This window comes from Labrus mixtus, chromosome 17 (assembly GCF_963584025.1).
Source record: "Labrus mixtus chromosome 17, fLabMix1.1, whole genome shotgun sequence".
NCBI lineage: Eukaryota > Metazoa > Chordata > Actinopteri > Labriformes > Labridae > Labrus > Labrus mixtus.
This window is the reverse complement of record NC_083628.1, coordinates 16,063,696-16,166,202: the sequence shown is the minus strand read 5'-3', so window position 1 is coordinate 16,166,202 and position 102,507 is coordinate 16,063,696. Positions and strand designations below refer to the sequence as shown.

Sequence of the window (102,507 nt, the reverse complement as noted above, 5' to 3'; positions counted from 1 at the left end):
ATATATGTGCAATAAATATGTGCTACCATGTGTTTTTACAATAATTTATTTTCCCCAAATATCAGCAGAATTTTGAATGATAATTAGTTTTCTATTTATTTATCCAACCACAAAAAAATTTAAACATTCACAAAAGATTATCCAAGCCTTTCATTTCCAATTGTAATAAGATTATAAACAAAACCAAAAAATCTAAAGTCAGTAAAAACTAATCAATTCATCAAACATCATACCTTTTATTTTATTTTTTTTACATTAAAGCTGTGTCAGAGTTGACCTTAAATTGCCCCCTAACTTGTTTTAACCTTCTTCCAATAATAGATTCCTTACAGATCACGACCTGTGCAACAGAAAGTGATTCCTGATTAACTCTCACGTTGGTTCCCCATTAATCACAGCGCAGTTGTGCAGCTCATAATCTCCTTAACTAATATTATTGTCATGGCTTCTTATCAAAGGGATCTCTAATATACAAAACAACAACAATTAGAGTAGTGGGCATTTACAGTTTTCACAACTCAGTCACTTCAAAGGCCAATTGGTTTCGATACACAACGACCTCGTCACAATTAAGTCTTTGAGCGCTACCCTGGATCACACACGCCCCTCACCCATCGGCCTCTTGACAGATCTCTTCAAAGGACGTCAGGGGGAGAGGAGGCGAATATAAAACCAAGGCTCAGCATCTCATCTGGAGCATTTGGGATCTACCTGTTGGAGAGACAACACCACGACTGGGAATTATGAAGGGACTAGCCGTGGATATGTTTTTCGCTCTTCTTCTTGTGGATTTGTATCTCTGTCAGGCCGCTCAGCCCTTTCCTGGGATGCACCCTGTAGCATTGCTCCATGGTTCCAGACGCACCGAGCACCGGCAGCATGCCAGCAGGCTGCCTCTTTACATGATGCAGCTGTACCGGACCATGCTGACCGAGGACCGGGCCAAGACCACGACCGCCACCGTGGAACATACCAAGGCGGAGGACAGTGCCGGTCTGCATGACTCCGACTCCGTGATCAGCCTTGTCGCCAAGAGTGAGTATTCAACATTAGAGAAAAAATATTAAGATTTTTAGATGGATCTGGTATAATGGCTCTTGCTTCCTATGATGAATTGCAGTGCACATAGGCACATATGCTATTCTGTTTCAATATATAGGCTATATGCCTATGTATTATGTGAATATAATAGTAAAATATAAACCTTTAATTGAATGCTACAGCATGTCCTTTCAACAAAATGTAAATCATGTTTCTTAGGATTCCTTTGACACAGAATGTGAATATGTTAATTTCCACTCAACTTAATTTAATCATTTGTTTAATCAAAGTCAGCTTAAATAATGTACTTAAGTACACTAAAAAATAAATTTTGATTATCACACTAAATAAGTGAAACATATTTTTCAAGCAAAAGTCCAATGTTGAGTGTCAGCAATGAAGTTACTTTTCTTATACAAGTGCTAACCACTTTTTCTTTTATTCCTTTCAGGCTGCCAGCAGATTGGCAACAGGTGGTCCATCACCTTTGACATGTCTTCCATGTCTTCAACTGATTATGTCCAACTGGCTGAACTCCGCATCCGCCTGCCTGCCTTCACAGAGTCTTCCCAGGCCTCAGTAAACATCTACCACTCTGACAGGGATGGGTGCTTTGGCATGCACTGCTCAGAGAACAGGCTGTTCGTGGGCCGCCTAAGAGCTCATCCCAGTTCAATGGACTCCCCGTCTTCCTGGAAGGTTTTCAACATGACAGAGTTGCTCCATCACTGGCTGCAGCGGGGAGACCCCATTCAGAGGACTGAGGAAGGTGAAGTTGAGATGGAGCAGGAAGGGCAGGAACAGGAAGGAGTCCAGCACCCTACAGCTGACCGGGTGATGATGGTGGTCTTTTCAAGGCAGAACCCAAACGCTCAGCGAATGCCAACCCTCATCCGCACAGCAGAGCACTCCAAATACGTCAGCCTCGACAGGGAGCGAGTGACGGCTGGCTCTGGTTCAAGGAGGGGAAGACGCAGGGCAAAGAGGCACCACCATATGGAGCAACAGAAACATAGAGTTTCTGAAGCTGTTTCTGCCAGCAAGCCCACAGAGGAGAAGGGTCCTCTCTGCAGGAAGGTGGACATGTGGGTGGACTTTGAGAAGCTCGGCTGGAGCGATTGGATTGTTTATCCCAAGCGGTACAACGCTTATCGCTGTGAAGGTAGCTGTCCTACACCAGTGGATGTAACCTTCACTCCAACAAATCATGCATTCATGCAGGTAAGACTGAATTTGGTTAAAATCCTTTAATTCTGTGTTAATATTGCTGGGACTGCATATTATTCTGTTTGAATATCAATGTTCTAATCATTATAGTTTCTCTTTCCCTTCCCAGAGCCTTCTGAAGCTTCACCACCCAAACAAGGTGCCATGTCTGTCCTGTGTGCCAACACGCCTCGCTCCACTCTCCATGTTGTACTATGAGAATGGGAAGATGCTAATGAGGCATCATGAGAACATGCTGGTGGAAGAATGCGGATGCCACTGAGAAAAATACTTCAGCCTTTTAAGACTACATGCCCAGAGGGGTCTACAGCAACAGGCCTGAGCTACTCAGGGGCACCAAGTGGATGAATATCCACAGGCACTTTACGGAGAAGTCCAGTTTGACACTAGGACAGAGGCTGCTGCTGCACTACAGGACATGAAAGAAGAAAACTGCTGATTAATGAGACAGCTCTCAAAATAAGGAAAAACAATTAGAGTACTGAATCGCTGGAACTTTTTGTAAAGGTTTTGATGACTTAAACCGGGCTTTTAATTACCAATGGATGAGCCATTTCTCAAGTTAAAAGGGCTGATGATTGCATTTTATTGATCAAGAAGAAACAAGGTCCAAACAAAAGCACAACATGGTCTCTGACTGAAGCACTATACAAGATTGAAGGACAAAACTATACACAAGATATGCTATGGAAAACTGTTCCTTTAATTTAAATTTTTTTTAAACATTTTTGAATACCATTCAAGTGACAAATGCAAATGTCAACATTTTTTAAGCGCTTTAACTTTATTAAGATGTGTGGGTCACATTGACCCATTTGTATTTATGCTATGTACAATAATACAATAAATTATTTCTAATCTTGAACTAAGTGAGTAGATGGTTTTCATTCCAATGTTTAAAGTTTAAAGGTACCATGAGGAGATTTTATCTGGTTATGAAAAAGACTGAAAGTAATCCTGATGTATGAGCTACAAAAACACACCAGACCATCAGGAAGAAGATTCATTATTTTGATATGGTTATTTTTATTGCCAGAAATGGCTGCCATGGGATAGGTGTCAGACAAAATGGTTAACATGCAGCCCACTGCAGAAATAGCCTTTGTTTACATTTTCAACAGCAAATATTCACAGTCAGTGGTATGTTTGACTACAGAAGAGGATTTAAAATCAGGAAACACCACCTAAGACATGTTCAGGACATGAGCAGCAAAGAGAAAAGAGGCAAAACCTCGTCTGCAGGGGGCGCTAAAATCGTTGCAAACCGAAAGTTCCTCACTGGAGCTTTGAATTATTTTTTTCTGCATTTCCATTCATGATTTAGCAAAAAACATAAAATAGACCCAATAAACAAGTGCACTCTATTAAGGATATAAACTTAAGTATGAGGCATACACATTTTGATAACCTTTGAATCAAGTGTTTTTTATATATATATTTTAAGGACTTGCAAGAAAATAAATTTGAAGATGAAGATAGTTTTGGCTAATATCTATTTAACTGACCCCACATTTTTGATGAACAGCAAACAGCCAATTACTAAGTTTTTCTCAAAGTCTCTTGGGACAGTCGGCAACAGACTATTAAAGGTATAGGGTGTAGAATTGTATAACAAATATCTAAAGTAACTAAAAATGGTTATATATATGTTCTGTTGAGTACTTGCCTCAAATATTTCCAACAGTTATCAAAGCCAGAGATATCCGTAATTTTATAGTTGTAACGGGACGTGTCTTGTGGCGGCAGCCGCCATGAAGAGCCGCCATGACAGATACAAAATGTTTATCGTTGCCAAGGAAACACCGGATGTTACATCAAAGACTGCTGCGTAAGGAAGTGGGAGCTGCTACTGAAAGCTGCCGTACTGTTGTTGTATGTCCTGCTGTGATAAAAATGTCATGTAAATTATACTTGGATACATCGTCAGTAAACATATTCTCTTTCTCAGGTTGGTTTCTCCCGTTCGTCTTGACTACGGTCAGAGTTTGTTTTCACTGGGGGGCAGCTGAGAGAATCACTCCCATGATTCCCCGCGAGCCTTGACGTCATCCTTTGTTATTGTTTTGATCGAGAGCCCCCTGGCAGCAGATTTTACATACTGTGTGTTTAATTCAACAGGGGATTGTGTTCATCTTTCAAATCACTGTTCCACATTTTAAAGTTCACTCCACAATACCTGTCTCACATTAACACCCAAGGTAAGCAAGCTAGCAGGGCACATTCTGAAAAATTAAGCAGAAGACTTTTGTTAGGGAGCTTGGTCAAGATGTAAACAGAAGAAAAGGACAAATTAATAACACAAGCCAGCAAACAGATACTGTTTGTCTGTACTTTCTAAATATGAATGAGGATTATGGTTTGCTATCAAGCAAGATGATTAAAAAAATGTAGTGTTCTTAGATAGCTGCCCCACTAGTGATAGCGGAAAAAATATATAGCAAAATAATAACGTAAGAAAACACTGACAGTTCTAAGGCTGTAATTTTAGACAAAACAGGATAAAACTCTGATTCATTTGTATAATATTGAATATGTATGTATTCAAAAGGCAAGTCATTAAAGGTGTAAAGGTTTAATTTACACAGACTTTGACTTGTCAAAAATGTCACAGGTCATACAGAGTCAAGAGAACTTAGAAGTAAAAAAACAAACACATTTTTGCATCAGTTACTCTCTTAAGAGAGCATTAAAAAAATACCATCTTGTTTTCAGCAAAAATCTGAAAGTGGATTATAAAGGTATATAAGACTAAGCTCCCTATTTCAACTCATATTCTTTTCATCTCAGTAAATAAAAAAATATTAAAAATATTTTCTATCCATGAGCCGACTCTTCAGATGTCCATTTCAAACTGGGCGTCTTCTGCAAAAAGAAAAGACACTGCAGTTGAGTAGAGCGAAACAGACAATACATTTTGTTCTCATGTGGAACATGCAGAAATCATTACCTGCACTCTCCTCTTTGTGCTGGTCGTGGTCAGTCTTGATAGTGGGTGTCGGTTCAGGCTGGTTTGTGTTGCTGGGGGAGTCTTGTTTGAGGGCCCTGGTGACGCCTGGGATGTCAGGCAGTTTGGGAGGCGTGCGAGTCAGAGGAGATGTCCGACACTGCAGGAGGAACTTCCTGTCATAAATTATTCTCGTGCCTGCCCGGCAAGAGAAAAGGATATCACCTTTTGCCAATATTTCACAAAGCCAAACAATTAAGTAATCAATATGAGAGGCAGAGGTGTCACCATTCAATATTTAAGAACATTTTTGTTTAAGCTCTACGGCACAGGAGATGAGCTGGTGTCTCATAAATAAAATAATATACAGTGCGTTAAAATGGGATAACATTTAACAGTTCGTTGTTTAACTCCTTAAAATTGATAAAATAATAGGTTCTGCTTTATTTCTTTGTTAATTGTTTAGCACCAATACACCCAAGACAAATTCCGTGCATGTGTAAAAGTACTTGGCAATAAAACCCGATTCTGATTCTGAAATAAATAGCTCATTTAAAGATAAAAAAAAACCTGTACCTGGGGATACAATGTCAAAAAAAATGAGTGAAAGTAAATGAAGTTTGTACAAACAACCAATCTTCAGGAGCTACAAGTTCTTTGCAAGAGGTACTGTTACAGAGATTTCTGAGACTAAACTGTAGTCATGCCCATACATGCCCATGATCAATGGCCTATTTGTTTCTATTCCCCATCAGTGACTTCCCTTCACTGACCCACTTCTGTCTTATCTGTGTAAATCTGTCCCACCTGGTAATGTTACAGGACACAGTATCAGTTCTAATGGACATGTGCACTGTGTGTCACCATTCTCACTGCTTTACTTTTTATCGGTCACTACTACGTCTAGATCTGACCGAGAGGGCATGTTTGAGTAAAATACCGAATAAATGGGTCAGACAACTCACTGACTTTTTTAGTCATTGTCATTTTCTGATCTGATAGCTGTGAGCAGTATATCATCAGTCATGCTGATAGCCTGTAGTCAAACTATTTTTTATTTAAATCAACATGGTATACAAAAAACAAGTTGTCCTTAAAATACTTAAAAAGGTGGTTAGTGGGTAAAAGAAGCTTTCATGTTTACATATTTATACTTACTTTATAATTACTTTCTGCCTCTTCAATTTTGAAAACTTAGCTTAACTCCTGTCAACGTGGCTGCAGCGCAACAACAGCCTGCTGTACGAACAAGACTATAAATAGTATGACTGAGAACAGGGGCAGTATTTCACCATACTGTGACTAGGGTCATTGAATCATAGTGTGCTTTTGTAATTTAAACAATCTAGGCCTGTATTTAAGTAGCCTAAAACCTCACTTATAACTATTACAAAGTCTATTCGAATATTGTATTAATTAACATATCAAAAGCCTTCAAAGGACACAATCGCTGTCAAACACAGGACATTATACCCAAATGAAAAAAATGTGAATTATTTTCTGCACACAGAAGTTTCCTTTTAACTTTGTTTACTTGCATGTTAAAGCCTTCATAAAGTAGTCGACAAACACTGTCAAACATTAACGGGACAACACAACTGGACATGAGTGTTTTCTTTCCTACACACGTGTTCACATGTGTCTGCTTCACAGATAAAATAAACACGAGAATAAAATAATAATTACAGGTATACAAACGTTTTAAATTGTAAAAACTATTGAAGTTGTCTCTAGAGTGTAATAAAATGAGTCATCTAGAAGTTGCCTGTCTACTGTAAAATGTGTGGGCCTATTAAGCCACCACTAACTCCTTTCCATGGCCTGTACAAAAACATGTCACTCTTTAAAAACCCCAGCAAGTCTCTCATCTGCTTCATCTCAAGTGTACCTTAAAACCAGTTTTCTTTTTCACTGACACTGACTGTCTTCTCATTTATTCTGTGTCCCTCTTCTGATATTCCTCTCTTATGACAATCTTTTTGTTCACATTTCTGTCACTGTGAGCCTGCAAAGACTTAAGCTCGTTACCCCCGGGCGTAGTGCTGAACAGAGTCCCTCCCGGAGTCGTGGAGTAGTCTTGGGGCATGTGAGCAGCATCGTCGATGGTGACCCGTCTGACGGCCGGGATTTCCCGGCTCCGAGTGGTCTGACCTCCAGCTGACATCTCTCACAGAACTGGTGGTGGACCTGTAAAACCAGTGGGTTACTGGGAGCTGTGTGCAGTCTGCAGGACGCTCTGTGACTACAGTCAGAGTACAGGGAAGATACCTCGAGCCTCCACGTGCTCTGAGCACATCCAAAACAACTCAGTGACTTCCTACAAAACACCACATGGAGCGGAGAGCTGTGATTGGCTTAAAACAGGGGGCGTCACAACGCATGGGAATTGTAGTTTTTTTCCGGCTGGATGCATTCTGGTCTGGTATCTAGTCTCCAGTCTATGGTCTCTACCACCAAAATGTCCTTGTCTATTCAGGACAATTCAATGACACATTTTTAATGTGATTTCAAATCATTTTTAAGCATTTAATAAAAATAAAAAAAAACGTCAAATATACTATACAATCAATATAGAATATATTGGTGGTTACCAACCCTTAACCCTCTACTGCATGCTGTTGTTGTAAAATGGCAACAATTACTTTATCTCAATTTTACATAAAGGCAGTTATATAAAATACATGTTTTCATTGTTTTGGTGTGAAAATAAGGGCTTTTACTTTGAAATACAACTCATTTATAGCATCAGATGACCAGGAAATCCTGTTTGCACCCCCTTTTCCCGTGACATGTAACACCTAGAAGTTCATGATCTGGGGCCTCCAAACAATGTTTGATTCTTCGATATTTTGGATAAATTCCTTCATTCATTTTTTTTATTACCATCAGGGATATGTTAACTTTAAGTTTCAACATTTAAACCAGTTGTATGTTAATATTATTTGTAAAATGGTGTAATTAATTTGTTGCCGTATGGCGAATATTCCATGGATCTTAGTGCATTGAACCTATCGGACTGCAATTGAATTACATGGCACTCTGAGACTTTGTTTACAACTTTTTATTTCATTTAAAAGGATAAAAATCATCAATTTAATTTATATTTAAGATATATTTAACTGTCCAATTTATTCTGGATTATAAATTTCACTAAGGCAATTATCGTTTTAACAAGGAATTTGATATCCTACCCAAACTGTAAGGTGGTCCACTTATGTGTACATACTCAATAAACCCAATAAACCAATTTCTAGTCAATAAACCCATAGAGTTTTAACACAATAAACTGAGTTTTAACATAAATATTTATCTTCCAAGGATATAGTATTGTAGATCTTTCACAAGTTGCCAGTACAGTGTGATATATAGATTAATACATCCTCGATAACACAGTAATAAGATTTGCAGACAGCATGTTGTACTATTTTGGATTTATATAGAACATGCTATAGCTACTTCTTTGGGAGAGGGAGTGAGAACAGGGCATAGCTAGCTCTTCCACTAGTGGAGAGGGGGGAAGTTCAGTCAGATAGAAGAATGTCATATAAATTGGTTTAAAAGAACCTGTTGATATTTACTAAATCAAATTATTGCTATTGACTGAGAATGATTTCATGAAATTAAATAAGAAATCACTGTGTTTTTTAGTTAAAGAGTTGTATGTCCCTGTCTCATATTACAGGTGTCTTTCACTATCTCGTTTTGATAATACTATAAACATACAATTTAAAGAACAACTGAAGTCATAATCATTAAACCATGTTAATATTTGTTTACATGTTTAATTACATATTAAATGTATGTTCAATCTTGTTTTAATTAAAATAAAAACTGGATTTTATGGTACTTTCCACACTAGTACATTGTTGCTATGAGTCAACAATTTGTTAACTACCCCCTATATAATAAAAAAAAAAAAAAAAAAGGTATATATTTCCATTATTTGAGTTATTCTATACGGAGCCCCTCTGGTGACATTGGTGAACATTTTAGTTCAAAATAGTAATTTATGGCCAGAAATTAATATTTTGAGGGATCAAATTATTTATTCGTGGCCACAAGTTATAAAATGCTCATCAATGTCACCGGAGGGGCTCCACAATTTTAATTAATAAAAACACTTTCAAACATTTTAATCATGTCTTAAAAATGCTTCATTTTTTGGAAGGTTAATAGTAAAAATACATTTTTACTCATTGCTTTAAATGAAATTTCTCAAGAAATCAACCCCTGCCTTTGAACTACCATCTAAAAAATCCTGAAATTATTATGAAATAGCAATAAGCATTATCAATATTATTGAAAAAAGAAAAAAAACTTTGAACAAAACATGACACAGCACATTATGTCACATCTTTGTTTATTAATTCTTGTAAATGGTTTGAGCTGGTGTACAGGGTAAGATGATCTATACATATCTTCATGTCAGAATGATTCTGATTGAAAGGCTTGTATACATATTCACGTTTGTTTATCCTCTCTCCAGGACAATACAAAAGAAAAGAAAACAAGTGGTCATAGCTACAAAGCCTCTACATTCCCCATGATGTGGGCGTTGGCCTAGTCTAGATAATGCTTAAAGAACATCCATAACAACTCTATGAGGGTGCATAGCATTCTAATTAAATATATTTTTTTCATATATTTATACATATATTTTCATAAAAACATTTTTTGTGCATGTGCGCAGTTGCATTCCTTAGGATAGAGTAATATGATATTGCGTTTACATTGTCATGTTTCCATTCTAAAGGAGTATAGGTGATCTCTATTCTTCGCAACACTTACATTTTTTTTTTTTACAATACTCTTTCTTAAAATACACCATTGTTGGTTACACATCCTCTCAAGTCACATTCTGGTCAAATCTCTCTTCTTCCCCCTAATCCAGCAAGGTCTGGAACCAAGCACCGCACACACGGACACACACATCCACGCACACTCCAAACATACACACACTCTTCAAGGTGGAGGACAACAGAGTTCATTTCAGAACACCAATCCAAATGTTTGTAACGATTCACTTTGGAGTGGAAAGGGAAGAATCATTTTATATTCAATGGAAGTAAAAGTGCTTAATGCATCATTAAACTCAATGTAAAATGGGTTCTATTCTAATATAATACTTCTAGATATTATACTTTCTAGTTATATTTGAAGTAAATTGTATCTCCCACATTATAGACTTTTTTTCAAAGCTTTCTCCAAACATGTCTACTGGTGGCTACGGCCTTGGTGGACAAAGACGACCAAGTTCTGTGCCTATTTAAGGCACAATCTAACAAACCGTATGCTGGTAAGAACAATAAAGCTGACTCACCTGTCTCATCTGTTTTGTTAGCACTGTATCACTACACCAGATTGTGTCTTTGCAACTACGGTCTTCCTTGTAACTTTTACGGCTGGGTCTACATTTTGAATTCCAACTGTGGAGGACTGGCTTTGAAGCTTTAATTGAGAACTTTCAACTTGTATTTTGCTTCAACTTAAACTGTCTTGTTTGGCTTTATTTACATTTGTTTTAAGGAAGATTCTGTTTCTCAACATTTTTTTGTTTCTTTTTTGTTCATCACTAGTAACAAATGAATGAGGATAAATGTCAGTGGTTAATTAGCCACCCTGGAAGCTCTCCAAGCTAAGATTCTAGTTGATAACTATAACTTATTTTCTGTCGTTTTTTTGGTCTTATTTTAATCAGGACACCTCCACATGCACATTCGCTCACTCACTCACTAACAGACTTACACACAAACCATCCTGCACCATCCACACTCCAACCCCCCTCCCCCACCCCCGTGAATCCCTAAACACTGCCTAATTGTCCCCGGAACCAAAGCCGAGCTCTGAAGCACTCACTTCTTGTCCCGTGCTTGTCTTTGAGAGGAGGACTTGGAACTTAAAAAAAATAATAATAATAATAATTTTGATTCTGACAGAGCAGAACTGAAAACCTGAGTGGAGTTACAGTGGAAAACATGTGATATGTAATAAACATGTGCTCTATCTGATGAGGTTCTCGTGCACGGATTGGGCATGGCAAGTATGTGCACATGTGTGATGTGTGACTAATGACTACATTCATTCATTCAGTGTCTCACTCATTCAGGCTACAGTAGCATATACAGTACTTAAATATTGTGTTTTTCCAGAAAAATGTGTGCTACTATGATATGACCCCTTCATAGTGCTGCCATCAGTTTCATGCATAAAGTAAGTGATGGGGGGCGGTTTACAAGGATATGAATATGACACACTCGAAACAAACTTATATACCCAATATAAGACAATGCAATAAGGTGGTTTCCCCCTTACAGCAGCAGCACACTTCTTAATAGATATTAGTGTGATACGTTAACATATCCTGGTTTATATTTTTGCTACGTTAGGTGCTGAAAGAAAAAAAAAACTGAAAAAAAAAATCCTAAACAATCTGTCTCAGGCCTTCCACACTGCTACCGCTGAGTCATCTGATCTCGCATCGGTGCATCATCCATGACTCATTCACATCAAGGTCGATTGAATCATTTAGATACAGTACAGCAGCTCCATATCAACACGACGGCTGCTCATCCAGACGGAGTTCCTGTGTTCACACAGGAGTTCAGTCAAGTTACACCTTTCAGTTTCACATTCTTAGGAGAGATATACAGAACCGCCGCTTTCTTCTTTTGTGGTTGTCGTTAGGTATTATTGCTGTTGCAAACTTCGAAAATCACTGTCCTCTGACATTTTGACCTAGCATGATTACTTAATGACGTAATGGGCGTCTGATTATGTATGTATATATATATACTGTGCTTTTGTTGGTTTGTATAAATGTTTGTGTGTCTTGACAGTTCACGAGTTTGGGGTCAGTGATAACGAGACGATCACAGTGCTAGCTGTCTGTCCTCACTGCACAGTTCCTTTCATATGTGGTAGCGTCACGCCGTTTTACGCTGGCTACCATTTAACAAGAAGTCAATCCTCACACAAATCAGACCCTTCTAATATTTCCCTACTTCTTACAGGTGAAGTTTTGACACTGTGGCTGTATAGCCGTTGCAAACAGGTAGAGATTGAACATGCAAACCTTTTTTTTTTTTTTTCATCGGATGGAGGCGTTAAATGCTAATGGAGAGGCTTGTGATTTCACTGCATATTGACAGAGGCTACTGATAAGAGATTGTGGATCAAGATGAAGTGTGCTACTGGAAGAATTGATGGAAGAAGGTAGAAAAGGTCACGAGGGAGGAAAGAGTTAAATTTTTGTGTTGTAAAGCTGCTGCACAGAGCAAACTATCAGCTGACCCCTTTCAAAAGAACACATCCCCTATTGTCTCAAAAAAACACATGTCCCCATAAAACACGAGGGTTCAAAGAGCTTCAGGTCCCTACCAAGGTTAAACACTGCTGAAAACCAAGGCGGACCAGTTTCAGATACAAAACAAAGAACAAGAAACAAGCGTTATCCGCAAAAGAAAAGACATCAACACACACAGGACAGGAACACTTACAAGCAAGGGAGCGCTGCGTCTTTCTCCTTCCAGCACTGAGCACGCCATGACATCACAGGGGAAAGGCCAATGGTGACCCGTGTATCAGAACAGAGCCAGAAGCAAGGAACACATGCGGTAGAGAAGAATACACGCCCACATACGCACACATACACACACTGACACATGTCCACGTAGCATATAGTGCATATATCACATTGCGAATATTCAGGGAAAAGGTCCAGTGAAAGAAGCATTGGAGGCTTAGCTGTATATAGAACCATCCTTTTGGGGACTTTTTTTTTTTTTTTGGCTTTGTGTTATTGGACTCAACTTTCTTGCCACTTTAGTTAGGGGGTGGGGATTAGGTCCTTAAACGACATGTGTCCAAAGTGTTGGCCAGCCCCCGCTCCTTGTACCCCTTCAGTTTGAAGATAATGACAGTTCAAAATGTCAAAGGGCATGCACCAGCAGTCATCATGCGATAACAGTTCACAGGAAGCACTTTTTTGTTGCTTTTTTTTTTTCTTGGTTGTTTTACTGACATTTATGTTTTTTTGTAAAAAAGAAAAAGAATCTTCATGCCATAGTTTAGTTGATGTTTTTCTTTACAAATGTTATAAAACTACAAGTTGAACTCCTCTTTTTTCCCCCCCCCTCTGTCTCTTTTCTTTTGTGGTGCTCCATGGTCACACATAGAGGATGATTCTGTCTTTGTCACTTTGTAGTTTGCACTTCTTAGTCTTTGTGTCTCTCTTCCTCTACTCCTTTGTTCATTTCCATCTTCGGTCTGGTTGTGTTTTTTTGGAGGATGGTTTGGCAGTGGCTTTCCGGTCCTGGAAAACAGAGAAAGACACCATTAATAACTAAAAAAAAGCATACAGGCTAAATTATTTTGGCCTCCCAATACAAACATAATAATCAGAGTAGTGAATGTTTAATCTAATGTTCTAATTTTGAACATAAATAGAACAGAACAGCATGTGATAGAATATTGAGCTCTATCAGAGTCAAATATATTGCCATACAGGCGTATTTCCAAGCACTGGGATGCACAAGTGCTTGCTGAGTGTCCCATACCTGGAGGACTGGGGTAGTATTTGTATTTCAGTGTTTAACTCTCCGCAGACTGGTGCGCTGCACTGACTGAGAACCCTTTCTCACATCCACCCCCACCTGGAGCAAGGAGGGAGGGAGGAGGGAAAGAAACAACACTTGGACCAGTTAACTCCTGACGCCTCTTTAATGTAACCAGAGCAGGAAACCAACTGATCTCCACCGGCCAGCCAATGAGGGTTGCTGCAGTCCTAGCTGTAATTTCATTACAAGTACTAGTACTTTAGCCAATCAGCTGGAGATAGATCATTTCCAGAATACTTCACTGCTATGGGGACATTGTCTAATACATGAAATTAATACAACTGTAAAAGCCTTTAGGTAATGATGACAATGATGGGGAAAGGTGATTATGTGTCACTTTTATTCTTACAGTCCTTTCAGACGATAAGGTATGACATTATATTTTCAATGACCAAATATGGTGTTCATATAACTTTCTTTTTAGTGTCCAAAACAGATTAAAAGTTGATGTTTTTTGTCAAATCTGCTGATGTGTAAAAAAATTTTCAAACCAACATTTGGCTGGTGGCTACTGTTAATTTCCCACCCTTTCTTCCAGACTTAGTGACTGATCTATCAAATGTGACAATGCTTAGGTTGAGAGATCGTGTTGATATGACTGAAGGAATGATGTAAACATTTTGACCAACCTTTCGAGCGAGCATCTTGCCCTGTTCAGAAGCAAACTGTGCCTCAGCAACAAAGTCCTCTTTCTCCTCTCTCTGAACAAAATGACACAGAAGTAAATGTTAGCGGCAGACAAAAACGCTTCACATGTTTCCACCAAAAGTACCAGGAACTTTAGATCTCAGGAACTTTAGATCTCAGGAACTACTTTTCTAGGAACTAAACGTTTTTCCTCCACCTGGTGTTGTCTGAGTATTAACTCATAGTCTACATAGTAGGGAAATGTTAGCAAACACGTCTTACAGGGACATCTATTTTAATGTGATTTTTGCACAATACTTTACAACAATGATACTGCCACATAAAGGGACTCTTCACTATTGGAGACTACAGTTTCCTCTTCACGTTCAGGGTTCATTCCTCTTGAAATGTACAAGCAAATGGATAAAATACTCTTTGTTAAACCAGGAACTTAGGAACTAAATGAACTAATTAAAGTTGGTTCAAATCCTAACTCAGTTTGTACACATGGTACCCAATGATAAGTCCACTATAAGGGACACAGTAATTCAAAGAGTTCGTTTAAGTGCACAGACTAATTATATTCATCTTATAGATGCTTCTGCTTAGTTATATCATTGATTTCATTGTTGTGCAGATGATGCTAAAATGTACTTATCAATCAAGCCTGACAAAACCAATCAGTAGACTAAGACCTAGTTGACCTGCAGTTCAGAAACTCAGACAAAACAGAGGTAATTGTGTTCGCCCTAAACACTTATTGGAACGAAAATATGTTTAAGATGGTATCCTCTTGACATCCAGCAGCACAGTAAAATTTGGAAGTTTTAAGGCCAACCTTTAATCAACTACATGTCATTAAAAAGACATCATATATCACTCATATCCGCTTCTCTGTACTGTCAGAAGCTCCTGGAAAGGTTTCTAGTTCCTGGGAAAAGTGCCTGCTGTGGAAACTAAGAAATATTTGCATAAAGCGTTTCTGCATTAAAAATGTAAAAAAACAACCCCAAACTATTGGACATGGTAGCTATACCTCATGTGTTGCCCCACACAACACATTATTCTGGTCAGGTTCTGTGACATCATCAAAATCATCAATTTTGATGATTTTTGAATTGTTAAGTGGGACTAAATTTGTTGATGATAACCAAAATTCAAAAAGATAAAGGGATGGACAAAGATGTTCCCCCTCCAGGCGCAGGCAGCGGCGGGCGGTTGTCGTGGCAACCTGACCTGTCCCCGCATCTGCTCCTGTTCCCAGGCACGTTGGCCCGTCTCCTGGTGGGAGAAGCCCAGCCCCTTGTCAAAGGGCTGCGTGCCCTGCAGGAGACGCCCCCGCAGCACATAAGAGTAACCCGTGTCACACACCGGAGTCAGCAGAGCCTCCTGGGCCACTCGCAAGCCTGGCATGCTGCCGTCACGTCCTGATGACATTGAGCCCACCCATCCCTGCAGGGAATCCTTGTCTGGTAAGTAAGGTTGAAATGCTCCACCGCCCACCATACTGGAGACCAAAATGGAAATTAATTAAAAACAGGGAGTAGAAGAGCAAAAACAGAAAGACAAAATACAAGTGATGTAGGAGATATGTTGTCTTTTTGCCACAAGATTAAATCAGATTTAGTACAGTATAAGTCAACATACCGGTTTTCTCCATTGTGCTCTGAAGGCCGACCCAGTCCCGAAATCTCACATCGTTGAGCATACACCTGCTGGCCTGCAACAACAGAAATTCCTTCCACTGAACCCAGCCCCAGAATTTCACCTCCCCCTTTAGCCCCTCCTCCTGCAGAAAGGGCCTCTCCTCTCCTTCTTTCCGACCTCTGACCTCCCAACTGGCCATTAAGGTTGACCTTGGGAACAGCGCCACTGGCTCTCACCCTGTCCCTTTCTGCCAGGGTTGTTGCTGGCTCCTGTGGCGCCTCCTCCTCCTCAACCTCCACTTCCTCCTCCTCCTCCTCCTCTTCCTCCTCCAGCTCCATGATGGAGCCGCTGGCCCCACTGGCGCCGCTGCTCGGGCGACCCAAGCTGTAGGGCAGGGATAGGGTCGCGCCCTCTGAGTCGTCAGCTCGACTACTGCCATCCAGTGACGAGTCCTCCACTGTGACCAGCGAGGGACTGACCCCTGCTGGCCACACCTGAACATCGGACATCTCCATTAATGTGTCTTCCTCTGTGGTAGCAATTGGGGCACATTCAAGGCTTGAGACTTCCTGCCAGTAGGGCTCTATGCCCAGCGGAGATGGCAAGCTGTATTGCATGGAGGCCGGGGACAGCAGCTCCTCCTGCACCAGCCCATAACCTGAAGGGAAGACAGGGCGAGACAAGAGAAAGACTAACACCACGCAGGCACAGCCAGGGGGAGGATGGGGAGGTGGTAGATTGACTGTTTCTCCAACCTATGAGGAAACAGTGGTGCCCTGCCCTGTCCCAATATACCAGGAAAGACTGTGGAGTCTGTCTTTTTGAGCAAAAAAATGAAAAAATTGGTCCACTTGGTTAAAATGTGACCAGCTATCTGCTCCCAGAACATCCTATCTCGTATCTTTATTGGGTTAATCTGCTTTCATTTTGAAAGGTATAACACCTTGTCTTTCATTCAAGTTTTTTTGTCATTGGGACACAGCAGTAGGAGTGAGGTGGGGGTTAGAGGAGTTTTGTGCATCTGTGAAGTGAATGGTGCAGGGCTCTGGTTTGCTACCATCTAAGAAAGGGAATCTTCAGAACAGACACTGTGTTCATTTAAAGGCAAAAAAAAGGTGAGTCTAGGGTTATAAAGAGTACTGGTCATTGGGTTGGCACGATAAAAATGTTGCATTAGTAAATCAGTACTATTTAAAGTAAATGTTCCAATCCATACTAAAACTTAAGCTCATTTAGAGACAAGAAAACACAAAATCTCAACGTAGGCTGTAGGATTTACCAAAAGCCTAAGAATGAAATTACTTCATTTAAGCAGTAACTGTAACATTTAAAATTTAGCAATTGCATATATGTTTTCAGATGCTTTAAAAAGTCACATTGCTTTGGATCACTGTTTGTGTTGATTGGCCACTACAGAGACTGGGTGTTCTTACTTTTTTTAAGGAATGAGAAAGTATTTTAGACAGCGTATTAGATTAGGGATTACATTTTTAATAAACCATCTCCATTATCGTTCCAACCCTTCTTGTACATTTAATAAATCAGAGTAAGCAGCATCTTGCAGATTTTAGGTGCAAGTTACTGTTGCTCTTGCATTCTCCCGTGGTTACACATCAGTCATGCATTCATGTTTGTGTCTTTAAAAAAAAGTTCATTATGCACACTCTTTTCTGCACACCATGTAGACACACTCTAATACACACATACACACACACACACACACACACACACACACACACACACACACACACACACACACACACACACACACACACAAACAACCACATACACACACACACACACACACACACAAACAACCACATACACACACACACATACATTAGACAAACTGATCCTGTCCAAATATTTTTCATATTGATGTGCCTGCTGATTAACTTTATTTACAATACTAAAACCTGGTCTCTACTTTTTCATAACTGCTCTGTGGATTTTTATGAAAAAATGTACAATGTTCATATACAAACAAAATATTTCTTTAAAAAAATAAGTGAATTAATGCAGAATCAATATAATAAGCAATGGATAAAAATTTTGACTTTTATCTAAAAGTCGGTTTAAAGTTGGTTTAATTAACAAAACGTCCTTCTGTAACAACACACGCAAAATACACAGGAACCCATACAAACACACTACCAAATACACAAATTCAATTATGTATTTTTATCATGTTTTATATTATTATAATTACGTACAAAGAAGGTACAATGATACTATTGTAAATCTATCTATCCATCCATCCATTGTCCATAATTTCATTCATATATCCATCCATCTAACCATCCATCCATCCATCCATCCACCCATCTTACCATCCATCCACCCATTTTACCTTCCACCCATCAATCCACCCATTTTACCATCAATCCATCCATCAATCCACCCATCTTACCTTCCATCCAACAATCCATCCACCCATCTTACCATCAATCCATCCATCAATCTGTCCAACCATCCATCCACCCATCTTACCTTCCATCCATCAATCCACCATCTTACCATCCAGCTATCCATCCACTCATCCATCCATCCATCAAAAGATATACAGTATATAGATGTATATACTGTATGTATTTATAGTACATATGATGTCAAGTACTTTTTATGTGTTAGTTGAATTGTAATCAAGGTTTAGTCTTTTGATACATTAATTATCAATATTTTTTTAATAAGAACTTTTGTAACACGTGTTAATTTTCCCTTTTTATAACTAGGCTGTCTGATTGGCCATTTGATTCATTATATTTGATCTACCTGTAATGTTTATATTCATACATGAATACATGTGTTAAAGTTAAATAAATAGTTGACAGTAAGGTTTTATACTTTGGAAAGTTAAGTGCATTAAGCTTAAAAGCCGTATATCATGTTACTGCTACAGGTTTGGATTGGGGATCATATCTTTACATCAAATATTATTGGAAAATTTTTGGACCAATGAATTCAGATGAATGACATTCGATGAAATTGACCAGTAAAGAAGTACTTCACCATCCAGATGTGCTATCAACTGTCAAGCTAACGGTAAAACCAGACACATCTAAAATCTAAAGCCTTAACAGCAGCGTGGCTGAGGTGGAGCTTTGAAAAAAGGGAGGAAGTGTGACAATCACCATAACGGTTTTATGACAAACCTTTGACTTAATCCTTCCAGGTAGTTTTTTTTTACAAGTTTACTGTCAAAGCATGACTTATAATGTTAATGAAATATTGTAAAAAAAAGCTAAATATTCAGGAATACCTGCCATTATCCTGATCAGGAAGAGACAAAGGAAGGACACACAGTATAAAAAGATCTATATTTTATAGCCCCATCCATTCCTAACACAACCTTTTTACTTGAATGAGTAAATTCACAGTGTAGAAACTTTGATGTATACATTCTTAGACAGAAAGTCAGTGGCATTGCTAACAACATACTATGATTAATCCAACGGTTTAGCATTATAACTTTTATATATAACTTCACTTTAAGTGTTTGCAAATTTTCAATAAAGTCGATGTATAATTTTTTCAAAAACAACTGATGATGTACATATCCAGTGACTGTCATCAGTCAAGCTTTGAGCTAAAAGTGATCGAGTGATACACTGAGTCTGACTTAACTGATTTGTTACTTCTATTCTTAGATTTCAAATGTTTCTAAGTCAATTAAATAAATAAATGTGGATTTTTACCAGCATCTTGTTTACCAAAATTAAAATAGTCAACTGTTGCCATAACAACTGTGTTGCTAAAACCTAATGAGGTCCATAGCAGTTAAAGAAACATGAATGGGTGAAATACCTCTTTACTCTATTACCTACTGTCTCTTAATGTGTTTGCGAGTAAGCGTGAATGTGTGTGTGTTTCTGGGATGGTACAGGGCCAGGAAGATGAGGGGTGGCGTCAGAATGAGGTGGACAAAGAGGGGATGAGTTATGATTAGAATGAGAGTTAGAATGAGTAAGTTGAATCTGGGTTAGCCTTTCCCTTCAGTCCTGCTTTTTAAACACAAACACACACACTGGTGTCAAAGGCACATGATGTAGTGAAGCACAAAGAAACTCCACAAAGACAAAAAAAACAGACAAAACTGCACAGCACGCTTCTCACTGTACCACTGTACACATACATGTACACAAACTCACAATACTGCACTCATATTCAAACACAGATGAGGACACACATATTTGGCTCACAGTCTTAAAATCACTTTCACACACACCCAAGCCAAAACAAAAACACACCTTAAATCAAAGTTCCTTCTGTCAGATAACGTTCAGAAAATGTTGACGGTGAGTCTGTCATCAGACCAGGGCAAAACGAAGATCAAGAAATTCAGATTGTTTTAAATGTCATAAGAGACATCATTTATTTGACTTTTTGTAGGCGCTCAACATAATTGCGTACAACGCTCAGTATTTTGACTGCAAAAATAAAACAGTTGTGTAAGTGCAGTGAGGAACTTTAGCTGTTTTGCCCGTGAATGAAAGACATCTCAGCAACATTATACAATGAAAGTTAGTCCTACGCACGTGATCATGTTTTACAGCATAGCATCAAAAGACACACCATTTATTTTACAGTAAAATAAAGAAAATCATTTGTTTGTCGTTAAGCATTAAAAAAACAATACTGAAATACATACACCCATTGGACAGAGGAAAACATTTTACACAGTGAAGAACACTTCATACATTAAAAGCATGCCATGCACATAAAATGCCACAATAAAAAACAATCCCTCACTGCCAGTTACTGTACAGACAAAGGCATATTGACTTAACCTGGGTAAAAAAATGTTATTTAAAAAAAATAAAAACTATAAAATTAAGCCTATTTCATCTTGCATGCGATCCGAACCAAAACATATTCACACATAGATTCCTTGCTGAACTAAATTAAGTAAGGGATATGCTTGACTTTCTAAAAAAAAACAAAAAAAACCCCTCAAAAAACAAAAGCCAAGGTCAGAGTCAGATACAGGCTCACACACAAACACATTTGCATATACACACAAACAGATACTGTAACAGAAAACGTGCAGCATGCACATGCACAAACGGTAGTACACACACAGAGCTGGATTGAGAGAGGAAGAGGAGGAGAGGGTCCCCGCTCGACTGAACGAAGGAGGAGCACGGGAAAATAAGATGACAAGAGAAGAGGAGGCCCAGAGGTCAACATGAGGTCATATGAGGTCAGAGGTCGGACAGGAAGAGCTGTGAGGAAGAAGAGCAGGAGAGGGAGCAAGGAGGAGGAGTAGCAGGGCGGCTGGGCAGCAGATATGACATGTCATAGGTTCAGAGATAGAGTGAAAGTAGGATAGGGAGAAAGAGATTGTCCTGAGCATAAGACAAAATTGAAAGAGCACTGGAACATGGCAGATAAAAAGTCTGCTGTCGGTCTGGCAAAGTCAGAAAGGAAATTCTGTCTTGTTCTCAGGGAAAGAAAGAGACAGACAGAACAGACAGAACGAAAGAGGGAGGGATAGAAACAAGGTATGAAGGCCCAGAGCACACTATCATCTGTGTACTTGCCACATTTTTGACTAATGTATCCATCCCAGACATTTACACACACATATGCACACATACACACACATAAATGTATGTGTGTACTGTACACACACTCACAAATACACAAGTAATCCAAAAGGCCTCCTTGTTTGAAATCTTGCATTACCCAAATGTTCAATGTTATCCTGTTTGGCCTTAGAAATGTCCCAGTTTACTCTTAAAACCTTGTCAGTAACAGCAAAAGGGGATGTGTCCTCTTTTCTCATATTTAGTCAAACAAACAAGAACCATCATGTTTAGGGCTCAAGTATGACGTGTGAGACAAAACCATGACTTTTGCTCCGGTGAGGAATGCACAGAGGCGGTGTTAGTGCATGCTGCAAAGGTCGGGTTCATGGTGGGAGAATGACACCATTCCTCAGACCTCAAAACATCATCTGAGATTTATCATCTCATCATCATCATCATCATCATCATCATCATCATCATCATGTACATGTCATGAGCAGCAAACCACCATGCAGCCCAAGTTCAACTTCAACTTACCCCGTCTGAAAAATGGGGGTCTAATAACTCGTGGCTTGTGCACTAGGCGCGATAGCCTTGTGTCCGTGACCTCTTGTGGAGCAACAGAGACAAGGTACAATGGCTGTTACCCACAGTCAAAGGAAGGAGGGAGGTTTCAGAGGTGGAGAGTATATAAGAGAACAACAGCTCACCTCATTGTTTTGAAGAACTTTGTCTCAGATCTTTAGTAGACTATACTGTACCAGCTGTTCTCACTAATACATTTGTTTACCACCAAAGGGTTTGATAAAGAAATCCTAAAGGAATACTATTTTTTTTTTTCATTAAGATATTCACTTGAATTATCTTAATACTACTACTAATAATAATTGGGCTAATACAGAACTTTTCTTAACAAAGAACAACAACAAAACACAACAATAAATAGATGAAATAATCTAGGAGAAGGGGAACACCACCCTGAGTTCTAATTCTACTAATACTGTATATCTATGCAACCTTTATTTAGTAAAACATGGTTTCTGGGGTTAGGGTTAGTTAGCTTTACCAAATTCCTGTATTCCTATGAAGTTCCCATTTCTGATCATTTCAGATTGTCATGGGACATCAATCAATTTAACATTCAGTTCCACAACGAAAATACAGGTGTGTTTATTTTATTTTCACCCTAAAAGAAAAAGGCCAGAACCTGTGGACTTTTGTATCGCAAGTGGAGTAGGAAAGGCTTATTTATTACTATAAATTAATTTACAACTATCATTTCCTATATAGCAAAATTAAAATGCTCTGGTAACATGGTTTAACAAAGTGTGAGTGTACTGGAAACACAAGTCTTTAACCTACTGAAGAGCACAGCATATTGTTTACTGTGTAATGCAGTGGGGTAAGTCACTGTTCAATTTTAAAGATATTGATTTGATTACTGAGGGCCTGATTCACAAAAAGATAGCACAGCTTTTTTTGCCTGCAAAGATGGTGCAAATTATAACCTGTCAACAAAGTCTGTAAATATTACATTGATGTTACTATTACTAACATACTATAACCAGCGTCTAAATCAGTCTGGGGCTGTCAGCTATTCTGCCTGGCAGATACAGGCCTGCACACAGAATCCATATGGAGAGAGGTCTGGAGCCGCTACGAGTGACAATGTGAATGTTGTTTTTTCCTCCGAGCTGCTTGAAGCTACTGAAGTTTTGTTATAAAAGGTGAAACTGGTAATTCTTTTTTTTTTCGAGTCTGGCCTCTCATTAAGCTTGAAAAATGTTCCCCTGGCCTCCAAGCTCATTATCTTCATTATATTGACAAAATGGTGCTCCATCGGTATGATAGCGCAGCTCCACACAGACTAAAGGTGCAGATAGCTTCTTTCCATATTCAGAGGCAAAACAAGAGTAAACTGCATGGAGCAGGTCAACTCTTTGGGTATTTTGGGTATTACAACTGAATATCATTAGAATATGCTTTGTGAATTAGACCTGAGAGTGAGAAGATAGCGGGGAGCGAATGATGCCCAATTTTCAGAGCTGTCAGCAGCTGCATTTCATTCTTAGTGAATCAGGCCCTGAATGTCTTTTATGATGTTTGATGTGTCTGTGAGTCTTACCATTGATGACGCTTGGCGACAGCAGGGAGGAGTCACGGTCAATGAGTCGACAGGCACCCTCTTCTAAAGAACCTGGTGCTGGTTGTGGAGCCTGACCCTCCAGAGATGTGACGATGTCTGCGCGGTCAATGTTTTTCAGAGCAGTGTACAGACTTTCCACTGGGGGGAGCAAAAACATAGAGATTGGTTGGTAGACTGATTAAAAACAATAGAGGAACAGAGAGGTATGTGCACAAGGACAGGATAGTATTCTACGGGAACGGAACCCTAGAGATTTAGTTTCCTCTAATCTGATTAATAAAAACTGATTTCAGTGGCTAGTAGGTCATTTCTACTAGATCTACTGTCTTATGGGACTTACTCTTGGCCCTTTTGCCTTCTCTGCTGGCCCACAGGCTGAGCAAGGCCGAGCTTTGGTCCAGAAGTGAGTTGGGATTCTCCACACGGATTCTATTGATGTCATCCACACCAAACTGAAGCTCACGCGCCAACTCTGGCAAGTGGAGAAAATCAGATGCATAAATAGATAAAATATAAAGACGTACAGATAGAGAAGGAGATATCTCACTAAGGGGTACACCCCTCTTTGTAGTCTTCAGGACTCTTTGCCATTATGCCTTCTGTCTTGCAGTTCTGATCACTGCCATAAGAGGAGGGACATTCTCTTCATACATAGGAGATGATGCAGCGTCGTCTCTACTCTCTTGTACAGTGAGCACTGGAGTTTGATGCCCCATGCCGTAGTAGGCAAGGACACTTGGAGAGGGAATTGTCAGAATTAAAACAAATTTCTTCCTTCAACTCAGTTGCTTGTGAAACTGTGATCTGCTCTTCATGATGTGCCAGGCTTTCAGAAGAGGCATTCAGAGCCCACAGCAATGAGCCAGACAGATTTATAAGCCCTGTTATGGAGGACCTAAGGTGATCTGCCTTGGCAAGCCAGGGGGTGCCAAAGAAAGACAGTTCGGTGCAGGCAAATGGTTATCAGGTGTTTTACTGAATCGAGAGCCTTTTTCCTTCAAAGGGTTCGCTGCAGGAAATGAGTTCTTTCTACATTTTAATCATCATCATTTACAAACATCAAAGGGGAGGGAGCTACTTGTGTTCAAGTTGGGCTATAAGTCTAGTCAGTTGCTATACTTTAAGTGGGAGCAGGCATAGCTAATGCTACTCAGTTGGAGAGTTCAGCCAAGGTGCTTGGTGTTACTGTTTGGTGACAGACTGAGCTGTATGGATGCAGTAACGGAAGCATAACCCAAGCTCCTGTTTTGACAAAAAAAAACAACCTCTTTAGCAAAGAGGCTGGCATATCATACATGGCATGGTATATTTAGAGTCCTGTCATTGAGTAGTTAACTCAATTTGTTGAGTCCCGTTAGCAGTAATGATGACAGAAAAGGCTTTCAGAGGTAGATGCAAAAAGAGATTTTTGAATGATAAAATTATGATGCATCATCTCTTATTCAGGGAGGCGATTTCCCTCCTCTTGTTACAGTCGTCTCAAGCCATCTCAATGCAGAAAGTGTACCCCAAAGTGGGAAGTAATATGTTTGAGCGAGAACACACAGTGGCCCCTCTGGTGTTTAAACCACTTACCTGCCCAGCTCAAACCCAGCTGTTCAGATATGATGTTGATCTTTATCTCAGTCCTCTCCATTGCATTCACTGTAGCTAATAAGAAAAGAAAAAATGCAAGGGTCACCAAGATATAAGGTAAGATTTATTGAACTAAGAAAACTGCAACTCTAACTGTGAGTAGAATAAAATATATGAAGAGAGATCACTTCTAAGTTACAGTTTATTTGGACAGTCCCACTGACATTCAAGGTGCAGTAAAAGGAGGGAAAACGTCAAGTTTGGACTGCCCAAATATGAATCACTCACAGATACTCAGATACTGACAGGTCCAAATAGATAATAAGATGTACAGTTTTTGACTGGCGTTGAATTGAGTTTTTATTAAAAAAAATCCTACAATGATACTTACCTTGTCAAAAATATTGCTCTGTTGAAGGAAATAAGCAATACCCAAAACATTGTTTCTCTCCAAATAATCTCCGGGGTAAGCACACCACTTGGGCAGGGGTTAGACTTTGGGTTTCATTCAGGTGCTAGTCCCACCAATCAAAGTAGCATTCATCAACCATTACAGAGGGACTGTGCAATGTAGCAGCGCTGTGTAGTTGGTAGACAGAAAAGACCTTTCTCCCTCAAACCCCCAATCAGCAACAATTTTAACAAGGATGGCCATTTTGACTCTGTTCATTTACCACAGGCCAATCAGTATAAGGACTCCTCTGTCTAGCTCCACTGCGAGGTCCTGCCCATTCCCAGTTTTAAGCTACAGGGCTAATGCTAACCATATCTGCTGCCATGCCATTGGAAATCGCAGTGGAGACACCAGCGCCATGCAAACCAATCAAGTCATTCATCTGTTGTCATAGCTCCCAGGACACTTAATAAGAACCAGTCTAATTTGCAATGTGTCATGATGGAGCCATTTTGGGTCATATTAAGGACTAGTGCTAATCTTTTGGTCATACATTCAATATGAATCTAACTGCTCTGCAAAGAACTCTGGGGCACGCCATAGAGCATTGCATTGCATCCAAGGCTCAGTTTCTGTGCCATGCGTGCACGCGATCCAGTAGGGGGAAATAAAGAGGGCAGAGTGGGAAGCGAAGGGGTCGTGGGTAAAGGGACAGTGCAACATTCAGTGCCCATCTCCACTTTGTATAAATCAGGAGAGGGCTGAAAGTCAGGCAGTAGAGCACTCACCCACACCAGGCTCGTTCAGTGCACTGTAGCGTTCCCTCAAGGCGAGGGGTGTTAAAGTTCGCCGACGCTCTTCACTTCCAACCACCTGAAAAACATGAAACGTGGCCTCAAAATTACATCTAAATGAATGTCTCAAGTATCATCCGTAAAGGGCTTTCTAATGTCCAATATGGAGCCTGTATGAAAATGGAATATATAGACCTCTAGAGGACTGCTGGTTCAATTACATTCTACAAAATACGCATTTACTTTCATTTCATTTTTTTTTATGGGTGATTTGATTTTATAGAAATATCTTTAGCGCAGTCCAACAATCTTCTAAATTCTATGAATCCTCCCGTAATTGTCAAAATTTGTTCTAAAGGTTGTGCAATGAAAAATGGTCCCCTTCTTAATTTAATTAGATAACCCACTCCAATTAGAGGGTAGGTGTTAAAGGAAAGTATCATTTGAATTGTGACTGAAACTGTATCTTTTGTGCAATGACTACAACAATTATGCTTTTTTGTGAAAATTAACTGTATGAAAAAAAAATTCAAAAAAATGTCCAGAATATATGACATTGTAGATGGATTGACAATCATATGTTTCATATACTACCAAAAAATTACCTTTCAAATATTGAACACACTCAAATTGTGTCAAATTATGTTATTTTTTACAACAAGAATAGTACAGGGTTTGTGTTCTTTAGCCTTTCAGATGTGACTATTGGTATGCAAGAACTCAAATCAGCTGTTGTGTAGTTACTTATAAAAAGAGTGCTTTACAGAGAATGTCACCAAACTGTTTGTCTCAATATGCATTTGGAATTTAGAGAAACTTAATCTCAATGTTTGTGGGTTTTTTTTGTGTTTGTTGGAACAGGTTTGCAAGAAAGTCATTACCTTGACGCAGGGTGGCATCGTAATGTTAAGGTTACACAGTACATGCTGTGTATCCTCGTACTTGGTGCATTTCCGCAGGAAGGACAAAAAGCCGATGGCATCCTTGTTACTATCTCTCACCTAACAGAAAGAGATGGCAGACAGAGAGAAGAAGAAGAAGAAGAAGAGGAAAAAGAGAGACGGAGAAAAGTAGAGTATAGACAGAGAAAATGAAGGAAAGGAAACCAGACAGAGGAAAGCAAGAGAGAAAAGTGAAGAAAACAAAATGTGCAAAAGACAGATGGAGCAAAGAGAAAATTAAGAAAGTGACAAAATAAGAGACAGATACAGAACAGAATGAAAGAAGAGTGTGAACGTGTGAAGGAAGGAGGAGGTAGAGGAGGAAAGACAGATCAAAACAGGCATTAGTTCCCTCCACAATGTCGCGAGCATGTGCCGCACTAACATGGGACGAGAAGCAGGGGGAAACAGGGATGGAAGCAGTCCACAGGCAGGCGAGAGGGAGAGATTTACCTGCACATTTACCTGGACGTCTGTCAGACCAGACAGATACAGAGTGACCGTGAGAGAGAGAAAGAGAGACAGTGAGACAGACACATACAGACAGGCAAGGCCGCAAGATTGGAAGGCAGGCAAAGAAAGTGAGGGAGTCACAGGACATGCAAACAATTACCCAAGAGAGCTCACAGGTAAGATAGGTAAGTTGTTTGTTGCTTGGCTAACATCATGAAAATATATTTATCAGAGTATTCCTCTATCTGACAATGGACAGTGGTGTGTGTCACACTGACAGACACACACAGAGAAAGACGAGGACACACAAATAGATGGATGACTTAATAACCCAATAAAAAAGTTACATTAAAATGATGAGACAGACATAGAAATGCACAGGTAGGTTAAAAATATCTCAAATCATCTGTGCATGGGAAGGGGTTAAAACAACATCAGTAAAGTCGGAAGTACAAAAAAAGATTAAATTAACAGTGATTATTTTCATAACTACATGAACACTTTAATAATAATGTACCAATACTCTTTAGGAAGGTGTTTCATTATACCACATTGATCAAAAACATTTAAGAAAGGCAAGAAAAAGAAAAAACGTGAGACAAATGTTGATGTTTAACTTGTTGTTTGTTGAAAAAACTAGGATAGTTTGACCAAAATGAAAATGGACTGACAGACATACACGGAAATGTCATAATGATCAATAATAATAGTCCATATTGATACATCGTCACATAAATACAGTTCTATAGTTTCTTAACTTGAAGATTAGACTTGATATTACAGTTAAGCTTTCTTTTATTGTTTCACTCTTTCTTGCAGGTGTCGAAGTATCTTTCTTGGTGTGGTGTTGCTGTGGCCCTGAATGAGGTCTGCGAGGACACAGTGCTATTCTGCTATCATAAACTTAACATGCTAATGGTAGGACACACTGACAACTGCCTGAGAGATATGAGGGAGAAAAGCAAACACACAAAAACCACCATGTGAACAGCAGGTGAGTGCCCAGGAGGGAGACCGACTGCTGAGAGGATCCTTGACACACTGAAACCACCAACTGAACAAACACCACCACAGTACAGAACGAATATGTAGCATGTGATAGAAAGGCAGGCATATGGGCGCTCTCATAGAGACAGACCTTGACAGAGACGGGCAGCCTGTTATCTCTGAAGGCCTGGAAGCTGAAGCTGCGAGGCTGCTGGGTGGCCTTCCTGATCGGCACTAGGTTTCCAGAACACTCGAGGTGCAGCGGCATGCCCTCCATCAGCTGTGGAGAGTGTCACAAAGGGCAGAAGGTGAGAAAGACACTTTGACACTTGAAAAAAGAGAGAGAGTATCGATTGTGATCACAAACTTTGACTACTTGTACTGTAGAAATCTCTACTTGCAAGAACAATTCATCTGGAATGGGAAGGTTTTGATAGCCATAAATCAGATGTGTACATTTTTTAAATCATATAAAAAAGCTTTGTATCTTTTAATACTAAAAGATCAGCTGAAACACAATTCTAATTATGTGACTCGTTCATTAGAAACAAGAGATAATTGCTTAAAAGAGTGGACATAACTATCTTATATGTGCATTTTTTGCACTGTCAACTATTTTTGAGGTTGCCATGACAACCACTTCTTTTCCTTTTGTGACCCTGTGGACATTTCCCTGTGGCTGACCTCAATGTCTCGACTGCGGGCCACTTCAGTGAAGTTTTCATGCAGCTCCAGTGTTTTGTCCATCTTGTCATCTGTCATGCAATAACAACGCAAGCGTCCCTCGCGGGCTTCATTCATCTTGGCAAAAATCACAAACTTGGCCATGTATGGAACAGCCATCAGCTCCCGATATAGCAAGTTGGCAAAGGTCACTGCCTCTGCTGTGCGAGGACAGTCTGCCAGCCAGAATCTGTATAACATGGATGAAAAGGTTGGAAGTGGTGCGAATACTTGTTTGAAACTCAGCAGTGCAAGACAGAATTGAAGAAACGCTGACTGGGAACATATTTGTCTTGATTACTCACCTGGCAGAAACATTGGTAGTGAAGTTTGCACAGTTGTGGGCATACATCAGCTTGGTGGTTCCAGTGATGTCCTCCCACTGAGCCGGTGCTGTTCCACCTGGGACACAACAACCACACAGTGTCAGTCGTGTTCTGACAAATGATGGCTACACACACCCTTTTATAACACATTTGATGTTATAAGTACATTCAGATAAACACAAAAGTGTCATTGTTTAAAGATAAATGATGGTCTTTTTGAAAATGGATCCTACCGATGACACTGCAGAGCAGCCGCAAGCTGGTGGTATCACCCTCGCCAGCATCCCGAGGACTCTCCCTCCAGGAGGGCGGCAAAGGGATGCGCAACCCGATTGGCCGGTGAAATTTGCGTCGGCGCGGCTCGATGGTAACCACTGGGCTGAAGGTCGCCTGGTTGCCAAGCTGCCGAGTCAGCAGCTCATCTGGGATGGGCTGCGCCTGTGACGGTAGTGTTGAAGGAAAAGGTCATAAATACGAGGATGTCAGAAAACAGTCTAAGAGATATAAAGCGAGGGAAGGCTGAATAAATGAATAATAATAAATAAGAATAAAGTTGAGCACAATATAACCTTAAAGCAAGTGTAGGTGAGAAGGATAGTAAACAGGCAGGAAACACAAATAAGGAGAGCAAGCAAAAGGAAAACAGAGAAACACATGTGCAAAAAGCTGAAACATCAAACTCTCAGCCATACTCACACATGCAACCAATTCATATTTCACACCTGACCCAGCTCAGATCAGTGCATCAGCTCGGTCAGTGTGGCTCACAACTTAAATCAGGCAACTGAGGAGTGATGAATGGCTGGATAAAAGGAAAACATAAACAGAGCAGCATAAGGCAAAGCAAAACTCATGCGGTTTCCTTAAAAAGCATCAGTGACTGTGACAAATCGGTGCTTTGACAGACAATGTCAGCAATGTACACCAAAGTGGTTAAAAAAAAAAATCAAATGTGGAACCCATAATCCTACATAATCATTCTGTCATGACAAACAAAGCCAAGCGGAGGTGTGGTGTAAAAGGAGACAGTCAGCACGAGTGTTTGCCAAGCTCCCATATGTGTGTCTGTGGAGGTCTGGATGAGTGACAGTCAGCCACACGTTTGCCAAAAGCTCCTGTATGGCGGGCAGACATCACGTGTTGCAAAGGTTTATGTAGAAATGATGCAGTATGGTGTGAAAGGCTAAGATGCTCCTCAGGTCATGCCACCTGGTCCTTGATTACAGTATGTGCATGGTAAGGAATGATGTTGTAAAACTTGCAAGCAATTTAAAAGGCCTCCACAAATGTATTTTCAAAATCAGGGTTTCTATCTGAAGGGCATAATTCAACCAAATTTAGAAAGTTTAAGTTGTAAATGAGGAAGTCTCTAGTTCTGTTATTGTCCTAATATTCTCACTGACCTGAAGAGGGCAGAGCTCAGCTAAAAAAGCTGATGTCATATTCTTCCATTCATCAATCATATTTAAGCGATATTTAAATCATCCTGTTGTTGTTCGTTCATGTCAGTTAATGATTAATAGACTTGAGCTTGTATAGTGCTTTTCTAGTCTTCTAGATACAGAAGCTCTTTTTACAAAGCAGGTCACACCTACCCATTAACAACCATTCACATACTGATGGCAGAGGTCGCTGTGGAAAGTGTCCATCTTTATGGATGGACACTCAGAGTCCTGAAGACACCCTGTTGATTTGCTGTGATAACTGACCTCATATCTGGCAAACCAATGACTGATGATATAGCAAGGTCATTTTATGATTTAATTCAGTATATATCTTTCATACAGCGCTTCAAATGAAATTATAATCTTTCTCTATCTAACAGAAAAATTCCAATTTCTCATATTGCAAAGAACTACATCAGTGTTTTGAATATATATATATGTATATTCATATTTGACCTAACTGCTGACTTGTTTTGGATGCATATTAAAGTACCTTATTTAAGTCATGTATTTAAGACTAAGCTTGGTTTCAGTTTTAGATTCATTTTGATTAGTTTGATTACATATATGTTTCCTAAATACATATTGCATTAAACATGTAATGTAAGTGATTTGCAGAAAAAAAAAAAGGTTTAAAAAAAGCAAAAAACACCATCTGGATCAGAATTCAACTGAATCATAAATGAATCTGGGACTGCAGTGGTTAGCTCAGTTGCCTCACAGCTAGGAGGTTCCTGGTTCAAATCCCCGTCGGACGGGGCCTTTCTATGTGGACTTTGCATGTTCTCCCTGTGCATGTGTGGGTTCTCTCGGGGTACTCCAGTTTCCTCCCACAAGTCCATAGCCATGCTCTTTAGGTTATTTGGTGATTGTAAAATTGCCCGTAGGTGTGAATGTGAGTGTGGCTGCTTGTCTGTCTCTATATGTCTGCCCTGTGATTGACTGGCGAGCAGTCCAGGGTGTACCCCGCCTCTCACCCGATGCCGTGATGACTGATCTCATGCCCCCACCCCTCGACCCCGAACGGCAAAAGTGGTATAAAAAAAGGATTGATGGATGAATTTGCTCCTCGTCACAGATCAATCAACTCATGCGTCTACTCATAACTGCCTTTAAACATCAACAATACAGAAGACAATTAAGAAACTAAAAGCCTTTTTGCAGTCAGGAATAAGCATTAAAGTTCCGTCTCAATGACTGGTAACATATTCAGAGTCATGTGACAAACCCACAGAACATCAACTTCATTATGGGGAGTCTGTCAGCTCCCAGCATGCTCCTGTAAAGACTTTGCTCTAGACCCTTCAATCACAGCCTGTGTTCACATTTAAACATCTGGAAAAGATCATTTCTCAAAAGCACCAGATTGCTTCGTTGTTCGAGCAAAATAGCAACCACCATGTTTTATCTGGAATACAATTGCTTTCCTCATCTTTATTCCTGCTCACTCATAACACCTCTGTCCATCTCTTGTGTCTTTTCTCTTGATTGTTGGTCCTCTTCTTACCTGCAGTCCCAGTCTCACTCTCTTTGTGACGGCTGTCTCAGGGAAGATGGCATCCACATGGGGCACAAGTTTACTGGTCAACCTGCCGCCTTCTGGGCCAATCAGATCGCTCTCCTGCTGAATGCGAGAGACCACAGCGAAGTAGAGCGGGAAGTCAGTGGAGATGATCCGACGGATTCTCTTCTTCTCCAGCTCGTCTTGACTCTCTAAGTCTGCACGCAGGAAAAAAGAAAGACAGGCAAGAGATAGAAGAAAGAGACATAGAGAGAACAATGAATTGAGACATTTTATAGTTTTACAAAAGCACAAGTGAGCATCATAAACTCCACTTTAGAATAACACATGTTCAGTTGACAGAAACTAATTCTGTGTCCTTGCTAAGAAAGCCTTCCTATAAACTAAGCATCCCATCCCTGTGCCCTTGTTCTGCAGCTCAAGGGTCATTCATCAAGATTAGGGCTGATTCATCTTAAACCATGCAAGGCTTCAGAAACACTCATTCATTACCATCACACTGACCTTCGTCCATGCCATTTAGAATAGTTTCCAGCACTTCGTCACCATAGCGATTGCGGTGTTCTTTCCAGACTGAGCCATTTTCACTGCGCAGGACCACCAGCTCTCTGTCCCCTCGGCCCAGCGAGGCAAAGTGGGGAATTTCCACTATAACAGGCCTGAGAAAGAAGAACAATTGAAACAGATTTCAGGCTAGTGCTGAAACTCAACTCACAGAGCATGATGCAGCCGTTTACAATTAGAAATAAATGAACTACGAAATGGGGTTGATGGTTTAAAAATTTGATTTTTTCTGAGATTGTTGCTTGAAAAAGGCTCGTAATCGAAAGTCTCACCCTTTGATATGCAAACATCAACACAATCATTAGCTTCAAATATATTTTTTTACACGACAGGAGGTACAGCAAATGCTTGTGATGATATTGCACAAGTCTAGTTTAATTCATTCCTACTTCCTACTAATTTTGTTTGTGTTGACATGCTCAATATTTTGAAAATCTTTTCATCTTCATACTGGAAAATATGAAATGTCTTAAATGTAAGGACTGCCACACGTTAGAAGCATAAATGAACATATAGATATCATACACAATATTTATTAAAATAAAGTTAATAAGCCAAGCAAGAAGCTGACTTACCCAAGGAACTGCATACTGGATGGCCCAAGAGAGATGATACGGCTTGCAAGCCCCTCTCCCTCCACCAGGGGGGGTGGTGTGGTCAGTTTCTGAGGTTTGACCAGACGGCAGGTAATGCGCGTTGGGGCAGTGCAGGTTCGAGGAGGAATGATGACCCTCAGGCCGTGGTGTCTGCTACCTCGCATGGAGCCTCCTCTAGCATCCACCATGAAACTCACCAGGAAGCTGAAGGTCAAACAGTGAGACGAGTAAAACAAACATTATTTGGATGATCTTTTGAGCATCTTGAAACTTCCTATGATTAAATTCCACAAAATAATATCAATTTAAAACAATGAATCACTGGGCTATACAAACAGAGATTCTTCCTGATAAAATATAAAATCAATTTGTGGTTTATTTAGCATTATTGGATTTGTTTAATTCGAGACAAGTTTTCATTGTGTGTTTTTCATTTTTCATTCAGGCCACTTTGAGAGGCCACATTGAGAGAATGACATGAAAAGATTTTTCAAAGAGACCCCTGATGTTTAATCCTGCACTAGACAGACTGCTTCACACAGAAGTGTGTGTGTGTGTGTGTGTGTGTGTGTGTGTGTGTGTGTGTGTGTGTGTGTGTGTGACACAAGATGACTCTTCTCTTCTCATGAGTTCATCATTCCCCCACTAACACCTGCACTTTTTATTCTTCTACTCAAATGCTGACTCATTGTGCTGTGCATATATTATGACTAAGCAGACTCAATAAGTTAACTCTGCTGCATTAAAGATGATGAATTCATGGAATCCTGCATGGGCAGCAGTAGCTCAGTCTGTAGGGACTTGGGTTGGGAACAGAGGGTCGCCCGTTCAAGTCCCGGCACGGACCAAGTCCGGAAATTGGCCTGGTAGCTGGAGAGGTGCCAGTCCACTTCCTGAGCACTGCCGAGGTGCCCTTTGAGCAAGGCACCGAACCCCAAAAACTGCTCTGGAGCGCTCGCTGTGGTCAGCCCCCGTCACTCTGAGACCCCTCCATTAATGCATGTCCATAGGATCCTGTTTGTGCATGTGTGTGTATTCCGGCGTGTGTGTGTGTAGCATGTTCATTAAACAGAGTGTAAAACTGAATTTCCCCTCGCAGGATTAATAAAAGATAAATTATTATTATTATTATTACATTTCATAGAAAACAGGGCTCAGTTGTTATATGTTTGACTTGTGCACATATTGTGACAAAATGAGTTGGTGAGCAGTGTCCTAACAGCAATGATGAAGGATGATCCTTCTTTTATAGATGTGAATGTGTGTGTGTTAAAACTAATGCATCAGCAAATTTCTACCAACCCTGAATGTAATAACGTTGGGACGTTGTGTTTTATTGAAAGTAGCACAAAGAAGCCTCATCAAATGTTGAAACTGAGAAATGTCATTGTTTATGGATATTATAGGCTCATTTTGAATTTGATGCCAGAAACAAGTTTCGGAAAAGTTTTGTGCTTTTCAAAACAATCAAAACAAGCCTTTACTATATTATCTGATGCCAAAATGATACCATTGCTTGTGTTTCTTTGTTAGATTTGTACATTCAGCCCTTTATGCTAACCCCTTGCCTTTTTTAATTGATTTGCAATGGATTGCCTGTATTACATGTTTTGTTATCTTACCCGGTGTGAATAGGGCTGGCCACAGGGCTGACATTATCTGAAGTCTCCGTAGCCGGACTACTTGGGATTAGAGAGTCATCGTCATATTCCTTTGGCAACGGGACTGGAGTGTGCTGAGGTCAGAGAGGAATAAGGAAGACAGACATTGAAAAATGTAAAGGCACTGAAATAATCATGACTGAAAAAAATTAAGACTGACAAAAGCTGCAGAAAATACCAAAAAAAAGGTAAATAGTTCGAGAGGAGAAGAAATGGAAGAAACAGTAACCAACAGAGCCTGAATACAGGAGGAGACAACCTGAAAGAGGGGATTTTGAGGAACCAAAACTAATAGACTAACTAAAAATGTATATTTAAAATTGATTTTATTTCACAAATTAACATCTGTCTGCATTTGGTTAAAGAAACAAATGCTTACAAAATGTATAGCGCCCTCTGAACAGCACGAGTTAATCCTACCTGATCCAAAAGTACAGTCTCTGGGGACACGCAGGGGATCCTGGGAATTGCGGGAGAATAAGGTCTGTGGGAGAGGAAGAAAGACTAATGTAAGATAAGACCCAAGGGTATATTTATGCAAACCATTCAATGAAACCCACAATCCCATTTAACCTCATCTATTATGCAAGGTGGTCATGAATATGTGTCAAAAACAGTTGAAAACTCCACTTCTACTGTCACCTGCAGCACTCATTCATCAGATAACACAAATGCATGGCAAAGGAAAGTAAATGATGACTTACGTGGTACCCATGCCACCCTCAAAGTCTCTGAGGGTTTTTTTTGGAGAAAGGAAGTCATCGTCCTGGTCCTTGAAGTCGTCAAGCTTCAAATAGCGTGCACCATCCATCCCGAGCAACTCGTCTCCTGAGGGCAAAATAATTTGGTCAGGAAGGGAAAAGGAGCAAATAGGATAAGACGAAAAACTAGCAGAGGACAGGTTGCACATAAAGAATTAAGAGAGAAAAGGACGAGACCAAGGGAGACGGAGCAAAAATGATGCTGATCTCAACTCTCAAGTTCTTCCACTCTGTTGTAAAAAGTAGATTCTTTTAATCATGTAATAAATCTGCCAATTGAATTCAACCTCCCAGAATGCAGTTCTACTCTTTAAATGGTTGAAAACTGTGGTTTGACCACTCTGCGTGAATCAAAATAAAAGTCACTCCATTCACTTCTTGATAGAAAAAAAAGCAGTGACCATTACACAGCCATCCTTCCCATCCCTTCACCCTCATGAAACCACAGACAACATGGCAACAAAGCAATTTGAAATATATACGTTTTAGCAATGGAGACAAACCGACAACAACCAGACCCAATGGAAACTGAAGGAGTGAAAGAAGAGGACTGGTAAGACAGTGAGTAATAATCACACAGTTAAGGACACTGCATTGACGGCAAACTGCAAGGCACCTGGTGACAGCTTTTTTTTTTTTAGTGAGCATGCCCATTAAAGATGAAATCACATGTGGTGATGGTTGTTTCTGTGTCGGAGAAAGTACCTCAATTATTAAGGAAGAATGATATTCAAATAATAATCAGAACAACAAGAGGAAAAGAAAAGCCACTTGACAAAACAAAGTTGTTTAGACAGGTATATTCATAAGTACAGGCTGTACAGGAAAATAAAACAAATGTTAAAGACAAGAAACTATACAATCAAACAAGTACATCAAGAATAAACAAGATCAAAAGATGAAGTTTGCATGAAGAAATGTTGTAAAAGATGTGTTGATTTAATGTAATTCTGAGTGCCTTTAGGTAGAAAGATGACTAAAGAACATCAACTGTGTATGTTGTTTGCAGGAGAGTGTCACAGCTGGGGCACAGCATGTGCATAGTTAGCGTATCGATCAATTAAGCTGTAGAAGGTAGGAAGACTTAAGTTTTAAAATGGCTGAGTTGGAAGTGAGCCTTTGTTGTTTAAATGCTGAAACACTGGAGTTCAGTAAGCAGTGAGTCCACGAACAGATGTGTGCATTGAACGCTGGTAAAAAAAAAGAAAAGAAAAAGGAAAATGTTTTGAATACATGCTAATGAAAACTGACATATTTTAGAAACAAATCTCTGAGCGTAAAGAGACTGAAGATACGATGAAAAAAGAGCAAACAGGACTGGAGTTGAGAGCAGAGTCAGCGGAACTGATTAAGAGACAGTTAGACACACACACACACACACACACACACACACACACACACACACAGAAAATGAGAAGTGCGTTTGCAATGAAGGCACAAGTTCACTATAGCCATCGGACTGGACAAGAGCAGAGATACAGACACAATCCTACCTAACGTTAGCTGGGCAACCCCTACAAAACAAATGGAAAAAGGTGTTATAATATATAAACAGTCATATGAATGTTTAAATACATGTTGGCACTTAATGTGTTAGTCAGTTAGTAATCCTTCCCTTCAGACTTTTCATGGCGAATCACCAGAAAGGTCATTGTTAATACTGTAAAGTTTACATGTTTAACAAAACAGAATAGCCTACCTTCATCCTCTGAAACATCCAAAATCTCATCTACAGTCTCAGGAAAACTCATCCGATGCTTCTCTGTGGTGATCTGTGAAGAGCAGAAGGAGGTTGTGTTGAGAGATGGGGCACAGAGAGACAGAGAGGAGAGAAATAGAAAAAGAGGGGGGAAAAAAGGATAATAGAAGAGAAATGCTGGATAATTCTAAAAGCAGGTGAGGTAGCAGATCAAATCAATGGTTTGATCAAACATTTGTCAGTCATGGTGTGTCAAGGCTACTTCTTTTGCGTAATGGTGTAACCATGTGAACCATGCATGATGTGTTGCTCACCGCGGAGACGGACTCCTCGGTAACCAGCTTCAGCACGTCAATGACAGAGATATAACCCAGCCGCTTAGCAATACCGAGGGGAGATGTCCCATTCTATTCAGAGAAAGATGAGAAACATCACGCAAAAATGTTTCCATGTATTGTAACTGTTGAAAGGACAACAGAAAAGGCATTTCATACTTTTTATAGAGGGGATTCTATAAAAGAGTACATTTCCACTTGTTATTTAGCCAAATAATGTCAGGAAAGCCCATCTTTTTTAAATTCTCTGTCAAAAAAAAAAAAACAAGCACAAATTAAATACATAGAGCTTTGAAATCAAAAAAGCAAATGACTGAAGGCATGGTGTGCATTAGTATTTCTTGTAACTTATTTAAAAACATGGTGGATTCAACGTCCCCATTGTCTGACAGGAACATCCAAACTTGTTTTGGTTAACACACTATGGCACTGCTCATTCTTTACATGTGGAGTTTGTGATACGTTAAGCAAGCCTCAAAATACATTAAATATCAACAGGGGAAAAAATGGAATCATGTATCATCGGCGAGGATGATTATATACAAGGGGATACTTGTTTGAAAGTCACATATTATGCAAAATACATAAGCTATAGACACAGAAACAGCCTGTTCTGAGCAGGGCTGAAATAAAGCGGTTTATAAGCATCCTATAAAACAGGATCAGAGTGGATATTTGGCAAGAAACTTCACAGACATGTTTTGGGAGCTCTTATAAGACTTATTTAAACTTGTTGAAAAGAAGGATAATATGTGACCTTTAACCCTGACCTGTTCAACAGGTTTACACGGCTTATACTAACCACATGAGTACATTGTTATTATTCTAGAAATACACAAACATGTTTATGTTCCCCCCCCCACGTCATCAATGCAAGTACAGAGGGAATGCCCCGTTTTGAGAGGACCATAGGTGACCAAAAGTTGTCTCACCGAAGTGATCTCATTGGGCTCGGCTCCATGTTTCAACAATAGGGTGACGATGTCGGTGTGACCCTGCTGAGCTGCCTGGTGCAGAGGGGTGTAGCCCATCTGAAGGAAAAAGGGAGATGTTCAGACAAAACAAGAACTGCAGACATAGCAGTATTTCCATCTGTGATATTGTCACCTAAAGCTAACAGCAGCTTTCTGGTGGTTCAATCCTGTTTTTTTCTTTGTGAGTGCAAACAACAAGCATAAAATCAGTAAACAAAAACACCCAAGTTAAGTCTTTTCACATATATTATTGAATTAAGACAGAAGTCTTTTACCCTGGTCTTGCTGTTCACATGAACCTGCTGCTGCAGAAGGAACTTCACCATCTTGATGTTGCCATAGTGACAGGCCACATGAAGGGGTGTGTAGCCCATCTGACACGAGGAACGAAAGAGAGTTGGCTGTTGTTCAGTGGTTTCATTAAAATCTCCTTAAAGACAGCTTGGATCTTGCACACACACAGCTAATTTATTTTACAGGCAGCACAAATTAAAACATTTAAGCTAGCCGTTTGGCGGATAATGAACTCCGGCAAGAATATTGTAAGGGAACTGGACCTTGTCTCTATGATCGTTATATTCTTATCAGCTTATAATGCATACTCTATCATTTCATGTACCAGTGGAGGAAGTGTAACTTACTCGTGATGCAGCGTAAACTGAGGCTCCTTGTTTGACCAATGTGTCAGCTATTCCAACATGCCCTTCCTGAGCTACAAGATGCAGAGGGGTCAACCCGTTCTAAAAGACAGAAAGAACGGACAGGAGGGATAAACTGTAACTGTATCTTCAAAGCTTTCATACCTTGTAATATAATGTTCAACAACAGAACCAATTTGAATGTCATTTATTTAATTATCACTGTCATTTTTGAAAGGTAAAATGCAAGGTTGAACAGTCTCAGTCTGGAACCACGCTGATTGTATACCTTGTTTCCCAGATTTACGTTGGCCTGTTTGGCGATGAGTAGGGCCACAATGTCAGGCCGCCCCTCCTGAGAAGCCAGGTGTAGGGGCGTGATGCCTTGGAGGGATTCTGAATTGGGTGTTGCACCATTTTGAAGCAGACAACTGGCCACCTCCACCTGGTTCTGCTTGGCCGCTATGTGCAGCGCAGTGTAGCCATTCTATAGCAAGAAACAAGAGCATACAAACACAAAAGTTGACTTTTCTTAACACTTTTTATGTCAAATTTTAATATAAAAATGTAAATGCTGTCATGACTGAGTGCTTCCAGTGCAAAGGTTGCCATGCGACTGACTGTATGCCTAATTATCACACACTCCTGTGACCTGTTTTTAAAAAAAAATGTGTTTGAATGATCAGTTGTCATGCTTTGTGATCGCCTTCTTGTGCCAGTATGAGCACACACACACACGTGAGCATCTTACTCTGGCAGTGCTGTGTGCAGATCCTCCCTTGCTGACCAGCAGTTTAACAACATCCAGGTTGTTGTGATGGACGGCCACATGAAGGGGTGTCAGACCGTTCTGTTAAACACACAAACATAGACATGTACACATATATACACACCCAAAGACATACACATACAGATACAAAAAAAAAACACACACACAGAAACATGTATATATGAAACACATACCACGATAATCTACCAATCAGCTGATATCCCAAATACATCACAATGTGACCACATTTGGATTGCTCACTTCAAGCCTCTATAAAGAGTGCTTTATTGGTTTTTATTTTTGTGTACTTCAAAAGAGATGAACTACAGGAGGCACACAGTGACTCACCTTCCCAGCTGCATTTGGGTTGGCTCCTCTCTCCAGAAGGAGCTCAGCAACGTCCACCTTCCCATATTTAGAGGCTACATGAAGAGGGGTGAAGCCTTTCTGCTCAAAAAAAAAATGAAAATGAAAAACATAAAAACATTAATGAGAAGAAAAAATACACAAAAACACAATTTGTAGTCGTTGCAGTAATTGCAGTCATTGCAGTAAGTTCTCCATGCATAATATAACCTTTGTCTTTATTTACAAGCGTAGTAGTCAGTGTTTTTCCTGTCATGGATTCTACTCTACCTTTGTCATCTTTATCTGCTGTGCTCCAGCATCCAACATGATCCTAATAGTGTGGATATGTCCCTCGCGTGCAGAGATGTGAAGAGGTGTGTGGCCTGCAGTTGTAGCTGAGTCTGGGTTGGCTTTGTGCTCAAGGAGAAGCTTGACAAGCTCCTTGTGGCCCATGCGGGCTGCACAGTGTAAGGGTGTCTGGTCATCCTGAACACAAGGAGAAGAAGGTCACTTTGTGTTTTATTATAATTATATTGAACAGTGGCTATGAAGGAGTAGCTAAAGGCAATCCACCTGAAACATTTTGCCACTTAAACTTAAGCTTTTACCTTAGCCCTGGCGTCCACCTGCGCTGCGTTCTGCAGCAGAAACTGAGCAACTTCACAGTGGCCAGCTCTGGAGGCCATGTGGAGGGGAGTCTCCACTTTCTGGTGAAGACAAAACCAGGACAACAGTCACACTAACTATTGAACAGTCACACTCCTGTATGTAACTGATATTTTCAATTTGTACATTAATACCAACACGTTGCTGAACAGTAACAGGTTCAATCTATAAATAAAGTGCTTCAGGGCATACTACTTTAGTACAAGCCTGTACTAAAAAACAGGTTGTGCTCATATATTATCAGTTCAGCACATCTTGACCTCCAACTGAGCTGCCATGTGGATGTGGGACAGACCGTTCTTGACCATTTTTTTTTCATTTTTTGCACTTTGTACTAAATCTTGTTGAAACTCGACCTTGTTCATATCAGGCTCATTAGTGAGACCAGCCTATTCATTTTAGTTATTTGGAGATAACTTCAGCCAATTAAGAATCAGCCTTTGACAACACCGGCTTTCTGTTCAGGCATTTAAGAAACTTAATCCATCTATGGCTACCGGTTAAATGCTAAATTAATCCTCTCATGTAATCAATTACTGAATTCACAGCGTGGAATTTGCCTTGAAAAATGTTAACACACACACAGGAAACCTTTTGCTTTAACATCTGAACTTACATTTCTTGAAACAACAACTACAACAAAACATCAGTTAACTCAATCATCAATGTTTGAAGGTGATCGATGGGGAAATATAAAATTCAGAGCAATACGTGAAGTTTTGTTTTTTTCGAAAAGGGGTTCTCACCACATTGGAAGCATTAGGTGAAGCCCCTCTCTGGAGCAGGTTCTTTACTATGTTCAAGTGGCCCATGAAAGCTGCTACATGAAGAGGAGTGAGTCCAGACTGCAACAGAAACCCAGACAGAGAAGGTCAATAAGGATCAGTATTATGGTATTACCAAGAAGTCAAGTCATGTTCTGGCTCATTAGCAGCACCCTTCGATGCTTAAGCACATTATAATCATTAATCCCTGTCAAAAATCTGTTTTGAAACATTAAGATAGATGACACCTGCATTGCATCAGGCTATTTCCAAACCAACGTTTAAACTACACATGTTGCTGCCATCGCTTTACTGTTTGTGAGAAATCATAAAAACAGATACCAAAGTCAAACAGAGGCTTGTTACAAAAAAGAGAAAAAGACCTGATTCATGAATGTCACCAAGGTAAAAACTTTCACACTACATCATTATCATTTTGAGTCTTGGTCTCTGGTGGTCACATGGTCTCACCTCTGTGACAGCTTCGAGTGAAGCGGAGTGCTTAAGCAGCAGGTCCATGGACCGCATGTGGTTCTTCTTGCAAGCAATATGGAGAGGTGTGAAGCCATTCTGGAAACACAGAGAAAAGTTCACAACTTTAGGAACCTGTTCTGCGTTACACGACCATATTATAACACAAAACGTTGCAATGGTCAAGCAAATGTTTCTATAGTTTTACAAAAAAAAGACTCAAAGACAATAATTGGATCACATCTGAATGACAGTTCTTTCAACATGTAGTTCTGAATAGACTTAAGACAGTCTCTATAACCATCTTGATGTTTAAAGTCACTGTCTACTAATTATAACAACAAAACAGAAAACCTACCAGAGCACGTGCATTTGCTTTAGCCCCCTTGTCCAGAAGGACCTTGGCCATCCGATGGTGACCACAGTGGGCTGCTACATGAAGAGGGGTCAAATGGTCCAGCGTGATGTCATCAATCTCAGCGTTGTACTGCAGTAGCTGCCTGACGCAGTCCATGTGATCCCCCTGAGCTGACATGTGGATGGGGGACAGACCGTTCTGAATGGGACACAGAGAAAAGGTGGAGGAGAGATGAAGATAGATTTGTTCCAAAGAAAAGCCTTGTAAATACATCACATGAATCATGTGGATAGTTTAGACTGGTACTAATTGAGAGTTTATTCATTGTGGTCAGGAAAACAGAGACGTCAGCTGGGAAAACCTCAGAACTGATAAGGCTTCAATCTGAGCTGCTCTGTAAACAGATCAACGTGTCAGGAATCTGGATTTCATCTAATTGGCCACCATTTGCATGAATTTACAAGTAACTAGCAAGCTATGTTGTGAGCTGAATGTCTGATTTAATCTCCTTCAGTAGTTTTATAAGGTTCAGATTCAACATTCACAAAGTCAAACCAGCACATAAAAGTAAGCTTCAATGATCACAGATGATGTCACAGCTCCCAAAGATAGAAATGTCTAAAAAAGACAGACACAGCGTCTGCAGTATATCAGTGAATTAATCCACCTTGGTTTTAGCCTGGATGGGAGCCCCGTGTTCCAGCAGGATCTCAATGATACGAACATGGCCATTCCTGGCTGCACAGTGAAGAGGAGTCAGCTCATCCTGCAAAGAGATGAGTTCAGAAAGAGTGAGAGAGGAGGAGCAACTGGAAAGGTGTTTAATGATGATAAATCAGAGATACAAACAAGGAAGTCTGCAGGGAAGACAACTAAGGGAAAAAACATATAGGAAAATGGTTAATTGGTACCTTAGTTTTGGCATCAATCTGTGCTCCTCTGTCCAGCAGTAGTCTGACCATCATCACATTTCCCCTCCTGGAAGCTATATGAAGGGGGGTGATGCCATTCTAGACAAGCAAGCAAAGAAATTAAACCAGCTTTATTAATCACTGGTTTCCATTAAAGGGAAACAGTATAATGAAATGTATCTCTTAAAAAACGACTAAATGCATAGGAATAGTGCACTTATTAAGATTCCTGTTTCCTGTATGATATTTTCCTCTCTGCACACAATGTTTGAAGCACTCTTCAGGTGTGTGTTTCATTCTTACAGCTGAGAGAAACTGACCTTGGGGGTGAAGTTTACATTGGCTCCTCTGTTCAGCAGCAGCTGAGCAACACTCATATTCTCATAGTGGGCTGCAATATGGAGAGGCGTGAAACCGGTCTACAGAGAGAGACAAGATGAGAACGTGTGATAATAAAAAGGGCAAATTAGGATAATTATCATCTATTTATATCTCTGTTAGAAAACAAGGTAACAACAGTGCATGATGCATTTTACACCAATGTGAATAAAAAGCTAATTTGGTTAGAAACAGCATTATAAAAGTTGTGCAACCAAATTGCTTCTTTAAGATATTTGCTCATGCAATGTGTTTCTTCCTTTTTTTTCTTTTTTCTGGAATATGTCAGTTGTCATTGTAGACCATGGTACAAGACGTTGCAGTCTCAGTGAGAGTATACCTTGCTGAGAACATCAGCGTTTGGGTCGTTTTGCAGGAGCACTGCAGCTGTGCGCGTGTCATCGTTTCGAGCAGCGATGTGCAGCGCAGGGAGGCGGACCTTGCCCTTCGTGCCATAGTTTATGAGAAGTGCCACAACGTTTTCATGGCCCTGCTGTAGTGCTACTGCCAGCGGAGTGAAGCCATCCTAAGAGAGGGCAAGCGAGGGAATGAAAATAGGAGACGTCACAAAGGTTGAAGAGGTAAGGAGGCGAGAAAGGAATGGAGACACTTCCTTTCACACATTGTGTAACAGCACATACACACCCTAGATGTTTAAGCAGGACATAATCAATCATTAATACAGCTGATGTGGACAAAGTCAAACTGACAAAACATAAAACACTCAGGCTAAAGAGGCACCTACCTCAGTTGGGAGACTCTGATTGGCACCGTTCTCGAGCAAGAACTTGACCACCTCTAAGTGGTTCTCCTGTGCTGCCATGTAAAGAGGACTGAATCCTTTCTGTTGGGGCAAAAACACGTTTCATATAGTGACAAACACTAGAGGTAGTGTATGTTCGTTTATGTACAGCTTCTTTTGCAGGTGTTACTTATACAACCACACAAATGAAACAAAAAAAAATAAAATACAATCGTTTCACACACAACACTCTTGGCAAACACACTTCTGTTACACACAGCTTGCGGGGACTCACATGTGACTGGGCATTAACGTTGGCACCGTAGTTGACAAGCTCAGCCACCACTTTCTCCTGCCCTGCCAGTGCTGCGATATGAAGAGCTGTGTTCCCTTTCTGGAAGCACAAGCACAGAAACACACACACACACACACACACACACACACACACACACACACAAAAGAAAGAGAGAGAGAGAGGAAAATTAGAGTGAATGAGATGAAAATAATTGCAAGGTAATGACCTAGATTTCTTACAGTAAGAGCTCAACACTAAAATACATAAAGCGTTTTGTATTCATGCCGTTTATATGATTAAAACAGATGTTTAGGGAAGCCTAATGACTCGCTCAGATTGTGTTCACATTATTGTTTTTAATGATTTTTTATTGCAAATTAGAGGCTGATTTGTAAACTTTGTTTTTGCTGTTTCAGTGCGTAATAGGTATGCCAGTTTATCTGAAGGTTCTTTGCTGCAGCGGTTCTAAAAGATTTGCCCTGAGAGAAGCTAAAGTGGGCAGTTAAAGCAGACACTTTTGGTTCTTAATGCAATGTTACTTCAGATTACCAAGCACATATACAAATAAAATACCTTGGTGGTGGCTTCAAGCTCAATGCCAGAATGTAGCAGCTCCAGCACCATTTTGACATGACCTTCTTTGGAGGCCAGATGTAACCCGTTGAGACCATTCTGAGGGGGAAAACAGAGCGATATAGTCGAATCAGAGACAAAAGACACAGACAGATAGGATGAAGTGTTTTCTCAAAAGTTATGTCCACCTTTAGGTAAAGTCTTTAGTGTTTATGTACAAATGATTGCCCTTCTGATCTAGTATTATGACTATTTTAACAGCATAATAGTCCTGTTAATTATCAGGATTATTATAATGACAGTCTGCTTTTACTGACAAGCGATACCACATCTCAGGACAACTTAATGAGATAAGCAGTGGTCTTGCCAGTTAATGTAATAAAACACACACTCACATTCTACCCTCCTAAATCAATTAAAGGAAAGGATCTGTGCAAGGATCACTCAGAAATCTCAGTGTGCCAAAGCTGTTCTTCTCACAACCTTCAGCCTTGTCCTCTCCTTGGCTGTAAGCAGTGTGGTCTCGACCACAACCATTAACATAAAGTATCTGAAAACCTTTCAGAATTGACTAAATGAGCTATTAGTGTAGCGGTCGGAGAAACCAGACTGTAATATGTCTGACTTCTGTCTGAACACCATCAGACTCTCAAGTTCATAATCCATCAGAGTTATAGGAAAGGGATGAAAAAGAGAAACGTACTGCATGCTTTTGTCCCATGTCAAACATCCACACTGCAATACATGCCTGTGCAGAACCTGTTTAGTTATTGTTAAAAATAACTAACAGAGCAATGACACCAGGAGTACACAGTCCACACAAAATAAGCCACAAGGAGAGTGGAGGGTCTGAAAGACAATCTGTTTTATTTAAACATGGTCTCTCTGTCATTCTGTCTCTCTCTGGTTGTCTTTGTGTCACTAACTGGCCTTTTGAATATTGTATAAGTTAAGTCTGAGCTACAACCTGCCTGCTGTAACCAACCTGGCCACCAGGAGTCTCCACTATCTTCACTGTTCTAAGACTTCCCATTATACTGCGGTGCCACTCAATTGAAATGGGTAACACAGTCTCTCTGTGAGCATGCGCAGTGCGATGGGAAACAAACTGTACATCAGTGGCCGTTACACACACTGTTAAATCTAGAGAGGCATTACATGTCTTTCACATTATGTATTTCATTCTGTGGATTTTATGATTTCATATACAGTCACACAAATAAAAGAACAGCAGTGGTAAGAGACCTCGATAAATGAAGGGAGTGGGGGAGTGTGAAAGTTGGAGAGAGAGAGAGAGAGAGATGGAGAGAGAGAGAGAGATGGAGAGAGAGAGTAGAGAGAGAGAGAGAGAGAGAGAGAGATGGAGAGAGAGAGAGTAGAGAGAGAGAGAGAGAGAGATGGAGAGAGAGAGAGAGAGATAGATAGAGAGAGAGAGAGATGGAGAGAGAGAGAGTAGAGAGAGAGAGAGAGAGAGAGAGAGAGATGGAGAGTGTGCACCGACGAGAGCCTGCAGGTTTGTAACTAGACAGCAAGGACAGGTTATTGCTGCAGAATCACATAAATCAGATGTGAAAAAAAAAGCTCTCTGTCCTTGCAGCAGTAAAAAAAAAAGTCAATATAGTCGTAAAGAAGTCCCTAAAAAAGACAGACAGAAGAAAGACAGAGGAAAGAATGAAAAAGACAGAATGACGGAAGAAACTGCAAAAAGGAAACAGATTCAGCATCACAAAAAGAAAATGATCCTATGGTTGAGGGCATGAAATACAATTATTGTCGATCATATCAACATTTTACAATCATGGCAGACAACAATCTTAATATGAAAATGTTGACAACCCTTGAGAAATGGGTGAAGAGAATACCTCCTTTTATTTCATTATCCTCTTTTTCTCATGTAGTTTCTCTCGGGGTGCATGTTTTGTAAGTGTTGCGCGCATCAGTAACACAACAGATTGTGGGAGTCTGGTTTCCCTCCTTAATGCCTCTCTCTTGTCTGACAATAAAAGCACTTGTCCATTCATTTACCAACCGTCGCTCCCACTACACACGCATCCTTAGCACAACAATGTACGGGTATGCTTGTGTTTGTGTTTACCACACCCAGTCACATTCACACAATCATGTTCATGGATCCTGATAGTAAACAGCGCGGGATAGCTGTGTTACAGTCATGATGCAACAAGGTGTAAGGGAGCTAACTGTAGGGATGAAGATGGAGAGACTTATAATCTAATAGAGTTAATTATTTATGCTAACCACTTTACACAAAGATGAAGAATCAGGAGGTCTGGCGGTGGTTCATTTTTCATTTTCTTTTTTGTCTTTTATTTCACACCCTTTTGCTAGTACAGCAGAATTACAGTCCATTGGAAAATGAAGTGGCATTAAGTGGTACATATAAATCCCTCTTCAAATTCCTCTAAAAGAAATTGAGTACAGTTTGTTCTTTCTCAGAGGAATTCAATGAAGTTTGTTAGTACCACTCTGTCATCAGTCTGTTTCATAACCATGACCTCCTTACTATGGAAAAGCCTTTTTACTTTAGGTAAGAAAGTCCCGCAGTTAGGTAAGAAATGGCTCTATAAGCTCTCATACTGTTTTTTTTTTTGCAAGACATAAAATTCTATTTCATAACATTGCTTTCTTCTTTTAAATCAGTGAATGTATTTAATTGCAGAATGTGTTAATGTATCCAAATAACACAAAAAAAAAAGGAATAAAAGTAGCCAAGTGGCAGCGAGCAGAAGAACCAGCTGGACAAAACGATTCACTTCTACCAATATGCTGCCTCTGGTCATCACTGTATGAATTGAAGGGGGCTTACATGGTAGAAGAACTTATTAGGTGGATTTTTTTTTTTTTGCTCCAGCAATGTTGTAATAAATATATCATCTCGACCGGCACCATTGGAAATTTATCCTGAGGAACATTAATAACTCATGCTGTTGTAAAGTTCTCTGGCCTTGTGGGCGCGAGTTCAGCAGCACTCTTTCATTTTTTTTCTGACTATTTGATGGCCTGTGTGATATACATGGCTAACAAAATATTACACTACGAGATTTTTGTCTCCTCACTTGTTGCCAATGGTTTTTCATGTGAATTGAAATACAGATGTAGAAAGGTCTCCACATGTTTACCCATAAACTTCAAATGAAAAACAACACATAGTCCTAAATGTCCTAATTGTGTCTTTGCATATTTTAATATTAGTTTAACTGTTTTTAATCAAGAGCACAAAGGAGTCACCACGCATGTAGTGGGCTCTCCTGTGTGGGCTTGTATTTTTCACAAGTACTTGGAATACTAAATCTATGTTTAATTGATTTAAGTGAGCCAGGATTTAATTATCTGTTTTGTTTAGTAGTAGAAGTGAGTGGGTGGAGTTATTTTACCCACACAGACAACATAGTTGTTAAGAAGAGCTAAATGAAACATATTTACTTGATTAGATGTGTTGATGTCGATCCCGTTCTTGATGTGATCCAGAGCCTTGTCCAGGTTCCCTGAACGAGCTGCACGCAGGAAGCTGGTGGCTGTGTCAGCCTGCAATGAACAGAGGAGGACCGTGAGTAGACATTTTCTGAGTGCTAAACAACTTGTAAAACAGAGGAACTTTACAGACAAAGAGCACACATATATGTGTCATCCACCATAAAAGTCACAAGTTAATGATAGTGAAACAAAGATTCCATAGGAATATTTATATATCTGATGGAAATGTGTTTCTCAAAAAAGATCCACAAGTCCTTGATATCAGGATATAGGGGCACCAAAAGATCCATGCAGGTTAAAAAGCTAAAACAGTTTCAGTAAGGATGACAATGTCTTTAAGGCAGGACACAAGGCTTATTGCAGGAAATACGATACTACATCCATCGGCCCAACTTCCCAAAACACGTCAGACTCCTCACAGTCAAGAGTCGCCCACACTGGGAATCCGGCAGGCATTCACACGCTAGACGCTCAGCCACGAGCTCTGCTGTCTTGCCCGTCTGATCGTCTGCAGCCCGTCTGAAAGCTTGGTGTGTGTCAGTATTTATACGCCCACCTCTGTTTTAATTCAATAGCCAATAGTGTCATATGGCCAACCTGTTTCAATGAGATGTTTCCGATGCCCTGCGGAGGAAATACTGCATCGTCTTCTGTCCTCTTGACCCTCCTCCCACTCCTTTCACCGGCAAAATGATGCATCAGTTTGAGCTGTTATTCTCATGTGGTTTAATTACACTCAAAGTAAAAGATTCACCAGCCCTTTCCAATAGACTCGTTTTCAGCTGCCCTCTGATTTCCTCATCTGATTTCTGTGCTGATGGAAAAACTAACAAATGGTATCTTACAAATAAAGTGAGCTTTTTGGCTCTCTTCCCTAACCTTGGATTCCAAATGTCTGCCATTATTTGATGCCCTTTTCTGAAACAATCTCAGGATTTCCTTCTCTCTGGGTCCAGTTTGGCTCTGGGATACTATACTGTTACATATTGAAACTGGTTGATATACAGTGCTGGAAGTGAAGAAGACCAACGATTATGTCATTACTGTGAGCTTGGTGAAGCAGAGAGTGAAATTCCCTCGGGATCAGTTTTCAAGTTTGAATTTCCCTCGGGATCAATAAAGTATCTATCTATCTATCTAAACTCGCTTTTCACTGTACTGTCCATTTTATGACAATCTAGGAAAAATATTCTTTGACAAGGTGCCAACACACACAGGCATGCTCCAGGATAGTGATTTAATGAAATTGCTTTTTCATAACCACATATTCCTAATTTCTCATTTTATTTACAAAGCCTGGAACAGAAGGAAACACACAACTTATGCACAGTAGCAGGCTCTCACTGTGGATCTAACACAGCATCATTTTGCCCTGGGTATGAATGAACAGGTGTACAGTCTCTCTCTCTCTCTCTCTTTCTCTTTTTATATCAGGTATTTATTGTCCAGTTATAGGTATTTATAGACCAGATTATTTGGTTTTGAATTGTAACCTTTATCTTTAAGAAAGATTCATTCATACCGTCATTCTTTTCTCAATGAAAGTCTGCTTAATGAAATCTCAACGTACAAAGATCTTTTTCTAGTTTTCATTTTACCTCCAAGGTTCTCCTTGTGTATTCATTTCATGTTTTAAAAAAGTGGATTGACCTCCCTTGAATTATAAATCTGACAAACAAGTTTCTATTTGAGACCAAGGCTTTCTGGGAAACTGCAAACCTTGCACACTTTTCTGAAGCCGGCATAGTGTCCCACATTAACAAGGTGGTAAAATCATTAAGTATTTAAGTATAAAATATCCCCCCTCTATAAGGGTAATTAGACTAGGAGATGGGCTAACCAGTGGGGAGAAAGGCTGCCTAGACATTACATATGCAAGCTCTCAGGAATAGAAACATGATTGCTTAATTGGTATTCTGTTACATTTTCCTTCCCTATTTAAACAGTATAGTCATTATAATAGCGACTGGGCATCTTGTGCATTTTACAGCTTTGAAAACCAATATGATTCAGCTGTTGTTCTTCGGGGTCCATTAGCATCGGTGTGGTATACGGATATTTCAGCACATTTGGTGAACATTTGTTTTATTTACTGGACATAACTCTGTGAAACTGCTGCCACTGATGTGTTCTGGATTGGCCCATCTAATGAGGATGTCCTGCCAGTGCAATTGCTAATATGATTTGTCATCAATTCTTTTGCTAATACTCCACTTGTCTAATACTGAGGATGACTAGCTCTCTACTCTGCAGGACACAACCTCTCATCTGAGGGCACAGACACACTCGCACACACACACACGTTCATTTTGACTATGTCGGGGCAGGGTTGCTTATGAAAGATAGGCATGTTTCTGCATTATTAAGTATTGCATTGTTTAAAATGGAGGCTGGTGGTTGTAAAATGTTCATGCATAGCAAATTGCAACTCGTTAATGAAAGCTTTTTAAATGGAATCAAAAATTCATGCAATTAAGTAGCTGGCTAGACTCAAATAGGTATTCAGCTAGCCGACATCTGCTGCATGACAGGTTAACATGCAAATGCAAACAAACCGCCCACTTATTATATATTTCAAATACAAATTGGCTTGTATCCAATTCTATCCATACAAGTGTTTTTTGTTTTTCGTTCCTTTTTTTTGCCACCCACCACAAAGTGTCTGTGTAGGATCTATTCACTATCTCATGTCTTTGAACATGAGAGCTTAGAGATTACCGAGAGCCTGAGGGCTCTGAGAGACCCAACTTCAAACCGGCAATGTCACTGACAGAATAACCCAGGGTGTTTGTACTGCATGTTTTAGGTGTGTATAGGCTCCACCTGCATCCACCCCTCCTTCTCACCAGGACCCCACCACATGAACCAGTTTCCAGAGCATTAATCATCTGCAGCATGCGATTGTTAATAAGTGCTGTCCAATTTTGCCTGTGTGTGCGTGTGTGTGTGTGTGAGATGGAGAGAATTGAGGACTACAGCGTGGGCCATGTACTGACCACATTTAGTAGAAAATGAAAAATCTTGCCTCACCACCTTTCAGAAACTCAATCTGCACCAGCTTGAGCTCATGTTGCTGTCAGGTTGAAATCTATTTTCCTCTGCGCTCTGCTGCTTTCTGTTCACTTCCTTCAACCTCTCTTTTAGCATTCCCTCCCTCCTTCCCTTTTCTATCGCAGAGGTTAGAGCTGGACGTCATATCCTGGCAGCTCACCTGTAATTGTTTGTAATCATGGTGCCAGTTTCACTAAATTGTCAGATTACTGAAGCACCTCGCTGTGCATTGCTCATCCCTGCCTCTACCTAAATTCTGATTATCCTTTTCCTGCTGCCTCTTTAATTCAGGCTATTCTCCCTCTTTCTCTGGCTCTCACATTCTACTTTATTTTCTGATATTAACAGATAACATCATCTCATTTGGTTTCTTTCACTTTCTCATTAACCTCTCTTAACCTGTTCCTCTTTTTACATTCACACTGACTTATTTTCTTTTATCTTTGATGTCTTTCCTGGCACTTGACTTGTTACTTATTTGTTTGCTTTTTGTGCCTCATATTTTTCTGGATTCAATAAATTAGTGTTCAAGTTTGAAAACAGTGTGGAGCTAAGTCATTGGTGCTTTTGTGGTGATATTCTTTGGCCTCCACAAGCTATTTTTGGACATGCCACACTATATCCAATTGTCAACGGCCTCAAGTGACTGCTGTAATTAAGAAGTTATTTTCTTCTGTGTGTAAGACAGGAGATGCAACGATTATTTGTCAAGCCGTGTGAAAGCCACAAACTGATATGTGCAGGAGGTTTTCAGATTTTCAATTCATTTCAATGTTTGCCTCAGGAAACCTCTCGGTCCTGAAGCACGTGTTTCTTGTATTATGATTCAAAGTTAAAGAATGAGGGGAAATGCATTGTTTTGGGTGCTTGAATTGTAATCTTAAAACAAAGCTGTTGGGTTCTTGTAAAATTAGGAGTTCTAGCAGCTCAAATGGCAGAATATTTAGTGATACACTTACATGAAAAGGGCAAAAAATAAAGATAGTAAGTCAGTTACAGTTTGTGACTAAAGTCAAGAAATATAAGGGGCTCTTTATGCCAAAAATAAGACAATAACTCGGATTGACACCACCGTAATAAACATTCATGACCAACATACTATTTGATTTAACAACCACAGAAACTCATTTAGACCATTATAAATGATGACCAACTTATGAATGTACAGTTAAATATATATGAATATATGAGGAAACAGGACATTAGATAAAACCCTAATATATATATAAAAGATCAAGTGAGGACATGAGAGTGAAAAATACCAAATGTTCATGAGTAGAAACTCAAGGCCTCGACTCCGTGGTGCCGAAAACCACAAGCAACAAACAACAATCATGACAATGCAAAATAAGTGAATCCAACAATTGATCTACAGATGGCCTAAGATTTAAATACGATTAAAAACAGAAAACCTGCCAATGGCTTTGTTACTGTATTTTAAACAAATTTCACAATCGCTCAAAAATTCTATAGAGCACCTCGGCTTAAACACAGAGATTTGCTGATATCTTTAAAATCAGAGCAAATATTCAGGTGACTGCTATGAGTAACCCCACGGCAGCTGATGAGGAAACACAAACAAAGTGAGGAGGAAATAAGTTAAGTGTACACAATGATGTACACAAACAACATATTTACTCTGTTATTAAAGAGCTGTATTCCTCAGGCTTCAGCCGACCTCTCTGAGCCCACAATGCTGACCGGACGGACACATCAGTGCTAAACCATATGAGCACAGAAGACAAGCCACTTCTACCAACATAACAACAAGACGTGACCATACAGTTAATGGCTAGCATTGGGGGGAAAAAGCATCATGTAAAATGGATGAAATGCAGCGACATGTGTCTCTGATTTAGAGTTAATCAAGACTCTGTCTGGACTTGACATTGCCAATAGCACAAATGGTTTATTGAAAGGATTCGTACTTCAATGTCATGTCTACAAGTGTCAGAACATAAGTGAAACTTTTGTCAGGTTTATTTTGGGTTTTTTTTGCCCAAAAATCAACACTGTAGGCCAATTGATACAATAGGACATGAGGGAGAGAGTGAGGAATGACATACAGCAAATTGAGTTTTACAGTAACTCGGGCCACCGACTTGGAGGACAATAGACATTATATGGGGTGTGAGCTAACCGCTAGGCCATCAGCGCCTGGCATTAGTGCAACTTTGAGTCCATTTGTTCTACATACCAGCTGGCATGCTTAGCTATCATGAGCACAGTGTGAAATATGGACCATGTTAAACTGTCAAAAGTGTGGCTTTACAGAACTCCTAGGTGGCTCAACCAGCTGCAGTGGCCAACATTTGTTTCCAACCTAACACTTCTCAGAAACTAATCTCCTCTCTGTTCCCCACATTTCCTCATTAACTTCATCTTTATGTGTGACTTCACCATAAAAAAAAGACCACATAGACAAAGTGCAGTGTAGGAAGCTAACTGTCTGCAAGTCAGTTTGCACATCAAATCTTGCCAAACAGACACTGACTGTGTCATCAACCAGCATTAGTAGCACCTTACTAATGCCTCAAGTTTAGCCAGGGACAGCTAGCCTGTGGCACAATATTCTTATTGGCAATGAAGGAAAAGCTGACCTAAGACAAAAAATAAGGAAGGTCAGAGAGCAGTAACGCTATCTTTATCTCTATTAGTTGCCTGTGTGCACTTGCTGCACTCTCGTTCTAGCATTTTGATTTATTTTCTATATGCTATGAATGACTTATGTCAGCAGGTTAAATTCATCAAAGCTGACAACAATCAGCACCAAACCAAACGTTATTATACATACCGGAATATTATTCAGCTGCTACTGCTTTCTACTGGGTTGTCATGGTTTATGTCAGCTGTGTTTCGTGACACATTTCATTTCTGTGTGTCTGTGTGGGCAACCCACATACATCCTCACAGTGAAACACAGACTCATATAATGCTGAGCCAAAAATAATCACACAGACAGACAAAGGCCAAAAGACTTAAGATATTTATACCGCGAGAGATAACACTGAAGCAAAACCGCTATAACCGTGTACACAGTACACACACATGGATATTAAAAGCAAAAAGGTTAGAGCACTTCATTTCAGGGTTTGCTATTTAATCAGTTTTATCTGTGCCATTCTATAATGGGCACCTGAATTTTTCACACACGCGAGGTTTGAAACAGAGCACACTAATGCTGAAACACACAAATGGTCTTGTAAATGCAGGTTGATAGAAACCTCTCTCTCACAAGATCATCAACACCTCATGCAAAACAACGAGTCACACATATGGCTGGATCAAAATAAAAGCGGTCGTGTTAGTAGCTGTTGGTATAAATGTTACCAGTTGATTGACTGAATAATCTGAGATTGTAAGTGTTTAAATACATGCAAAGTGCTGTATATTTGCAGTCTTCTTCATTTTCACATACACTCCTTCTTTCAGGGCATGTTGAGAGAGAGGAAAACACACATTCAATCTGACCCTCATAAACTCAGTCCTGGATGCATTTGATGGTTTTGTGCTCTGTGGCTCTCCTCTGACTGAGGTCATTGGCAGAATGTTGGACATGTGTTGTTATCAAAGTGACAGCTGCTGTCACTTCAGGTTTTTAAATGAGTTCAAGCTTAGATTTCTTCTCACATCTCAACATGCATCATTCAAACATCTTGTTTGCACTGTTACTTGGAAGGTGCTTGTAGAATTATCTGAAACTGTGACACCCCGTGCACTCAGGAGCTCTCGTATGAAGTGTTTTTACACTGAGAAGAAAGGCGCTGCTGTATGACCGGCTTGGCTCTGTTGCTTTTTGCTACATGTTTTATATTTGAGATAGTTTTTACCCCATCAGACACGGAGCAAAGAGGATGTGTGTACAAGACAGGCAAAAATATGAGGAATATCATACATTTTCACATTTCTGAAAAGCTGAAAGATTTTGAACTTGAGCGTTCGAAGCTGCCTCTCAAAAATGTCGAGCGAGCCGAAAAAAGACACTGGGCGCTGCACTTTTCCTCCAGAGAGCCGCGTGCTGCTACAAACGCTCTCTCCTCATTGAAAACAATTGAAACAAGTTGCTGGAGCTAAGAAAAACTCACTAGGTGGACACAGGGCCTAAGTTGACTTCAGAGATCAAATGGAACGCACCATCAGAGTGAAGTGAGCCATTCAAAGGCACAGCAGTGTCATTTTCCATTACTCGGGTTGCAGGAAGACGCTACCGTGGATTTACTACGGAAAACCGAAAGGGACAAAGTGAGCCCACGTTTTTAGATACGTTTTTTTAAAAAGAGGGAGGTGATCTAAAACGTCACTTCTTTATCTCTCTTCTGAAACATTAAACCCTCAGATGACAGGGTTGCAAAATATATGACGCTAGTAAAGTAGGTAGTCATCTGTGTGTTTGTGTTCGCAATTGCAGAGTGTATTTTGGGTGCATCATGGTGAATACTGTTGGACTTTTTAATGCAAATGAAAAATTGTGGCTACTTGTTATTAGAGAAAAAAAGGAAACCTGTTCACATAGAGCTTAAAAAAACCAATGCATATAAAGACAAATTACATGTAGACACACGCTAAAACTTCAAGCTAAAAATAGCTGCAAAGATGCCACAGTATGTAAGTGTTGGCAGCAACAGGGAGGGAGATGGATCACAGTAATGAACCCTCGTGGGTTTAAACAAAGACCCACTTCTACCACAAAAGACTGATGCATTCTCAGACACGTGAAAAATAACTGAACACAAAATATAACAATGTCAACACTCCCACAATATTAGGTAGATTTAAACACAAATACATTACAAATGATCTGAAGGCCATGGTAGCAGGAAACCTCACACCCTCACGAGACTGATAGAAACACTTTATCCAAAAGCATCTTTAAGGTCATTGGTTGCTTATGTGATTATTACAGGCTCTTTTGGTAGGACCAGCCTTCAATGGCATGAGAGAAAGCAACCTCTAAACATGGCACTGTGCCACACAGGGACCTGTAAAACAAGTCGCTTCATTTATCACGTCTTCACTTATATTACTGCCACTCTTTCTGCTTTCCCACTCGGTTCCTCTGCATCAGTCATTCCCAATTTCTCAGCTTAGACCTCTAACTCTGAAATATTACCTTGTCAGGGGGGCCCAGAGTTAATGGAAAAAGCTGATCAGCGCAATTACAGTGACACATCTAAAGTAAACCAGCAGCGACAGTGTCTGGAGGTATTTTTAAATACTACACCTTGCATCCTGAGATCCTCACTTTCGACAAGGGCACGAGAAATGATGTAGCCTTGCTCCTAACAGCAAGCTGTAAGTTCATTTTCAGTTTTCCAAAGGAATCATCGACAAAGAAGCAATTAAACATTCAACCAATCAAAGCAGAGAAATGTGTCATGTAAAAGTATGTTGATAGGCATGTAACTACTACTTCTGACATTAAATCCATACTGCACGTATTTCAATAGAGTTAATAGATGTTTGCATCACATGACATAATAGCCAGCACTTACAATCCGTATAAAAAAATGAAGTGCTGTCCATTTTGGCTAATCTTAAAAAAAAATGGTATGTTTCAAAAGTTCCAAATCAGGAAGAGCTATAGTTTGGGTGTCTACAAAGAAATGTCTAAACAGAGCTTAAACCTGCCTCCATGTAACGGTTGCGATTGGCTCAATCTGAGTCTCTCGGAAAGGGGACCAGAAGCATCTGTCCGAGCAAATTTAGGGTTCAGTGTGTTGCTCAAGGACACTTCGACATGTGACTGCAGGAGCTGTGGACCCTACCTTCCGGTTGTGAGAGGACCAACTCTACCACTGAGCCACAGCTGCCTCCTGCACAGTACATAATATTCATATTTATTGGTATTTTTGATTAGGAAAACAATCAACATAAACAATTTGTGTGTACAAAAATAAATACTTCCTTTGAATAAATACAACATTCAAATGATAGTATAGTCTCTATTCATAAATGAAGAGCCGGACTTTAACTTCCTTGCCCAGGAGAGTGGAGATCATTTGAGACCATGTCTATATGCCTGGCAAGATGAAGTCATAGCCTTGAGAATGAAAAATCAATACAGTCCACAAAAGCTCTACAAAGTGGGAGCTGATCCAATACTGATGGATGGATGGATGGTCGGAGAGTGAGTGTGAGACCAATTTTACATCATATTTTAGAAAAGCATCCTGCATCTAATTTCAGCTAGAAAATATGTCCACCCACACATGTAGGAAATATGACTAAAAAAGGTAACTTTTAAATTGAAAGACCGCATTTGATAGGCTGTTTTTTTTTTTTTTTAACATATTGTGGTAATGTATTAATTAATGTACGACATAATCTAAAATAAATGGCTTGTGAAGCGAGAGGCTTTTTGCGGTGCGGCTTTTATGTAGCTCTCCAGATTGTACAAAGACAGACTGTTTGCCTCTGACTTAGATCTAACACTCACAGGGACGTCAGATGAGCTTACACGCAAGTTAATCAACTGCACAATCTAATAAGAGAGGTCCAAAAAGATGTCTGATGTCATCTTGGGGTGCATGCTCCAAATCCTGACACTAATCTAACAAAGCACTAACTGTACATAGACTACACATACAAACAATGACTAAACACACAACAATCCAGAAATAATCCATACTGCAGTGAGTGTTCAGGAGCCCAAACAGCGGCTGTTAATACAAACTGCAGGTTTCAGAGGAGTGCTACATGTATCAAGACCCAATGTGTCTTTGTGGAACCAGCTTCATGTGCACAAAAGGCTTCTGCATCTGACGCCTTTCTCCTCTGTATGTTTAAATCAAAACGAGTTGAAGACTGACAAATGATGATTCGATTCTGTTGGGATCAATATGTCTCTTTTCTTGTGAAACAAGGACGAGACACATCAAAACGAGGATCTTCCTGTTCTCTTCTCTGTCTCGATGCTAAAGCAGAGCAACTGAAATATTTATAGCCACTGTCAGGCCACTGCTTCTGCAACCCATTACAATCAAATAATGCTTCTTGTTTTTTTTAATTCATGCGGGTATGTATTCTTTACACATTTGTTGGTGTTTTTCTGGAGTTGTACACCTCTATTGTGTTGGCCATTACTACTTGATTATTAAACCTGGTCTGAAACACAGGATAATAACAACACACACACACTAATGCATACAGTTGCACACACACACACACACACACACACACACACACACACACACACACACACACACACACACACACACACACACACACAAAGAACTAGCAAAAAGATGATGAGAACAGAGGCACTTGCATATTTAACCACTGCACACACATTCATACATCGTGTGCAACATTAATACTACATGACCTGTTCTCTGCCTTGATGGTGGCATTCAAGGATAAAATATGATACTTCCTGGCACCAAAATGATTTTGGCAAGCATTTAAAATAATATCATTTTAGAGAGATGGTTTAACTCAGTTGGCAGAGCAGGCACCTCATCACATTGGTTGCAGTTTTTAGTGTCGACCCTGACGGTGTTTGGTGCATATCACCCTCTACTCTCTCGCCCCACTATTCCTGTCTTTTTCAGCTGTCCTATCCAATAAATGCAAGTCCATCAAATTATCTTGAAAGAAAAATATATACATCTGTAATGATTTAATGTTTAACTGAACAACATGTTGCAGAAATCTTTATATTAATAATCATTATGGAAAAAAGAGCAGGTACTCAGACTCTTGGTTTAAGTGTGAAGCAGCCAAAAGAAGAAACACTGTTATAGTCCCCCTTAAACTGCATAATTTATAATTCTTCCATTTAACTTTCTGAGTCCAAAGCCAAACTTCATAATCTACTGTCTCCTGAGAATAATCCTGTAGATTGCAGATGCACTGTGCACATATGCACCAGTGCATCTCCTTTCTGAGCGTTTTCTTTGCCTTTGTCACGACCAGGTGACACGACCACGGACATTTTCTTACTCCATGATCTCTTGTTCCTTTTGTCTCTACAACTCTATTTCTGTTTTAAGCATTTCTGCCTGCAGCATAGAAAAGAAGAGACACAGGAGAGCGAGAGAGAGAAAGAGAGAGAGAGAGAGAGAGAGAGAGACAGCGGGGAACAATAAAGTAATGTGACACACGGCGAAGCAGCCCTGAACTCCTGGATTCACGAGCACTTCTTCAGCCGGCTCAGCCACACATCATATCCACCCTTTTCGTGTCATTACTCCCGTCAACCTCTCGCTTATCTCATAGCTCTGAGCAACCCCCCTTCTCCCTCAATCTGCCTCCTCTCTCTCTCTCTCTCTCTCTCTTTACATAACCTTTCAATATTTATGAGCACTGCAGAAACCCTCATAGCAAAGCATCTTGGGTAGAGCTGTCCCTCAGTGTCTGCTCCTGACGTCATAACTCTGTGCTGACATTCTGGGCTCCCCACCTTGTCTCAGTAACCGAACGAAAGTCAAGTTCCCTGCCAGCAATGCATACCTGAAAAGATATTTTAATAGCACACAGGAAGTGGGACTAACAGGTCTTTGAGGGCACAAATGATCTAGCATTAATCTTTGGGAGATAAGTGTCCGGGTTAGGTCACTGTAGAGATCAAGCACTGCCATTACTTCCCAAGGTGTCAGGGTCAAGTTTTTTGGGTGTGCTTGTGATAATATAATACTGTATATCAGGCTGACCAAGTACGTTTACCTAAATGTTGATAACATATATCAGGCACTGAAAAATGTGTTGTATCCATAGCCTACTGACACATCTTCTTTGCCAAATGTTATTGATCCTGCAACAATTGTAAACCGAGGTGGAAGAGCACAAGTAAAAGATATTGATCTGGTGTATTTAAGCTTATTATACCATTTAATCTCTCAATCCTCCAATGAGGAGTTGATATAATGCCAGCAAGGCAGAAAAACTACAGAGCTAGTGAGTGTTTTTTTAGTCCAGAGACAAATTGGGCTCAAAGGAAATATATGTAAGTAACCCAGAGACCCTGTTCATAGAAGGAGATCTTTAGATAAGTCAGCACTAGTGGTACACATTTCCGTTTAGTGTCCAGCATGCATAACATCTCCTCATGAAACTGGACATACCTTATGGAAAACAGTCACATAAGATAGCCATTATGGATTTTATTAATGACCTCTGATTTTTTTACTATGACATTGAAAAGTCATTGTCATTGGACAAGTCATGCACCCCTAACACGGAGATAATATATAATAAAAAAACGGACCATTAAACTGGATGAAATGGAAACCATGCCTGCATGGGTAGAGATTATAATTAGCATGACATAACATCAAAAGCCCTAAACTAATCCATTAACAGTGGATAAGAGCACTGCTGCTTCAGTTTTTATTCAAGCGGCTCATACTTGAACTACAGCAGGGGACATGAGATGAGGATTGAATTCATACCAGGTGCTTGTGCAGTCCCCTTTGTAATTTCCCTGAAGCTATTTGCCTAGACGCTCGGTCCTGATTGGCCAAAGCCATAAAGTTGCTTGGAACACATGCCGTCTGTGATTGTCCAATAAACTTAAAGATATAGGCTCCATAGAACAAGCACAGCATGGTTTAGAAGTTGATTTCTGCTGTATCTGATCAGCTGGGACTTGATGTGATTGACCTTATATGTGTGCTGAGCCTCTCACTTTTAATAGCTTCTAAAATCTTCATTTGGAGCATCCCTTCAGAGAGGCTCAATGCTCTGGCCTAATGCTGAATTGGGTTTTCTATTATAACCATTTTATTGTACTACTACAAACACCTCAATGTTTCATTTAGGCTGCTAAAGAAGATCGATATGTCTCTCATATACTTAACCAAATATGTCCAAACTGCAAACTTCCAGTAAATTATAGTTTTTTTCTTCAGTAAACATCCAGACCTCACTCTTACATGCTAAAGTGGATCGCAGACAGCCTCAGCAAGAGCATACTGCCTCCTGTACGTGAGAGAGCTTTACAAAAAATGAGCCAAAATGCCTGTCTCTGCCTCGGGCACTTTTATTGTGAAATGCTGCTTGACCTACATGAAGGTACTTCTTGAGCGCAGCTAGAATGAAGACAGTAGTTATATATCAAAAAGGTTTCCATTATTTGTAGATTTTCAGTACAGACTTGAGTGTAATTTGGAGTTTTGTCATCAAATCTTCTTATGAAATTGCAAGCGGTTGATGTTTTTGTTCTTTCTTGATAATACCAATGTTAATGTTAACATTAACTACAAGTAATTATTAACAAATCACTGATTCACTTTTATCGAAGTTGACATCTTTCTTAACATTTAACAGTAAGCTAAGTTCATTTTACACACACAAGTTGCCTTCAATTCACACATCAGCACTTCTTAAGCTCAATAAAGCACACAATATAGTGTGGAAACAAAATTTCCATTCAAAAAAGGGGGAAGTGTGGGTATATTTCTTACATCTGAAACGTTTTTTGGCAACCAGCTGAGACTCCAGGAAGCTACTGGTCACATGGGATGTACATGAGATGATGTACTTATTCAACTTAATAAAATGTTACAATAAGGGAGCAGATAGTCTCAACACTGATTATTTGTGCTAAGCTATAAGCTATCATGCTTTTATATTAAATGAATAAATAAAATATATATTTAGAACTCTGATTGAAAATGAGTGAACCTGTTTTTGAAGGTCCTGGATGAAAGGTGAGGAGAGGGGCAAAGCAAGCGCCTCATAAATGGTGCATTAGGATTCACTAAAAGTGCAAAGACAGACAAGAGAAGAAGATAAGCATGGACAAATTGAAGCGAGGGAGCCACGATGTCTGAAAGTCATGTGTGCATAACTAATGCAAAGCACTCGGCTACACATGGTAAACGACTGCACTATACCTCCCATAAGGGCAATATACAATCACTATGACAGGAGGAAGCAGTCAGAGGTGGGAGGAGCAACAGTGATGGATAGGGAAGAGGAGGAGGAGGAGGAGGTAGGAGACAGAGAGGGCGTCCATTGGGATTGGGAGTGTGATAGTGTGAAAGAAAATAAAGGGAGACAAAGGACATAAAAGGGTAATGATGAGAGAATGAATGAGTGAGAGGGAAAAGGGGGGGGGGGGGTAGCAGTGTGGAGCTGAGAGGGAAAAAGAAGAGGGAAACAAGAACATGAAAGGCCAATGAGGGCAGGTTAAAAGGTTAAAAGGATTTTAGAGGTTTGAAGGAATAATGTCTGCACATTCACATTAAAGCCATGCATTTTGGCAAGTCTGTTTATGTCCACACTGACATTCAGCTATATAAAAGGAATAATTGGTATAAATTAAGATTTGAATGGCAAGTCAGATGTTCATTTTTTTCTATTTATGTGGCTGCTTTAAAGAATATGTTATAAATAGCATAGCAGTAGCCTGAGATTACAAATAATCATTAGAATAACCTCTAACTGGTTCTCCAGGTTCTCATCTATGTTCAGTTTTTCTCGTTATCAGTGTTTGTTGGTGTTAATAAGACTTACATCAGTACTGTGGTCTACAGACCCTATGAGAAACGTGCATTATTGTGAATGTGACTGTTTCGGTGGAATGGAGAGGTGGAGGTCAGGAGAGAGTGAGAAGGATGAGGAGAGGAGGGGTGAGAACCAGCTGGGAGAGAAGTCACGTTGTAAAGCAGACAATCCGTGTGTGATGAGTGAGATAGATGTCTTAGAGCAATGAATCCCCACCGGGAGATTTTCTTTTTCACTTGTTCTACCGCCACAGGCAGAGGTCAGAGGTCATGGTCAGATACAGAGCAGCACCTCCGGGGCTGTTGGGGATGCAGTGTCGGGCTCAAACTCAACGAAGCAATTTCAGATCAGTTCAGATTTAAAATACAGCTTGTCCGTCCTTCTATAAATCTATGTCCATCCTATTAGCTATATAAATCTTTATACCCAGCCTGGGGTGCATCCATCTATCAATCAGCATGTCATATTGAACTATTAGAATCAGATTCATTATTAATTTCTTGTTCATTTCTTATGATTTCTTTCGTTTGTCCTCTTTTCAAAACATTCCTTACCGAACAGAAATGAAAACATGCACTGAAATCTACACATGTGGGAAACGAAGCCTCCCTGTGCCGCTCCCTCAGTAGATGAGACACTGTCGTAACTCCTCGCGATCTGTCAGTTTATCACTCTATCCTCCCCCATCCATCTGTCACTCGTTCATTTGAGGTGATCCCAGGCCAAGTCTGGGGTTGCTGCGGTTAGCTTGGGACTTTGCTAACACTCAGTCTGATCAAATTCGACTGTAGCAGGAACTTATCTTTACATTTGGGCTCTTTTTAAATAAAACGCCAAAATGGTTAAATAACATATTATTCATATTAATAATTATAAGCATATTTAATATATGGCCATTCATTTCCTTAAAAATGCTTGTTAAGCTCATTTGAATGACTGTCTTAATTCGCTATATTCGGAAAAAGAGATTTATTCAAAGAGACTCAAGACTTCATTTATGTATGTTGCAGGCATCATAAAGCTCAGTGAACTGAGAGTTTATCTTACATTTTTGATAGTATTCATTATTTATGATCCTGTATAAAAGCTTGTCCTCGGTTAACTTAACTCGGTATGGCATGAAATACAAAAAAAGAAATCCTGCTTGTTGTAGAGTGTTGTTCAATGATACTCTGCATCTAGTAACTTTAAACTTGTCATTTTTAAGGACCTACAAGAGTCCTAAGATGCTGTCCTTACAATCTTAAAACACACTTCTGAGCCTTACTGGTTCATAAACATATTGACACATGTAGGACTATGTAATGCATGTTAAAGGTACAAATATTATCTTCATGTATGCTTATTTAAGACTCTCAACACACAATAATCTATATCAAGGTCAAATAATGATACTGCTGAAAGCACAGAGAAAAAAGGAAAAACATACCCCTAGAATATTGTCAGTATGAGGAAGAATTCATTAAGTGTTCATTGTGAACTCTGCCTAAGCTTTTTAACATTCAGAAACAATGAGTGAGGCAACAAATCGCTATTGTTTAGGGGCTTTAATTGAAAAACATTGAATAAAGCACATACATACAGAGCATCAATATGACAAACACAACCTCTACTGGACTGGCAAGTAAGTTAAGTGCAAACTCCACAGTGAAGTCACTGTGAGGTCACTGCAGTGTGACTCAGTAAGGCAGCGTTGGACGTTATATGTCAGAGTATCTGCAATTGTGGCCTGGGAGGCTGGGAGGCTTGGGGGGCTCAGTGGTGGGGGGCAGGAGCTTCTGCCCTATCGTGACATTGACTGACTGACTACCAAATCTGCCGTGTCATGAATCAGGACTGTAGAGGGCTCTGGAGCTGACATGTACTAACTCACAAAAGCGCGCTGACAGGCACAAGACAAACACGCACAAATACAAAGAGTCTTTACCTGTGTGGGTGAATGCACATGCACCCAAATAATCCATATGAAATGACTTAGGAACATGTTTTTGATAAACACATGTATCAGATCTGCAGACACGGAAGCATGGAGACACACTGTAACATGCTACGTCGTCTTTAGCCCTGCTGCCCACAGGCGGTCACAGAAGCAGACATATGCTCCTCTCTGCAGGATAAAATCTCCAGCCCTCAAAAGAATGTACATGTGAGCCCAGGGCTTGCAGTGAGCAGTAAAAACAACACAAAATCAAGTTGCTTTGCCTCATGAATTCTGGTAAGAAATGTTCAATTAAAAAAGCTGCTTCCTCTCTCCTTCACACACATTTTCTTTTTTTTAAATGTTCCATACTCAGAAATGATGTTCTTCTTTCAACATAAATGCCATCGCACATTATCTCACGTATGAACATGTAAACGGCAGCGAGGATTTATAGCTTATCTCCCAGTACTCTTTGCAGCATCACAAGGGATAGTAAGAAAATCAATATGATTCATTCCCTTTCTCTGGAGGCAGATGCACAATAATGGAAAACTGATGGGCCGCAAACCTAAGCAAGTTTGTCCATCTGTGAAACAGTTAATCAAATTCACTATTTATGAAAATGATACAATCTCATCAAGAAGGTTAGCATCCAAAAACAGGCTTTCCAGTCTGTCGTCTATCATTCATTGTGGGCTGGGTAACATACAATGAGAGAACTGAGAGTGAAAGAGGCTTATAGAGCAGAGGTATAATTAGTACACTCCGGGTCTGTTTAAAAAATGATTGTTGATATTATAGCACAAAACAAATATGCATCATTTACTCTCTTCATCTGCTCTGTCTCAAGGTCAAATTTAAAAAGCATATTGTGCTAACGATATTCAGGCGCAAACACACCCAGAAAACTGTCTGTGCTCGGTGCAGCTTACTCTCGTTTTGCATCTGAAGGTGGAGAGAAGCTATCTGCACCTTTACCCTGCGTGGTTGTGCGCTCGCCGCTGTGTTCTCTGGTGGAGCACAGATGTGCCCACATGAAGATGATGAGCTGGGAGGGGAGGGACAACGTTTTACAAGTCAAATTTGTAATTATGATTTCACTGCTTACAACGAGGCTTCCTCCCTGAATGGAGAAAACAGGGGACAACCTTTAGAAATAACAACACTCACATCCACAAGAGTTCCAAAGTGTCTCCACATGTTGATGAAGTGTTGACAGCCCCACACCCTGTTATATTAACGACAGTCATTAAAAATAACTATTTACAGACTTAGTAATTTATTTTTCAGTCATACAGAGGCATAGCTGTGTACCATTGGAAAGTTTGCGCGTAACATCTCCTTAGAAATACTGTGGCACAGTTACCCCCAAGTCTCAACAGAAATAACTTTTTACTCGAACTGCATGTCGCTATTAGTGCCAGTGATGGTGAATTAAGCTATTATTATTTTCCCCTAAATGAATGCATATTAGCTTTATACATTCAATTAAAGATGGCACGCACAGAGAGACGCTGTTTGCTCCTCGGCACAGTTAGGGGTTACTTTAACCTTCTGCATGTGCTTTTTTTTCTTTCTGACTCATTTGCACATGCTCAATGGGTGCAAAAGCAGACAGCAGAGCAACCATCAAGCCCTCTGTATTACACTTCACTCATTACGATGATAAATATATTCGATTCTTCTTCTTCTATCTAAGAAAAATAGATATCAGGACCATTAAATATCTGTCTGTGTTTTCATATCTGCATGTGTCTGTGCATACGTATGGAAGCTGTATGTTCAGCCATGAGCACGGTGAGCTGGGCCCCACTGTGCATGTCTGTGTATGGGACTGCGGGTTGTCACTAATCACCCAGTTGGTGCAGAGTATTACCAGTGGGTGACATGCTGTGAGAGGGACGGGGGAAACAGAGGTGCTGATCAAGGAATGAGGGAGGAGAAATCATAGAGGACGAAAGCACGATAAACAAGAAGATAAGATCTCAGGGGGGAACGGGTACTTACTGCCATTATTGTGAACAAACAACTACCACTATAACTGGTTCTAAAAATAGCAATGATGCAGCATTAGCATTAAGAATAGCAGTGTCAGCTCTGCCTTGCTATTCTTATTGCGTCTAAAACGAACTTTAATTAAGTAAAATGCCTTTTTAAAACATGTTATTATAATCTGGTATGTCAATTGAATTCCATTCTAGAATGTAACATGCTACAGAGACATGGTATTTAATAAATATGACATGATGACAAATATTCACAATTAATAAAACTAGAACCACAAAATAGCAAATCATCCTCACATGCCACACTGAGAGAAAAATGGCATTATCCTCAGCCACAAATTGCTGGTCTGATGGATTTCATGGGGTGGTGACCACTCCCTGAGGCCAGTCAATAGAGCCTGCTCCTCGTGATTCAGCATTCTGTGCAGGTTCACAAGGGGCGTTTTAGCCCACGAGAAGCCATCCATCAGTTGGACAAACCCCTGGCTGATACCTGGGTCAGGCCTGAAGCAAGAGGTCCAGTAGTGGTGACACATAGCCTAACAATTAGAAGCTAAAGCAAGTGGTCTGTCCCCAAAGGCCAACAAATAACTGTTTTCCATAAAGTCTATATGAGAGAAGTGAGAGAAAGAAAGGGAGGACGGGAGAAAATGAGAAACTGCCATACTTAGTGAATCAGGATCTGAACTCTTTAACGTACTGATAAAAATGGGCCCTGAGCAAGAGCAGACACTAAGAAGATCAGCGACATTAAACGCAGACCCACACAAAATATTTAACTGCTGAACATTTCTGAAATAATCCCTCCCTCAAGATGAGCTCTCAAGACCGCAAAATAGCAGAAATAATCCCAACACAGCTGTTTGTGAGGTTGTACCTGTTAAACACAAGCTTTTCAGTTAAGCTAATGCAGACTTTTATTTACCTATACTTCAGCTAAAATGTATAGTGAAGCTTTATCAAGAAGAAGAGCTGATGAACAAATATGTTGAGGAGGTAGCAGGGTGACTGTATGACACATTATATGATGTCACAATGAGAAGTCACTCAGCTCTTTCCAGAGCTCATGCTATAATAAACCGTATGCACCAGGGAGAGCTAAAAATATAGGCTAGACAAGCTGACACACTGCATTTGCAGAAAGCTGCGCATCGTTTGGAGCACCATCAGTCATCCGCATCATTCACCAGTTGCTGATGCTAGTCTGTCTGTGTTGTGTATCAAACACGTGATACTCATACTGTACACCACTGAATCCAGGCATGTCCACATGACAACTACCAATGTCAGGCAATACAGGGGGAAAAGGAGTATTAAAATGGTGATTCCATTTTAGGATGAATTGTCTGTCTTAAAAAATGTGTCTATTGTTTGTGAGCATGATTCATAATTGTGTTAATGTTTTACATGCAGTACAGTACAACACCTTCAAATGATAGACCTTTCATGATGTAACAAACATGGACTTGGAATTGAGGACAATCTCTGTGTTAAGCATTGTCTCTCTAATTAATATTTCATGTCACACAGAAAGGCCCCTAAACCATGTTCTAACCATGAGATGGATGACTCTTGGGAACTTATAGCTGCAGTGAAATACATCAGTTTCGTCAGATATTTCTTAAAATATGGAAAGTGGTTTTGAAACAGAAACACAATGAATATATTAAGTACAATTAAAAGGCGATATCTACTTTACCAGAATTCAAAGCAGTGTACAGTAGCTCATGAAAAGATGTCAAAACCTATTTTACTATGTCATAACGATGCCTGTTCGTGACCTATTTGAGAGTCTAGCATTTCTTTGACGGAAGCTTTTCATTTAGAGTTGAAGCTTGATCCAAAGTTAACTGGACTTGGTTGAAGATCTTGAAGTCCAGTTGCCTTTGGATCAAGCTTTGAATTTACCATGATGACTGAGAACCTACACAGACATTGTCATTTAGAAGTACATACAGATGTGGCAACCTGACACAGATTGGTATGTGAGATAGCATGCTGCATTCACAACAGCGAGGGTTGTTTGTTTCCCATTTATTCCCTTAGGGAAATGCAAATTATAGTGTAATCAATCACTGACTTCTTTCTGCAAGGTTCAGTAAGCCTGGTGTCTTGAATTCTGATGAAAAAGAAGGCTCAGCTTGAGATAGGATTAGAGGGGCATTTTAATATGTGTGCCCATATGTCCTCTCACCTTGGCGTACCCCATGAGACCACTGGTGCAAAGACATCAGCACAAAGCGTGTGACCCTGTAAGTCAGTCGTTCCTTCCTAAAACTGCTGAGTCACTTTAATTCATTACCATCAGGCCACAATCAACACACCTTATGTGCTTGAGTCACAGATGTTTGTGTGTGTTAGAGGGTTTTCTGTATATCGTAAAAATTGCTTGATTGCATATGTAAATCAAGCAATTTAGTCAGGTATTGCGGTTTAACCTGTCCTGGCAATACTGTTCTTACCAAAGTACAAGGTCTGTATAGCTCATCGGTGAAAGCAGCTAATCAAAAATCAGGGTCAAAGGTGAAAGTCAAGTGACATGTTATGGTGTAGCTAACTTAGCCATGATGTTTGAGTGAAAGGTTTGGTCAAACAAACAAAATACTACTATTCATACACCACTTACTTTGCAGCTTGAGCAATTTGGGATTCAGTGTCTTTCCCAAGGACATTCTGACATTCAACATATTACAGGAGCTGGGGATCGAATTCCCAACCGCCCTGAGAGGCGAACAACTCTACCACTGAGCCACAGCCGCATATTGTCTAATAGTTGGTTTGAATTTTTCTTTTTCTTTTTATATCCTGCTGCCAAAAAAAACGTATAGGGTGGAACATACAGTGGCAGCAGCCAATACACGTGCCCTGCTTTGTGCTCTTGTGACTTAGTAACATGTTGACAGGAAGTAAACAGCAGATGATAGGAAGCAAATGAAATGATAATTAGGCAGGGAAAGCACAAACATCTGTAGTACGCTTTTTCCTGTTTTGTCATTAAGTCGTTCTTTGTCTAACTATTTTGACAAAAATTCTAGTTGTTGAAATCATGATACCGTTCCACACTCCGTGCCTCCAGAGCAGTATTACATTTCCATCTGTTCGTGTTTTCCTGCTAATTTGAAACCATCTTAAGGCCAGAAAATCATCATGTATGACTCACAAGCAGTTTTGGCAGACTACAGTGTTAACATTTACATATTTGTTGTACTTAGCCTCTAACTCAGTTTAGACAGCTAATGGTTGCCTTATAGACGAGTGCTAACTGATACACAAGATACAGAGTAAAAATTACCCTTGCAAATATGTTAGTTACTTAAAAACAGGAGGAGAGGGATATTAGGCAATAGAGAAAGAAATGAAGATACTCTGATCTATTATCCAGTGTTGGGGAATGTTTGAATGTGTTAAACTTATGCTGCTTGTTAGTCAAATAAGGGTTGACGTTGGATCAATGGGCTGCGTTCAATATCATCCTGGCATTAGGGAAGAGCTTCAGGGAAGGATAGAGCAAGAGATAGAGACATTGAGATAAAAGGACAGAGAGAAGGAAAAGGGCAAACAGTGTGCAATGGGCTAGCGGACAAGAAAAATCCATGTAAGTTAATAAAGCTGGCGATAAACATTAAGCAGTAAATTAACATTTGGCATCCTCTGTTGACAAACAAATTGATAAAACAACAATATGAAGTTAGGATCTGTTATGATTTAAGAAGAAAATATAAGGTAATATTACTTTTAGATGAATTTCTAAATTTGAGATTTTACAGATGTTTTATGTTGGGGAATAAGCCGGGCTGGTAAGTTAGTACAGAGCTGACCCTGGTATTGCAACTACAGTGCTAGAATGATGAGGCAGTGGCAATGACATGTAAAATGAGTCTGTGCTCCTGAAACAGCATGTCAGGGATCCTGCAGAGAAAGCCTTTTAATCGTTTGAATCCTGGGTATACAGACATTTGACAGGCTTTTGGGAAGAGGCAGCAAAATGTGTATGGGCTATCTTACACGGGGTTTTCAGTTTCAGCACTCTGCTTATGTAACTACTGAACTACAGCGCGTGTAGAGATAATGTATGTGTGAGCTTTAAATAACAGACTAATTATTGACCTTGGAGATGGTAGAAAAAAGTTCATCCTCTTAATATTTTCCTGATCTTTCAGCTACTTCTCATAGCCGAACAAACTATAAGCAGGTCTAACTCAGTCATTTGCAGTCCAAACTCAGAATTCTCGAATGAACAATGGACATTAGGGCAAACATGGAGGCTTACAATTGATTATAGCATGCAGATGTTTGGGTAATTAAGATCATATAGTATAAGTAATCACTACTGTAATTTGTTTATAATTTTTTCTTATTTGTTTTCCTAATTACGTTGTAATTGGAAATGTACTGTTACTGCTATGTAACTGCTACATTTAAGTCCAGCATGCTAGGATTAGATCAAAAAGTATTGTGATATTTGTTTTTTCAGTAGTTGATGCTACCTGAACTAATACATGACTACAGCTCTGCACAAACGTGAAAGGAGCATCTTGTTAATATGCAGCTGATACCCACCCGCATGCTGTGTCTCTGCGTGATCATCAGACCCTAAGCTACACAGTCACAACACAGACAGGAAGTTCAAAATTACAGGATGGCAAATACCAACATATTAAAAGGTAAAGTCAGCAGCTTTCTCCTAAAAAAATAGACTATAGACTTATACAAAAGTTATGTCACTCAATCATCATCATGTCTAACACCTGCCAATAACTGCAAGCAGGTGAGTTTCAGAGTGGATACAATTCAGTGATTGGACGCAATTCAAACAAGTGAATATGGCGGACATGGACGTAGTGGTAAAGAAGAGAAAATATGGAATGGACGGTTTCAGTTTGGGGGCCTCAAAATCTCATCTCTGCATTTTGCAGATAACTTTCGTTTTGTTGGCTTCCTCATGCTGGGACCTCCAGCAGCCATTGGGAAGGTTTGCAGCAGAGTGCAAAGCGGATGGGATGATGGTCAGCACTCACAAGTCTTAGGCCATGATTCTCATGCCGAAAAAGTGTGGATTGCTCCCTCCGAGTGGGAAGGGAGCCTTTGCCCCCAGTGAAGGATATTAAATAACTCGGGGTCTTGTGGACTTTGAGATTGGCAAGAAGAATGGTTCAGTGTTGGCAGTAATGCAGGTGTTTTACTGGACCGTTGTGATGAAGAGGGGGGCTGAACCTGAAGGATATGGGTAGTGGCCAAAAGTATAAGATCGCAGATGAAAGCAGCTGAAATTATTTTCTTTTAGAGGGTGTCTGGGCTCACCCTTAGAGATAGGGAGAGGAGCTCAGAAATTCAGGGGCAGCTCAGAGTAGAGCAGCCACACCTTCACATTAAAAAAGGAGCCAGTTGAGTTGGTCAGTTGATGACTCCTGGACGCATCTCTTTGGAGGTTTTCCCGGCACACCCAACTGAGTAGACCCAAAACACCGTTTAAGGGATTATATATCCAATCTGGCCTAGGAACGCCCTGGAAGCTGGAAGATGTTCCTGGGCCACCGTGACCTCAGATAAGGGACAGAGAATGGATCGATGGAAGGTTCAAAGAGTCACCCTTACATTTTCTACATTTTCATATACCGGTACTGGACTTAGACCAGAGATGAGCTGAATTATATTAACACATTAACATATACTAAATTTAAAAAAAGTAGCAACACTAAGGCATTTTCAGTGAACATGTAGCTGCACTCCTCCCCTGCTTCAACTGTTAAAACATCAGAAGAAGTAAGTGTGGTGAAAATAGGAGGAGACAAGGAAACAGCTAATGAGGCAGCATAGAAGAGAAGACAAATTGATAGAGAAAAGAGAGAGGAGGGAGAAGGGAAAATAGATGATGAGGATTCAGAGAGATAGTTGCTGCAAAGAGCAGGGAGAAGACTAGATGTTGGAGAAAAGAGCTGAGGGCATGGTGAAATAACAAACAGTTGCTTCACTTTCACTTCTTCCATCTAGAGTTTAAAATTGAATTAGCTATGAAGTATTCATACAAGTTCAGTGTGGATTTTCCATCTCAATGACTTTGTACAGCAGACAAGGACAGTGGGAAACGTACATTGCTGTTGATTGGTTTCTTTTTTCTTTTTACATTCATATGATTGGCATAATGACACATTCCTAATATCATACATGAGGAAAGAAAAAAGAGGGTTTTGCTGTAAGGGGAATATAGCATAAGGCACACACTGATTTAAAGGGCACTGAGATGAAAGACTTCAGTTTACGTTTGCTTCTGACTGTCTACCCTTGCCATCGTGTTCTCACCCTGACTCCCGTCAATGGGTGCTGATGCAAGCTCTCTCTTTTGGAGCAGGGAGTGCAAAGTGATAGCATTGAATGAATGGCAGCTGGTCTTGGCAGTGATGTTTCAAAACTGCTGATGCAATATTCTGTCCTTTTCAGGAGTCTCCAACCTCGTTAACCAATATACAGCACAAGCACTCACGCTTTAACCCCATCAATTTGATTTCTTTTAAGTTAGTGTGTGTATGTTTCTGTGTGTTTGTGGGACGGGGGGAGGGGGGGGGGGGGGGGGGGTGTTCTGTCCAACACCATAGATTGCTTACTGAGTGATGAGACTAAAGAGAGGGGAGCCATTCCATCTGCCATCAGGCAGCAATCCCAGTGACACATGACACCCTTTTTCATGATGGTGACACGCTTGAACACACAGAGATACACAATTAAACCATATAACACGTGCATGCTCTAATGTGAAAAAATTAAAGGTTACCTCTTTAGGGAAACTGGTTCAAGGTTACATCACAAATCAGTGAATTGAATGAATAGGAACAAACTAAAAATCATAATATTTGTATATACAGGTATACTCAGGCAATGACATCAAACTGCACTGATGTTTTTTTCCATGTCCTTTTTCTATTGGACTAAATCTTAAAATTAAATCAAGCTTCATTCAATGTCTACGATGTGGCATGCGCTATCTTTTCAAGCACTTTCAAGTGACAAAGATAGCTATACCACGATGATGTAATGAGATCATGAAAACTCACATGCTTCAGATCTATATGAAATCTTTGGTTGTTGATCATGCTTTGTGTCCAGTAGCCACCATAAGTGCTGTAAAAGAGGGGGGGGGGGGGGCGGTTAGACCATGCAGAAGAGGAGAGAGATGGAGTAAGGGTGTGCCTGAGAGCGGCTGCTTCAGTGCATTAGTGGACTCCTGTAGGCCACATGATCCATGTAGACCTTGAGGAGCAGTAATTCCATTACATAATGCCAATCTCAAGCTCTAAGTGTGTGTGTGTGTGTGTGTGCTCTTTGCGGGTATCAGTGTGTGTGGCATCGTGCCAGTCAGAATTACTTTAGGTCTTTCTTTAATGATTCTTAGGCTTAGCGGCCCTCAAAGACTCTGCATACTGATGTTAATGATCTGTAATAAGAATGCTTCATTATTAGAGGAATTAGAATTAAGTAAACACTGCATGTAGGTCAATTATGTAAATTATATATTTTAGATTTCCCTCCTGATATAACAGTCTGAGTTGCTTGGGATGTAAAATAAATCTCAGTCAAATCTGGAACACAATTGCTATGTGACTCATGTTTTCTTATTGATGTAGTCTCATCAGAAGCACTGGGATCTGAAACCAAACTCAGCATCCACATAAATCTAGGACTCTGAAGAGGAGTTCAAGAGTGTAGTTCAAGCAAAAAGCTTTTTTTTCCCACTTTCATGTCTAGCTGGCAATCAGTGCATGAAGTAAGTTAGACATCTCATCATAAACAACCAAGGTATGGCTTTGCCCATCCCTTCATCTTCCCACCGTGTCACAGAGTAATCACCATGGTAACATTCGTCACTTTAGACTGCCTGCGGACTGACCCCAGGGTCACAATAAACTTTTCCAAAAGATTTACAGCTGTCTCCCCTCCCTCTGCATGCCAAACACTCACATGTGTTGGCCTTGCTAACAATGATGATGGATGGTCTAAATTACAGGAACAGGCTGGCAGATGAACTGTGACTTTTTGGGAACTCAAAGACTGCACTGATCTAATGGGCCATCCATAGTGGCCCTCACACACCAGCTGATGCCATGTCAAAAAAACAAGAACCCAACCTCTAAACTGTAACCTGTTTAACGCAAATGTTTGGTAGATATGAATACGAGACAAAGATACGGTGTAGGACTACATTATCTTCCAACACAATTCATCCTAACTCCCTACCCTTACTCTTTAACAATCTAGTTAAACCTGAATATATAAACTAAAATCATTATTAGTCAGCTACGTATTGAAAAAATATATAAAGGCAAAAACAGTAAGGTCATCAAGTTGGGAACTGGATAACTTCAGTTGATTCCTGTGCATGTCAGTTATTCTTAAAAATACTTAAAATCTATATTATTATTAATAATATTATGTATATATATATATAACTCAAAATGAAAAAGATGAATGTATTCATAAACCTAAGCTTTTCTTTACTCCAAATGCAACAAACATAAATGTGTGAGCTAATGCTTTGCACTGAGCAAAGTGACTTTGCAGATATTTATCAAAGGTGTCTGGCAAAGTAAGATTATCTAAAATCACAATGATCTCTACATCAAAATATAAGCCCTCAGAGAAGACTGATAAACATCAGCCATCATGCCTCTCTTCATGTCTCTTCCTGTGTTGCTTGAGCAGGCACAGATACAGAGAATAATCAGATACAGTATCCAAGTAGGTGCCCGACTAGCACATAGTATAGTGGTGTGTAGATAGAAGGCTGGCTCTGGTCTCAGATGCACTGTAATCCTAGGCTGGCAGGTAAATATAGCCTGTGGCTGCTTTGGGCCAAGCTGAGTGCTGCTTTGCTCTGCTTGACCTTGGCTCATCCTTCCCTCTCCTTCCTCAGAGAGGATGAGGAGGCACCAGCCCACATTATTATGCGACAGATTACTGTTGCGTTATAGAAAAACATGCTTAGCCTGTACTATTTAACGACTGGTTAAAGCTAAAGTTACATCCCGAACAACCTGAACCTTTTTTCAGTAGAACCCATCAAGAAGCAAATGAGTATTGATGGGTTATCTAATTTTTATTATTAAAACAGTAAAACTTAACTGTGTGTACTGCAACAAGGAAAACTATTATATATATATATATATTGACATATTAAAAAAACACACTTAGAGGAAAACATATAACTTTCTTGCACAAAAGACAGACGCACATCTATCATGTAAAGCTAAGCTTAAGACTCTGACATATTTCTAAGATAATGCTGATGAACAAAACAGTTTAAAAATGAGGGATGACATTTCGAATCACAATCAATTTACTACCTCATGTTGCCCAAATTGAATGTCTGACAAATGTATGAATACAACTTTTAAACAAATATAGTGAAGGCAGTGTATAGCAAAAAAACGAACAAAAAAAGGACACATCATATACAATAGTCCCTTAGATCACAGGAGAGGTCCTTAGGAGCCAAACTCTCAAAGCACTCGCCCTCACCTCCCAAATACACCATAACTAAGTTTCTGTTTTACACATAGGTAAAATCTGGGACAACATACACACTGCTTCGAAGCACTAAAATGACATCCCTGTGAGCAAAATGCTTGATGTGTTTGATATCTGAAAAAGAAAATGAGACAAAGTGACAACTGCTGAGTAGAAAAGCTGTCCCATAGAAAATGTATAAAGATATATCATGTGACGAAGGAGCACAATACTTTCCTGTCATGCACTATGTGCATTGGGCTTCTTGTGGCATTAAACTGCCTAACCTGTAGTTAATCAAATGCCCATGCACTTCACAGTGGTGTTTGATGAAGTGTATGGTTATAAGATGGGATGAAACTATTCTTGTGGTGCATTGTAATGACGTGAATAACCTTAAAAATCTATACATTTGCACCCAAAGCCCTCGCAAATGATTTAGCCAAACATTTTTCCCTCGTCTAACGAATATTTGGAATAATTTAATATGCAGATGATGCAACTTTTAATCAACAACCTTGGGCATCATACTGTCATTGCTCTGTTTGTTATTTCTGTGTGAGGATGAACAGAAAGAGGCAGATAAGCAGAGTCAAGTTTTGGCTAATTAAGGATGGGTATCCATAAGGTTACATAAAAGCTGAATGAGATACCCTGCAGCCCTGCTATTTCACACACAAACCATAAGTGCGTGCATGCACACTGACCTCTCTGTCGAAAACACGAGTAAGCCTTGCACACACACATGTACAGGAAAAAGCACACTCTATCCATTAGCAGATCTTTGAATCCATCGTAATAAGTACAGGCCTGCAGGTAACTCTGAAATGTTGAGGCCTGAGGAGACTCATGCTCAGTTACTACAATAAAAGGTTTTATGTCCCAGATTAGTCTGTGCCATTAGTTCTAGAGAACTGGGAATGAACCCAAAAAAATCAAAGATGACTAAGCATTTTCATATACTTCATCATTCACATTATTTCATTATAAGTACAAGTTATCCATATTTGTATCCTATCATTGCCGTGTAATTACAAACCCTTCATTAAGAATTGATTATTGGTGTGCATCAATACCCATCTGACTGTTGTGTCAAAGTGATGAAGAGGTTTGCCATACTGGAATTTAAATCTGGATTTGTTGCTACGATTCAAAAGACCAAATCAGAACAGATGTTTGGAAATTATTTGGCATTGATGTTGTATTCATAGTAGAGAAATCCCAAGCTGATCGCAGGGATCGTGTTTTTTAGGAAAGAAGCATCACTTCATTACACAAATGAGCAAAACTTCAAAAGTGTGTTAATCTTCTCTTTACCCGTTACAGCACTCTTGGGGCCTGATTTACTAAGATAAGTAAGGAGTACTAAATTGGGTGTTCATTCCAACACATTGCAAATGATAAACAGGTGCAAATATTATGGAGGTGGTAGCATTTAAAGTAGGCTTTTGCATGTTTTACTAGTTTACTTCATGAAGAGTTTGGACAGAATGACCACAAGCGCAACATGAAATTCAGTCCCATGGCATGACAAGTATTAGTGGAAGAGGCAAATAAAGATATTTTCAAGCTACAGCAAATCAATCTTGATATAAGGAAAACACGATGTGGGAGAGTATAAGTGAGAACGTCAATGCCGTTGGTAAAACAAGAAGAACAAGATATGAAATGAGAAGATGGAAGATAGGGTTATTATATAAGGCTAATAATATAACCTCGGCGAAAAAACAGGGTCTCTCTTCTCTTCCCTTCATCTCTTTAAGATGATTTGCCATCTACTGGGCGGGAGCGCTCGGGTGCGACACTCGGGCCATTGTTGCGCACAGCAGCCAGCTGGTCAGCACTGTGTCTGGTCTGACAATGGCCATAAATATCTGTAAGAGGGCTTGAAGATTGGGTAGTGGTGAGGTTTATATGGAGTATAGTAGCTCACTGGGGGAGAGACGCATAACACGCGAAAGAGGAAATCCCCAGTTAAAAATGTAAAGTCGGCCAGAAGAGGAAAATAGGAAGACAGACATATAAATATTCATTTTCTTGAGGCTATAGTGGCGGGGAATGTTCAGTTTCGTTTGGCTCTAAATTTATGTTTAATCACGGTGTTCTTTGTTAAAGATTATTGAGTGGGAATAAAAATAAAAGCATGTCAGTTATTTTTCTGTCATCCCAAACATGTTAACACCAGTGAAAAAAGCGCTTTCTTTACGCCTTCTTTCATTGTGCCTATCCTCGCTACAGCAGCCATCTGTGTGTAACACTGGGCACCTGGATTAACACCTTCTTTTCAAAGGTGTTAAATACAGACACCGTACAATCACTGCAATTGTGTTCAGGCCTGTTCAATCGCAATGTGTGTACTAAATTAACTCAATTGCATTTTCAAGTATTTTACACACTATGGTAGAAACGCCCAATATTGCATATCAATTGGAGCAAACGCGCATTTGAAACAGGCGATCCTCAGAACATCAGTTGGTACATTTGTTTGTGGGCGATATTAAGTTTCCACACGTTTATTTACACATGCAAACCTTTAGTAAATCAAAAGTATTGAGGACATGTTGTGTGTAAGTAAGTACAGTTGTCACTTCAATGTGTCATAGACAAATCTTAATCAACCTTTACTTAAATATGAGCATGGTATCAGACCGTGTCAGCAGATAATCAATGTTAAAGGACTTAAATGGGGATTAAGGTAGAAAAAAAACCCTTGATCTGGACAACCCTAATTCATTGAAGCATAAATCAATAAAAAAATCAATCATCAGTCATTGGTCTGTTGTGACCGGTGACTAGTAAACATACAGCTGTGATCAATGATGCTAGACAGAAAGACCACAGCATGATCAGATTGTAATTCATAATGGCAGGAGTTTAGCCAGTGAGTAAAGAATAGATTTTGTCACTACGGTCATGAATTGACCCCCAGAATGTATTCTTCATATTACACAATGCATTACATTGAGTTGGGTTTCACACTCCTGTTATTACTCTACTATGAGCAACTATCATTTTTTTCTCTTTAAATCATAACACAGCCCACCCCCCTGTCCCCCAACCTATTCGTCCAGCATTATCAGATATGGTGTTAAAATGAAAATGCTAAGCTCGGTGTATGTTGGTGACTCCTACGTGATATACCTGCCTACGTATGTGACAACCCGTTTTTTAATGATGTTGAGCATGTAACTAAAAAAAAAAAAAAGATCAACATGGACTTTTGTATTCACATGGGTTTCCAGCCTTGCTCCTCTGGGTAAAGTCCTACGTTCGTTTCCAGCAACTATCACCCGGAATATTTACCAGATACTAGAAATTTCATCCTTAACTGTAAATATTGGTCACAATCATCGAGAGGATGCAAGTTTGCTGTTTGTATGTTAACGACACATTTGCACACAGAGTGAATGTGCTGTTATAATTTATCAGGTGCGATCAAATTGCTTCCCTTACAAAACACCGAACTGATCATGCAAAAAAAAAATAAAAAGAAGCTCATTAGGCTAAGCATATTAGATTTTGGTTTGCTTTATTTAAAAGTCTTTCCCTATACTTCTCAAAATGTGTGTTTTTTCATTACTTGAGTTGTCATTATACGTGAGGAAAGCTTTTAAATCTGTTCCAAGCTTCAGACTCTGCAGCTATAGGAAATGCATCTAAGGCAGATGGCAGCATGCCCTTGCATCTTCTTTGCAGGTTCTTTAACTAAATTACTGTCCACTCCATTCAGAGTTCTGATAGAATCTCCATTGGCACTGTAGTGAATGACCTTTGAGCAAGGGGAGAAGAAAGGAGAGATGCCATGCTGCCGAGTTTGATTTACATCGAATGGAGCTAATTAACATCGCGGGAACATTAAGACCTGCCCGTGCCTCTTTTCTCCCTCTCTGTCCCTTTGACTTGCTTCCTCATTCCTTACTGGTGCATTGAAACAATCTACTGGAGCAAGTGGCTCACGTCAGATACAGAGTGAACAGATAGATAAAGCAGCTTGTTTGATGATTGAGGTTAGAGTGAGGGAGTAAAGCCATTCAATCGTAAAGTGGACCAGAGATGGATTTTTTTTTTAATATGATTTGTTATGGAAACCTGTAATGCTCCTTAAGCAATGACAATATACAGATGACAGTATAACAGTGATTCTCTACATTGACCTAAGCATTGATTGAAATTATGAGTTTTGTTGCTTAATGACTGATAACAAAAATTCCTGAAAACTATTAAAGAAAGAGCATAGTTAGGAAGAAGCCAGTAATTTTGGTCTATGAAAACAGGAAAATTCATGAAAAATTGTGCCTAGGTTTTCCTAATCTACAGTGAAGCCAAATTTAAGGCATCTCAAGCCATTCCATTAGGAGACAGATTTAATAGAGAGTGGTTACGAATCGATGGGCCGTAATGAAATCTTACACATAAAAGCTTCATTGACTTACAACATTACATTTGAAATTACATTTCAATAGTTAAATGATATGTGTCAAAAATGAAAAAATTTTCAACTCAAATTTCACATTTTAAGAAAATAGTAAATTGGGATTTTGTGTCTCTATTAATACACTGACCTATATTTCAGTAGTGATTGATTGTGCAGCACCAAAAACATAGGTAGCCAATGTGAGCTCCACAAAGATGATATGGCAACAATTTAGATGCAAGACATATGTGCACAGAATCCTTAAGGCAGAGCCTTGTTAGAAATGACAAAATAGGCTTATAAAATGTCACACAATGAAGGTGTTCATAGCAAAGTTGACCGTAAAAGATTAGAGAAGCCATTCATGAAGAAGGCTTCATGAATGTGATTCTTGTGTGGTAAAACCATAACTATACCAAACACAAAAGTATGCCGTTTTTTCTTTGTTATAACTCAGCTAAGTTTTAACAGTTTGCGGGGATAATTTCCACATCTTCCACATCATGACTTTGAAGCTAGGTGTTTGTTCCCCCTCTGAGTCTGCCTTCTCACTGTTAACAACAGGACATGGTGTAAGAAAGCCTGAGCCACCCAAACCCTTCAAGAGGGGCGTGGTCAGACGCAGCTCATTTGCGTTTAAAGCTTTAATCATCTACTTTTTGTTTGTATAAAACAAGAGCTGTAACATGCCAGGCTATCTGATCCTACAAAATCACTTTCTCTGTGATAATCTGCTGACAAGCATCAGTTTCCTCTGTTTCCTGGGCAACAAGTCCCACCCTGTATTGTAAAGGATTGGGTGCCCGAAGTAGTGAAATCAGTACCTTGCTGGACAGCACAGACTATGTTTCAGTAGTAGCACCCGGAACGGCTGCATTCACACTAAAAAAACACTCTGATCGAGATGCTGTTGCAGCAGTTGCCTTACGAGTGCCCACACGCGGCTGATTTCGTCCCTCATAGACAGCAACAGCTCTGCTAAAAGATAAACAGACTAAAGTAGCATATGAGCATACTGTGGCTGCTCAACAAATTCTGTCAGCATGCAGAAGCATTTTACTTCAAAAAAACTTAATAGGAGTATATCTCCAGTCATCAATTTGTGTACACAAGGCTAGCAAATGATTTGATGTGAAACTGCCTGATGTTCCTCTCCGCTGGTTTTTCCTCCCCTAAGCACACGTGGTTATTTTTCAGAAACGTACTTCTATGATATGCAAATTTAACACCACATACAGTATCTTGCACTGCACGTTATTATTGTCTTTTTTGTCAAAGTTCTTTGATATTCAATATGCACTTGTGAATTGGGGTAATTTTGGTTTCCATGTATAGTATGTCTCTCAATATTGGCTGTTTGTGTGTCCCTGTGAGACCCATAGACTGTAAATATTAATGGGAGAAGCCTGACGTCAGCCATCTGTCACAGCAGGGGGCTCCGGAGGCTCATCGGCAGCAGCAGCCATGCTGGTATTCCTGTCTCAACGTAACTTTCAGTCAGCCTAATGACAGGCTGAGAGCTGGGGCTGAGGCGGGTTTTAAGCCTCTGGATGAACCGTTATACCCCGCCCACCAGTCAATCATGTCAGCTACACGCCTAACTATGGATAACACTTATCGTTCATAAAATCAAAACTGTGCCATTATTTAAAAATTCATCCCCGTACAGTGTGTGCCCATGATGACAATAACTAATCAGACATGTTTAATTTTCTGTACCAGGCTGTAAACATGTTAATTTATGCTGTGGTGTGGATGTGTCTCCAGGGGTTCCTGGAGCCAGCCTCAAGCGGAAACTCGACGAACTACAGGATTTTGCACTTCCGCATTGGCTTCATTTTACTAGACCAGAGGTTGCCGCTAGTTGAGACCATGTGATGGAATGAGGAAACTTCTCCCTGTGACTAAACATCCAATCACTTTGCACTAAAGTTGGGGGAAGCTGACAATACTAGTGTCAGATTTCACACATTACTTTGACATGGAGAGGCAGCAGTATGAGGAAGTACTGCCGTCTTTTAAATCAGTGGTGTGGGGACATTTTGGTATTGCCGTTATGTATAATGACAAGGTTGAAAAAACTGTAAACAAGAAAATGACTGTCTGTAAACATTTTTTTATACGTATCAACTACTCTAATGGGAACACTTACAGAGTTCTACAATTCTACAATTCACGTAGCAGACGCTTTTATACAAAGCAACGTACATCAGTGAGTAAGTACAACACAAGCAAGGATCTAGAAAAAAGGGAACAATGTCAGTAAGAGCAAACGATCAGAGTTTGGCCAAGTTGACAGAAATAGACTACAGCAGGCTGTACTGTTACTAACAGAAAGCTGCTCATTGTTGCCGGACTCACACGCAGCTACCAGCTGATAACCTGCATAATGCAGACAGGATGAGAGTGAACGGAGAAAAGACGATGCAGTGTTTGAAACATAGAGACACATCCACTATGAAATATCAACCCGCATATTTACGACACATTTCTGTGTGAAAGTCAGCAAAATTATATCAATATTTTTTTTAAACGCTGCCTTCTTTTGACTGAGACAACACACCATACACCAGGAATGTGTACACTGTAATAAATAGATAGCTGTTTTGCTTAAAGGTAAAAAAAAAAAAAAGAAATAGTTTTGGAATTATTTTTAGATACTATGCATTATGTTTCCTGTAGCCAAATCGTACTGTAAAGGCAAAAGGCTATAGAGGAGGGGATTCTGGAAATAACTGTTGCTGCCCTGACGGTGTATTGTTTCAACACCAGAAGCTGCCTGTCCGCTGTTAACAGCGCTGCGTGAATGTTTGTGTCTGTTACTTATTGTCATTGAATTGTTGTTAAGAAAATAATAACATAAATAGTCACATACAAGATAATGTTGCGATACTATTTGCTAGGTGAGACCTAAAATGTGACGTGTTTCCTCGTTCCACAGGGATCATTTTGGTGCAGATTTGACAAATTGCCTAAATTAGCTGGTTCTCTTTTTTTTCATTTGGCTGAAAGCAGAAATGTCCAAAAGGAGCAAATTCACATTTGGTTTAGGTGACTTCATGTGCGGATGTGACGTGGCCTCCATGCTCGGCGGTTGGCTTTATAATATTGTGGTCATTTCTTTTTCCGATTATCGCAACAGCACTACACTCTACTTAGCTCAACAAAAACTCATTGTGTGTGTTTTACCTCAACACAAACGTGCTCACAGACTCTCGAAGTTACTATAAAGACATTTGTCCATCCTTTCCTTTGGCACACACACTCAACATTAATACCAGTATGTGCACTCAGACTAGGGCTTTTAATCTATTAAAATTGTGTAATTGCAATGAATCGCTCAATAGTTAATTGTGATTAAATGCAATTAATCATTATTTTGCATTTAAAAATACAAATTGTAAGGCTTTTATTTTGAATTTGTGTCTTAAGTCTGAGAGTACTTAACTTGATGTTTGAAGACAACGCTGCTTTTATTTTGAAATACAGTAAGGACCCTCTGGTAGATCGGGGGTTATGACATTAACTTGTTACGGATCAAAAACTAAATGAAAACAGATAAAAGGAACAGTAATGTTTGATGTCTTAAGGTGGATATTAACTTTGACTCGTTAACTGAGCGTTAACGGAGTTTTTAAAGGAGAAATTAGACATTTTGTTCTTTTCCATCACTGTGACAACAGGGAGACACTGTGAATGGCTTATCCAAGGTGTGCCTAAAGGGACAAAACAGTAGGCAGTGAATCACGATTTAAAAAAGTAATGCATTAATTTCAGATCTTGACTAATCACAGCCCGAGTTCCAACCTTTAGAAGTTAGGAACAGATAGCTGGCATTTGCACTGAGCCTACTGTACATGGCATATAGTTGTCAAGTGAACAGAGGGAAAAAAACTGTTTTTCATAACTCGTGTCAGTGCTACAAGGCTTGAGTGCAAGGCTGCACAACCCTAATATAATCTGCACCCAGAGGCAACAGTCATAGAGGGAGAGTGCAGTAGGGAGGTGAGGCGAAGGGGCGAGTGAGAGCATTTGTGCCTACAGGATGATAACCTGCAAGCCTACTTTGTGACTGCTGATTAACGTCCAACACAACAAAAAAAAACAGAACTTTGCCTTAACTCACATCATTACAAAAAAAGCCTAGATCTTTCAATTTGACAGGGCATGCAGCCTATGCATACCAACAAAACATTTACAGACAGGTTAACATTACATGTTCTGTTTGAGTGTTCCTCCATCTTCCCCCTCCATTTTACATCTCCCCCAGTGAAGAAAAAACTGTAATATGGGGGAAGACACCAAATCCAACACGAACACAGCTCTGTGTAAAAGTACAGAGCATGCTAAGCATATTAATGGGGATGTGATTTTATGCACAAAATGTCATACAATCACGTACATGCATTCCACCCTACTTGCATTGCATTAATATGAATGAGCTGCACCCATGCACGGCTGAAATCAAGAAGAAAGAAAGAGAAAAAGATTGCCTGTTATTTAACCAACAGCTTATATTGGTCACACCTCTAACAGCATACCAATGATGATAAGCCTCCGTTCCTTCCCCTTTATGTCTGACCGAGGGAACACAACCTACACCAGACCATATGTGCTTGACTTGTGATCCTACACAAACACATGTACGCACCTGCTGAGGCCACAGGACCAACTGTGTAATTATACATGTGTAATTGCATACTCACTAATCTTTGCACAATAGATGCAGTAAAAGAGAGAGAGGCTGCTAAGAGGGATCGAGAAAGCATGTAGAGAGGGAAAGATGGATGTATGAAACATCGTCACCTCCCATGTTTCTCAGGATTGTCAAACCATACCTTGCGCCTGCGGTCCCTGGATCGATTCCTCTTTTTTAACTTTTCCTCCTCCTTCTCCCTTTGCTCTTGGGCGGCGGCCTCCGCAAGGTCCTTGGTCTTGCGGAGCTGCTTGGCGGCTTGCGCCATGGTGCCGCTGCTACTGCTGCCGCTGCTCCAGTCAGCGTTGCTCCAGCCCTCCTCTCGGTTGCACTACCACCAGTCGTCCCTGTTTCCTCCTCCTGTGTCCCTCTATCCCCCGAGCCCCGTCACTCACTACCTCGTCTCTGGTGGCCACCACGACATGTGTGTGTGTAAGGCAGGCAGAAGGGGACGTCTGTGTCCAGATATTTGTGTGTGTGTGTGTGTGTGTGTGTGTGTGTGTGTGGAGGATGTTGATGCTACTGCAGCCACAAGACAGCCTCCAGCAGCCACAAAGAAAGATGCTACAGCTAGTGGTGCTGATGCTGCTGCCTGTGCCGCGGCTGCTACTCATCCAGTCAGTTTGCACTGCGCTGAATTGGCTCCCCTCCCCCCTCCTTCTTTCCTACCTTCCTCCCTTCTCTCCTCTCTCTCTCTCTCTCTCTCTCTCTCTCTCTCTCTCTCTCTCTCCTTCCGCATGCACAGACCAGTCACGCAGTCCTGTGTTCAGCACGGTTGGGATCCTGCTGCAGAGCTCCCTTTTTTATCTGTCAAACGTCCTCCGCTCCCTGCTTTCTCCGCCTCTTTCTTTACACCATTCCTCTGGGCTAAATGCTTTTCCTTCACAATAGCTGATGTCGATTTGCGTAACTGAGGTACAAAAGAGGAGGGCGCCAAAGCTGATAAATGCCTTCAAATGATTTTCTTCTTATGTCGTCCCTCTCTCTGACCATAGCAACTTCTTCCTGGAAACAGATGGAGAGAAAGAACAGTGCTGAGAGAGATGGAATCTTGTTAAAGAGAAATAAATATCATATTTTATGTAATATGATGTATTAGCAGAGTGCTTGTTCTTATGCAGCATGACGTTTTGCACAGCCTGATCCTTTTTCTTATCAATGGGTTGATGTTGAGGTGGCCATACATTAACATTTACAACAGCCCACTCCTCCTGTTTTAGTGTTGGAAGCAGACAGGAAGGAAAACATCAACAACATGAATACTTCATCAAAACTGCATGTCCTCTATCTCCCCTTTCATTCCATCACTTCCCCTCTCTCTGTTACCTCAGGAGCACATGCATGGTTGTTTGATGTTGCAATGAGAAGATGCATAAAGAACGGCTTTAACAAACGTAATAATGCAGGGATGACATTGGCAGAGAGACGTTGATGATGAATGATGAATGACCAACATTTTGAGGTCCACAAGACCAATTTCTTTAAAACCCTTAATCATAGTTCAACTTAAACTGTGAAGTGTGCTAACCATTTGAGTTTAAATTAACTCAATAAATGATTTCCATCTGTGGCTTGATATTTTTTTACAGCGTGTTACTTCAAAAGAACATTACATGTTATCGTGTTAGCTTCAGTTTGAGTTAAACCTGTAAAGTCAACAGTGTCTACTGTCAAACTGATGAATGTTAAAGAAACAACATTATGTAGCTTCCATTCCTTTGTCACGTTAACAGAACTACATCTCATTGTACACATACTAGTATCATATAATGCATAATGTTCTCTATAGCACCTTCAACAAAACACCATCTGACAGGAAATACATCAATATTAAATTTATAGAGGTCAAATGCCAACAGATTAATCCCACATCAATTATGTACCTTCAAGCTAAAAACCACTGCAGCTTGGATATTCCATCAAGAATATTTCAAAATACTTTTTCCTTTTCAATATAATCTAACCCAATCAATTTATGGTTAGTGTGGCTTTGTGCTATTGGGTTATTTTTACAGACTACATATTTTACACTTCAATTGAGTGACAGCTTGGTGTTTTCTTGAGCCTGGTGCTAATGGACCATCAAGCTGCACATAATAAGCTAAATAATGTCACAGCTAGTGCCCTCCATGGCACAGATTTACCTGAGGAGCAAAATAGTCTGGAGAAATAGCTGTCAATGTAGCCAGTGTAATACTTCCGACTGACCCTCAAGGCTTTGTGTACACATAAAGACTAAATAGGCGTGGCCGTCGGTAGCCTAGTGCTTAGTGCATACATCCATGTATGGAAGGTTGTGCTCCTCCAAGCGGGTGTGGTCTTCCTGTGGCTCCTTTCTCACATGTTGTTCCCCCACTCTCCCTCTCCCCAATTTCTGACTCTATTCACTGACTCATCTCTTGATAAAGGCATACAAAGCGCCCATACATACATATATATATATATATATATATATATATATATATATATAAATAAATAGATATTATGTGGTTTTGCACAGTTTTGATGCTGCAATAAAGTTTATTCAGTAATTTGTTAAATGGGATTTGGCAAGCACAAATCTTTTAGAAGACCACTCAATTAGAGGCTTAAATGAGTATTGCATAATGTATGGATCAGTTCAATTATTTATTCCTCTTTACTTTTTGTTGTTTTTATGATCATTGATTTAACTGGCACGCTTACTTTTTATATAAGCCACTGAATGTAAAACTATTCTAAAAAGCACCTAAGTCATTGTGAAATATAGTAAAACACACCTGTTTTAGTTTAGTTTGAATTCTAATTTGTTGCTGCATTATATTCATCCAAACACCAACTTTCTTCATTCATCATTTTACCATTAGTATGTTATATATTTTAGTTTCTGCCTTATTCAAGTTTCCCTGACATGGATACACTTCATACACATGAATACCCTGAAACATGATAAGGAGTAAACTTATGTTATTTAGAAGTAAATTATACATGTCGTCCCATTATCCACTATAGATGAACTGCTAACTAGCTACTGTACTGACAAAAGCCTTTGAAGGGAGTTATTTAAGCCAGTTGTGAAAGCTATATTTATATATAGCATATTATTATTATCATTAAAATAATTGTCTGTGTTTTTTCCTCTCATGTGAGCAATAAAATACTCTGAAGTTTAAAAACAAAAGCGAGCTAGCTGCTGTAAATTTGTAAAGTTGTTAGCTTGTTTTGCTAAATAGCATTGCCTTAATAATGTGACATGCACTGCTAGACAATGCTAGCTGCTTTTCAGTCAAGGTTACAAGCCACACAAGCAGGAGCTAAAATTATTAATTATGCTTGGTTATTCAGAGATACATTTTCATTATATTTAATTCATGATATGTTGTTTTCTACTGTCAACAGTATGGCAAAAGCCTGTGCCTTTGAGCAAAATGAAAAGCTAATAATGACATCAAAAAAGGGACTGATAATGCAAGAGAGTTAAGACAACACTTTCTTACCATAATGTCCGTACATACTCGTGGTCAGAGATGTATGCTAATGTAAAAATTCAGCTAATTTGCCTAAAAAAATTATATTATTCTATATTAAAAGAGGCTCTGGGCTGCACTGCACAAATTATGGGCTGCACAAGGGTTACTTTAACACATAGTCTACATGCAGATTTATGAAGAAATATTCTGAAAAATAATCCATGCTAGATTTTAACCGTATGCAGGCCATTTGTTAGATTTACTCAAAATAACCCCACCACAGATCCCCTGACAGTAGGCTAGTGATGATGATGATGGACCTTTTAGTGGTGACATAGCCTAGAGTAAAAATAAATAAAGACATAAATAGATAGTTTAAATAATGAGTAGGACCAGATGGTGCTGGGATCTATGAAAACAATATTGACAACACTGGTGCTGTGTCAGATCTGAGTCCACCTGCTCCTCCGCCAAGAAGTGGCATGCTGAATATGGAATATAGTGAAGCAGCAGAAAGCTACCTCATTGTGCTACCTGAATACAATCATAGTTGGGGTACTGCAAAAACTATTTATTTGTATTTATACTTTGTATATTGCCTACTGTATTTATGTAAGATATCTGAAAAGACTTGATTAGTAGGCTACACAAGATCAGCAAGAGGTAAAATAAGTTTAAGTTAAGAGACCTATATAACAGTGGAAACAAGCTCTACAAAGTCTGTGCCATAAATTAACTGGTTTAAACAGTTTTGATACCTTCCTCGTGATTTTCTATCTGGGAAAATTTACAGGAATTCATGTGTATGTTTGGTCTGGAATAGGCCTTTAAAAAGACTGAACCTAAAATGGACCTTGATCTGATCGTAACAAAATAACCACATTGAGGCCCTACCTCAGTACTATATATTTGTATTGAGAAGATAATGAAATATACCAAAATACAGACTTCTGGGGACTGGGAGATTTTTTGAAAGTTTGTTGGTTTAGAAGGTCTGCTGTGTCAGCCGCTTTGACCAGGGTGTTACATATTTTATTAAAAAGAAATAGACAGAGGCACTTCCAATTTTCTCGTGAGCTTTGGGGAAACATTTCGTTCGCTGTACATTCTTAGGATTTTATGACCAAAATAAACACAACTCTTGGTTAAATTTAAATGTTGAAATAGTAGGTTGTAGTGAATCATCACTCAACATATGGAATAGCATGAAGTGTAATGTGTATTACCAGAAAGTCACGCTCTATATTTTTGAGTAGATTAAACTGTTTCCTCTTTATAGTGATTCATGTTTCTACAGTGCTGAGATTTACAAGTACATCACAACTATTTAAAGCCTTCAACCTGCACTGAAACAGCCTTGATCGGCCAGGTCCACTGTGTTATAGCACCACCAGGTGGCAGCTGTTTGTTATTGCAATTATTTGACAACTTCACCCGTATTCACTATAGCTTCTTGATAACATTAATTTAATTTATCTTGTTATTGTTGGAAGACTTCCTTTCTCTTTTTGCTTAAAAATGTCTTTATTTTTGGTCCAACCAACCATTTTTTTTTCAAAATGAAATTATATTATTATATATCAGCTAAATTAGATTTTTACATATGGATAATAATTAGGCTTATACCCGTGTAAGCAAAACTGGTTATTTCAGACGTGTAACTTGAAGGCCAACTGTAATAATGTCAAATTAAATAAAAATATGTAGTTTCAATTTAAACTATCTGCACTTCAAGTGTTTGTTTGACTTTATCTGGACAGAAAATGTCAAATATTTGATAATTTCATTATGTACTCTATGATTTCAAAATACTTTTGTATTAGCAAAAACGTCAGTGTAGGTATGTTCATGTAACGTCCCTGAAATGCCCGGTGTTATGCAGCATCTTTCCTGTCGTGCCACATGCCATCTGGCCGAACTCCAAAGGAGACTCTGTATCCACCTGTGTTTGCCCTTGACGATGACTTGCACTTCCCTCAGCAAAAAAAAAAACAAACAAATTGGGACTCAGCCAATGCGGCTGTGTCCAATCTAGGGTCAATGACCATCTCTAAAATAATGAGAGAGGCTATGAGAGCTGCAACAATCGGTACACCTTCCTCTCACCTTGATGTGACATTCCTCCACATCATGTTCTCAGAAAAGACACCATCTGCTGAATCTATTCAAGACACTGAAGCATCAATAAGGTGTTTTCAAGCCATTCAATAATCTCATCAGCCTTGAAATTTAACATTTGACAAATTGAAATACCTTTGGTAAATTTAACAGCAATGCATCAACTTAATTAGAATGTTTGTTAGATGTTATGCTTTGTTGTATTCATCTAGAGATAATGTATCTGAATTAAGGTTATTTATAATTATGTTGACCAACTCACAAGAAACTTCCATCTATTAAATTTAGAAGTAAGATGTTATTATTGGACAAGATGAAAAGTAATTATTTGAAGAGTGACACGTAACTAAAGCTTTCGAAGTAAAACGTCACATTTTGCCGTAGTCTTATGAACTCTAGTATAAAGGTATTAGGGTTCCAAAAACAGAGATGACAAAAATAAAGTACCTCAAAACTACTTCTAAGTTCAGCGCTGAATATATGCATTAAAAATATACTGCTGATGTGGCTGTGTTGCTTTACAACCCTTTTCCTGGCGGCTGTGGCTCAGTTGGTAGAGTCGCTCGTCTGTTTTCTGGAAGTGGAGGGTTGCAGCAACATGTCCAATGTGTCCAATCCTTGGGCAAGACACTTAACCCAGAATTGCTCCAGCTTCTTCGTCGGTGGCATATGAATGGATTAGTTACTTCTGATGGTCACTTTACATAGCAGCTTCTGCCATCAGTGTGTGAATAGGTAGGTGTGACATGAAGCGCAAAAGCTCTTTGAGTAGTCAGAAGACTAGAAAAGCATTTACCACAAGTGGCAACGCACTTTCAATGTATCAACCTTTATACTAAAAAGTTTATACCATAAAATAAAGTGCTTTGAATAGAGATTATGGAACAGTGCAACTTCATGCCTCAGATACACATCACAACAGCTGTTACTATCAATTATGTAGAATCAACACCCTGCTTGGTACACCTACACACTTGATCCAGTAGGTGTCAGCAGAGTTCCAATCTGCTTCACACAACAATTAGAGGAAAGCATTTAGTCCAAAAATCCAGTACAAAAATTGTAATTCTCCTTAAATTTTGATGAGTAAAAATGCTAAGCTTTTTGTTGTTTTCTGTCTCTCCTGGTTTGGGAGACAGTAAATGTGTGATGTGTTTTTTTCCTTCATATTGAGCAGCTTACTCTAATAATAATGTGGTATTTGTGTAGAATAACATATTGCTAATAATAAAGTGGATGAATTCGGGGCGAGAGAGTATGGAAGGAAATGTTCTTTTTCTGAACTCTAACCCAGGCGACCCGCTTGGAGGACTACTGCCTCCTTACATAGGGCGTGATTTAACAGCTAGGCCATCTGCACCCCATTGCTCGATCTTTTGAGCAATGCTCAGGTGGTACGAAATAACAAGGGCAGTGATGCAGATATACAGTGGAACTAGATGCAATTGAGTTTGCTCAGCAGTTCAGTTCCTGTGCCAAAGGACAATGGGGGGTATGTTTTGTATTAGAACAATATCCTGACTACCAACAAAGGAGCAGCGATGCCAAACTTCTTGTCGTTAATATGAATACAACTCTTTCTTATGTTCATCAAATATTAAGCTACATCTAGCTGTTTAAGGTAACATAGGGCTAAGACTGGAAGTGATCCACCACCCACAACTGCCCCAACTTGTAGTTTTACACGCAGTTATGTTCAGGACAATTTCTTAGCCCATGGCGCAATAACTTTATCTAGATTTCACCTGAAAATGAGCAGAATCTACAGGAAGCTACTTTACACAGTCTGACGAAAAACCCTCCATAACACCCCAAAATGTCATTTGGGGAACTCATGAACTCTAAATTGTTAATTAGTGAGCATAGGAAAGGCTAGCAGTCAAATTTATTATCCTTTGAACCTTTTTTTTTTCTGTTTCTCACCTTTATGCAAAACTAAGCAAATTGCATCTTTTACATTGTTTCACACCACACAGACAGACATGAGACATCCTTTAACGGACTAAAGTTCTGGCTAAGTTTACAAACCTCTACAATGTATTCTTGGGATGACTCCTTCACATTTGTATGGATCAAAAGAATTTGATTGGTGCATCCAATTTATGTTCCCAGAAAGAAAATGGCACCAGATAAAGGCACAGAATCGCTGTGCCCTTTATAGATTTCATGCTGTCCATGACCGCTCCTCCATTAGGAACCAATGATGATTAGAGCAGGGCATGCAAGACCCACTCTGTGAGTTTCAAAGTGCCTGAGGGAAGGGGAACCTTGGCAGACACTCAAAAATTATCTCAGAGTCACCCCTGTGGAAGCCAAGATGCCCCAATACTGCAGACCAGCTTCCTGTCAAGCAGAAGAATAATGCAAACTTTCTCTCTTTCCATCTGAAATGCTGATGAGGAGACTAGCGCACGCCGCAATTCTGCATTGCTTATAATACGGTTTCCTTTTTCATTGTCAAAGCCCTTTCAGCAAGCAGCTGATGATAGTGCAGCTTGCATACAGTGTTTTTCAGCTTTTTAACCCTGTTATTGGATTACTATGTCCTTAATATTACACCTCCCTGCCTATTCAAGTGTATGTTGTTTGTTTGTAGATTAGGAGGAAAGGTGTTGATTAACTGGTAAAAATCACCACTGAATCCTACACCAGATTTCTACACTGGAACTGCAGCATTCCCTCCCTCATCCTGCCGGGAAATTCTCCGACCTCTGAGGCTTGGATTACCTGGCACGGCCTGAGGGAGCAGCATCAGAGCACTTGAGGACAAGACTCTCGCTGCTCTCGATCAATGCTCATCGACTGTGCCTCTTTTTTTTTCTCCTGCTTTTTTTTTTTTTGAACAAGAGTTACATTACCGTAAATGTGTTTGCTTTGCAGTAGTTCTACAAACTGCATTTGCAAATACCTTGTTCCATAGATTAGGAGCTAAAGCTGAGAGGTAGAGGTCTGATCCTCTTCCAATGCCCTCATTTTAGTATGACAATGCAAGTGCAATTTTCCATTGCAACCCTAACTTTAGTTTATGTCTTGCTGCAACATGAGATGAGATGACAGGAAGGGGCAAGATTTATGATATTAATGTGATAGTATATAAAACAGTGGAACAAGTTGAAAATGACACAATAGGATTAAGTATTTCATACCCAAACAGGAAGTCATATGATATGACCAGCAACTATCAGGGACTGTGACAACTTATAAAAGAAAACTCAAACATTAGTTAAAAACAAACCAGTCGTGTACTCATTCATAAAATCTGTTTCCTTTTTTTATGCCCATTTCCAGGCGTCAGTCTGTTACTTGCACTGTCACAAATGTGCCCGTTTTGTATGTCAAACTTTGTGAGTTTTCTTTGTGCTGTCTTTTGGATTGTCCTGTGATTGTTATGTGTGTTAGATTTTTGTGTGTGTTATTAGCTGCCTTTGGACTACAGATGAAATTAAGCTGTTGTACTTATTCTGGCATATTTACATTGATGCATAGGGCTGATATGTTGATTAATGTGCACCTTTCTAAACCCCCCCCCCCCCAAAAAAAATAATTGTACCAAAGAAACGCATAATGAGAATCTGAGCGCTAGAGAAGCGTTGTATATTTTGTATTTTCAGTGTGATAAGCTTAGAAAAGCCCTCACTTTTTATGTAACATCACTGGAACTGCATTTGTATTTGAAATATGTTTTAAATCCTTTTAGTGAAGGGAACCCCAGCCATTTATTATGAACCTGATGACTTGGCCCAGCTCAGTCACAAGACAGAACTCTATTAGCTTCAAGATTAAACAATGTTTTGAGCTATAATTGGTATAGCTCAACGTCATTATTTTAATATGTTAGAGGTGACTTTACATGATTAATATAATTAGAGTTACAAGGTTTTCAAACATAATGATGTGTGTGTATTGAGGAATGAATATCCTGTTTGTTGCTATAAATTATCTCATCTAATTATTGATCCTTCATACATGGAAACATCTGTTTATATTGGTTCATTAAAAAGTGAGATACCTCAACAATAACTATTCTAGTTTTCTAACAAAAATAACAACCACATATTTATTATACATTTTATACCAATTTGATATACATTACAAAAAACATAACTCTGTACAGACAAAGACTTACTTTTATTTAGTGACTTTGCAAAATCATAATAGATGAACCCAAAAGTATTTCTACATGTTTTTTTAATTGTATAAACAGGAGACAGGCTATATGTCATATCAGCTGTAGTCATGATGAGACAGATGTCACCCTGACTGTTACTTAAAAAAATAGATAATTGTTTGATGTACCAGAGCAGCTTTGAGTAACATTATTTTAGGTAGTTATAGATGTTTTAGAACTAAAAGTGCACATGGAGACATAATTCCATATAGAGTGCTCTACACAACACAAATAAACCACAAGTCTCTGTTATCCTTTTTTGTTTTTTACCATCAATCATAAGTGAATACAAAGAAAGTTTTTCAAAGCAGTTCTTCTGTATCTTTCCTGTTTCTATCATCAATCCCAGTAAAACTCAGCCTCACTCCTGATGAGGGCCTCATCCTTCTTGGATGATATAACCTAAGCGTTGTGTCTCCTCACTTTTTGATTGCTCCCTGCAGAGTCTTACGTAAGCCTGTTTATATCACATTAACACTTCTTCTGAGACAACTGTGCTTGATTTGAACAATGCACACTCATACAAGCTATTAATGCTGTTAACGTCTTAGAAAAGTTCCCATCGCAAGGAAACCACTCTGAACTTTCATCAAATTGAAACGTTGAGATGATCTGCACAAGTCTGTGTGAGGTCATTAAGTTTGCTAACTGTGGAGGGAGGGAGGAGGGAGGGAGGGGAGGAGGACAGGGAGGCAGCAGTACTGATGTTTTATTTCTATCTGCTGCAGGTTTTCTTTAAAAGATGACTACAACTGCATGTAACTTGGTCTTTTGATTTCAGGATATGCATATAATAACTTATACTCTACATAACAGAATGTAGTACAGAGTGAGCAAGGAGGAGCCCTACATCTTCTCCTCAAGTTTTTAAGTGACAACACATTACTTAGCAGAACATATGCTACAAGCTGTACGTATACACTTTTTCTGTTTGTAGGGCAGTGCAGCTTTCAGCTGGTGAGCGGCACCAAAAGCTCCCTTCACTGTCCCTTTGGCCCCCCTTACTGCAGAGACACAGAGGTAGAGAGACGGAGAGAGGCAAGGGTGTTCTGATCAGGAGAGGGAGGGGGCAGAGTTTTTGGAAACGGGGAAGCAAGCTGCACTGCAGCAACTGGGCGTTGGCTCTGCCCAAAGAAGAAGGCAGAAAAAGGCAGAGGAGAGGGAAACAGACTGAGAGGTGCAGGGGGAAAGTCTGTAAAATATGTTGTAAGGAGACTTAGGCTGAAGTATACACATGATGTCACTATAAGAAGAAGCTTTTAAGACACAGAATATTAACAAAGTGTGACATTTGTCAAGGTTTGTACTTAGGTTAGAAGTTGTTATACATATTGGATTATAAATAGTTCAATGTTTGAAAATGATAAGCATAAGCCTTGTTAAAAATATATATTTTTATAGCTAAATGTGCAGATCTTTTTTTTTGCAATTCTCTTAACTTTTACTTTATTTTCAGAGTGGAATTCTACAGTTGTTGTTGTTTTTTATTTCACACAAGAACTCATTCTCCAGTGATTAAACATGTGTGAAGCTCAGGGGGATGTAAAAAATAAAACAGGTATAAAAAAAATGCCAATTATGTCAGACAATAACAGCTGTATTGTAAACATCATTGCAGTTAATTATGTTTTTGCAAGAACAGAAACATTGTTGACTTCAGACCAAGGCTCGCATGTTTAAGAACCGTGCAGTATTTGGCCTTGCATCTGTGAAACTGAAACTGCTGAGTCACAGTTTTGCATGTTCACCTGTTGCATCTGCTGCCTACTGTGTATTAGTATATAATATATATATTATTATATATATATAACAATATAATGTATGTGACCAGACTGACCATTCACCTGACTGGATATTTGGTCTCTCTATGCTTACATTTTTTGATGATGCCCTGCAATCAGCCCATACTGGATTCATATTTCATTCTGTGCATGCGTGAGTGCATTAGCTGGGTCAAATGAGGACAAGTCCTGAGCACACAAACACAGCAGGAAATTTCAGCCCAGCTGTCATATTGTTATATAAAGTACACTGTAAAGCCGTTATGTGCAAGAGGCTCCCTTCTTGCCAAACCCACCTTAAGAAAGGCGTTATAATGTTTAATGAGCTAACCTTTTTTTTCTTTTGCCCACCTCTGTCTTTCTCCCCTTTCCTCTGCCACCCTGCTCCATCTGTCTATTTATGACTCTCTCTCTCTCTCTCTATCCGTCAACTTCTCCCTGTGCAGCCACCTCTCCTTCAATCTTTCTTGGCCTTTTCTCTTTCTCACTCGTTTGCTTTTCCCTCTCCGGGCCAGGGAAATGTGCTGTGTCTGCAGGGAGGTTATTTGGTGCAACAGACAGGGAGTAATTGATAATGGTGCTGCTTTCGCTATCAGGAGAGCTGTGTTTGCTTTTAAGGAAAATGAGACAGAGACAGAAAGATGGGGGAATTGCAGGTTAGAGAGGGATAAAAAGGCATGCGTGTGGAAAACAAAACAGAGAAAGACAGCAGCATAGAAAGAAACAAGGAGAGATAGACAGATGTTAAAGTCAGAGGAGGGCAGCAGGAAAAAGATTCATAAGAAAGGATGACACTGACAGTGTTTTTTTTTTTTTTACTTTAATAAACTATTTTAAAGTAATAAATTATTTTGAAGGCATTTTTATTGTTCTAACCAGATTCTATTTTGGTTATTGCATGTCTGATATTCTTATGAAACGTCCACCTGTTTAATTACTCAACCATCAGTTGCTTTAATAATCTTTTAAGTTTCTGTTTGTTACTGCTTGAACTTAGATGAACTCAGAAACATTTCTATCTAACACCACCTCTCGATTTTCAAGTTCAATCAGTACTTGTTTAGACTTGATAAACAGGAATTCTTGCATTTTCTATGAAAACATCGAAGCCCAAATGTTAGATTTTTATTGGATGCGCTCAAGTCAGTAAAATGTCCTGTGATAAATACATTACTTTTGACAATGTTTGCATAGGAAAGAGTGCAAAAGTAGTCTATTATGCTTATACTGGATGATTGCACGAGTAAATAGTAAACTGACTTGAGCTTGTATAACGCTTTTCTAATCTTTTGACGACTCAAAGCACTTTTACATCGCAGGTCACAACTACCCATTCACACACTGATGACAGTAGCTGCTGTGTAAAGTGAACTAATCCATTCATACACATTCACACGCTGCCACGAAGCAGCGGGAGCAACTTGGGGTTAAATGTCTTGCCCAAGGACACATCGGAAATGTGGCTGCAGGAGCTGGGGATCGAACCCCCGACCTTTTGGTTTGGAGACGACCAACCCTACCACTGATCCACAGCTGCCCAAGTGTTTCCATGTAATTAAAGGTAGCATCTAATAACAGGTTGGAGAGGGATAAAAAGGCATGCGTGTGGAAAACAAAACAGAGAAAGACAGCAGCATAGAAAGAAACAAGGAGAGAGAGACAGTTGTTAAAGTCAGAGGAGGGCAGCAGGAAAAAGATTCACAAGAAAGGATGACACTGACAGTGTTTTTTTTTTTACTTTAATAAACTATTTTAAAGTAATAAATTATTTTAAAGGCATTTTTTAGCATCTAATAACAGGTTGGATCAGTAAGAATATCATGCCTTTGTTAAGACCTCCATGACAACATGAAAATTCTTAAATTATAACAACCTTGTGCATTGTTGTCTTCTCTGCTGTGTTATTTAGTGGAATACCAAACACGTAATACTTCAAACAGTCTACTCTGACTTCTAATAGTTGATACTTGCATGCAACAATGTGAGTAAACTATTCAACTTGTATCACTTGTCAGTTATTTTTACTCTTCTGATAACTCTTACTTTGGATAAAGGCAAAGTTATTTTTGTCTGACAAGTTGCTCCAAGGAAAATAAGATTTTCAAATTCAGCACAAGCGTAAAAGAAAAAGCCCCCCCCCCCCCCTTTTTGTGAACTTCTGTTGATGCAGTTGTTTGTAATTCAGGGTTTTTCAGTACTGGTGCCTGTCTGCGTCAGACCTTCTTCTACACTGAATGTGCAACTGAAATATTGATGAGAACTCCCAGGCTAGACCCGGGCTCACTGTGGCCTGGGGTTATATTATAATTAAAATGTTAGACCCATTATGTTACAGTATAAAGGCGACTACCATAAAATACTCACTGAGGGCATGAACTTATGTACTGTAAGTGGTATAGGATCAGGAAACGCACACACATGTCCTGGCACAACCTTATGCATACAATATTCTGACTTGCATTTATTCCCTTGAGGCTAAATAAAGTCAGAATTTGAAGATAAATCTTTAGTCTTGTGTTTTTTTATTGTGTGATGCAGGGTGAGAACCCTTCAACATCTCAGAAACAATTTACTTCAAACCTCTCTTCAATTTCAAAGAGGTAATTCTCAGAAAACAACAACATGTGGGAAGGACAAAAATAACAAAAGCTGCACAAAACAAAAAAGAGTTTTGGGACTCTGCAGAGAAGAAAACTTTATGCACGTCATGCACAGGGGAATATTTGCCACACCCAAAATGCAAAAAAAAAAAAAAAAAAAAACATCCAGCCACGTACACCCCCCACCCCCTCACCCCCTATCCCCCTCTCCTTCTTCAGAGGATATGAGATATGCTGATGAAGCTGGTGGGTCTCCCATGGCTGAAGACGAAGCATTTTGGCACTTCTGAGACATCAGAGTGCGTCAGGAACACTGGAGGGGGAAGAGTGGGGGCTTGTCTGTCAGTCTTTTGTGTTTTAACTGAGTTTGCTTCTCTCTTCCTCATTGAGTATGTTCTTGAAAATGTGATGTGCCTGTTAGAATGATCCTTCTTTTATGCATGTTATATTCTATAAGATTTGAATGTGAAACCTATACATCCTTAATTTTGCTGCTGGAATGCTTTTGGCTGAGTTGGTAAGATCTAAAAATAGCCAACCTTTACAGCAACACTGTAACACTCAGCTAATAGTTGGCGGTTTGACTCTCTTTGGTTTTACTTTCTAAGTATTTCTAGACTGCATTCATCACTGTTGTTGAGTTCATTTCAATCCACTCACAGCCCCGCTGTAAGCCAAAAATGATCAGTCAATAAATAAATGGAGGGCAGAAAAATAAATGGATGAGAAGGTTTGAACAGCTTGTGAGCATGCTGCAGAATGAAAATGTCCCCAAATATCTAACTCAAATATTTGATTAATTTGATCTATAAATCTCTTTCATACAAAGTCTACATGTTAAATCTTTCTTTTTATACTTGTGATTTCATTAAACATTGTTATTGTGCACCAAGGACTGATGACTGAAAATGTTTCCTTAACCTGCACTTTCTCTACACATGCATCTTTTACTTGTATGCAGCAGTTTTTTTTTTCTGCAGACTGTTTCAGTCTCATGAAATATGCAGAGTTACGCTAAGTCGATGCCTTTTACACCCATCAGGGTTGCGTGACTTTGAGCCTTGTGACCCAAACCTAAGAGACAGCTTACTCGACCGTGATACTACTCTACCTTTGTGCAGGCTGACTGCCTCACAGGGCAGTGTGTCGTATGGAATAAGAGGATAGTGGATTTGAGAAGAAAAGAAAACAGACCCATGCTTTGTATTTATTGGAATAACATCAGCATGCCAATGTGTGACAGTGTGTGGATGCAGATATTTCTGCATGAGTTACCTTTGAATGAAACTACCCCAATCTAGGCATCACACGTCAATCCCTACTAATTCACAGACTGCATTTCAGTGGACCTGTTGTGGGTTTGCTTAAAGAGTATGTTGAATGTAAAACAAAGATACCACGGCCACCCTACTTTGGGGGGCGGCAGT

General features: G+C 39.7%; 3 protein-coding genes across 6 annotated transcripts; 1 reads left to right on the top strand and 2 right to left on the bottom strand.

The window, feature by feature from the left end:
* Positions 1 to 796: 796 nt before the first annotated feature.
* Positions 797 to 2,530, top strand: ndr1 (nodal-related 1). Its single transcript, XM_061062135.1, has 3 exons — positions 797 to 1,035; positions 1,493 to 2,262; positions 2,378 to 2,530. Exons 1-3 carry the CDS (start codon positions 828 to 830, stop codon positions 2,528 to 2,530), a joined length of 1,131 nt encoding a protein of 376 aa, XP_060918118.1. The 5' UTR covers positions 797 to 827.
* A 2,294-nt stretch (positions 2,531 to 4,824) lies between these two features.
* On the bottom strand, positions 4,825 to 7,519 carry LOC132992324 (eukaryotic translation initiation factor 4E-binding protein 1-like). Its single transcript, XM_061061563.1, has 3 exons — positions 7,241 to 7,519; positions 5,216 to 5,410; positions 4,825 to 5,130 (listed from the first exon to the last, which is right to left on the bottom strand). Exons 1-3 carry the CDS (start codon positions 7,374 to 7,376, stop codon positions 5,102 to 5,104), a joined length of 360 nt encoding a protein of 119 aa, XP_060917546.1. The 5' UTR covers positions 7,377 to 7,519; the 3' UTR covers positions 4,825 to 5,101.
* Positions 7,520 to 9,555: 2,036 nt separating this feature from the next.
* On the bottom strand, positions 9,556 to 87,440 carry ank1b (ankyrin 1, erythrocytic b). 4 transcript variants are annotated; one of them, XM_061061118.1, is made up of 44 exons: positions 87,107 to 87,440; positions 49,880 to 49,981; positions 46,439 to 46,537; positions 45,866 to 45,964; positions 45,574 to 45,672; positions 45,169 to 45,354; positions 44,771 to 44,869; positions 44,451 to 44,549; positions 44,207 to 44,305; positions 43,540 to 43,737; positions 43,182 to 43,280; positions 42,693 to 42,791; positions 41,889 to 41,987; positions 41,569 to 41,766; positions 41,281 to 41,379; positions 40,915 to 41,013; positions 40,453 to 40,650; positions 40,167 to 40,265; positions 39,801 to 39,899; positions 39,484 to 39,582; positions 38,531 to 38,623; positions 38,217 to 38,289; positions 38,011 to 38,031; positions 36,461 to 36,584; positions 36,177 to 36,240; positions 35,718 to 35,830; positions 34,075 to 34,299; positions 33,440 to 33,594; positions 32,921 to 33,132; positions 30,202 to 30,406; positions 29,948 to 30,044; positions 29,604 to 29,832; positions 29,071 to 29,199; positions 27,420 to 27,539; positions 26,533 to 26,617; positions 25,351 to 25,425; positions 24,116 to 24,247; positions 23,755 to 23,913; positions 22,167 to 22,238; positions 16,102 to 16,759; positions 15,826 to 15,961; positions 14,457 to 14,528; positions 13,768 to 13,863; positions 9,556 to 13,523 (listed from the first exon to the last, which is right to left on the bottom strand). In XM_061061118.1, exons 1-43 carry the CDS (start codon positions 87,230 to 87,232, stop codon positions 13,795 to 13,797), a joined length of 5,712 nt encoding a protein of 1,903 aa, XP_060917101.1. In that variant the 5' UTR covers positions 87,233 to 87,440; the 3' UTR covers positions 9,556 to 13,523; positions 13,768 to 13,794. The 4 variants fall into 4 exon arrangements, with proteins under 4 accessions (XP_060917101.1, XP_060917102.1, XP_060917103.1 ...); XM_061061119.1 differs by lacking the exon at positions 13,768 to 13,863; XM_061061120.1 differs by lacking the exon at positions 22,167 to 22,238.
* Between the last annotated feature and the right edge of the window lie 15,067 nt (positions 87,441 to 102,507).

Excerpts from the sequence above, each read along its gene's own strand:
- ndr1 (XM_061062135.1), top strand. The coding sequence starts at position 828 with ATGCACCCTGTAGCATTGCTCCATGGTTCCAGACGCACCGAGCACCGG. Across the intron at positions 1,036-1,492 it reads GATCAGCCTTGTCGCCAAGA|GCTGCCAGCAGATTGGCAAC; the intron begins GTGAGTATTCAA and ends TATTCCTTTCAG. Across the intron at positions 2,263-2,377 it reads CAAATCATGCATTCATGCAG|AGCCTTCTGAAGCTTCACCA; the intron begins GTAAGACTGAAT and ends TTCCCTTCCCAG.
- LOC132992324 (XM_061061563.1), bottom strand. The coding sequence starts at position 7,376 with ATGTCAGCTGGAGGTCAGACCACTCGGAGCCGGGAAATCCCGGCCGTC. Across the intron at positions 5,411-7,240 it reads GTTCAGCACTACGCCCGGGG|GCACGAGAATAATTTATGAC; the intron begins GTAACGAGCTTA and ends CTTGCCGGGCAG. Across the intron at positions 5,131-5,215 it reads GCACAAAGAGGAGAGTGCAG|AAGACGCCCAGTTTGAAATG; the intron begins GTAATGATTTCT and ends TTCTTTTTGCAG.
- ank1b (XM_061061118.1), bottom strand. The coding sequence starts at position 87,232 with ATGGCGCAAGCCGCCAAGCAGCTCCGCAAGACCAAGGACCTTGCGGAG. Across the intron at positions 26,618-27,419 it reads CGATGCCACCCTGCGTCAAG|GTGGTTGGAAGTGAAGAGCG; the intron begins GTAATGACTTTC and ends CATGTTTTTCAG. Across the intron at positions 24,248-25,350 it reads GCTGGGTTTGAGCTGGGCAG|AGTTGGCGCGTGAGCTTCAG; the intron begins GTAAGTGGTTTA and ends TCCACTTGCCAG.